General features: G+C 42.3%; 8 protein-coding genes across 19 annotated transcripts; 6 read left to right on the top strand and 2 right to left on the bottom strand.

The window, feature by feature from the left end:
- Positions 1 to 1441: 1441 nt before the first annotated feature.
- kdm5a (lysine demethylase 5A) lies at positions 1442 to 19080 on the top strand. Its single transcript, XM_069520217.1, has 28 exons — positions 1442 to 2644; positions 3451 to 3528; positions 3877 to 3999; positions 4245 to 4415; positions 4547 to 4726; positions 4995 to 5073; positions 5183 to 5274; positions 5384 to 5542; positions 5988 to 6107; positions 6415 to 6573; positions 7145 to 7326; positions 7547 to 7709; positions 7807 to 7926; positions 8028 to 8222; positions 8348 to 8529; positions 8681 to 8805; positions 8906 to 9056; positions 9933 to 10053; positions 10203 to 10379; positions 10459 to 10637; positions 11175 to 11493; positions 11659 to 12219; positions 12335 to 12493; positions 13611 to 13739; positions 13833 to 13980; positions 14130 to 14350; positions 14506 to 14979; positions 18018 to 19080. The coding sequence occupies exons 1-28, from the start codon at positions 2498 to 2500 to the stop codon at positions 18369 to 18371; spliced, it is 5268 nt and encodes a 1755-aa protein (XP_069376318.1). The 5' UTR covers positions 1442 to 2497; the 3' UTR covers positions 18372 to 19080.
- A 1527-nt stretch (positions 19081 to 20607) lies between these two features.
- LOC109643327 (sodium- and chloride-dependent GABA transporter 2-like) lies at positions 20608 to 29691 on the top strand. Its single transcript, XM_020108403.2, has 15 exons — positions 20608 to 20733; positions 21066 to 21251; positions 22376 to 22510; positions 22989 to 23129; positions 23226 to 23310; positions 23544 to 23676; positions 23855 to 23989; positions 25495 to 25598; positions 25887 to 26011; positions 26123 to 26235; positions 26340 to 26477; positions 27804 to 27906; positions 28057 to 28157; positions 28435 to 28605; positions 28725 to 29691. The coding sequence occupies exons 1-15, from the start codon at positions 20727 to 20729 to the stop codon at positions 28872 to 28874; spliced, it is 1827 nt and encodes a 608-aa protein (XP_019963962.2). The 5' UTR covers positions 20608 to 20726; the 3' UTR covers positions 28875 to 29691.
- A 571-nt stretch (positions 29692 to 30262) lies between these two features.
- Positions 30263 to 52646, top strand: LOC109632832 (ubiquitin carboxyl-terminal hydrolase 15-like). 8 transcript variants are annotated; one of them, XM_069519447.1, is made up of 22 exons: positions 30263 to 30387; positions 31056 to 31183; positions 31509 to 31639; positions 33620 to 33746; positions 34391 to 34536; positions 35758 to 35819; positions 36257 to 36346; positions 41459 to 41606; positions 41806 to 41979; positions 42546 to 42704; positions 43746 to 43970; positions 44061 to 44144; positions 44436 to 44530; positions 45176 to 45364; positions 45459 to 45577; positions 45770 to 46051; positions 46294 to 46364; positions 47008 to 47123; positions 47237 to 47386; positions 48126 to 48229; positions 48786 to 48874; positions 49413 to 52646. In XM_069519447.1, exons 1-22 carry the CDS (start codon positions 30299 to 30301, stop codon positions 49761 to 49763), a joined length of 3129 nt encoding a protein of 1042 aa, XP_069375548.1. In that variant the 5' UTR covers positions 30263 to 30298; the 3' UTR covers positions 49764 to 52646. The 8 variants fall into 8 exon arrangements, 6 of the variants coding, with proteins under 6 accessions (XP_069375548.1, XP_069375549.1, XP_069375552.1 ...); XM_069519451.1 differs by having other exon boundaries at positions 30270 to 30387; positions 34391 to 35438; XM_069519448.1 differs by lacking the exon at positions 36257 to 36346.
- A 1164-nt stretch (positions 52647 to 53810) lies between these two features.
- Positions 53811 to 56643, bottom strand: LOC109632831 (aldo-keto reductase family 1 member D1). The gene is made up of 9 exons (XM_020092313.2): positions 56433 to 56643; positions 56187 to 56354; positions 55978 to 56094; positions 55772 to 55849; positions 55041 to 55163; positions 54494 to 54603; positions 54219 to 54384; positions 54042 to 54124; positions 53811 to 53958 (listed from the first exon to the last, which is right to left on the bottom strand). The coding sequence occupies exons 1-9, from the start codon at positions 56529 to 56531 to the stop codon at positions 53916 to 53918; spliced, it is 987 nt and encodes a 328-aa protein (XP_019947872.1). The 5' UTR covers positions 56532 to 56643; the 3' UTR covers positions 53811 to 53915.
- Positions 56644 to 58299: 1656 nt separating this feature from the next.
- On the top strand, positions 58300 to 70934 carry trim24 (tripartite motif containing 24). 4 transcript variants are annotated; one of them, XM_069519984.1, is made up of 19 exons: positions 58300 to 59805; positions 60639 to 60757; positions 60889 to 61036; positions 61435 to 61564; positions 62376 to 62492; positions 62805 to 62919; positions 63017 to 63163; positions 63256 to 63370; positions 64276 to 64415; positions 64624 to 64848; positions 65107 to 65229; positions 65354 to 65501; positions 65598 to 65655; positions 66124 to 66250; positions 66799 to 67100; positions 68091 to 68202; positions 68343 to 68417; positions 69096 to 69257; positions 69407 to 70934. In XM_069519984.1, the coding sequence occupies exons 1-19, from the start codon at positions 59532 to 59534 to the stop codon at positions 70034 to 70036; spliced, it is 3267 nt and encodes a 1088-aa protein (XP_069376085.1). In that variant the 5' UTR covers positions 58300 to 59531; the 3' UTR covers positions 70037 to 70934. The 4 variants fall into 4 exon arrangements, with proteins under 4 accessions (XP_069376085.1, XP_019947956.2, XP_019947957.2 ...); XM_020092397.2 differs by having other exon boundaries at positions 64603 to 64848; XM_020092398.2 differs by having other exon boundaries at positions 61432 to 61564.
- Positions 70935 to 71599: 665 nt separating this feature from the next.
- LOC109632932 (fibulin-1-like) lies at positions 71600 to 81892 on the top strand. 2 transcript variants are annotated; one of them, XM_020092485.2, is made up of 16 exons: positions 71602 to 71762; positions 71990 to 72098; positions 73364 to 73499; positions 73603 to 73744; positions 74451 to 74540; positions 74923 to 75060; positions 75213 to 75350; positions 75424 to 75567; positions 76176 to 76298; positions 76388 to 76513; positions 76734 to 76853; positions 77530 to 77661; positions 77817 to 77940; positions 80802 to 80935; positions 81238 to 81378; positions 81517 to 81892. In XM_020092485.2, the coding sequence occupies exons 1-16, from the start codon at positions 71708 to 71710 to the stop codon at positions 81654 to 81656; spliced, it is 1992 nt and encodes a 663-aa protein (XP_019948044.2). In that variant the 5' UTR covers positions 71602 to 71707; the 3' UTR covers positions 81657 to 81892. The 2 variants fall into 2 exon arrangements, with proteins under 2 accessions (XP_019948045.2, XP_019948044.2); XM_020092486.2 differs by lacking the exons at positions 80802 to 80935; positions 81238 to 81378; positions 81517 to 81892 and adding an exon at positions 78240 to 78674 and having other exon boundaries at positions 71600 to 71762.
- Positions 81893 to 83668: 1776 nt separating this feature from the next.
- atxn10 (ataxin 10) lies at positions 83669 to 92461 on the top strand. The gene is made up of 11 exons (XM_020092490.2): positions 83669 to 83842; positions 84262 to 84453; positions 85000 to 85085; positions 85186 to 85282; positions 85428 to 85592; positions 85711 to 85791; positions 86035 to 86191; positions 86340 to 86457; positions 86868 to 87043; positions 89137 to 89200; positions 90498 to 92461. The coding sequence occupies exons 1-11, from the start codon at positions 83712 to 83714 to the stop codon at positions 90680 to 90682; spliced, it is 1452 nt and encodes a 483-aa protein (XP_019948049.2). The 5' UTR covers positions 83669 to 83711; the 3' UTR covers positions 90683 to 92461.
- A 68-nt stretch (positions 92462 to 92529) lies between these two features.
- On the bottom strand, positions 92530 to 102832 carry wnt7ba (wingless-type MMTV integration site family, member 7Ba). Its single transcript, XM_020092156.2, has 4 exons — positions 100178 to 102832; positions 98782 to 99008; positions 95194 to 95465; positions 92530 to 94710 (listed from the first exon to the last, which is right to left on the bottom strand). Exons 1-4 carry the CDS (start codon positions 100258 to 100260, stop codon positions 94231 to 94233), a joined length of 1062 nt encoding a protein of 353 aa, XP_019947715.1. The 5' UTR covers positions 100261 to 102832; the 3' UTR covers positions 92530 to 94230.
- Positions 102833 to 103344: the final 512 nt, after the last annotated feature.

Here is a 103344-nt window from a genome sequence, read left to right as displayed (position 1 = left end):
CAGATTTAAACCACAAACATGTGCGCAAAAGCCAGCACGGTGAGGTGAGGCGGTTTTTCTTTTCCTCCGGCTCCGGCTCCGGTCTGGTGCCGCTCGTCAGGTCGCTGTGTGTGCCTGTGTGTGTTTGGGGGGGTGTAGGCACGAGCAGAGACAGGGAAAACGCAGAGGTCCCACTCCGATGGTTTTTCCCCAAAATACCAGCAGAGGGTTGGTTGAGTTGAGGCACCGTCGGTCGGCACCCTCTGCTGGTTGCCTTCAGGAAAGAAGGAAAAACTCGAGATTCTACTAATATAGCAAAGGTCATTAAAACATATTTTAATTGTCGATAAAAAAAAAATGCATTCTAATTATTATATATGTTATGATATTATATATCATATAATTTAAATACTTGAGTGCAACTTGATAAACAGGATTATATATTTTTTTATTAATACAATATTTGTTTCATATTGTTCAGAAAAAATAAGAAAACTAAGGAAACTTGCCAATGTGCTGCATGTGTGGAGAGTACAGTTTAGAGGTGGTGATGGGGTTTGCACTTAAACCCTTTACTATGATATATGTGCACACACTTTATTTATGTTTATGAGTTTGATGGTAAAATAGTCATTTGAAGATGGGAATGAAGTAGTTTGGTTTCATGTGTATCTTAGTCCCCTGATTGTGTTGTATTGTCCTTTATTAGTATTCATATTATTGCTATAATATGTATCATCATTATTATTATACCATAATTGTTATAATAATTATTATTGTTATTACTTTACTTTTTTTTTACTCTTAAAAAAGTATCTAAAGGAATCAAAGGCAAACCCGGAAGTACCACAGCTTTCAGCACTGCACTTTCGACGTAACTTTTACATAAGGCGGAAGTGGAGGGTGTGTAATTTGTGGTTGTAAACTTGTCTTCTTGTAACATGAAATTTCATCGTTATTATTGGCACGAACGGATATTTATGAATCAAACTTTTGAAACGTGGCAGTGGAAACTCACATTTACCTGAACGCAGATTTGTTTTCGTCGTTTCACGGAATATTTTTAAAACAATGCTGCCTTCAAGGGCTGTTGGAAATATTAATTCTGTCCGACAAAGTGGTACAAGAAAGTCAAATTCATATTAACCGTAAATAGTAACTCGTGACGCCTGAATGTGACCAAGTACTGGCCATGTTAGTAACATGAATGCTATATATACACCCTCTTTGTATAAAGTCGATGATCCACACATTAGTTTTTTTTTGTTGTGCATGTGTGTTTAATTCCTACTTGAATGTTATTATCGTCCATTCGATGTAATGCTACGTGTGGAATCTGCGCTGTCGTATTCACAACACATGAAAATGGCTGAAGTAAAAGTGTTGCAAAACATTCACTGACAAAACAACATAACCAGCGTACTGGAAAGTAGCTGAATAAAGCCCGAGTGCCCCTGAACGCACCACAACAGCTCTCCCAACCTTGCTAGTTGTTAGCACGTTGGCTAATGCGGCTACAGACGACGTTAAATTCAACGCAGAGCGACATTCGGCGAAATAAAGCAAATGGATTTACGCTCATTTTCCCCGTGACTCCAGAGAACCCGCCGAAGACCCCGCGGACCGTCTGCGCCATCCACTATCTCAGCTTACGTTAGCTGCGCAACGGGCTAAGCTGATTGTAGCCAGTCAAATTAGCTGTATGCTAGTTTTCCATTGCCTCGAATGCTTCAATGAATGGGGGTGGATGCAGTGAGTGAAGACATCAGTCAACAATGTACGCCTGCTACTGCTAGCTTCCTCCCAGTGGTCCCCAGCTATCAGGTGCCCCGAGAACATTGGAGTTTATCCGGGCAAACCTGACAAGCCAGAGTATTTGAGTTAGCCACCGCATACGACCAGCTAACAAGACTTAGCACTGGCGAGGAGAAGTTTGTTGGAAATGCATCATCGCGAAGAAATCGTACATTACCCAGGTACACAGACTTAGCAATAGCCATGTTAGCTTGCGTAACATAGTGTCACCCGACAGTAACTGGAAGAGCCAGGGTGTGTTTGTGTTTACAAAGTAAGTTTCGCATTCTTTTGGACGTCCCCGGATCGAGTCACTGCCGCAGACTTGATTAATGTGAAGCTGTCATCCGTGAGGCGAGATGATCGCGTCTCGGACTGACCCTGCCCTCCGTCCCAGGTAGGGGAGTGGTGGCGTTGGCGGTGGAGACTCCCCGGCCCGGCCTGTTCTGGCCCTCTGTTTACGGATCATGGGAAAAGACTAATCAGAAGAATTGGCTGTTTTATTTATGCATCCACTGTCAAACCACCAGACAATGATATGCAATCGACCCTTGATTGATCAGTGATTTGTCGTTTAGAGGATTTTAAAGGATCATGATGGACACGGAGGAAGTTCCCCAAGAAGAAAATCATTGGAAGTGATGATCATGGGCTGTTGAGCTCAACTCGGTGCATTTTCTCTCATATTATCCTTAAAGACTGTTTCGCTGGAAACTACTCCAACATGTCTGCGTTCGCCGAGTTCGTCCCCCCGCCTGAGTGCCCGGTTTTTGAGCCCAGTTGGGAGGATTTCTCGGACCCTTTAGGATTCATCAACAAGATCCGACCCATTGCAGAGAAAACGGGCATCTGCAAGATCCGACCCCCAGAGGTAAACTCCTGTCGTTTCACACATTGGAATAATAACCAGCATGATTCAAACCTGTGAGGATATGATCCAACGCTGCTTTGCTTTGGGCCTGCGTGAAATTTGCGACATGACTAGTTGCCATTATTCCTAATAGAGGTCAAATGAGGCTTAAATTCTCTGCCATCATGTGTATTTTGGATTTGAATCACACTGGATTTCATTTGTTGCTCAGAAAAAAGTTTGTAAAAGACAAAGTAAATTCAGCAGTGCCAAACAAGGTCCATTTGTTGTTGTTTTCCTGATGGCTAGCCAAGTGGCACTAACACCATTGTACCACGTTAGCTGTGAAGATGCGACATTGAGCCACACGCAGGCCTGTAGCCCCTGTCAGACCATTACCCATATTTATGTAACGTATATGATGTGTTGTGTGCTCATATAAATAACCATCAGACCATGTTTGAACTTTCTAGGATGTTTGGATGATGTGTTGCATACACACACCAATAGCCATCATAGCACGGTTTTACTTTCTAGGACCTTTAAACGGTTTGTCTGTGTGACACAAATTAAAATATATCAGCTTCAACAGTCAGTATTTATACACAGTTGTACTGTACAATAAAAGGCTCAGCTGCCCTTGTGCATTAGTATTATGTTGTGAATACAGTTTTAATCTCTAACTTCACTAAATAACTTTGGCTCATGTTCTTTGTTTTCTTCTGACATTGATTTCCTCAGAGTTGCAGTGTTGCATCTGTCACTTACTCATTATTGATGTGATTTTTAGGCAGAGTGTAGTTATGCTTCTGTTTCCTGTCTATCAGGACTGGCAGCCTCCATTTGCCTGTGACGTACGCAACTTTCGCTTCACTCCTAGAGTGCAACGTCTGAACGAGCTTGAGGTGAGTTTACCCAGGACATGCGTCTTTGAAGAAGATCCACAATAACTGTGATAATGAGCAAAGGTGTGTGTCAAGCTTTGCTTTATTAAGAGGATCAAATAAACATTCATGTTTTTTGGAAATTATTCCAATTGCATTCAGATTTGAGTGTATAAACCCTCTTCCGACCTGGTATTAAAATGTGTCATGAGTGTTTCTTGTGATCAGAGCTCACTTTCCCGCTCTGTATGCAGATAATCACATTTGTCATTTGTTTTCATGAAGACCAAATTATGGCGTTCTTGCCCATAACAGCAGAACATAAGGCTCATGCATTTAGAGTCTGCCTTCTCTCTCCTACACGTCCAGGCGCTCACTCGGGTCAAGCTCAACTTTCTGGATCAAATTGCAAAGTTCTGGGAGCTGCAGGGATCCAAGATTCGATTCCCTCATGTGGAGAGAAAGACGTTGGACCTTTATCAGCTTAGCAAGGTAAAACTAGAGAAATATGGATAGTTTCTGAATGTGTGCTGTTTTTCTTTTTAGAATGAATACAGAGTGGATTTTAGTGGATAAATGAAAGGTTTTTTTCTCTTTTTACAAAATGTTTTGACACATTTTGAAAATAAAATACTAGGCCATTGACAAAAAAACTTGGGCAAATCTTATGTTTGACTGCTGCTGCATGTATTTGTTGATTCTGTTCCCTTACCTTTTGTTATGCATGTGTGTTTCAGATTGTGTCATCCGAGGGTGGCTTTGAGACAGTGTGTAAAGAGAAGAGGTGGTCCAAGGTGGCGAGCCGAATGGGCTTTCCATCCGGGAAAGGTGCCGGCTCTTTGCTGCGCTCCCACTATGAGAGGATTCTTTACCCCTACGAGCTCTTTCAGTCTGGAGCCACGCTTACTGTGAGTGGTGCTGACTGCAGTTCATTCATGTCATGTCTGCATGATATTAACAATTCTGTCACTTGCATGAAAATAGCAAATAAACAAGAAATTTGAAGTTTTTATTTCACACATGTTTTTTCCCCAATCAGGGCATCCAGAGGTTGTATGATGAGGGCGATGATGGGGAGGAAGTAGATGAGGGAGTTGGTGACGAGGCGGTGGAGGAAGAGGAGCAAGATGAGGAGGAGGAGAAAGACGGGGAGTGCGACCCAACGCAAACCAAAGAGCATCTTCTGCCTGAGAGGCGGTCCAGGCGCCTCAAGTCTGAGGTAAACAGAAAACAACATGTTGTTAATAAGTGTCAGAAAGGCTGGGAGACTTGATCACATGATAGAAGGTTTAATTACTACTGCAAATAGGTAAAAAATGCACTGTTTGTGTCAGAGCCGTCATTTACTCATGTGGACAGAGATTGTTTTTATTGTAAAAATGCTTGTTTCACACAAAATGTAGTTGTATGGATGGAGCCTTTTAACATTGGGTTTGCAGGACCACCCTGTTTCACAGTTTACCATTTTTGCTGCTGTGTTTCTCTAGAGAGAAAACAAGGAGCCAAAAGGCCTGAAAATCTTCGGCACAAGTCCCAAGATGGTGGGCTTGGAGATCGTGTCAGCTGGTACGGATCATTTTTGATTGACCTGTATGTTTAAACACGTGGGAGGCACCAGAAAAAAAAATCAGTCACTGAGACCATTTGTTTTCTTGTACCTGCAACTTTCTTTTAGACGACGGATTCAACAAGAAGCAGCGTCACTTAAAAGCCCAGGCCTTTGCCATCAAGATGAGACCTCGCAAGGAGACGCTGGAGGTCAACTTTGTGAGTAGTAGTCCTGTGTGTTTGACACTTGCCTGGTTTCTGACGTTGATCGTATCCTCTGTAACTCTGTAAATGACCATCCCTGTGTATTTTCTGACACCGACCACAGATCGACCTCTACCTCTGCCTTGTGTGTGGTCGTGGCGACGAGGAGGACCGGCTCTTGCTGTGTGACGGCTGTGACGACAGCTACCACACCTTCTGTCTGATCCCGCCTCTGCAGGATGTGCCCAAGGGGGACTGGCGCTGCCCTAAGTGTGTTGCCGAGGTAACGCTCTCTGGTCTATTTTGAATTCTCAGAGAAAAAGTTCATGTATATTCATTCATACTTTTCAATCCCTCTATCAATCATTCTTTCCATATTAAAAAAAAAAACAAACAGTCAGATAGTGGAAGAAAGATTTATTATAATATCTAATCCCAAAAAATCAAATACCGTGACCGGGGAAGTCACTGTCTCATTTTGGATTCTCTATTGATTATGGAAAGAATCGTTCTTTCTATAATCAATAGCATTTGAATCCTCTAATGTGAAAACAAAGACCAATTTAATTTCACACTGTGGTATCGTCATCGTCTCATATGATAAGAATTGCTTTCTTATCGCCCTGTCATAATCAAATCTATGATATAAATTAATCATTTTTGTGGTTATTGCACTGTTGCTATATAAACACCTGATGTAGTGAATCTGTTGACCACCTCCCCCACAGGAGTGCAGTAAGCCCAGGGAAGCTTTCGGCTTCGAGCAGGCTGTGAGAGAGTACACTCTGCAGAGCTTTGGAGAGATGGCTGACCACTTCAAGTCTGACTATTTCAACATGCCCGTACATGTAAGTGAAATCCAAATTTGTAAACTAGAATATGCTAACTGTTTCATCTGGCTGCCTCACATTCTGCTCCAACACTACATCTGTACGACTACTTTTTCGTTTGAAAGCACGTCCACTCTGCTACAGATACGGCTTGCATCCACAGATTTTTAGAGCCACTAAAACTGAGAAGTTTGGAAATGCTGCCGGCCCCGTTTTAGTTTAAGAACTAAAACATATTCGTACAGATGTGCCCTTAGTTGCTCTCAGGCGTTTGAAGTGAAAAGGTGAGGCAGGGATTCTCATTAGTTCCACTTTATGCCTCCAGATGGTTCCTACGGAGCTCGTCGAGAAGGAGTTCTGGCGTCTGGTCAGCAGCATCGAGGAGGACGTCATCGTGGAGTATGGCGCTGACATCAGCTCCAAAGAGGTGGGGAGCGGATTTCCTGTCAGGGACGGGAAGAGGAGGCTGTTGGGCGACGAAGAGGTGAGAGCATTGCTTTGTTGTTTATATTCCATGTTATGAGATGCATACATGTATAATGTGTGTAGACTGAAACTGCCCAGGTTGGCTATTGCCATTATCTCTTTTCCAATTGCTACTAAAGGAGTTTGCCTTTCTTTTTTTTCCCCCCAGTAAGTCATGTTCAACATCATGAACACACCAAAAACTGAGGAGCTCTCTCACCTGGCTGTCTTGCCAATTTAGCACATTTCCCCCGGGTTTCACATTTCCATCACTGCTGATCAGAGCATAAGGGCTGATTGTATTTATTCCCATTGCAGGCAAAATCCCAGATGTTAATGGGTTTTTTGAAGAGCGGAAAATATGCTTTAGAATCATCGTTGATTATTTTCTTAAATATTCTGTCAAAAGGTTAAAACAATACAACACTGTTAATTGAGATTCACGTATGCTAGAGACACAACCAGGCTCATTTTATTTCTCCGACTTCAATCTAAAAACTTCAATCTAAAAACCTCATTTATTAAATTTCACTATTATGATGTAAAAACAGGACATTTGACCTGAAGTGAAATATTTCCTCTCTTGTCAGGAGTATGCCAACTCGGGCTGGAACCTGAACAACATGCCGGTGCTGGAGCAGTCAGTGCTCACCCACATCAATGTGGACATCTCAGGCATGAAGGTACCCTGGCTTTACGTGGGCATGTGTTTCTCCTCATTCTGTTGGCACATCGAGGACCACTGGAGTTACTCCATCAACTTCTTGCACTGGTGAGACAAAGACTGCACAGGACTCAGCTCCTATGCTTCTCTAAGGATAAAAACATAATATCCACTTTTTAAAGCCAAAAAATACAAAAGCCCTGACAACTGAAAAAGTCAAACGAATTAGTTGAATTATTCATGCGCATTTGAATTATTTGAATTCTGTTCCAATGGAACTTGAGGTAAATAGCTTTAATGCTAATTTATTCCTTTCTGTTCTTTCCAGGGGTGAGCCGAAGACGTGGTACGGTGTGCCAGCCTCTGCAGCAGAGCAGCTGGAGGCCGTGATGAAGAAGTTGGCTCCAGAGCTGTTTGACTCGCAGCCAGACCTCCTCCATCAGTTGGTCACCATCATGAATCCGAATGTCCTCATGGAGCACGGCGTCCCTGTATGTGTCCTTGGGCCTGCGGTTGATATTTGATCTGATTATTGGTTATATGTTCCATGTTGTTTATCAATCACATGTGTCTATTTCCCCTCCTCAGGTGTACAGGACCAATCAGTGTGCAGGGGAGTTTGTGGTGACCTTTCCTAGAGCCTACCACAGTGGCTTCAACCAGGGCTACAACTTTGCTGAGGCTGTTAACTTCTGCACTGCTGACTGGGTGAGGGGAAATTAAATAAATCCTCTTCTTTTTCCTCCTTATTCTTCTTACTCTTTTTCATTGAACATGGGTCTTAATCTATCACTCATGCTGTTCCTCAGCTGCCTATGGGTCGTCAGTGTGTGGCCCACTACAGGCGACTCCACCGCTATTGCGTCTTCTCACACGAGGAGCTGCTGTGCAAGATGGCTGCAGATCCAGAAAGCCTTGACGTGGAACTGGCTGCTTCTGTCTTCAAGGAAATGGGAGATATGATGGTGGAGGAGACAAAGCTCCGACAGGCCATACGAGAAATGGTAAGAGGGATTTCTGTTCTGATAATCGATGGTAGTCCTGCTTTAAACCTGGGTCTCATCTGTGGTTTGTAGTTTCATGCCCAAGTTTCATATTTCGATTTGTTCTCTTGCCTTCCTACCTACAGGGGGTGCTCTCCTCAGAACAGGAGGTCTTTGAACTGGTACCCGACGATGAGCGCCAATGCCACAAGTGTAAAACAACCTGTTTTCTGTCTGCGCTGACCTGCTCCTGCAGCCCCGACCGTCTGGTTTGCCTTCACCACGCAACAGATCTGTGCGACTGTCCACTCGGCGACAAGTGTCTCCGGTGAGAGGATTCATTTTTTTAGACACATTACCTATTCAGTTAGATCTAATAAAAGACTAACTCCAAGTAAAATTTATTATCTATAATTAAAATTGTACTAGCAGTAGCCACACAAACCATATCAAATAGTGTTTGTCATGATATATTTCAGGTATCGCTACGATCTGGAGGAGTTTCCGTCCATGCTTTATGGGGTGAAGACACGGGCTCAGTCTTATGACACGTGGGCAAAGAGGGTCACAGAAGCCCTGGCTGCAGACCAGAAGAACAAGAAAGGTTTTATATTCTTTATTAGTGCAACAAAATACATTTCAAAAAAAATATTTGTGTTCTGGTGTGCCATTGTGCCATTTTATGATTCTTTTGTGTCTGACAGATCTTATTGAGCTCAAGGTTTTGCTGGAGGATGCAGAGGACAGAAAGTATCCCGAGAACAGTCTGTTCCGACGCCTCAGGGAGATGGTCAAAGAGGCGGAGACATGCTCCTCTGTAGCTCAGCTGCTGCTCAGCCGAAAGCAGAGGCACAGGTGAGTGGACACAGATGCACAAACACTGACTCAACAGAAACCCTGATAAACCAGCATGTATACCCTCACTTAACGGGGCCCTATTATATTGTTTAAGCCTAGTGGATTGTATGTTTTTTGTGAATGTGTGTAGGGTTCAAAAGTCTGCAGCAGAGGGAGCTCCTCTCTCAAGGTAAACACTTTTCTGGAGGGTGATGAAATGGCTCCTACCGGCGTTTTTTAATTTGTCCATTGCATCTCTACGTCAAGATGGTGGTCATTAGCACTTTATAGTTACATCTCGAGCAGGGCCGCGCCAATTTTACAGTAGCCCCAAATGGACAGACTAGACACACAGGTTCTCTTTCATGTTTGGAAGGGGAGGGTGAGGTGAGGGGTATTCAGCTGCAGCATGCAACTTCACCACTAAATTCTTCACACTGACCCTTTAAGTTTAGTTTTTTGGTGCTGCCTTCAGGTGCTGTCAGAATATTAAACACAACCACACAGAGTACAACCAAGCTAAAGTCTACACAGTTTTTTTAACACATTTTTACAAAATTACAACTGTATAATTAAAAAATAATGTTTAAATGCAGCAACGCCTGTTCACGGCTTCCTTTCATCCTGACGTACCTGAACTCATCACCAGTTGGCCAATCACTGCAGATTTGGCTTAGCGAGAGGGGGCAGGAGCTGAATCTGGTTGTGAGAGTCTCCTGCTGCTGCTGCAGCCATGAATAGAATAAAGAAACTAAAGCTTTTTTTTAACATTGGAGCCTGTGAATCTTTTCAAGTAGAGCCCCAAATTAAAACTGTGAACCATAAAACAAGCTTGAAAATGTATGCATTATCTGCTCAACTAAATCATTACTCTTTTTCCATGTGTGTGTGCAGCGGTCGTCTGCGTTCCGAGAACAGTCGCAACCGCACCAAACTGACGGTGGACGAGCTCAAGGCTTTTGTGGATCAGCTCTACAGGCTGCCCTGCATCATCAGCCAGGCCCGACAAGTCAAAGTTAGTCCCGTCAACACCCACAAACTTATCCAATGATCAAATTCAGCCATGTTGTTCTTTCCTTTTTTCAATTTTTTATTACTCTCTCAAAACGATAACTGTATCTTCTTTTGCACCCAATCTCCATCTTTTACCTCCCACGTCTCCAGGAGTTACTGGAGAATGTGGAGGACTTCCATGAGCGAGCCCAAGCGGCGCTGTCGGACGAGATGCCTGACTCCTCAAAGCTGCAGGTGCTGTTGGATCTGGGCAGCGGGCTGGACGTCGAGCTGCCTGAGCTTCCGAGGCTCAAACAGGAGCTCCAGCAAGCCCGCTGGCTTGATGAGGTAGACCGTTATAAGAGCTGCTGTCTGTCTGTGTAGTTTAAACAAATTGCGGTCTCATGCAGCATACTGTCCTTCCCAGGTTCGCGTCACCTTGGCCGAACCCCACCGGGTCACCCTGGAGCTGATGAAAAGGCTGATAGACTCTGGGGTGGGTCTGGCTCCGCATCACGCCGTGGAGAAGGCCATGGCCGAGCTGCAAGAGATCCTGACTGTATCAGAGAGATGGGAGGATAAGGCTCGTGCCTGCCTGCAGGCAAGGTAAGGCTGCACTAATTCAAATTAGGATACACATTTGTAAAGACTTCCTTTCCCACAGTGGTGTAAAACATTTATTCAAGCAGGCAGAATGCATGTAGGTCACAACTGGTGCTGCCAAAGCCAAGTTCACACCCGACAGATTTTAAGCCTGATTTGCAACTTTTGCAAGTCACAGTCAAAACACCCGATCAGCGCTCAATCCGAAGGTTTTTTTCACTCTCCACATGTCTGTAATCAAGCAGTAAAGATGTTTGTCAAGGTACAGTGTTACACAAACAGTCCAGTTCATATATTAACTGCATCAGGCTTGGACAGAAAAGACTCTTTTCTTTTGGGCTCGGGTCGCGTTCGGACATAAAAACTCTTTACAACTGAACTGCTCCATGTTTTCCTCCACATGTTGTGTGAACCCACAACAACTGCAAGACTCTGGCTCACAAGACAGCAAATTCATGTTGTGTGAACTTGGCTTTAAAAAAAAAGCACCATGACTTATACTTGATCACCCCATGTCTTTTTGTCCTCATATAACCCCAGGCCTCGACACAGCTTGGTGACCTTGGAGAGCATTGTGCTGGAAGCTCGTAACATCCCAGCATATCTGCCAAATATTTTGGCCCTCCGAGAGGCCCTACAGAAGGCTAAGGAGTGGACCTCTAAGGTGGAAGCCATCCAGAGCGGCAGCAGCTACGCTTACCTGGAGCAACTGGAGAGCCTGCTGGCCAGGGGTCGCTCCATCCCTGTCAGGCTGGATCCGCTCACCCAGGTAGAGTCTCAGGTAGCGGCAGCCCGAGCCTGGAGAGAGAGAACTGGTCGCACCTTCCTCAAGAAGAACTCCACATACACGCTGCTCCAGGTGGGTAATCATAAGTCAAGGAGGGAGTAGTTGTTGATTTGATGCTTGGCAATGAGGTGGGAATTACATTGGGCTATAATGGTGGATCTAAATACACAAAGGCAAAGTTGGGTGAAAAATGTATGTACACATAGGGTGGAATGAAAAGTTGGTCTCTTCTCGTAGGTTCTCAGTCCTCGCGTGGACATTGGGGTGTACGGTAATAGCAAAAGCAAGCGGAAGCGTGTCAAGGAGCTCATGGAAAAGGAGAGAGGTGGCTTTGACCCTGATGCACTCAGCGACCTCGAGGAGAGCCTGGAGGAGGTACGAGAGCCTTCCACTGTCGTTGCAGCATTCAAAGCCAAAGAGCAGAAAGAAGTGGAGGCCATCCACTCACTCCGAGCTGCCAACCTTGCCAAGATGGCCATGGCCGACCGCATCGAGGAGGTAAAGTTCTGCCTGTGTCGAAAGACGGCCAGCGGCTTCATGTTGCAGTGCGAGCTTTGTAAGGACTGGTTCCACGGAGCGTGCGTGCCTCTGCCCAAGACGGGATCCCAGAAGAAAGTGGGCGTGGGCTGGCAGAGCAACAGCAAAGACTCTAAATTCCTGTGTCCGCTGTGTCAGCGGTCGAGGAGGCCGAGACTAGAGACAATTCTGTCGCTGCTGGTGTCGCTGCAGAAGCTGCCGGTGCGTCTGCCAGAAGGAGAGGCTCTCCAGTGTTTGACTGAGAGGGCAATGAGCTGGCAGGTACGCAGAGAAAAGCACTACTGATTAGAGCTTCTCAGGTTACACCACCTTTATTGTGAATGCTTTTGATCTCTACTAAGTACTCACCTTTTCTCTGGTCTAACTGTCCCATCAGGACCAAGCCCGTCAATCTCTGGCCACTGAGGAATTGTCCTCAGCCCTGGCAAAACTGTCTGTGCTGAGCCAGCGGATGGTGGAGCAAGCTGCAAGAGAGAAAACTGAGAAAATCATCAATGCTGAGCTTCAGAAAGCTGCTGCCAACCCTGACTTACAGGTATCAGACTTTGAATTACTGGATTCTAGGTGTTGTCGTGTGGTTTTCATGGCCTCTACTTGGGCTGTTGATGCAAGTATGGAATAGACCAGAAGAGGGCACTAACTAACTAGTCCAAAAGATTGGATTCAAAGTCTAAAATGTGAGGAAATGAAGGGACTCACAGGTATCAGATTGTAGTAAACATAACATGGAGCATCTTGATATAAAACAAGACTCAGAAAAGGTCTCAGAAGACTTTCCCGAATTGTTAATCATGTAACTGGAAAGTTAATTAAGTCTTGTCAAAGAGACCAGACATTCATCAGTTCACAGACAAACTCTTAAGAAACTGTAAGAGTCCAAAGACACAGTGCAGGGGGATCAGTGAGGTAAAAATAAAATGAATTGTTGAGTAACGGCTTAAAGGAATTATTTTAACTGGTTGTCCCTGAGCTGGCTGTCTTCCAGCTAAAGCTCAGTAGAAGATGAAGAAGGGTGATGCAGGAGGACATGACCCGGAGCATCTGTCTATCTACTTTCTAATTGTGGGATGATGTCATTTGTCATAACTACGTCTGGCATTCTATTGGTTTGGGGAGTTTGACAGATTATTGCACAAAAAAATCCAAGAGCAGAGGATAATTCCTAGAGCAGATACAGTATTTCACATTTGCACAGAAGCAGCGTGAGCATGAGGAGCTGAAGGTGGAGCAAAGGAAAGAAATAAGGAAATCTAAGCACAAGTAGGGCATATTTGAGTTCAAGTGAGAGCATTATGAAATCTCAAACTGAAAGACAGAGCTCTTGAACAAAGATAGAAAAAAAAACAAAACATAGTGGATCATAATTGTAATCTGATCACATTTCATTACCAGTTAATGCAAAAACCCATGAAATAAGGGTTCACATACTTTGACTTGCTCCTATTTACATCTTTACATTGTTATTGACTTTTTACAAAAAGATAACATAGCAAAGATGCTATTTTTGGCAAAACATTCCTTTTTTTGTTATTTTAAGGAACTGAAGTAGTAGTTTTTAAAAGACACTATTCACAGACACATTTGTGGCAAAGTGTTTCATTAAATATACAAAACATTACAGATGCTGAGTGTGGTTTTTTTTTCCTCACCAGGGCCACATCCAGACTTTCCAGCAGTCGGGTTTCAGCAGAGCCACGTCGCCTCGCCAGTCTTTAGACTACGATGATGAGGAGACGGACTCAGATGAGGATATAAGGGAGACCTATGGTTACGATATGAAGGTGAGTGAGGCCGACTGAGTGATATTGTTCAGACCCAATGATAATAAGCAGGATTTGTTGTATTATTTTATCTCTGTTCGTCTCTTTGTTTAGGACCCAGGGGAGGTGAAGCCATACCTGTTCTGCGACGAGGAGATTCCCGTCAAGTCAGAAGAGGTGGTCAGTCACATGTGGCCGGCTGCCACGCCCTCCTTTTGCGCCGAGCATGCATACTCCTCCGCCTCCAAGTCCTGTGTGCAAAGTGAGGCCCCATTTACTTTTTCCACCCCCACCACTTAATGTGCTTTGTTGACTCTGCATCCCTCTCTCTTATTTCATAATAATGTAATCATTAGATTCCAGTTTTTCTCTGTGCCTTTGTCATCTCACACTCAAAATGTATAATTTCAGACATAAGCACACCCAGAAAGCAGCCCAGGAAGACCCCTCTCGTACCCCGCAGCCTGGAGCCGCCTGTGCTGGAGCTGTCCCCGCAGGCGAAGGCCCAGCTGGAGGAGCTGATGATGCTGGGAGACCTGCTGGAGGTGTCCCTGGATGAGACCCAGCACATCTGGAGGATCCTGCAGGCCACGCACCCCCCCTCTGAGGAGAGATTCCTGCAGGTCATGGAGGTAGGGAGGTCATTCGTTACGCAACCTCAGAATTGTGTTTGAATCAGTTGTTGTGGTTCTGGTGAAGAGTTTTGCAAATGCAGGTAAAATTTAGGAAAGTAGTCTCCTGCAAGAAATACTGAATTATAGTTTCCTTGTTCCTTTGTGTTCCACAGCCCGACGATTCTCTGATGGAGAAGCCCCTGAAGATCAAGCTCAAAGATTCAGAGAAGAAGAGGAAACGGAAGCTAGAAAGAGCCGAGCACCACCACATGCTGATGGCTGCCGCAGCCGTGGGCGGGGGCCAGGTGATGGGAGAAATGCGACCGGCCAAGTCCAAGGAACTGAAAAGGGTCGGCCTGGAGCTCGGCCTGGGCGGGAAACCCAAGAAAAAGAAACTCAAGCTCAACCTGGACAAAAACAGAGAGATGAAGCAGCTCGCCAAACGGTTAGCCAAGGAGGAGAAGGAGAGGAAGAGGAAGGAGAAGGCGGCCGCCAAGGCAGAGGCCATCAGAGAGGGAATGGAGAAGAGGAAGGAGAAGAAGATCCTCGACATTCCCTCCAAGTACGACTGGTCTGGAGCTGAGGACTCCAATGATGAGAATGCTGTGTGTGCAGCTAAGAACTGCCAGAGACCCTGTAAAGATAAGGTGAGAGCTCCGGTCATCGGCCTCTACTGGTTTAATGAAAAATCTGTTTTCTTAATATTGTGAAATATTATTCTTGCTAAGATACGTCTGACGTTCTGCTCCTCCTGTGTTGTTAGGAGGGTGTTTCAGGGAAAGAGGCACAAAGAGGTGAATCATAGATGATTGATAGGCACAGCTTTGGTTTAGCAATTAACAGTGGTCAAGTGACCATGTGACTGTGCACCTTTTGAAAACTCAAAGTTCTGTCTCTTTTAAATGTTATTATAATTAGTTAAATATTCTATGTCGATTTAAAGGCAATGCATTTAGTAGGAATATGGACACAATTCATGTGACATTTTTCTATTTGATTCAATATCCCATTATAAAATGTTTCATTTTCATTATATTCACTTATGTCTCATTGATTCAATATAGTTAATAATAGTTGATTACATTTTACGTCACTTGACTAATTGTTACAGCTCTATATAGTATAATATCATTTTCAAAAAAGACGTCTCAATTTATATGTTCTGGGAAAATCCATTTGAATGTGTTGCTGTAATAATTGAAAATGTTCCAATGCCATTTTTCCAATTCTGACACCTAGACTTTGCTTATTGGCCGATTCAGTAAGTACCCATTGGATATTGAGAATTGAAAAAGAATAACTTCTATATATGTATTGTATTAGCTTTATGCTACTGACCCTGCTTGGAAGTGATGACTACTATCTTGTTGTGTGACCTTGCTCAGGTTAAGCCCCTTGGAAAAACAAATATATACTGAGAATGAATGACACGGTCCTTGTTATATTTTCCGGTTTGACAGTAATAACTGAGAAAGAAAACAAATATATAAATCTGGGAATACACTAGTGCCACCCCATGAAATTGTAATGTTGCACATGGTACATGCAATCATTAGATCATATAACCACACAAGATCACTCTGCCCTCCTGCAGCTCTGAGATTTTTGCATTATTTTAGTGCATCTGCCATTTTTCTGCATCTTTTCCCAAATTTTAAGTCCCATCATGTTTCTAAGACTCGATGTGGACTTATTCAGGCCTCGGTAAATGTTCTCATTCTGCAGAGTGAAATATCTGTCAGTGCTCTGCTGATGTCTGACCACAGTGTTGGCTGAATACATCATCGGTTGGAAAAATCTTGACCTGTTCAGAAACATCGCTATCATGTTGGAGAGGCGGTAAATACCGGTTGATACTTTGATAGGAACAAGTTTACAGGTCGTTGAAACTATAAACGCCCAGTGAATGACAAGGTTTTTTTTTGTTTGCTGAGCACAGAGTTAATAACAAACACTTCTCAAAAGAAACGCAGAATGTTATTGAATATCAACAGCTGATAACAGCACTGGAACACCTTAAAGAGAGTTACACATAATGTATTAACAGGACACACTGATGGGGCTCTCTTTTGAAACGGAGTTCCAGACTCTGCGGCGTGTTAATCAGTGGCCATTGTGCCCACGGGGCGGCCAATCGGAGCGGAGGAACTGGTAGGCCTGCAGCTCTGTGGGTGGAGCACAGATGATGAAATGAAGAAGGTGCTGAAATATGCAGGCAACTCGTGAAGCTGGGATCATTAACACTTGTGTGGCGTTAATGAGAATTATAGGTTTCTTCTCATTGCCAATCAGTTTGTCCAGGAGGTGATAAGCTGTGTTATTGTGTGTTCTCCCCACATCCAAGGATTTGTATCCGTTTCCATGTATTAGTCTTTTGATAGAGTGGTGACATGTCCTGAGTGTATGGATCCACTTAGCTGAGTGAAGGCCCCTGGGATACGGCCCCTGACCCCTGCAGCAGAACTTTCTTGCATCATGCATGTAAAAAAAAAAAACCTAGCTCCGTGGGTCCTGGTGTCATGCATGCTGACTCAGTGTCATGGACACCTGATGGTTGTTTCATACCAAAGATTCAAAATTCATGAGTCCCTATTTTCATATGTGCAGTAGAAACAGGCGTCACACTTTACTATGAAATTCTTCCTTTGCTTGTCGTCCAATTAAACATGAAAATAGAGATTGCACTCAAAAGATAAAGGTCAAGCTTTAGAATTAAAAAGAAAATTAGCTCACAGTTGTGAGTGTGTGTTCAGTTTTGTTTTTTTTGGCTCAGTATTCAACTAAATTGCATCAATCAAACAATGACTAACTCTCAGCTTTCCCGTGAGCTGTTAAAAAATGACACATTAATGATGTTTTTTCCAGAAATGTGTGTTTTGCTTGACAAACCACTACCACGTGTTTTTATGTGGCAGCTGGGGGGGGGGCGGTTTTGGGCGTTTTCTACCACTCGCGTGACTTTGCTATCCATCTCTGAAAAGCTTTATGGGAATTTCTGCCTGTTTGAATCGCTCCAAACGTGCACTTGCTGCTCAAAGGGGAACTGGTTGAAATGTTGTGGTCAAAGGTCCCAGTCAGTTCGATCTCACGGAACAGGTTTTTGTGTTTGTGACAAAATACATTTAAAACCTAATAAATGAACCTTGTTCAGAGTTTCCACCCCAAAATTGTCACTTTCTCAAAAAAGAAAATCAAGTTGGAATGAATTTGACATGAATATGTTCAACTATGTGTTATGTAGATTAATTTATTGGTTAATCCATTGGTTGTTTTGTCCATAAATGTTAGAAAATGGTAGATATTGACTTTAGGAGCAATGAAAATATTTACATTTTAGAAGCTGAAATCAGATAATTCAGACTATTTTTCATTTAAACACTCAAGCCGATAAATAGATGATCAAAATAGTTGCAGATGAATTTAGTAGTTGATTACTGATCGATTCATTGTTGCCGCTTTAATCAAGAGTTCATGCAATAGGTCAGGCTGATCGTCATCGCCCTCTGCTGGATCATGAGGCAAACTTTGAATTTTTAATAAATAGTAACAACCCTACCACTTGTATATTCTGAGCCACATGAGGATGTAAACTGCATCTTGACCAGATGGCGAAGGGATAACAAACCACCACGAGTGTCATTCCTCACTCACGTGTCTGCATTTGTCTTTGTGTGTGTATTTCCAGGTGGACTGGGTGCAGTGCGACGGCGGCTGCGACGAGTGGTTCCACCAGGTGTGCGTGGGCGTGTCGTGCGAAATGGCCGAGAACGAAGACTACATCTGCATGGACTGCTCACGCAAGGCCACCGGGGCGAGCGTGGGCATGACCGTGGAGGAGGTGGCGGAGGAGAGCGTGGTAGTGCTGGCGACATCAATTCAGAGTCTGCCCTCGTCTGTCGTGGCCTCGTGGTCTCACGTGTCCTCGGCCTCTCATCTAAACCCAACAACGTCACATCACCACCACCTCCTCCACCACCAGCAGCAGCAGCAGCACCTCCATCAGCAGCAGCAGCCACCAGAACCTCAGCAAGGCAGTTAGCGCTAAAACGACTAAAAAGCCCAAGGACTGAGTTTGAAGACTTTACCTCACACACAATGAGTATAACAGAAAACCGGAATCCAGGCGAGCATTACAACCCATCAACCTTTAAGACTGTACAGCTGCTGATTTAGAGAATAACCCCGAGTGAAGAAGAGGAGGGACACACTCAGGGTGTTTCTGTGACTGCCTCGATTACAGAGCACAAGATAAAAAGACAACATGCATCTAGAAGACGGAGAAGAATCCCGCTCTGACTGTGAGACTCCAGCAACGACATTTTCTCCCTGATCTATTCGGATGTGCTGCAAAGGTTGTTAATGCACAGATGACACTTAGTCCTCCTGCAGCAGTTTTACGTCTAGAAACGTCCACCAGCTACTTCCCCCTGTTCCCCCTGGAATAACAAATCACTTTATATCCAGTCAAACCAACCTCAGCTGTTGTATTCAGTGCAAACAGGCAAATAAACAGACATGCTCCCGTCGTGTTTTACTGGAAACCCTGAACCGCTCCTCTCTGTCCTCTGCCTGGCCCTTCAGATGGTTACTTCTCAATATGTAGGATGTCAGACTAGGAAAAAAACAAATGGTTGTAATGTAGTGGAATTATTTATAATGTACATAGCTTTTAAGCAATTAAACAAATGGATTGTGGCTTTTTTGTTTTCTCACCTTTAATAAACTATTCCTAGTCAAAATATTGAAAACTGTGTTGTTGTTGTTGTTGTTGTTGTACTTTTTTGGCTTTAATGAGCTTTTTTGCCATTATTTACTGTGTTTTTACTACTATAAACACACATTCATATGTATCAGATTCATGAATTATTTCCTGGGAAAAACGAAGAACGCCCTATTTAACAATGTTGAAGAAAGTGACAAAGAAAATCCTGGATTTGAAAAATGTCATAGTTTCGTCCCTCACCCATACTGCATCTTCCCATCAATTTTTGTGGAAATCTGCTCTGTTGTTTTTATGTGTTATTGTTCAGACACAAACAAATGGACCGAGGTGAAAGCATCCCAACTTTTTATTGATTGACCGATAACTTCGACCAATATCAGCCTTTCACAGACATACCGGTTTCAGTGTTTATGTTTGCCGGTGTGAAAACTTAAATCTTAAGAATAAACACATTGAACTCAGGAATCATGCTCTGGTACTCAGCTGTAACTCTTGGTCGTGTTATTGAAAAGGTTGATTGATTTTCAAGTTTTGAGTTTAAGCTTCACATTCCCTGTGTTACTCATTAGCTCCATTAGAGGAAGGATGTGGTTTCCTGTTGTGGAGTTCTGCTATGAGTACAAGCAAGTTAAATTTACATTTACATTTACAAATTAAACGTGTTTTCTTTTTAGTTTTTTACACAAACTACTTTCGTTTGTCAATAGATTTGTCTCGTGTTTAAACTCACCATCCATTGTGTGATTTTCTTTTCTTCATTTTGAGTCTTTAAAGATCAGAGGAATTATTTTGTCAAATTTAGAAACATGGATATTTGCTGAAAATAGAGTGGAGGGGAGGTGTGTGTCGAGGGGGGGGCTGGGTTGTCTGTGTGTGTGTGTGTGTGTGTGTGTGTGTGTGTGTGTGTGTGTGTGTGTGTGTGTGTGTGTGTGTGTGTGTGTGTGTGTGTGTGTGTGTGTGCACTCATCTCAACTCCTAACCCAGCTGAGTCAAATCCGGTGCGAACTGACCTCAACTGCTTCAGCCTCCATTTTAGTGGCTCTGTCCCTGGAGATAGAGCCGGGAGGGGGGGCGGGGGTGACGTGGCATCACATGGCATCAAGAAAACGAGCTGAGATAATACATAATCGATTGCATAACTTCATCTTAGTCATTTAATGCAATTATATCTGTGCCACCTGCTGTTTGTGGTGTTGGCTGAGTGGAATTCATGACTGTAGCATCACATGATGGAGACGAGTTACAGTTTATCCTTCCACAGGGATGGAAGATTTGTCTCTTAAATTCCCCATAGATTCCGATAATGATGTCACAACAAGTCATGGAAGTGTGGTCTATCTTTACAGGAGGGAAATACATGGAATCTAAAATCTAAACCTTACACGATGACCTTATCAGTGTCTTTAGCACAGTTTTGAGTTCCAATGTCATCTGATGTGATTCTTTAGCCATTTCCCCTAATTTAAACCACACAGTGATGGCCGATGATAGACTTTGCTCTGAAGGGGGCAGACACAGGGAGGCAAGGTGGAGGCTGGGCCTAAGTTTAGCATTGCGAACCTCCGCCCCTCTCTCCGTTCGTGTTAAATACTAAAACTCCAGCATTTTTGACAGATCAAATCTCCCGAGACTGCAGCTCAGGTCTTGAAACGAGAGTTCTGCACGGCAGCGATGAAGGGTGAGTGACGCACGTCAACTTTTCTCTTAGAAACAGGTTTGACTGTTTTCAGTGATTTAATTATTTCTTGTAATAATTTGATTACTCCATTTGTTTGATTTAACGCTCAAGGATTGCATTGATCTTGCAGTAGTTCATAATGTATGCAAAGGACAGACTTTGTCTCTTTGTGTTGTGTTTTTCTCATTAATGACTTCCTTTGCATTCACACATTTAGTTGCCTTCTCTGCAGCTGCCAGTGTTTGGTGCATGACTGAGAACAAAGAGATCAGCTCTTATTCAGGCAAAATCCTGTTGAGACATTTCCCCCTCCTCTCTGTTTGATTATGCAGGAGACGTTGCCAAAGCAGGCGTCCCCAATGGCCAAGCCAAGGACCTGGTGCCCCACTCGGAGGAGAAGATGGAGGAGCGAGGCCAGTGGAGCAACAAGGTGGAGTTCATCCTGTCGGTCGCCGGTTCCATCATCGGCCTTGGGAACATGTGGCGATTCCCCTACCTCTGCTACAAGAATGGAGGAGGTAAGAGTGGGATGAAGGAACTCAAGTACTTCATTAACCAAAGTGATTTTTCCTTTACCGCTTTATTTTGGACGTGCTTGCGTGGCTGCTAAATTGGACACCCTCTCTCTCCCCCTCTCTCCATGGGGTGGCAGGGGTCAGGGGTCAGGGGTCAGGGCTGAATAGGGTCAGACAGCTGTTGCTCCTTGTTCGCTGCAGCTGTCCCCGTGGAGAGGCAGAAATCTGAGCACAGCAAACATCCTTGGCCGCCCGACGGGACGTCAGCACACGAGCTGAAAGAGATATGAGAGAGGGATTCAGGCCAAAATTTAATTATACTATTAGAGAAAAGAGCGCTAAAAAAACATATTTATTTAGTTCTTTCATGAAGTTATTAAAACTTCTGCCTCAGTACTTGATCGTGCATGGTTCATAGATATGATATAATAAAAAAAGGAATAACTTTATTTATAGCGCACTTTTCAACACAAATATTCAGGAATATGTCTTCCAAAAGGAGCCTTTGTGAAACACATAAAACTGGTGTGATCTGATATATTTAATATCTCGGCTGAGTTTTGTACAGACTGCAGTCATTTCAGGTTTAGACCAGAGACAAGGCTTTTGCAGTAATTAAGTTGTGAGATAACAAAAGCATGTTTATAGTTTGTATTTGTGTGTTTGTGTGTTAGATTTGTTCAAACCAAATTTGACAGAACAATTTTCAAGCAAAGTAAAAAATTGAAAAAGCAGAATAAAAGATTCAAAGAGGTAAAAGAAACAAAACGGATGAATCTGTTTGACAATTTAAAAAGAAGTTCAAAGAGAGAGACAATAAAAATGAAATTAAACAGAACTGTGTAGAATAATAAATTAAAAATAGAATAAAATACAATGACCATATGACCTGAAGGATACTCCAGGGGACTCATCATTGGCTTTTAGTGTAAATTCAAGATGTCCATGGTTTGTGTTCATATTTCATCTCTGACTCATCATCCTCATCGGGGCTCCTCTAGAATTTCTGATTGCTCTGACTTCCCTCATGTGGATTCGAAGCTCTTAATATTTCTGAGTATGTGTAATGTTGTACTTCATGCTTCAGTCAGCTTGAACCCTGAATCCTTTGCTCATTCTCACCTCAGGTGCATTCCTCATCCCCTACATGATCTTCCTGTTCACCTGTGGCGTCCCCGTCTTCTTCCTGGAGACGGCACTGGGCCAGTACACCAGCCAGGGAGGCATAACCTGCTGGAGGAAGATCAGTCCCTTGTTTGAAGGTAAGAAGGACACGTGTGTCCCCTTCAGTCACACGTTTGTTAGTGAGGGATTCTCCTGGATGTACACTTAGAGGCACAAGGGGCCAGGGTGCCTGGAGTAAGCTAATTGTTAACAATCACATTACCACAAACAGATAGATAACAACTACAAAGAGACAAAATATATATAAAGGACTCAAATTACCTCAAGAGATACAAAACAATCACAAAGAGACTAAAAATGTCAACATAGACAATAAGCAACCGCAAAGAGAAACAAGACAACCACAGAAACAACAAACCGTCACAAAGAGACAAAAAAACACACTAAAAGGCACAAAATGACCACAAAATACTGACTAAGAGATTAAAATGACCGTATCTTTGCAGTCTGGGGTTTGATTTATGTAACATTGGCTGATTTTCACATTTCCCCTTTGTTATAATGAATTATGGTATGCTCTATATGTGAACTGTGAACTGTATGTACTCCCTGCAGGTCTGGGCTATGGCACCCAGGTGATAGTGACTCTGCTGAACTTCTACTACATCATCGTTCTCGCCTGGGGCATTTTCTACCTGTCCTTCTGCTTCTCCTGGGACCTGGCCTGGTCGTCCTGCAACAACACATGGAACACAGGTAACACATGTGCGTCAAAACACGACACAGGATCCTCCCAATGTCTGTGACACATTTCATAATATTTTGCCTTTTTTTTCTTTTTTTCCCTGTTAGAAAACTGTATGGAGTTTCATAAGAGAAACATGTCATCGAACCTCATCAACCAGAACACCACCTCTCCTGTATTAGAGTTCTGGGAGTGAGTTTTCAGACTAACCTAACCTCTACCTAACAATGTATTACTCAAACAACAACAACAATAATAATAATAATAATAATAATAATAATGGTAATAATAATAATAATAATAATAATAATAATAATAATAATAATAATAATGATAATAATAATAATAATAATAATAATAATAATAATAATAATGATAATGATAATAATGATAATGATAATAATGCGTCTCTGTTGCCTCTGCAGGAGGAGAGCGCTGAGAATTTCCCCCGGCATCGACCAGATGGGCTCTATGAACTGGGACCTGGCCCTTTGTCTGTTCATCGCCTGGGTCATGTGCTACTTCTGCATCTGGAAGGGGGTGAAATCCACAGGAAAGGTGGGTGAGGGGTGACTTGGGGTCGTGACCTAGTTTGCATCTAACTGGGATGTTTAAATATATGTATTATAACAGTTCCACGATGACAGCTGGTATTTATTCTTTCTAATTGGGATGTTTGTTTCCATATTTAACATGTGTTTGTGTGGGATGTGTGTGTGTGTGTGTGTGGGTATAGGTGGTCTACTTCACTGCGACCTTCCCCTATCTGATGCTGATCGTTCTGCTGATCAGGGGGCTCACTCTGCCTGGTGCTGGGATCGGCATCCAGTTCTACCTTTACCCAGACCTGGGACGCCTGGCGGATCCACAGGTACCAAACAAGGAAATCTGTTGAATGTGTTTATCTGGCATGTGATTACTTTTAGGTTAACTAGTGCTGCGGCTGTTCTAAACCTGCCTGTTTGGAATGGGCTGTTTTCTTGTCCTGTCCTTCAGAATTATTCCTTGTCATCAGTGAGTCCTCCTCAATCAGTTCTACAATAAAATGTCACTATTTATTGTTCATGTGCAGAGCTTTTTATAAGCAGTCTATTATGCAGAGTTCATCCCACCAGGTTTATCTGCAGTGAAGAATTTATAGTCAGTTCTTTTCATTTCATGAAACTGAATTTGCTTTATTAATCTTCACGTGTGTGATTCATATGTAAGTTTCAAGATTTTTCTCATACATTGCATGACGGATATTTCAGAGATCTGTTAAATAGCAGACACAATCTTAAGACCCAAGTTAACAGCTTTTCAAAGTAAAAGCTCGGCAATTCCGCTCAGTATTAAGCATTGCAGCAAACAAAAACCAACGTGCTTTTACTTTGAAGGCAAATTGCTAAAGAGAAAGTGATTCTATGAATGTTGGAGATCAGCTCCGGGGAATGTCTGATGTACCCCAGAATGTAGAGACCGACATGTTCAACTCAATCCATAGCTGCTCCGCCCCCACTGACTGCTACAGAGCACTGGTCACCTGTTTATTCACATTTTATTAACATTGAATGTATCATGTGTCTACAGTGCACCAAAATCAGCACTGATCTTCCTCAGACACTTTACAATACACACACAGAGTGTTGAGGTGATAAGATGAGTGGAACATGAGATATGCATCACATATACAGACAGAATGAGTTGGTACGTTCACACCAAAATACTTACATCCATCACAACATCATAAAATCCCAAATAACGGGGTCCTTGTGTGTTCTGGTCCCCGTGGGCGATGGGTATCCCATGGTTCTCTGCTGGGGAGCCCAGTTTCTGCTGGGCCCACCTGCTCTTTATGAAAGAGGCAGAGACCACAGGGATCGAACGCAGGGCCAGGACGCTGCTGGGACTGTAAACACAGGACTGAGCCACACACAGTCACAGGCTCAGAGAGTTTTAACGAGCTCTGTCAACGTCTCTGCATCAGATCAAAACATTTCATAATTTCTCCTGTTGTTAAATTCTGTTTTTATTCTGTTCTGTTCTTGTCCCAGTTTTGCTTTGTGATTTGTTTAGTCTGTATGATAAAGCATTGGTTTTTCCTGCACTTTCTATACGTATGGAAACTTGGTTTGTTAATGAGTGTTTAAAGCAAGAAGAGTCTCACCAGCTATTATGGTGCAGCAGCAGCAGCAGCAGTCAATGATTACTTATGTGAAAGCCTAGCATGTGAATTCTTCTGGATTATATAAACACTGACCAGCACGTTTGCGTCTATACATCAGCCTGAGTGTATTTGTACTCTCATGTCGGATATACATGTACGTAAAAAAATGACATGACTTTGAAGCAGCAGCTCAGCATCTTCTCACCTGTCACGTGCCTCCTCTGTGTCAGGTGTGGATGGATGCCGGCACCCAGATCTTCTTCTCCTATGCCATCTGTTTAGGGTCGCTGACAGCTCTGGGCAGCTACAACAAATACAACAATAACTGCTACAGGTACATCCTCAAATACAAAAAAACTTCAAATTAGTAATTGTTGCTGAGACATATTTCTTCAGTTTTTGTTTTAGATTTGACCAAGATGAGAACAGATAATCATTCACTTGTTACAGCAGCCAATAGTCAAAAAGAGGTTGACAAGATAGCAAGTGAAAGCAGGAAGTAAAATACAAATAGGCAATAAGATACAATATAAGAAATATAGAGGTATGTACGTAATATACACCTTTTGATATAAATATTATTCTAAATGTGTTAAATAAACGAATGTGCTGTGTTTTGCAGAGACTGCCTCTCGCTGTGCTTCCTGAACAGCGGCACCAGTTTTGTGGCGGGCTTTGCGATCTTCTCCATCCTGGGTTTCATGTCTTTTGAACAGAACGTCCCCATCTCAGAAGTAGCAGAATCTGGTGAGACTTCTGTAAATGAAGGAACAGCATCAATAATCCTTACATTATCTTTAGGATCATCATTTATTTGTTATTAGTTCTAGTTTTCAGTCACTTTTCATCTCTCTGTAGGTCCTGGCCTTGCCTTCATAGCTTACCCCCGAGCTGTCTCCATGATGCCCTTCTCTCCTCTGTGGGCCGCCCTCTTCTTCATCATGATTGTGTTTCTGGGGCTGGACAGCCAGGTAGACAACTGTGTACTAATTCATGTTCAAAAATGATGTTTACAGAACTTTTTGTTTCTGTAAAATTGAGGATTCCTGATTAAAAACTGTGTATCTGTCCTCAGTTTGTTTGTGTTGAGAGCCTTGTGACGGCGATCGTGGACATGTACCCCGCTGTGTTCCGCCGCAAGAACCGCAGGGAGCTCTTCCTCTTGGTTGTTGCTTTCATGTCCTTCCTCATGGGCCTCATCATGCTGATGGAGGTAGGTGGGGGGTGTCACACTTTGGGACCACACACATACTCACACACAAATGCAGAATGAGAGACCAAGATCTGCAAGCATAAACTCAGGTTTCACCAGGAAATAACTGTATTTTCTAAGTAAAAGTAACAATAATTTGCATTTTCACTGTCTTTAAAATATTATTTTAACTTCTTACTCGTTATATTTGACCCCATATGGTGAAATTATCTCCAAAACAACATTTAGATCACGTAAAACTAAAGTTATGCACCCAGATGCTCCAAACCAGGTTGTTGATGCTCGAAGAGGAGAAGGCAGCAGATGGTTGTTTAGAGAAGATGTTAAAATAAATTGTAGTAGTTGACATGATTTCACCTCTGCACAGCTGGAAACATGAATCCTCTGCAGAGGTGTCAACAAGTCGCCATTTTGTAAGTACGAGCAAGTGAAAGGTTTTGTACAACAGGGTAAGTGTCAAATGTTGTTACGCAGCCTGAGTCACAACTGAGGTCAAATTTAAACTATTTATGGTGAATAGTATTTATATCGAGCTTTTCGAGTCTTATCTACCACTCAAAGAATTTCACAGTGCAAGTCACTCATTCACACAATGTTACTATCTGCTGCCCGCACCATTCACATAACGCCTGTACGGCAATTAGGTGTTAGTGGATATCCCGCTGTGTCTCTAGAGTTGCAGCCTCCCATATAGAAATAAAACGACATGGACTATAAGAAGGGTGCAGAACATGTTTTTTTTGAAGTCCTGCAAAAGATGTCCCCGTTTATCAAAAATACTGTTCACATGTAATTGAAATTATATTTGAGCTAAAACACACACTCATACACACACACACATACATACACACATGCAAACATCACTTGCCATCGATGTCTCTAGCGGCAACGACAAATTCAAATTAAAAGCTCAAACGTGTCACTTTACACTGAATATATTTTATAATATTCGTTGTTTCATTTTTCAAGACTGCCAAGACAAATTTGTACACGTTGAAGGTTTCCAGATTGATTCTTCTGTCTCCTGCAGTCAGAAAAACAATGACGTGAAAGTTCAAGTGCTGTAACTTATCACATATTCATATATATAATGGATTTCAGGTCATTTTCTCTGTTTATTATATTCAATTCTTTTTTCCTTTTGTTTTTGTGTTGCTTGAGATAGATTTGTTGCACCGAGCATAACCTGAACTAAATTTCTGCTTACTTCATTTGATTATTGAATTAAAGTATTTTGTCCTTGTATAATAATGACTTAACACTTCTATCTCTCTCTCTCTTTCTCTCTCTCTCTCTCACTATCTATCTCTCTCTCTCTCTTTTCAGGGGGGCATGTACATCTTCCAGCTCTTTGACTACTATGCAGCCAGTGGCATGTGTCTGCTCTTCATGTCCATCTTTGAGACTGTCTGCATCGCATGGGTCTATGGTGAGTGTGACAATGGAGACATACTTAAGGATTCAAGTGTTTTCCAATGATCCTGTTATGCTTTTAAATCGACTCATTCATTTTTACATTTAGTTTGACTTTTTAGACGTGTGCATGTTGAGAAAAAATGTCTTCTGTGTGTTTTTGCAGGTGCAGATCGCTTCTACGACAACATTGAGGACATGATTGGGTACCGTCCAGGACCGTACATCAAGTACTGTTGGTTGTACCTCACCCCGGCCACATGCATCGTGAGTATCAACGAACTGATAGAACTGCTACTATCTTAATTCAAGAGTGTGTTCTTACAATATGTGAGAAGGATTTAGTGATTTCATGTTCAAATTTTGTAATGCTTTCACTCAAAAAGCCTCTGCTTGTGCTTAGATTTGCTCTGCTTGTGCTCAAACTGCACTTGCACTTAATATATTTTGTCGCTTGCACTCAGATTTCTTGCTGCTTTTGTGCGCACATGAAACGTCTGCTCATTCTTCAACAGTCCTAATATTTATCCGCTTGTTTCTTCAGGGTACCTTTGCCTTCTCCCTCATCAAATACACTCCCCTCAAGTACAACAATGAGTATGTGTACCCGTGGTGGGGCTACGCCATCGGCTGGCTGCTTGCTCTGTCCTCCATGGTGTGCATCCCGCTCTGGATGGTGTACAAGATCAGCACGACTCAGGGGACGTTCAGAGAGGTAACGTTAAATCCGTAAAGCTCAACGACGACTTCTTAGTGAAAAGACCCTTAGTACTTATTAACTGTGACATGTTTTCTCTGGGTTCACTCCTGTGGATTTTATTCATTTTTCTACAGCGCATCCAGCTGCTCATCACACCGTCTGATGATTTACCCAAAACCAAGAGGGAGCAGGAGAGGCTACTGGCCATCTTTGCTCCTGAGGTGGACGCCACCATGACTAAAAATGGCTACTCCCCCGTCTCTGACAAAGACACCAGCGTATGAGGCTCCACTGGTGATACGTATGGAAGAGACGCATGGGTTTTTTGGCTCCATCACTGCAGGGAAAGGTGCAACAAAGCGTCACATCATCTACTATAATTTGTGGAGGACTCAGGAGATAATAGGCTGACAGTGTTGGGTTTTGGCAGAGCCTGGCATTTCAGGGATAGCAGTAATATGATAAAAGACTGATACGGGAAGAGAGATCAAAAAGTAGCTTTTCATATATTGGATCATGTCGACGTTTTGGAGGGCTCAAGGGCATTTTTTCAGGGACAAAAGTAATTTGCTCTACTCAAACTGAAATCCATTAAATGCTGGCATAGATAGTTCAGCTCTGCATTTCATAGATGATGTAAATAACACAATGCAATGTTAGCTGAAATTCATGAGTCAGCCTTGTACAATTTTATAACAAACGTTTTAGTGTCACCTGTGGTTTCACGTGCCACTAAAGCTTTCAAAAAAATGTATGTGAAATCAGTTAGAGTGCAGGTTACCATTGTAAAATGAAGTCTCCTTGTGTATCTGTAACATCACTTCATGGCTTCTTAGTCATATTTGTATCATATATTGTATTATCATAACTGATTGTGGAGATTTTTTTTTTGTATTTACGAGAATTGAAATAAAATGTTGTATTTTAAGTGAATAGACTGTGAAAATGTAGAATGCCAGTGAAAATTATAATTATTACTCTGTAGATGTGCAGTAGGTTGAGGACTAACATGGTACAAACAGGGTAGTTTCATATATTGTATAATATGAATCTTGTAAGTACATTTTTAAATAAAGATGCCAATTTACATGTTGTGTTGAACTATTGTCCCATTGTTTGTTTTTTTACACATTATTATGTTCAAATTATTAACGCAAATCCTTTATTATGAGTTGTGGGCATAAATGCTATATTTACTTATCAGACTGGGTGGCTCTAATGATAAGATACCACTGAGTTGGATTGTGGGACTTGTAGGAGAATGCTGGGGCTCTGTTTATGGCTGTTTTAGGTTAGATCAGAGTCAATTTTATATATATACATTATTATTATTTATTTTTTAAATAATATATATATATATATTATATATATATATATATATATATATATATATATATTATGATTGTATATATGCATATATATCATTATTATTATTCATTTTTAGAATAATTTATATTATTATTTATACATATATTTATTAAAAATAAATCATTTATACGGTCAGTGTGTATGTGGATCAGCATCACAGTGATGAGGCACTTTAGAGCATTTCTCCACAATATTAACTTTCACCGCTGGGTGTCGCCACGCTGCCCCTGTGCCGGCGGCGAGCGCGCTGATTGGCTGCGGCGGCGGCGACGTCACTCTCTACGTACTCCGGTGACGCCCCGCGCTTACCCACCATGCAACGGGCGATGTCCGAGGAAAGATGGCGGAAGGAGGAGCGGCGGATCTGGACACCCAGAGAGGAGAGGTCGCGGCGCTGCTGAAAACACAGCTGAGGAAGGGGGACACTTGGTGAGGCCCGGGCTCAAAGCATTTCAGAGACGCAGCGGAGCCGTCGGCCTCCTCCGCCGAGGCTGTCAGCGCCATGGTGGAGGAGGAAGCCGCGGTGACGAGCCGTGTTGACAGTTAGCTGCGAGCTAGCTAACGGAATCTCGTCAGCTTCATGTGTGTCGGTACGGCGGGCTAGCGGCGCTTGAGCTAGCTGCGCGACTGCCAATGAAGAACCACCGCTCATCTTTTAAATGTTGTGTTTTAGCGGCTGGTTAGAGCTCCTGCTAACCACCGCGTCACTTTTAACTGATGACACCACGGCGCGGCCACACACCGGTCGTTAGCTCTAGGCAGCAGGCTAGTGTGGCGCTAGCTGGCCAGACCACCGGAGCTCCAAGCTTCCCAGTCAGCGGGTTCATCTGTCGACTTCGGCAGGGCGGAGTCGGGGGAGAAAAAACACCTGTCAAAACCACAGAGCCAGCGAGAAAGGCATGCAGCAACCTGAACTCCACTCCGAATCTGCTGCTGCCACAACTGTCAACCTGATCACTGATTGACCCTCACACCAGATTTACTTGTTGTCACTGTATAAATACATACTAATAAAGTTAGTGGTGACTCTTGATGTGTCTACATTAACAACCTTGCTTTATCTGAACTGATGTGTTCCTGCCTGCCCTCCTCTGCAGGTACCTGGTGGACAGTCACTGGTTTAAACAGTGGAAGAAATATGTGGGGTTTGACAGCTGGGACAAATACCAGATGGGTGACCAGAATGTCTACCCAGGCCCGGTTGATAACTCTGGTCTTCTCAGAGGTAAGACACGTGAGGATCCAGCTCTTTAGACCCAAACTCACCTTATTGCATTTATTGTTAAATAGTCTGTGGCGTTAACATTACTCCATGGCCCCTCGGATAGTGGGGCCAGTCATTCTGGAAGTGGCAACAAAGAGTTCAGAGGAAAAGGGGATGAAAACCACATTGTTGGTGAATGCTTTTCTGAGTCGGGGTAGGGGGGGTTCATATAAAGCTCTCCAGCTCCTTTGTCTTCTTTTGTGTTTTGTGAGACAGTCATCGCAGGTTCAGTAGCATAAGGGACTAGTTATTGTAGTCTCACTGAATGTGCCTTCCCTCCATCTAGATGGGGACGTGCTCGCCATCAAGGAACACCTCATCGATGAGCTGGACTACATCCTGGTCCCCACGGAGGGCTGGAACAAGCTCGTCAGTTGGTACGGGCTGACAGATGGTCAGGAGCCAATCGCACGCAAGGTACATTTTTAATCATTCGCTCAAGAGTATGAATGGATTTTGAGGGGGAGCGTGCACAGCAACGTGATGCTGGCAAAGGTGGTTTTCTCTGATGCATTATAATGGTTGTGGTTAGTAGTTGGTTGTGGCTTGTGTCAGGCTGAAAGGGATAATGTGCGCTAGTAAGGCCATTTAAGATCATTGTGTCTGGAATACAGTAAAATTATTACAAGAATTAGTTCTGGATCAGGGAAATTATGTGTAACAGCAGAGCTGTAATTATTTATAATTGTATAGATGTGGCTCCACTGCTGCTCATTATAAGTTATATTTAGTTTGTGTTAAGCCATTAGAGAATCTACATTGATGTTTTGATAAATTGGTTGATTTGTCAGTTTGATGTACAAAGATCCACTGGAGCATGAAACAAAGATGATACTGATATAGTGGATATTTACTACGCATTGACAGAAAGCAACATCAGTGCTGTTTTTCATTCATTTCATTCAGTTTCTCAGTCATTTCTCTTTTCAACTGAAGGTATTCGTTGTCGTTTTAATGGAAACTTTGGTGCACATTTCACTGTGAGGCTGTACGTGTGTGGTTAGTTTAGTTAATGGAATACTTCATGATGGCGGCCACAACTCAACTGAACCCATGGTATCAAATCCCTGCCTTAAATCTCACTAGTCATGGCATCATGGCCGCGAGAGGAGGTTCCTCTTTCCCCTTCATCTCTATCATTCTCTCTCACCCCCCTTTCCTTCCGTTGACCCTCCTCTTTTGCCATGTATGTAGTGGGACATATCGGGTGGCCGCCGGGTTTCTATTTTCAGGCAACGTTCTGGATGACTGAAAAGCTACATGGAGCGATCTGCAAGACACAACATGCAGGAGGTCCATTATTAGTTTTTCTTTCTTTTTTTGAAACTATTTGTTTCTTTTGTGGGGTTGTCATCCTGAGGTGCGGGGGGATCATGCTTTTAAAAAAGGATGTAGGAGGATTTTGGTTAAATGTTTGCTCCTATGTTCCCTTCCACTATCCAGTGTCCCGGTGTGATTGCCAGCAACGGTGAATTGTTACTGCGTGTCCTTGTTTTTTGAAGTGGAGGAATGCCGGCTGAGGTCACACTGAGAGAAGCTTGCGAGAGGAGTGCGACAGGCATAACCAGTATGGGAGGAGTGGGTGGGCTGAATGGTTCTGGCTCGGCTCTGATTTGAGAAATTCTCGTCAAGAGTTTGACGATGAGTTGGGCTTTTAGCTCCTTGCTAAAAACACATGGGTGTTGTGCTGAGGGGTAGGAGGGGCCCACCGGGGGATCGGGGTTTCTGCAGCATAGGGTAGGGGAGGGGCTGGGGGAGAATCTGAGCTGCGAGTGTGTGTGCAAGACTACTGCAGTTCTCAGGGACATTTGTGAAGTTGTGACCCTGTGTGTGTGTGTATGTGAGCGGGTGTGTCGGAGGAGCTCAGCGGTGAAATAAATAGGCTGGGACCCCTCAGCTGTTTCCACGAGGTGCTGCTAATTTAGGCACTTCAGTCTGAGTGCTCCTATCAGGACACCAGACGAGCGGCAACCAGGGCAGCAAACCCTGCTTTGTTAACCACAAGAGACAGCAGCGCATACAATCCACAACTTACCTATTAAACTTCAATGTTTAACATAGAAAGTAAGTAGAATAACATATAAGTGCTGCATGTGACGTGCTGGATCAGTTGGAAGCTTACTACTCCTGGTGATATTCTCTCCTTGGTGACTAGCTGTCAAGCAAGACACTGCTAACTATCTGTTCTAGGGATATATAGAGGTAATATATGGTGGCATCAGACCATTTGTTTTGAATTTGATGATAGTAAGAAAGAGCTGAAAATACCTTTAATAATCTTTGTATAGATTACTTATCATTAGACAAATTGACACCTGTATATCTGCAGTATACTGTCATTTAATTCTCAACATATAATATTTGAATAGTTAATAATACCCCATTTTTTTCCTCCAGGTGGTGGAGCAGGGTATGTTTGTGAAGCACTGCAAGGTGGAGGTGTACCTGACGGAGCTGAAGCTCTGTGAAGACAGCAACATCGACAATGTGATCACCAGACGCTTTAGTAAAGCTGACACAATAGGTAGGTCTGAGTCACTGTCTTTAAACTTGCATGGTCATACTTTCAAGCAGATCTTCAGCCCTATGTATTTACCCTCTGTTCAACACACATACTGACTAAAGGACACTTTGAAAGATATAGGACTTTAACAAAATAAATTCACACTGAATGTCTTGCTTTTAAAACATTGCTTAAAACATTATGTAACAGTGACTGTCATGATTTTGTTCATGGAATACAGAGGATTTGTAAACCTCAACATATGCAGTCACAAGTGGCACACATTCACAAAAGGTAACAATTAAACACTGTGGTCTTATGTATTTTTTCAATGTCTTAACAAACTTGCACAAGATGCATTTACTGCTCTTATTTCTTTGTCTTCACTGCTAATATCCCTTCATATTTGCCATTAATCAAACACGAGATTGCCTCAAAAGTCCTGATTTCAGTGCATTTATTTTTCATTTAAATTTCATTATATCAGCCGCATCAATTCATGCTCCAAAAGTTGAGCAAATTCTTGATTCAAAGCAAACATGACGAGATGAATTTACTGATCACTTCCTCATCTGTGGTGGAATGGTTTTTACCTCTTTCACTTCCGATTTTCGAGGTAATTGTTGGTAATCTCCTACCTATTTCTGTTTCACACTTTGCTGCAGATATGATCGAGAAGGAGATGAGGAAGCTGTTCAGCATTCCTGATGAGCAGGAGACCAGGCTGTGGAACAGGTACATGAGCAACACGTTCGAGCCTCTCAATAAACCTGACAGCACCATCCAGGACGCTGGCCTCTATCAAGGACAGGTAGGAATAACCCTACATGGCTTATGACAAACATATTTGATAAGCAATTGACACTGAGGTCTCCAAATATAACTTGGTTTGTAAACAGTTAGTATTCCAGATCAGTGAAAGCTCTAGTTTATTTTTTCCTCATTTGGCTTCTGCCAATTAGTGTTTTTTTGGTCAGAGCAGAGTGGAGATTAAAAAACCTGTCTTCTTCTACTTAGCTTGAATCCAATATGTTATCATGACCAGCAGTGGGCACAATAGCTAATCAAAGTACAGTGAGGTAATCAAAAACTTATTTGAATATTAAGTCAAAGACGTGTGCTAAGTATTTTCACAACATACTACAAAATCATTTAAACGCCGTAACTAATGCTGTGATAAGTTTCTTTCGGCATTTCTGTATCACGTGAGGTGGCGCTCTTGTCTTATTCTGTCTGTTTCTGATCATGGCTACTCATACCTCCCAAGTTTCTCTCCTGGGTAAATGAAAAACCCTAAATTTTAATTTATTTAGAAGAAAATGACTTCATTGTGTTATTTATAATCATCTCTGAGAGTGAAGGTGGGGTTGTGCTGAGATAATTTGAGACGACTTTCCTGTAACGAGACGGTTAAAGTGTCAAAACACTCCAAGTTTCGTTTGTCAGCTGCCATGCGAGGGACACAACCTCTCTTCGTAAGCTGCTTAAACTTAACATATGTATGTCTTGGCATCCACCTGGCAGTTGACTCTTAACAAAGACACACTCAGACACCTGGCCACAGTGAGGCAGCAGGCCGTCCTGCTAACCAGCAGCAGTTTCCTGAGGATCGCTAAGCCTTCGACAAATCCTCACCAAGGGAAACGGCAGATAAGATCCCTGTGTTTGTCCCATTTGAAACTGCCACTGACATTTTAGCTGCAGCTGTAACAGGTTGTTACACATTAATCTTTATTCTCAAAATAAGCTCTTCATTTAAAAAAAGTTGTGATAAATGCATTTAACCCATTAACGCACCAGATAAAAGCGCCCCTCTAAAACCTGAGGGTTTTCTGAGGAGCAGACAGAATTGCCAACGTTGATTAAAACCTTTAATATCTCAGCCTCTGAAACAGAGAGAGACATGAAATAAACATAACACAAACATTTGGCTTTCATCGTAAATCATTGCTAATTTCCCTAAATTAATAAAAAACAACAAAGCCAGCAAACTCGCTGAAATCCCACCCTTCTTCTTTTCCGTCTCCCTCAGGTTCTTGTGATAGAGCAGAAGAACGAGGATGGCTCTTGGCCCCGAGGCTCCACGGCTCCCAAGTGAGTGAATCGACACAACGCATCACATGGCTTATATTTCGCTGTTGACCGAAGGAAGTTAGCTCAGGAGTGGGATGCAATATCCACGATGTAAAATATAATAAAATATTTTTGCTTTGGTCGGTATGAAGGCATAAAAATGTAACATGATGACACAATTCCTTTTCTTGGAAGTTGTATTTTATTGCCTTTGCTTTGGAAATTGCCAAACCCTCTGTAAACAGTCCATGCTCTGTCACTACAGCACCTCATCATCTTCCAAAAAGTCCCTTCTCTCTATGACTTCCTCTTTGCTTGACGTTTTGTTGCTGACATATTCCTCAATTTATTTATTTGATCTCATCTCAGTTTAATTTAATGGACACTCACAAACCTTTCTTGGAATGGCTGCTTATTTTCTCTACTCTAACTCATGATCTATTCTTTATCTTTTGAAGGTCATCTGGTGCTTCCAATCTCTCTGCTTTGCCAAAGATCTCGCCTTCATCTCTCACAAACAATCATAACAGCACCTTCAACAGCAGGAAGTAAGGCTCAGTAGTGGGCTTGAATAGCTGAGGGGTGGGCATGGATGTTGACAGCCAGAGATGGAGCCTTTAGGTGTAGCTCAGTCATGGCTTCCAAAGTGAAAGCGGGCTAAAGAAAGGCTGCGTTAATTCTTACTGAAATTGAATGGATGAAGTTTGATTCATGCAAACTGTGTCTCAGCTCAATTTATACTCCACATTCCAGTCAAGCAGTTTACATTATCCCAGCGTAAACTGTCTCATAGTTTGTTTTCTACAGGTCTATCTCTGGCTGTGGTCTGGGGCTTAAAAAACTATCTCCTGATGATGCAGTTTCAGCTGATAGCAGGGCAGGGGTCGGGGCTTACGTGGGATTGATCTCGTTGGAATTTTCTTCAGTGACAGCAGTGCTCTCTATAAATGGCCCACTGGGTGCCTCAGTCAGCATTTAGTTGTGTTAAGTTCTTAGTTTGCATCTGATTTTCTATGTGACTGATTGATAGCTACGGTTCGGGCTGCATGGTTATGGTTGATGTTAAAATTATTTTACCCATTAATCTGTGCCACAAGGCCTGTTCTAGCTTAGTCTTATACAAGAGCTGATCACAATATGTCAGCAATTTGTTTTGCGATGCAATCACAAGTCAAAAACTTATAAAATCCAAATAACATAACCAAATTAATCAAATTAAATTGTTTTCCAACTTTTAGGGTTTGATTTACTTCAGTCTGATAAATGTTCCTATTGTACTTGGTCTTACATTTTTTTTACATGTGTTACCTGGCCTGCATCTCCTTTTTCAGTTACATTCAGACTCACATAAGTGCTATGAGGAAAAGAACACAATCTCTTTTCACCCCAGCCACACTGGATTAGTGAGTGGCGCATGTCCATTGTGGAATGTCTTGCTTTTCATTTCACCCGTGTTATCAGGTTCGAGTAGGGACATTGCCCATGTGAGACACACACCTAAGCTGCACGGTTCACAGCAAAATAGACAGTGACACTGATTGTGACATATTTGCACAACTGGAAGAGACACAGCTTCATACCACAGAGTCCTGGAATTTAGTTTTATACATAGGCCGACTTTTATTTGAATGAGATACAGTAGGAATACTAGAAACCTCACGTAGCAGCTCTGCAGCAGACACACTCCCTGTGTGAACAACAGACACCTGGGAGATGCAGCAGGTCAGCGACACAGCCTCATTTGAATGAGGCCAGTTTGATGAAGCTGTTAAGCATAAAAGCTGAACCAGTTTCACTTGGTGTTTCTACTGTTGCAGTGAAACGTAGAATATAAAGTTATAAAATCCTTAGTCAGACTATGATTTAGCATTGGTGCATTAGTGTCTAACTCATGGATCTGTGTACTCTCACTGGTACCTGAAACAGCAGTTCAACACCAACACAGTCCCTTATGTTGTTTTATTGCAGTGCTGTTGTTGTGTCTTATTGTGCACATAATTCTAGTACAGAGATAATGGAACTGTATAATAGGAACTGCACTATAATCTTTGGACCTATTTGTTATCTTTTAGACCAACATTTTCCTCATGAAACAAAGTCACTGATTAACAAAAGGGTTTTCATGATCAGACTGTCCTCCGGTCAGATCTGGTTGTTTCTTCATTTTTAAAAGACGAGTGCAGTACCTGTTCTAAACCTGTCTGTTTGGAATCGGCCGTTTGTTTGGCTTGCGGTAATGCTGGTTGCATCTTTCTGTCTAAAGCTGTAAAAGTGACCTGCTGTAATTGAGCCACGTCAAGTGTAAACCGGCTGCTGGACTCCGCAAGCTGCTGCACAAAGAGCTGTCCACCTGTTTATTCAAAGTTTGGTGAAGCTTGAGTCAGTGTGCAGAACCCTGAAATGGAGAATCGATTGCAGTTGTTGTGAACACACTGATGCCGTGATCGACAACGATGAGATGAACAGTTCTCAAGATATTTGAGGCACAGACAGACTTTGAAATTATTTGATTGGTTATTTGATAGATGGCGTCTCCAAGACTTGGTCGCTCAGATCTCTTTACTCAAGATTTTGTTGTTAAACGCTGCCTTTCCAGCTGTTTGTGAGAATCATTCTGGTATTTAACAGCACTCCTGCATAAAGGAAGTTTATATACCACATCTAGCATTTCCTACAGAATCGATGTAATGTGTGGGTGTATCAGGATGTGCACAGATTCTGAATGACAGGTACACAGACTAAAGAGTGAAAGATGAGTTAACTCGTGAGAGAGAACTGCATTGCATACCACTTGTGGGTGGTATACTCACACATCTGCAGGTGATACTCTGAGCTCTGAATGTCTGCTTGGACTGTAACAACTTTATGGACGATAGAACGATGAAACAGTTTTACGTTAGCGTGAGCAACTAGGTCTCCACACAGCTTTACAATGCAGCAACAGAGCAAAACACCAAATTCTAAATCTTTTATGTTATGAGAAGTTGAAAACATTTTCAGCTCATTATGAAACTGGCGGCACAAATTAGAAAATGGTGGGCCGCCACGGTCTATAGAATTAATTTGAAAAACACCAATCAGTGCTTTCAGAGATATCAAAAATGAATCAGACAAATAAAGCACATTCTTGTTCATATTTCCAAAATCGCTTCATGCCTAAACATGCAGCCCTAGTGTCAGGCTACATTTTCAGATGCTTCATTCGTTCTTTATCATCTTTACACATGAGGCTGGAGTGTTGCAACACAAGTCTTGAATCACAGCTTAGTTTCTTTTCAGCTTTCAGTTTCTGTTTTCTGAAAACGTAACTGTAACCCGATTTCCTCCAAAGCAACTGGGCCCCAGAGGATCCGTCAGCCCTCTGCTAGAGAGCACTGCTCGACTGTGGGCGGAGCATTTGTGCCTCTGCTATCCAGGAGACTGTTACTGTCCCCTACCTTTCCCCTAATGTGTGTGAGATTTACTGCATGCTGGAGTGTGTCTCTGTGTGCGTGTGTGTCTTATATATAGACACTCTGCACTGCATTTCTCAATACTGTGGAATTCATAAATAATGACTGCAAGCTCGCCACCCAAAAAATCAATATTGATAAAGAAGGAAGGTGTTGAAGTGAAGCAAGCCCGCCCTTCTTCTGCTTTAAAGACCAGTTATATTTCAGCACTGGCTTGTAGCTTTGTTACGTGGTGTCACATTCTCATTTCTCTGCATTATATTGTTTTTATAGCAGCGTCACAGTTTCCTGTCGTGGAATGCGTAGAGTTGGTGACTTTGGGGAAATTGGATATTGAGTCAGAGCAGCTCTCCTGTCCCTGATTCACTGTAGTGCCAGTGCTGTCGTTCCTCTAAATTATGCATGGTGTCTGTTTTATTTTTTTTTTCATTTGAAATGTTCCCACATTACATAACACTTGTCCTTTGGATTTTTGCGGTTACATTGCAGTCAGTTTAGCATCGGTAGCGACAGTCGGCAGCAGCAGTAAGTGTCACCGTCTCGCTAGGTGGTGTCCCCAGATTCTGCCAGCTAGCCCCCAGCTCTCTCTGTGTCCATGTATCTCTTGGTCTCTTTCCCTCTCCTCTGAACTCATTGCGATGCACATGTTCTGCAGTCTCTAAGTGACCTTCAGAATACATTTCATCTGCTCCTGCTTCCCCTCATCGCTTTCCTCCACACCCTGTGATGAAACCACCCCTCTCTCCGGGTTTTGTTTTATTTATTTAAACCCTCCTTTTTAAAAAGCTCTCATACAGACACCCATGGCATATTAACAAGGAGGAAAGAGGGGAGGGTGTGTGTGTTTCTTAGTGATAAAACAATCATAGGATGCATTTTAACAGCAGGAGAGGGAAAATAAGATCAGGAAATGTGTGTGTTGAGACGAGCGAGACCGCAGTGTAATGTGTGGCGGAGTGTAAGAAAAGGAGATAAATGTTGTGTCGGCATGAGTGAACATGTTAATGTATGTTAGAGAGAGAGAGTGGTAGAAATATACTAAGACAGAGTCAGGCCTGTGAATACTGCAGCCTCAGCTGGATGCAGTGGATCAGCTGCCCCCTCCATCCCCTCATTTCTCTTCTGTCAGCCTCTCCCCCTTGTACTGTCCGCCCCTCCCCCTCTATTCTCCCTCCCTCTCTCTCTCTCTGTGAACCTCTAGCTTCGGTAGCAGTAGTCTTGAGCATCCTTGTTGCTGCTGATGCTGCTATAAATATCCGCCGGTAGCCGTAGCGCAGCAGAGAGCAGCAGGCAGGCCAGAGGGAGGAGCAGGAGACCAGAGGACAGGACGGGACAGGACATCCGAGGCAGAGAGGATAACAAGATGACAGGCGGTAGAGGCCGAAAAAGACGAAGGGGGGAGGAGAGAAGAGGGATGCTGCTTAGTTAGCTCTGAGAGAGAAAGAGTGTGTATTTGTGTGTTTGTATGTTTATGTGCGTTGTGGTTTGGTTGTTGGCCCGTGCTGGACTCGAAAGTCAAATGCAGGCCTAAACTTGATTTGGACTGTATTGAAGCTGCTGCAGGAGCTGCACTAGATTGAGCTGAATTATCATCAGGACTCAATAGTGGAAGACTGAAGCTGGACTTTACCTTCCCGGGCCTCATCAAACCCCAGGATTTGTATGCGTCGGACCAGAACCAAACCTCACCTGGGCTGCTGGTCGGTTAGTTTTGAGTGGACATGTGGGCCGGGATGGGCCGGGGTGGTGCTGAGATGTCATGCTCCTGTGTTGCTGGTGGTGCCTGAGGCCGGAGGCGGTGGAGCTGGACAGCAGAAGGGTGGACCACCGTGTGTTGAACTGCGAGGCCACCGCTTCCACCGCCATCACAGCTGTTTCCCTTGACCAGTGGGAGTCAGAAACTACCAATACAGACTTGCAGCCACCCCAGAGGTCTGCTGAGTGCTGCAGTTGGGGGGGCCCAGCTTTAGGCTCTATCTGATTGTTAAGGAAGCCTGAGAAGTCTTTGTGGGGGGGTTATAGGGTTGAATTGTGGTTTGGAGTCTTTTTTATTTTTTCACCAACTTATTACCAACTATCTCATGATATATTTCTGGTTAACATAGATGTAGTATGTAGTATAATATAACTGTAGAATAGATGTTCATGACCAACATCCACCCATCTGTTTATAACCTGCCTGTTTGTGCGTTTGTATGTTTATTGCAGTGTGAAGAACTCAAGCTATAGTCTGCCATCCTACCACCCCTACAGTAACAGTTATGACTACTCAGACCAGAGCAGGCAGAGTGAGCGCTCAGGCCTCTGTGGACTCTCCAACCTGGGAAACACCTGCTTCATGAACTCTGCTGTGCAGGTAACACACTGGCCTCCAGGGGGCCCCACAGTTCTGAGAAGAAAGTATGGAAAGTTGTTGTAATTCTTCTCAAGTCTTTAGAGGTTCATTGGACTCAAATGTGCCCAAATGTACATGGGTTCATGCTAGTAGTCAGTGACAGCATGTCGGTTTCAACCTCTTCTGATTATTGACCTGTCATGCTTCTGCTCCTCCTTAGTGTTTAAGCAATATCCCTCCACTGACGGAGTACTTCCTCAAAGACAAGTACACAGATGAGCTGAACGAGGACAACCCGCTGGGAATGAAAGGGGAGATTGCCAGGGCCTACGCTGAGCTTATCAAGCAGCTGTGGTCGGGCAAATACAGCTATGTCACCCCGAGGCCTTTCAAGGTGACTACATGGAGAAAAAAACATGAATATCTTTAAGTATTTTGTTAAACTTGTTAAGTTCAGTAACAATAACACAATATAGTTTATTCAGAAAATTTGTTGTCAAATAGAGTAGCTGTTATCTTTCAAATATTTGCTCTGGCAGTTACTGAAGAAAGCAAAAGAATGTCTTTGCAATAAGTAATAGTAAGTTACAAAAGCACAAGTAGAAAACCAGACAATAATAGAATAACCAGCACATAATACTAGAGATGAACAGACTATTCTATCAGAATAGGTAGGAAACAGTGGTAGATGACAGATTTTTAAGTGCAGGAACCAGTTTGAATCTTCAGAAATTAAAAAAAAAAGTCTTGCCTGAAACTGTGGGGAATAATAAACTAAAGGTTCGGAGCTCACATTTAAAAAGACACAAAAACAAACAGGCTACACTAGGAAGTGTGTTATATTTTTGTATGTATTTAATCTTATGGTTGTCTAATATTGGGTAAAAATCATCTGAGCTTTTCTTCTTCCTTGTGTTTTTGTTATTTTTTTCAATCTGTTTATGTGTTGTCTTCCTCCAGACACAGGTGGGCAGATTCGCCCCCCAGTTCTCAGGCTACCAGCAGCAGGACTCCCACGAGCTGTTGGCTTTTCTCTTGGACGGCCTTCATGAGGACTTGAACCGCATCAGGAAGAAGCCCTACATCCAGCTCAAGGATGCCAACGGCAGACCCGATAAGGTCATGATCAGGACTTTTGGAAAATACCCCAAAAATGTGTTAAATCATCTCAAGCTCTGAAAGTGCAGTGACTTTGTGCCAAATGTTTTGATCAGTCCCTTTAAAATATTTGGATATGTTATTTCACATGTTTTTTAGCCTCTGCGCGGGTGACAGCCAGTGGCTGGAGGTATTATGTTTTCGGGTTGTCCATCCCATTCTTGGAAAATGTAATGTGAGGGAAGTTGTATTCACTTGGACTCAAGAATGATCTGATTTGATTTTGGTGGTCACGGTCACGGTGACCTCACAAAGCACATTTTTGTCTTGTGAATGCGATAAATCCGAAACGCCTTGAGGGAATTTTTCACATTTGGCACAAACATTCACTTGAACTTGGAAATCATTTTGGTAGCCAAAGTATAAAGGTGAAGGTCACAATGGTCTCACAAAGTGTGTTTATGGTTTTCTTGAAGATAAGATCAGATTGGTACAAAAAAATTGGTACAAACATTCACTCAAATATGAATTTGATTATATTTGTCTGGAGGTCAAAAGTCCCTGTAAATGTGATTTAATATGCCTGTCTGGAGGCACAATACCCTGGACTCACTGATTAACTGATTCAATTTTGGTAGTCAAAGGTCAAGGTCACAGATGCCTCAAAAAACATGTCTTTGGTCTCTTGAATGTGATATCTCAAGACTGCTTGTGGGAATCTTTTGATCAGTTGTCACTGTGACTCAAAGATAAAGTTAATACATTTCAGTGGTAAAAGGTCACATTCTTAGATCTGGAAAAAAAAGAATGTAGAAATATGTTCACAGAAACAGCACTGGCTGGAGGCATACAACCGCAGTGCTATAATTCTAGTTATACAAGTTATTGATCCCTATAAAGATCACTAATATTTGCTGTGCTAATAATTATTCATAACTTGGTCTAGTTACAAATGGCCCTTCTCAACAGTTCCCATTTTGGATGCAAGTTTTTATTTTAATTGTTCATCTCCAGTTTTGCGGTCTCTTGTAAAGGCGGTGTGTGTTGTGCGGTCTCTTCCAGGTTGTGGCGGAGGAAGCATGGGAGAACCACATCAAGCGAAATGACTCCATCATCGTGGATATCTTCCACGGCCTTTTCAAGTCAACTCTGGTGTGTCCTGTGTGCTCCAAAGTCTCAGTGACTTTTGATCCTTTCTGCTACTTGACCCTGCCCCTTCCCATGAAGAAGGAGCGGACGCTGGAGGTCTATCTAGTCAGACTGGACCCTCTGGCCAAACCCACACAAGTAACATGCAAACACACGTCAGTGTTGTATCATAACATTGTGATCTCATGTGAAGACAGTGGAAGCAAAGGCCTTGTGTTTCTGTTTCAGTACAAGCTGACTGTGCCAAAGGTGGGCTACATCTCTGACCTGTGTACCTCCCTCTCCAGCCTGTCTGAGGTTCCTGCTGAGAAGGTATAAACATCACAGTCAGCTCAGCTCCACTCTAACCCTTTATTAGCCATCACATTAAAATGCTGAACATCTGCTTGGACAGCACAACCCAAAAACAGTCCTTTCACTTTTAAACTGACCCTGCCCACCCGACCCCAGCAGTGTGTGGAGAAAGTGTTTAATCAAATTCCTTATAAATTAATATAAAGAAAACGATATGCATACAATTACGATTAATAACCTAGGGGCTAGGTTCATATACCAGTTAAGATTTCTTCACTCATTGTATTTCTATTCTATCTTTTCCTCCAGATGATTGTAACTGACATTTATAACCACCGTTTCCACCGTATCTTCGCCACCAACGAAAACCTCAGCAGCATCATGGAGAGAGACGATATCTACGTGTGAGTATCGAGCATGGCTGACAAGAAAACTCAAAGTTTGATTATGACAACAGCATTATTTACATTCAGATTACAAACAAAAGAATACAGATTACAAAAGTCATGAGACTTTTCATGAGAAGTTTATGGCCTTTGTTATATTATTTGAGCATTAATTGTAACTGGAATTCATGATACAGTTTCAGATATTTTGCATTAATTGTGTCTTATTTTCAACGTAATGTTTATTGGGCAAAGCAAAATATATCCACATTCCAGTCTTTACATTTTTAATATATTGCTTCCATGCCTCTTTGCTTCAAATTTAAATACCCCCTTAAGCTTTACCTTCATCCACACACATGTTCAAACTCTAAGAGACCCTACCCATATACATCTTCACCTCTACCCTCAGCCATTGCCCTCTGTTCCTTCATTGTCTCAATTCTGTTGACAGGACATTATCATCCAGGGAAAGTGTTTTTGTACAACCCTTAGTTACCCAACAAAAGCTGGGAAAAAACAAGTCAAACACCATATGTACAACTAAATAATTCTGGCTCATCAATCAGCTTCAATTTTATTAGTAGAAACCGATTTCAACATTCACATCTGCTGCTGACTTCTCCAGTGTGACTTCAAAACAGACCTCACATGTGTCTGCAGGTTTGAGGTGGCAGTGAACAGGGTGGAGGACACAGACCATGTAGTGATCCCTGTTCACCTGAGGGAGAAGTACAAACAGTCGGGCTACAACCACACCAGCACGCCGCTGTTCGGACAGCCCTTCCTCATTGCTGTACCCAGAACCCTCAGTGAAGACAAACTCTACAACATGCTGCTCCTGCGCATCTGGTAGGTCCACGAACTTGACACAAGTCAAGGGCTTGTGAGTTTTGACGATATCCCTCAAAGAAATTTGCTGTGTATAAATGTCTTTCTTTTGCAGCCGGTTTGTGCGATCGGCTGTAGAGGAGGATGAGGAGGAATGTGAAGATACACAGCCGTCCAAACAACACACTGTCAATGGTAACGCCACTAATGGACTCCTGGAGGAGGGGTCACCAAGTAAGTGCTTTATGTGTTGAGGGCCTGGGCACACCTCCAGTTCACTTCCAATTTGTGGAGTTCAACTTCGGTGAACTTAGACCTGCAATATTCACTAGCATTTTTGTTTGTGAGACGTTGCCCTAATTTATTATGTTACTTTATTTGCTTTATATTTATTGGCTTGCTTTAAACTGCTTTGTTATCCTGAAGGCGAGATGGAGACCGACGAGCAAGACGACGAGTCCAGCCAGGATCAGGAGCTGCCTTCCGAGAACGATAACAGCCAATCAGAGGACTCTGTCGGAGGGGACAACGAACTGGAGAACGGCGTAGTCGGCCCACAGAACTCCACCAAAGGCCAGCAGACGGCCGAGCACAACAGAAAGAGACTTTTTACATTCCAGTTCAATAACATGGGCAAAACGGACTTTTCACTCATCAAGGAGGACACCAGGCAGATCCGCTTCGACGAGGGACACCTCAGACTCAGTGGTATGTAGTGTGGAGAAAAAAATAAATCCACCCAAAATATTACTAATTTATAATTCAAGCATGGTATATTAAGATTCATCATTCAGTACCCAAGGGCTATAAACATGTTTCAAAAATACAATGAATACATTAGTCATTTTCTAAGCACAAGGGTAAATCATCCTGCAGTTAGATCATAAAGGATGGTGATAAAGAGTTGAACAGTGACTCATCTGATCCGTCATCTCTTCACCGTTTCACAGACCGCTCTTATCTCTCTTTGGACTGGGAACCAGAGATCAAGAAAAAGTACTTTGACGAGACCGTTGTTGAGGTAAAACCAATATCGGACTGTTTTGTCATTATCAGACACAGAAATCTAATTTCCCATTGTATCATAGGAGGAGAATCACTTTTTAGCACGTATACTGTGAGCGTAGAGGAAAAGCAGTCTGCTGTCACGTAATGAAATATGGCAGAGTGACCCAGACAGGAGCAACAGGGAGTCGTGGTGACGAGCTTGAGCGTCTTGTAGTCAAAAGGTCAGACGTCTGGTGTCTGCTGCAGCTACTGCAAATGGTTTAAATCAAATGATAAATAAATAAGAGGGTTTGCTAAAAAACCTTGTTAGTAAACACTGAACTAGCTCATTTTTGCATTTACATAGGACACATTACACAAGTTTAAACATAACATATCGTATGTAAAATGGTTTTAATTAGAAATTAGTGGTAATACGCTTATGATACTTTATAAACCAATCAGTAAGAATATAATACTAATATAAGGTCTCTTGATGGTGAAGTGTTACCAGTTTTTATTCTTTTTTTGGACAAGGACTTCATCTATGTCCAATGATACAGAACTGATACAAGTAGTGTTTTCTCACAGTTATTTTTGTGTGTGTGTGTGTGTGTGTCTGTCTGTCTGTCTGTCTGTCTGTCTGTGTGTGTGTGTGTGTGTGTGGCACTGAGCAGGACTTTGATAAGCACAAGAGCATGGAGTACAAGCCCCAGAAGAAGGCATTCTTCAAGCTGAAGGACTGCATTGAGTTGTTCACCACAAAAGAAAAACTGGGAGCAGAGGACCCGTGGTGAGAAACACATGCCGCACTTTCAAAATAAAAGTTACAAGCAACTGGCAACACCAGCGACCTGTCGAATGTTGCATTATGACGCTTTTCTTACACCATGTCCACCCTCGCAGGTACTGTCCAAACTGTAAGCAGCACCAACAAGCCACAAAGAAGCTGGACCTGTGGTCTCTGCCGCCAGTGCTGGTGGTCCATCTGAAACGCTTCTCCTACAGCCGCTACATGAGGGACAAACTGGACTCCCTTGTTGACTTTCCACTGAGGTGATGATGCTTTTATCACGCGGCAGACGCAAAAAGAAAACAAATATCTCCCAGTGAAAAAGCGGAAACACACACGTAGAAGACACGAAAACCGACACCAGTCTCTCAGTGTTAAGAAAATCTCGTGATCTCTGCAGCAGAGTTAATAGTTCACTTCCTGCCTCTGCCTGCTGCACCCGACTGCTCCACCTCTTGCCTGAATAATGCGAAGGATTTGTTGCTGTTGTGAACGCGTCTGTGCAGTGAAGCTCCCACTGTGTTTTGCATATGTGAAAGGCAAACTGCGGGTAAACTCTGTAGCAAATTCTCCAGATTTTACCCACAGGTCTTGTCTGAAAACAGCGTGAGAGTTGTCTCCGGACCGCGCTGTGGGCTGCGGTGACCTCACGCCGGTACGTAACATTCTCCGAGCAGGCAGAGCCAGTCGTGAACACCAGTGGTGCAGCAGTAACGGGAGGGGGTGCATTTGTTTTCAAGTATCAACAGTCGTTCCTCAGAATTACTCACCCTTGAAGAAGAGCCATATTTATTGCGTTGCATTGAATCACAACTCATATCGTACTGTGTAGCATTCAGGATGAATTTATCAGTGTTGCATTAGTAGTTTCTACATATGTTTCTGTAATGTATTGGATGGTGCTGGACATTTATATAATTCTTTGCTATATTTGCTGTTAATCCTTTTTATAAAAAAGTTATTTGTTATGCACATGACAACTTTTCTACATTTTTCCTTTAGAGATCTGGACATGTCTGAGTTCCTGATCAACCCCAACGCTGGGCCGTGTCGCTACGACCTCATCGCTGTGTCCAACCACTACGGCGGAATGGGAGGAGGCCACTGTAAGATTCACACTTTATCACAGAGTCACTGAAACACCTTCTTTCAAATTTTCTCACAGTGTGTCTCACAGATGTGTTTCTATTTACCTTAGCAATTTAAAAGCTGCTCTTATTGTTGACTTTTGTTTTTTGGCACTGTTTGGACATGGGTTCCATTTTTTAAATATAGTATCAGAAAAAAACAACCCTCATTGTTTGTGGTATTTGTAGCATCTAGGTTTGAATTAGTACTTATTACTCACCACTGACTTCACAGCTGGAGTACTCTGTTTGTTTTTATGACTTCATTTGTGTCGAGTTTGTCTTGTTCTGTTGTAATAGAAGCCAACTGTGTGCCTGTGTTAATGGATACACTTTTCAGAGTTTGTGTGTCACATTGACAACTGTCCCTGAATGGAGTTTTGAAATAGAACACGGCATGAGTGTGTGAAATTATCAGCACTTCAAAACATCCTAAAACAGTGTGAATATATAAAAGTACAGTTATGAAGAGGAAACTGTGTTTAACAGTATTGTCATGTGTTTAATATTGTACTGTATTCTTGTTCCTTCTCAGACACTGCTTATGCGAAGAACAAAGACGACGGAAAGTGGTACAACTTCGATGACAGCAGCGTGTCTCCTGCCAATGAAGATCAAATAGTGGTAAGTGTCCTCATTTTGTAAAGCCAGGCAGCCGTCCCACTGTACGTTCATCAAACACTCATTCACTGGACACAAACCAGAACATTTCATTTCATCAAAGTAATGTACTTCTGATCCTGTGACGAATTGGGATGAATTATTATTATCTCAAAGATTTCCAACTGCGCTCAAATTCTCAATAAGCACCAATAGGTTTCCGAGGACACTGATTTCAGAGGTCACAGCTATTTTGTTGCTCTTACTTATAGTTCACATGAACAGTAATTGGCAGGTTTACTCAAGTCAGAGATTTCGTTCGTTCGTTACTACGGTGGTCCTGAGGGTCAAAAGACAACATTAGGGGAAAAAAGACAGTACAGTATTTTGAAAAAAAGACAACATCATCATACTTAGGCTTAATTGGATTTAATAGTTTTAAAGTGTTTTAAAATTGGAACTCAACATGAAAACAGTCACAGTCTTCATATTTGATCATCATCTTCTGCAAGTCAGTATAGCTGAGTAATTTTTGTGCATGTGTTTCTGTGTGTGTTTCTAGTCCAAAGCAGGCTACGTGCTGTTCTACCAGCGGCAGGACACAGTGAAAGGCACAGGCTACTTCGCTCTTGATCGCGAGGAGGACGAGGAGGAGGAAGAGGAGGGAGAGGAGGAGGAGAACGATAACGAGGACGAGGAGAGAAGGGAAAAGAAGAAGACGGCCTCCTCCACTCAGGCCGCCTCGTCCGCAACAGCTGCCGCTGCTCAGAACGATGAGGAGGACCTGAACGAGAACAGGCGCAGGAAGAACGACAACGAGCAGCAGGAGGACGAGGAGGAGGAAGACGAGGAGGAAGACGAGGAGGAGGAGGAACAGACGCCCACACGAGATGTCGCCATGAAAACCAACTGAAGTGGATGCAGAAGATGCGGATAAATGGAGAGAGAAACTGGGATCTTTCCATCCAAAGCCATATGGACAACACAGCATGGCAGCGGGCGCCACCAGTCCCACCCAGCGGCTCGGACTCGGCCGCTCCACAGGCGGAAGCCACTGCGGTGAAGACGCCTTTTTAGGTCAGGGAGCTGCCGCGGTACACAAATCTACTATCTAAGAAATCAGGGCCCTCCTCTGTGGTTGTATCACGGTGTGTGTGTGTGTGCGTGTGTTTGTGTGTGTCGCCACGTCCATTTGTTTAGGATTTGCTCACTGAACGACACCAGGGACTGAATTATTTTTTGAGGCTTCACAGTACGTTAGTGTAGCACTTTGAATCTTCCTCTGCTTTTTGTGTTCTATTTTAATTTTATATATTTTTGAGAGCAATGCATTGTTTGCATATCATTTTTAGTATCATTCAGATATTTTGTAAATATTTTAAACACTGAACCATTTTTGAACTTGCACAATCACCAACCATCCACTTTGGGTTTTTTTTTTTATGTATTATTGCCACACACACTGCAGATGTTGAACAGTGAGGTCGTCTCTTCAAGGTATTTCTCACATACAAAGCTTAGGAAGCTGCCTTTAGTGATTCAGCAGTGAGACGCATCTGCAGTCTAGACTTAAAGGTCCAGTGTGTGAGAATTAGATGAAAGGTCAGAAGCTGAATATATGTCTTTGACAGTAGCTCAGACAGGACGAACTAAACACCTGTTGAGTTTTTATGACAACTGAAGCCTACCACAGGTTCATGTTGTGAAGGGGAGGGTGAGGTGAGGGGTATTCAGCTGCAACATGAAACTTTAACACTAGATGTCACTAAATTCTACACACTGAACCTTTAACATAGAGAAGTGACGTGTGGTTTTAAAGTGTCACACAGCCAAACTGTCCGAGCTTTGTGCTACTGCTGCTGCTGCTGCTTCTATGATCTCGCTTTTTTAGTATTTAGTAAACTGGCACCAAACTTAGTGATTTAAGGTCTTGCTTGTGCTATCAATCTTGGCTCCTCTGATAATTTATTTCTTAAATCACAAAAAACAGAAGGATTAGTATATTGTCCAGCTAGCTTTGCAGAATAACCAAACTGATTCTATTTTTGAAATGTTTTAGAATTTCCTGGTGTTCAAATTTCTGTCTTAATGAACTCGGCAATTGCAACAGAGACCCTGTTCCGGTATTAACATCTGTCCTCAGTCAGCGCTAACACTTGTCTGTAACCATAAATTGACTAGTTTGTCTTCACCGACACACGACAGAAAATCAACCAAACACAGACCAACACAATCATTTCTATTTCCATTTATTTCAAATGAATGAAATCTATCTTCATAGTAGATCTGTGCAGAGCTCTTTGATTCATTCAGTCCCTCCTGACTCCGCTCCGTCTATCAACTCATACTGGGCTAAAACAAGAGATGACCACTTGTGATCAAATCTCCCAGGACGGATGTTAATACCAGGTCTGAACGGGGCCTGATGTTTGTTGTCAGGGTTACCCGGCAGACACAAATCGTCCCGTCAACTCTCCCTATGTAACTTTGTAGGTGGTGTTTAATGCTTTAACGTGGCTCTGCACTCTTTTCTCTTCTTCATATTGGAGGCGCTGTGAGATTGGGAACATGGGTGATTTTGCCGACATCAGATGCATCATCTCTTGTTTGGATCACCTCGGCCTTAACTCTTAATCTCAGACCAGTCGCCTTTTCTTTGCACATCACTGTCACACCGTCTCCATTACACCGCACACATCAACGCTTCAGTACGAATGTCCACATTTGCTTGTTATATCGCAGCCACGGCATCTCAGTTATTGTTTTTACACCCACAAGAGGGCCAGAATGTATGCTGAATGGAATGAACACTGACCAGATGTATGTGGTTGATGCCTTTTGATTCTTTATAGGGCCAGGTCTGTTTTTTTTCTTTTTTTCTTTGTTTTCATGGCTCCCTTTCTTGGTTTGGTTGAATGGGATGGTAATGGCTTTCCTCACCTTTGATACTCGCTGTATGAATTCATGGGTACTGCTGAATGCGTCTCCTTCCAGAAGGGCGGGGAGAAGACAAATGCTTCTTCGTGGCCTGAGCTTTGAGGATGGGTGAGGGAGAGGGGAGATAATCTGAGCGCTGTGGGGGTGAGTCTGCCCGAAAGACCAATCAGCTTTTTCGGGATCATGATACAGTGAAAATATTTTGTGGCAGCTTGTTGCAGGATATTCCTCCATCGATGTAACCCTATTCTCCATGGTGGAGTGTTTGTTTTCTTTTTCTACCTGTTCTTTCCATTGTAAACAGCATTAGCGTACCTGTTGTCGCCTCAGAATATTACATGCGTACCATGCCTTTACCAGCGTCTCCGTGCTTCACCGCAACGCCACTGCCTTGCCTTTCGGGGCGACTCACCCCTTCCTGACTGAGTGAGATGTGATTGCTACTATAGGCTTATACAATACTGTACATAAGAGTTCACTCTGTGAGTGCACATTTGATAAAGTTTATTTATTTATATGTAAGCATTTAATAATAAACAGACAATATATTTAAAACCTTGGCAAGAACTGAAGTGTCGGGTGGGCGGGGGAAATGTGGCTTCAGTCCTCACAAACATGCCAGTTTGCAAAGTCTTGCCTGCGCTCTTGTCAGGGAGGGAATATTTTTAAGAAAAAAAGGATGGTTCTGTTGTTTTGGGACTTTTTTTGTAAAAAAAAATGAGATAAAATAATCAAGACATCCTTGCATGATGACATAACGAGGGTTTCCAGGTTTGGCTGCACTTGAGTTCACTTGGGTTTACATTTGAAATGTGCATGTGTATTTATACACAATCTTCAATAAAGTTGTGTAAAGCTTCTTGTGCATTCTGTGGTGTGTATGTTATGTTTCATTGTTCATAAATAATGGAAGATACATCGGTGATGATCGGTGTCAAAGCTGTTGTGTAGTTTGTGCTCATCATCATCATCATCATGAGAAGCAGCCCACATTTCACTGGTAATAATATAAATAATAAAAAATGAAAAGCTATAAATCTTCTCAACTATATGTTTTATTTTTCAGGAACGTAAATTAGTTTTGTAGTTTGATCAGACAAAAGAGCAGAAACATAAGGGGAAAGGCAAACGGAGTAAATGCAAGGAAGTTGTGATCATTTTTGCATTATCACAACTTGACATCCTTTATATTTGATCTCCAGTATTTTCATTGACAGCATTAATCACCTATTATTATCCAATATGTGTCGTTATGCTATGTGCTGTAAAATCAGTTTTGAGCGCCTGAGGCATCCTGAGGAGGGACCTGTACACACAACAGAACAGTGTGCTTCTTCGTGATAAACCCAAAGATCATAAAGGTTCAGAATCATGTCAATCTGCAGTGACGCCACAGCATCTGTAGCAATGTGCACCTCAGTATAACGGCCCCTCGGTGCTACTCGCAGCTTTTGGATTTGGAACCCAAATTTTAGAGTCGTAGTATTTATGAACTCTTTGCTTAAAAATCATAAAGATCTCCTGATGCCATCCTTCCTCCTCGGCCATACCATGTTGTGCAGCCTCTGAACATCCCCATCGTATTAAAAGAACAGATTGTTTTTTTTTTAAATATTATTATTACTTATAAAGTATATAGTAGTATTTACTACTGCAGTTCCCGTTCTAACCCTGCTTGTTTGGAAAGTTTATCCGAGGACATAAAAGAAGGCTTGTTCAACTCACTCCACAGACTGAAGGCTCACTGCCCTGCCCCCCACTGACTGCTACAGAGCGCTGGTCACCTGTTTATTAAATCTGTATTAATGTTCAATGTGTCACGTGTCCAAATCGCACCCAACTCACTTCACTTCCTTAGGCAATTTACAATAAACTTGCCAAGTGTGAAGTCGATTAGATGAACGGTTTACAAAATATACGTTCCACATGCAGACAGATGTTTGTAGAATTAGTGGGTTATAATGGACAGGTCAAAGAAAAAGATTGTAACTGTCAAATGAGCACAGAATGGAGATTCACAAAATGCAGCTGTAATAGTTATAATTAAAAACAGTACAGTTACAACAAGATATAAAACATGAGATGAGAGAGCAAATCATTCAATACTGTAAATTGAAATCTGAGGTGTCTAGTATTCATCATGAAACGGATACTCTGGATGATCTGCCCACCTGTTGAGTAAATGGAGAGAAACATAGATTATTTCTTTATTAGAGGAGCAGAGCATCAGTCACGCCGTGTGCATCGCACTCACATGAGGAGCTCCACGAAACGAATATCCTTGTTCAACCCCTCAATTGCCTTCATCTCAGCCTCCGTCAGAGAGAAATCAAATATCTGCAGAGTTTCAAAAGACATCGATCACAACACGCTTCGTATTTTCTTCTCTGATATTCCAAGATTTATGTTTTGGTGGGCCACACGAGCAAACCTGAAAGTTCTCCTTTATGCGAACAGTGTTGAAGCTCTTCGGGATGACCACCACTCCTCGCTGCACGTTGAATCTCAGGGCCACCTGGGCTGTGGTCTTGTTGTACTTTTTGGCAACCGATACCAGCAGCTCATCTTCCAACAGTGGCGGGCACTTAAGGTTCACCCTGTTGGAAAGACCGGTATTTTACTCAAGACACAACAAAATGCTCGTCTACAGATGTGTGCTACCTTTAAGTGCAAGGATATTACTGTGTGAGCATTCGTCTACCATACCAGGATGAATCTCTAGATGTCCCCAAGGGGCTGTATCCCACAATGACAATTTCCTTCTGCTGGCAGTATTCCATCAACTTTGGCTGAGTGAAATAGGGATGGCATTCAACCTGTGTTTAGAAAAACACATATTGGTTGTTAGTTTCTGTAGAGAATTTAAGGATCTATGCAGCCACCGTGAAGACACAACTGAAATGACATGGTCTGGTCTACTGAGGATTTCTGTGATTTGCCTTATACTTAAATTTAAAAATATGAGCATTGGACATTTCGCTTGCCGCCACCTTTTTCGATTTGAAAAAAGTTATGCACAATGATAATTATGCTCAAGAATGAACCAACCCTTTACTCACTCGAGGAGGAAAGGAGGCATTTGTGGGACAGTTTAGCTGTGCCGCTGTAACGCAATCCGTCTTCAAACGCAGCTTGACCCTGAATTGAGACTTAGCTGTTTTGCTTGGTGCATTTTACTGTTTGTCAGCAAGTTCTCTTCCACCTATTACCCAAAACGTGCACCTTCTTTTCAGGATCGTTCCTGTGTCTGTACCTGGTTTGAGACTGGCTTGTGTTTCAGCCCAGGTTTGTTCAGAATCAGCTCCAGTTGTCGCTTGTTAAAGTTCGATACTCCAAGAGATTTCACAAGCCCTGCGTCTTTGCAAGCCTCCATAGCCTGAGAGTAAAAACAGAGCACAGCCAGAAAGCAGCAACTTAAACTTTGGACCATCTGTGTGTGTTTGACAGGCACACAACACAGGCTGAGTGAGTGAGTGAGAGAGAGAGAGAGCGAGAGAGTGAGTGAGTGAGAGAGAAAAAGAGTGAGTGAGTGAGAGAAAGAGTGGGTGAGTGAGTGAATGAGTGAGTAAAATAGTGAGTGAGTGAAATAGAGAGAAAGAGTGAGTGAGTTAGTGAGTGACTCAAACACTTCACTCACCCCTCCACCTGCATAGAGTAGATAATGAGTGAATTTTCCTGTTTCTGTGAACTATCCCCTGTAGATCTATGAATTATTCTCTGAGCTTATACTACACCAACATCTCCAACTGACATAGACAGACTTTCTCCCCCCCAGGTCGCACATGCAAACAGTATTGTTTGACCAAACTGAAGTGCAAACAAGACCTACTGAGTAACTGGGAAGACCTCATAAATATGCCTATCGGTGAATTGTGGGTTTGACAGTTTTTCTCAGTTTTGCACATTGATCACACACGATGCAGCCATATGTGAAGGTTAGGGGTTAGTTTTATTCTTGAATATAAAGTAGAGGGCAAGTCTTACCTCCCATGTTGCACAGAGGTCCGTCTCATGATAGATATATTTCCCATTGTCATCTCTGGGGTAGTATGTTTCCCCTGGCTTCAGAAAATAATAGTATTTTAGTAATAATGACTTTGGTAATGATAATGATAACTTTGGCAGTAATGCAATGCTCACAAAAGAGAAGCCATGTTTTTGTCGACAGGTACAGAGATACGTTTGTTTACCCTGAAGGCAGTCGGCATTTCTACTATATAGAGGTCCACATAATCCAACTGTAATGTCTTCAATGTTTTCTCAAGAGCAGGTCGCACCAGTTCTGGAGGATGGAAGGTGTTCCACAACTGCATGAGACAAAAACAAAGCTGTAACTTGTTACAATAAGTGTAGCGTTCACCGTGTAGCCAGTAAGTTGTAACTTCCCAGACAAACTAACCTTCCCACAGTAGAAGATGTCCTCTCTCTTCACGGTTCCATCTGCAATTTTTTCCCTTATCGCTTGTCCCACCTCATGTTCGTTGAAATAGACCAAAGCCCCATCAATGTGTCGGTACCCGGTGTCGATGGCCACTTTAACTGATTCACATGCAGTTCCTTTAGGCGTCTGTAAGGAAATTGTTTACTCAGTGAAAAATAGTCTACATGTCCCATGGGTAATTTGGGTAAATATTTTGTGTCTTACCGCGCGAGGGTCTCCGTATGTCCCCAGCCCCATCAAGGGTATGCTGTTCCCATCACTCAGGGGAATGGAGTGGCTCTCAGCCGTGAGGTTCATTCTCATCAAAGTGGGACTCTTCAAGCCGTCACAGCTGCACGCGTCCTGGTTTAGAGCCCAAGGTTGAGTGAGTTATTCACAGCAACGATTTATCCTTCCCTGCTGCACTTTGATACAGTTGTGGCTCCTGAGATAATGTTATAAGGACTTTGACTCCTCCCTGGAATACAGGGGTGGAGTGGATTGAGGCTATAATTTAAAGGTAAAGTTTGCAAATTATATGAATTAAAAAAAGGTTGAAAGATTTTGTCTCAGGGCAAGTCAATATATATTTGTGAGTTTATTTGTTCCCCAACTTGAGGTCAGCCTCCCCTGGGTCAGTTGCGAAAACACAGAGAAGGGGTTGCAATATGACAAAGTGAACATTGGGGTGGCCCAAAATCTTCATTCATATTTAAGTATTCTGTTATTTAAAGCAATGTCTAATACTGTATTGTAAGTTGAATGTGTGCTTGGTAATATAAACATGTTTTATGTGTATTTAATATAACTTTATATATTCATTTTTTTTATATTTTTAGTAGTATATTAGATTATATAAAATATACATAAATATCTTTAAACTAGCATGTATACTTTAGACTTAAGACGTAAGACACATTAGGGCCACATTGTTTAATGTTTTATGGTATTTTTTTTAAACAAAGAACAGACATATATGCATTGCTATAGATCTATGAAGACAAGTGAAGTTATTTTGGTGTCTTTTTTTATGGTCCTCATAGCAGAACAGTTTTTCATAGCATTATTTGGTTATGAACCATATTTGAACATTGACACATTATTTAAAATAACATATTTTTCCCATAATTTTGCCAAAAAGTGTTATTTTTGAGTTCAGAGGCTAACAAATTTGGGAACCCCTGATTTAACCTTCTAGGTTTTCTGTGAGTTTTTCGTAATGTGATGTCTTACCGTTTATAGCAAACAACCCTTAGGATCCAGTGAAACTGACCATTTGTAATTTGCTTTGCAAATATTTATTTCAAAAAGGGTGGTTTGTTCAATTACGACTAATCAAACAGAGTGAAGCGTGTTTTTTCTCCTGGCTCTCTAGTCCTGCCTCTTAAATTTAATTTTGTATCATTTACACTTGGTGGTAGGATGTAACTAAGTACTTTTAATTCATTAATTAATTAATTTACTAAGGTAAATTTATTTTGAGGTACTTTTCACTTTCACTCCACAAAATACATCAGCAAATATCTGTACCTTCTACTCCACTACATTTGACAATGCATTGTGTTTCATGTTCACATTGTTTGTTTCTTTTATATTCTTGTGAGCAATCAATAAGAACTTGACTTAATTTTACTCAAGAAGAAACGTAAATGTGGTACTTTTACTTGTGTACATTTTTGTCTTTTCATTTGTCATTTTACCTTCGTAAAATGTTGGAGTAGTTCCTCCACCACTGTTTACACTTTTAATCTTTATATTTATGAATAATGACCTTCAGTATTTGGGTCAAGAAGCTCATAAAAACAAGGTGTGTGAGATAAACTACTGCACAGCTGTGGAATTTAAAGGTCCAGTGTGTGAGATTTAGTTGAAAGGGATCTATTGGCAGAAGCTGAATATAAAATAATCCTAGTGATGTTTCAGCTAGAGTTGTCCCATTGAAATTGAAAAAAAAAAGTAGTTTCAGCTGCAATATGCAACTTCACCACTAAGTGTCACTAAATTCTACACACAGAATGTTAAAGCGTTAGATACACAGGGGACACACAGGGTCGGGGCCACAAAACACACACACAAAGGGGGGAAATACGATTTGTGAAATGCACTTTATTAAGGTCGGGGCCAGAGAGCAAAACTGACAAGGGCAGAGAAAAATCAACATTTGCAAATTACATACAAATTTGAGGGAGTAGCATCAAACAGGATGGAAATTATTTTTGGAGGTATTGGTAAATTGTTCTTTCTGAGTAGTTGCATAGAAGACCTTCTTTATCAAACAACTGACCCACAAATACCATTTAACCATTAAACTATTCATCAGAAAGTAATGACTTGTTCTTGTGTGTAATATTCGGTTTGTTCTAGATATACCATCTCTACAGACACATTGTTTCTGTAAATCAGGGCCTGGGGTAAACATGCCTGCTGATGAACGTTGGACAGTTTAACCAGAATTTGTTTGAATACTGAAGTTTCAGAGCAGAATAAAAAGAACACATTTTTATTTATAAGCTCACTCAAGGTCACATTACAAGGCAGAGATAAAAACAAGGTATCAAAAACATCAATTCAATTAAAAGTGAACAAAATGGAAGACAGTCAAACTGAATGTGTTCAAAAAGACGAGTTTCGAGATGGATGAAGTACTTTTGGAAGCAGCTTTCTGAAAATGTCGCTTGATCCAGTTTATTTTGAATGTGTTGCTGAGGGAGCTACAGTCTGTACAGTCCAAAACGAAGAGGGTTTGTGTTTTAAGTGTTTAGCCTTCGATCCATAGGTTTACTGTTGGGACACATTTCACCGGGGGGAACAGAATCTGACGGAACACCGGCCCAGCCTGACTGTCGCTTTAAGACACCGCGGGGGCTTGTGGGTACGTACATCGTCTGTGTTTTGAGAAGCCAGCGCACAGATGGTCGCTCTTCCTCTGGACCCGCGAGCCTCCAAACACTTTGCATGTATCGTCATATGAATCCATGCGTGACCCTGAGAGGCTACTTGTTGCCCGTGTTTGGTGAGGAGCGCAACAAACGCGGGGAATTCATTATTTATTGACTCTTAGCATATGTGCAATGAAATCAAGCTAGGTCGCTAATTTAGCTTCCAGAACGGAAGTCATTCTCAGACCAAAGCGGGGATCGCACAGTCAAGTAAACTACATTTTGCGGTGTTAAAATGGCTGCGTCTTTAGTGTTGTAATGAGCCGTGTTGGTCTTTATATCCCGTGTCGGGCCGGGTTCAGTTAAATATTGAGGCTCTCCTTTGTTTTCAATCGCACCGCTGTATCGATCGGTTGCTCCTGGAGATCGCTGATCGGGGGAAGAGATGGACGAAAGGTCCGATAATGTCGACAACGACGACATTGTCATCATCGTGGAGAACGAGGCGGAAAGTTTGCCGGCCCAGGAGGAGAGGCTCAAGCAGCAGGGCACCATCGGGCTCATGGACACTTGTCCCAGCTGCAAGTTGAGCTTCCACAACAGGGAGCCCAAGCTTCTGCCGTGCCTCCACTCCTTCTGCAAGAGATGTCTGCCGCCCCCCTTCAGGAGTGCCGACCCCAGGCGTGACTCCCAGGGTCAGGTCGACCACAACAAACCACGTGAGAGCACATGTCTAATCACACCAGTTCCTGTCAGCATCATGATGCAGTTGTGCTTCATGACACTGTGTGTGATGAAGCCAAGAGAGGAGTGACGAATGCTGGGATATCCTCTATGTCTGAAAGCATCAAGAAAGTATATTATAGCTGCTTATCGCTGGAGAAGTTCCTTCCCAATACAGATTGATACCTGCTTATCGGCTGATAGCGAGTATCGATCCAACAGATGGTTCTGGAAGTAAAAAGCCCATACGTTTTCCAAATAGAGATTTTGAATGTCGCCCGTATTCTTTGAACCATGCAAGGTAGACTTACCACAAGCTACCAGATTGTTCAACAATGTTCTATTCTGTTTGACCAGTTAAACCTGACATAGCCTAATCCACAAGTGCAAACAGTGAAACACCCTACATACATACAAATTACAATACATTGCAACACTGCTATAAACAAGGTCACATTAAAGAAGAAGTGTGCTGGAAGGGGATCATCAGCAATGGAGAAAGTGAATGGGAAATTAACTTCCAGAACTAGAGCAGTTCTAAAAGTGTGTGGTCAGCGTTACAGCTCGACTGCTGTTCTGGAGCTAAGTGGTTTCCAGGGGAAAATATTCTTTTAGACTTTTTTTATCCGCTTGAAACTAATCAACTTAAAAGACGAGGTACTGAATCTGTAGATAGATTTGAATACTCACAGATGTCCAACCTAACATTTTAGGCGGTATCACAATATCTTTTAACTATTAGTCAATGTTATATTTATTTATTATAAAACATGATGCTATGAAAGTGAATGGGATGTGACATTTGGAATGATCTGGTCTCTTGCTTCAGTGGGCGCCATTCGCTGTCCAGTATGCAGACAGGAATGCTGGGAGATGGACGTGCTGGATAATTTCTTTGTCAAGGACTCTGCTGAGGTGCCGAGCAGCACTGTGGAGAAAACCAGCCAGGTTGGCTGTCACCTGCACATCCTGCACCTTTCCTCTCACATCAATTCAGTTTTATGACACCACTCTCCCATAAACTACACTGGTTGTTTTAAAAAAAAATTGGTTTTGTTCTTTGTACTTGTCTTTAATAGGTGTGTATGAGCTGCGATGATAACACAGAAGCAACAGGTTACTGTGTGGAGTGTGTGGAGTTTCTGTGCTTGACGTGCATTGAGGCGCACCAACGGGTCAAGTTCACCAGGGATCACACCATACGACAGAAGGAGGAGATGTCTCCAGGTAGTGTGCGTGTGTGCAAAGCAATTCTCTGAAACAAAAGTAAATTATGTAGAAGCAGTCATCTGCATTTTTTCTATATATAAGAAACATTAAATACATTTAAGTAATGGCACATTGTTTATTCTGTGGTTAAGTGATAATATGAATACTGTCAATATTATTTCTTTTAAATTTTCTGCAAACCACCTCAGGTACCCTAGACGTTGGGCTATATGAATAATGTCAGACCTCATTGAGAAGGGGTTAGTCATACACTGAAGAAATTCACTGTGCATTATTAACAGTAAGGTCAACAAGTGAAGACAAGGGGGGGTGTTGACAATGAGGATACAGAGGAAATGTTAAGGGGCTACATTTCTTTGTGAAAGTAAATGTACTATTTGTCTTTATCCCAGAAGCGGTTGGCGTTACCACACAGAAGCCTGTGTTTTGTGACATCCACAAGCAGGAGCCACTGAAACTCTTCTGTGAGACGTGTGACCGACTCACCTGTCGAGATTGTCAGCTTCTTAAGCACAAGGATCACAAGTATGTGCCATTTTCTCTCCCCTTAACACAAAATAGCTTATTTTTTGATGCATCTTTAGCACCTTTCAAACAAGCCCCGAACTCCAGATGATCTTTTACAGAGGGGCTGTATGTGAGAATGCAAATGTCAAAGTGAGAGGCTCCGGATCTTCTCCGACCACTAGTGACCCCCTAGTAAAAACTCCAGATAATGTCCAAGTGTGCTCATGTGAGAAAACAGATCTGCAGGATTCACAGTGAGCGAGTGGGTTTTGTTGACGTTTCCACCAAGTGACAGCCCCAAAAATTAAAAACCTAAAAGAATACAATATCTCAGGATGAAAAAGCAGCACCACACAGACCAAAGATGTCAAGAAAGCTTTTCGTGAAAGCTGCCGACACCAGTGTCAATGTGGTGTCAACAAAAACCGTGATCTCTGCAGCTGAATTAATACTTCACATCTTTCCTCTGCCTGCTGCAACACCCTTCACCTGAACACCCCTGAGATTTATGTGTTTTTGTGAATGCATCTGAGCAGAGAATCTCCTGCTGCGTTGTCCATGTGTGAAACGAAACCTCCGGAGAATCAGCTTGTTACAGCATAGTAGATAATTTAGAAAGCCTCCTTCTGATTTCGAGCAAGTAATCCTCCCTTGATATTCATGATGTGCTGTGCGTTAATGTCAAAACCTGTTTACTGTCAGAAATGGATAAAAATACATTTTGATGTCAGTATTTATTTTTAGCACTATTGTGTGTTACCAAAAAATACTCAATGATTAATTCAGAAGGATTTATTTTTTCACACACTTTGATCTTCTTTGTGTCCAGCTACCAGTTTCTGGAGGATGCTTACAGAAACCACAGGCAGTACCTGGAGAACATGACGCAGCAGTTACAAGAGAAACGAAAGACCATTGAAGAAGTGTCCAGCTGTATCAGCAACGGGTAAAGTTTGTTTCTACAGCCGTGATCGTATGTTTGAATTTTGGACTAAACCTGAAATTACCCAGATTATCGCTAATCTGGCTTGGAGTACAGGCCTCTGGTCTGACCAGGATCTGTTTTATAATCATTGCAGGTATAATTGTATGTGTTTAAAACGGAATTTCAGAAAATCACTTGCCCAAGAACATTGAAATGCTGCATATATTTAATGAGACTTCAATTTCAACAAATTTAACGATAATCAAAAGACGTTGGGCCAATGTATCGGATGATATTACAGCTATTTTTCATTTTCTGTGTTTATCCTCTCAGACTTCAACAAGTTGAAGAAAACCGTAAGGCTGTAACAAATGAAATAAAGAAGTCCATCTGTAACTTAATCATGGAGATCAACAGGAAGGGGAAGATTCTGGTTAACCAGCTTGAGGTACCTTGGTTTGGTTTTCCCTGAGTGGTGTAAATAAATAATGACTTTGAAAAAGTCAATTGTAAAATAAGGTTTTTATGATGTTTCACAATCTCAGGGTCTAACTAAAGAACACGAGATGGGTTTAAAAAAGCAACAAGACGACGTCAATTCTCTGAGTCGGCACCTCGATCATGTAATTAGCTTTACAAAATGGGCCACAGCCAGTCACAGTGGAACAGCTCTGCTGTACTGCAAGAGACTGGTGAGTTTTTACAATAAGTACTTGACAAAATACGACAATTCTTTTCTGATTTCAGTGACACTTGTTAAATTCCACTCTTTATTATCTCCTAGATCCTTTACCAGATCCATTACCTGATGAGAGCGAGCTGTAATCCCTCCATCGTCCCTCAGAGTTCTGTTCGCTTCCAGTGTCGCTCAGGTTTCTGGGCCACTAACGTAGACCTTGGTAAGAATCACATCATCTGAAACTCCCACTATAAGTGCAATCAGCAGTGATGCTGGCTGACTGCTGAAATACATAGACTTTAAATGAAGGTTGACGGCATGACAGTTCTCCAGAAGTGAAGCTCGATGTGAGTAAAGGTTAGACCCAGAATCCATGATGATCTATGATGTTTAAAAATCTACATCAGGGAGGAGGAAAATATGTTCTGTCAAAAAAAAATCCACAGTAATTAGAAGTTTGTTTGAAAGAATTGTCAACCACGTCTTCCCGCACCTTCATTTTATCTTTGTGACTGTGCTATTAGGAATTAGTGAACAAGACAGATTCAATTCACACCTATGCTTTCCAGTGTATTATTCTCCCTGGCCTAAATAACATTTTTCTTAATCTCACATTTGTTCTTGACAATATTGAATTCTGGATTATCATAATTAAAATTTTTACACATGTATGTACTTGTATGTTGTGCTAACCGTAGTCTTTAACATGACTCAGGCTCAAATCACCTGGATGAATATCATTACTGAATCTTTGATTACAATAACTGCCACTGCTAAAGTGGTTTTTAATTTGTTTAAATAGGCTACAGCTTCTTCTTTATTTACTCCACCTGGTCAATGTCAATGTTAGCTCTTTTCCAGAGATGTTGAGTTGGACAGAAGAGAGATGACTAAGCCTCTGAAGCCTGCTGCTCATGTCTGCTTGAGGTTAGCAGCTGTTAAGTAGCACTATGGGTCATGTAGGCAGCAGGCTTTGACAAGAAAAAGATGAAATGTCAAGTTGTGCTACATCAATTTTAATCCTTTACAGAAGTCCAATTCTAAATCATTGACCTACTCCAGTGAACTGTGTGAGTCCCCATCAATCAGAGGACTGGGTTATTATCATTTGCTTGTATTGTCCAGGTTCTCTGACGGTAGAAAGGGGCCCGGGACGACCGCCCATCCCCAACCACCAAGCAGCTCCCAGGGCAGAGGTGGCCGCTGCAGGTCTGTCGCTCTCCGCTCAGCAGCGACAGAGCACGCTGGCTCAGCTCCAGATGCAGGTAGTGGTTTTGATGTCCCGACAAGTTAATCTTGCATAAAATATAAGAGTATAGGGGTATTTATTTGAACTCTTTGCTTACCTCTCGAGTACTGTGAAATGTTCTTAGTGCTCTTTATCTTTTAAGATCATAATTAAAGTACAGCCTCTCCCAGCACTGAAACTGTTCAACTACCCCTCTGTCCAAGGTTGACAAGCTTTCCCAACAGTCCCACAGACAGCCCCCTCCCAACCACTGGTCCTGGTACCAGAACGTCAGGCTCCCGGGACCCCCTTGCCCTCCGCCGCCGACCAGGCCCATCCACGGAGGATCCTCCCCCTCCCAGGGACCCCTAGGTTTGGCACAACAGGGACGCAGGTATGGGAGTTCCCACCCCAACACGAGAAGTCCCACTTCCTCCATGCTTCACAACACGGGATTCACACCTGCTCAGGTACGTGAGTGCAGGTTTGAAACTGGATGGGTGTGTGTTGGAAATTGGACAAACATGATTATATATATGATACTTATCATTGAAATAACAGAAATCATTTCTTGTACCAATGTTTTATTTAGCAGTGTCTCTTATGGTTTTTTTTATGAAACCATAAATTGATAGTATTTGTTACATTTCTACAGATTAATAGGACTAACTTAGACTTATACAATCTGAACTATGCTTATAACTTTTACATTTTTTTTCTACATCTAGTCTCTGAGAGAACTGATCAATAGCTCCAGCTTCCCTCCCAAACCTGGGGATGTGTTGCAGGGTACTTCTCGCTACCCACAGCCTCTGTCTGCCGGAGCAGCGACCCAGATCTCACTACATCAGGTCTGTAACCGAGGGACCAAGGAGATTTTCAGTCCGACATAAGCAGGATTTTTGAATGTCTAGTGTAACGATTGTGTAATGATGATGTGTTAGTTATACCTTATGTTTGCTCTGTTTTCTTCAGAGGAGCATGCCTGAGCCCTCCTTCCTGAAGAGGAGTGAAGCCAGCGCAACTGTCCCCTCCATCTCCATCTCTATCCCCAAACCCAGCTACGCTCCAAGTCTCGCCTCAGCATCCGCAGATAAAACAAGCACACTTAACCACATGACAGGTCAGTGTATGAGCTGCGATCGAGCCGCAGCTGTAAAATCTCACCTGAACGCTTTTCATCACAAGTTTTTATTTTTTCTCATCCTCTTTTCTCTAGTTCAAGGAAGGCAAAACTCCCCGATGGCCAAACCTTCGTCTTCAGACAGAGGCACAGGGTAAGAAAAGATCCTGATAAAACTGAACTTTTACATTGTCAAAGTTACGTTTTCAGGACAGTAATTGAAATAACGTTGAAAATGTTGCTTTTATCTAATGCATATTCTCAACTTAGCCTGACCTTTTCTCATTATGAAACTTTTGGCTTTTATCAGACTTTTTATTCTGAGGTTTGATAAAAATTATTGTAGATTGTGTAACTTTTTGATAGCAGTTGTTTTTGTCACTGTTAACAATCATTATCTAAGCCATGAATATAAAAAATACAAATGCATTACGTCCCTTGTGACACTTATTTTTGTTTCCACTAAACTGCATTTTTCCTCACATGTAACTTGACGTTCTGAAGACAATCGGAACTTTTAAACCGGCTGAAGAAACAAGCTGAAGGTCAATGTGTGTTTTTTTTTTTTACATATATTGGTCATTATCTTCTTCCCCTGTCTCTGACAATCTGTGCGATGAAGGACGTCTTCCTGGAAGCAGAGTTCCGAGCCGCCGTCTGCCCCCTCAGCCAAGCGACGAAGAAGGACGTCCCCTGGGCCCATTATCATCATCAAAGATGAACCAGAGGACGAGGATGAAGTTCATTTTGTAAGTACAATTGGAAAATTATATTTAGTTGTGTGATATGTTGTTTTACTTTAGCCTAAAGTGGCACAGTTTTAGTATTTTCTGGAGGGGCTGTATCTGAGAACGCAGATGCCTGAGTCAGTTGGTTTCCCAGAACTTTTCCTGCCTCACTCCGAGTTAAATGTCTGGAAAATTCCACAACGAACAAGAGGGTGTGTTGATGACGTTTCTAACATGAGACAGACGTGAAACTGGAAGAATACAAATATCTCAGGGTGAAAAGAGGTGTCGTACATGTAGAAGATGCCAAACTTATCTTGACGATGGTATCAATGTGTTATAAGCAAAAGACTCTTTATACAGATTTTTACGTAAACAAATTTACATGATATATCTAGACCAGATTTTCTTTACATTTTGTCTGAAAAACAGCTTGAGTTAAAGGACCATTCTGTCCCCTGCATTGTTAATCAAAAATATCAAGTCCTTGCTTTCTAATTATCTCAGTTTTTATTACTGTGAGTCATTGTTATTTGATTGTATATATCCTGCATTTTCATTGGCTACAGGTGCAGTCCAGCGTTGGGTCCAGCCTGCCCGACAGCAGCACCGGGGCTCAGTCAAAGCCCCGGCTGCAGCAGAAGGTGTCTGTCCCGAACCTGGTCCCTGGATCAGAGTCTAATGCTGGGAAAGAGCAGTGTCCTCAGCCCGTAGCTCAGCCAGAGTCTGTGAAGAGAGCGGAGCCGGAGGAAGATCCCAACGAAGACTGGTGTGCCGTGTGTCAGAACGGAGGAGAACTGCTGTGTTGTGACAAGTGTCCCAAAGTTTTCCACCTGTCCTGCCACATCCCCACGCTGAACGAGTCCCCCAGGTGAGAGACAAGACTGTCTCGCGGTGACACGGTGATGTCAAACATTTACAACGTACGTTGGGTGCCACCACAAGAATTAACAGGAAGAAGTTAATAAATAATATGGTACCCGATGGAGAGTGTGATTTTTGAAGCTTTGCTAGCTGCACATTTTGTCTTAGAAAAACATTTATCAGTTACCCATCCATCCGCTGATCTAGCCTCAGGTCACAGAGCCAAGTAGGATATCCCAGACCTCCCTCTCCACACAACAAACCACAGCTGTAAACAACAGTTAGTTCTCTTTTTTCAATTATTTCTTAATAGGTCTTCAACTTTAAACAGACAATCAACAGACACAATAAAGGAAAAGAAGGGAGGAGAAAAAAGACACCTAATTTATTTTTCAGGGTATATGTGAGCCAAAGCACAATAACTGATGCTCACTTTCATTCCACTGAAACATGACTTCCACGTCTTGATAACATGCACAACTTCATCTAATTCCAAAACAGAACAGGAGGTTGAAGTCGTATTTTCAGCAGGAACTTCACTCTACTTTCACTTATCTTATCGTAAATTGTCACTATTGTTGTTCTTTCTTTTTTTCGTACAATTTTTTTAACAATTACAAACATCTGAAAATACAGTTCAGTCACATTGGATTATATTAAAGGATTATGAGGGAACACCTGGAAGGCACTGTAGATAAACTAATGCAAATATTTGAGCAAGAGAGTTAATTTAAATGTATTTAATTTATGTGCTATTACTTTGTTAAAACTAACAGCATTACACCTCCTCTTTACACAAGAGTTCCTGTATTTCCTATCTCTTGTTGATATTAGAGTAGAGCTAATGAGAGGTTTTTAAATGAAGACTAATGATGAAGATGCTGATGAGCTCTTCTCCAGGTCGAAGACTATGTTTTGACGGCCCTGTGAGCCGAGTCACTTAGTCAAACCTCACACGTGTCCTCTCTCGGTGTCCTCACATCTTTCCTCTCTTTAGTGGGGAGTGGTTCTGCTCATTCTGCCGGGACCTTGTCTCTCCTGAGATGGTGTACGACTCCGACAGAAAGGACCACGCCGCCTCTGATGGATTCTCACCTGTCGATAGAAGGGTACGCTGACTCACACAGCCTCGTTCTCCTGTTGTTATAATAATACCTTTGTTGGACATTTCATCTCCCATCAAACAAATGCCTTATCCTGAACAATTCAAATGTATTGAACCAAATCTTCTCTCCTTTTATTTGTTCAGAGCTGTGAGAGGTTGCTCCTGCGTCTGTTCTGCAATGACTTCAGCACTGACTTCCAGCAGCCTGCTTCTCCATCGGTGAGGCTCTGTATCCAGAACGCTGGATAATCAGTAAAATGAAAAACAAAAATAAAACTAAACTGGTCAGTGGTGTCTGCTGGACATTTGACTTAAAATCAGTAAAAATAAAATCCTTATTGGAAGTTACTTTAAAATGAAAAAAGAAAAGATTATTGTTTCTCGTGGAAACATTGATAATGACATGAGGACACTTGACCAGGGTCAGTGTGTCTAAAAGATGCTCATTCATGCCATTAGCTCATATATTTAAATTGGTAAACATCCACTTGAAACAAGTAACATTTTCAGCTAATTTTGGAACATCACTCTAATATAATATATTTATTACAAGATCACCTTGACTTGCATTTTATCATCAAAATGAATTTTTTCAAAGTCACAAATGTTTTAGTTTTTAAAGAGATACTGCTTGCCAGTTGAATGGTTACTTAAAGATGGGGTTGGTTATTTGTTTCTGAAACACTTCTTATCTTAAATAATCTAAAATCCTCTTCATGTCTCAAGAGTCATTAATAAATAAATTTGTCTGAAAAAGAAAGCCAGTGTCTGTGCCCCTCGCAGGTCTGTAATAAACACGACTAATCAACGGAATATCATCCAACTGTAGCCAGATCTTGCTAACTTTTCCTGGATTACCAACCGTCCATTCAACTTTTAATAATTTTTCCCATGTAGGAGACCAAAAGGTACAAAGAGCTGATTCAGACGCCAATGGATTTGTCGATAGTGAAGAGGAGACTTGAGTCTAAGTCGCAGGACGGTGAATATTATATGTGTCCAGAGGGATTTGTCGCAGATGTCAGGCTCATATTTTTCAACTGTGCAAAATACTACAAGGTAAAGATCAAGTTTTCTTTTTCAAAATAAATTAACTTAACCATCAAAAACAATCCTTCACCTAACAACTCAACTAACTATCATTTGTGGGCTCTAGTACAATCTCCCTCTTTCATTGTCCTTGTTCTTTCTGTGCACTGACTGTCCAGGTGACGTCAGAAGTGGGGAGCGCAGGCTTGTACTTGGAAGACTACTTTGAGGAGCAGCTGAAGCTCGTCTACCCAGATAAGATCTTCCCTGGTGGGAGGGAAGAGCAGATGATTCCTCCTTTAGAGGACGAGATAGACGAAGAAGAAGAAGTGATGGCAGAAAATGTGGCACCCGTGGAGGATCTAAAACCACAGAGTCCTGCAGGACAAGGAATCCCTCCTGTGGACGAGGATTTGGCTCCACTGGAAGAAGCGCCAGCCACAGAAGAGCAGGGACAGTTGGAAACTAAGGAGAAGGCAACCGACACGAGCGAGAAGGAGACGGAAGAGAAGAAGATGAAGGAGACGGAAGAGAAGGAGACGGAAGAGAAGGAGACAGAGGAAATGGAGATGGAAAAGAAGGTTGCTGTCGCTGAGGATGCCACTTCTCCTTCAGAGGAGGTAGAGAAGGATGAGAAGACTCCTGTGAAGGAGGTGAACAGCTCTTCCGCTGCTGATAGTGACACAAAAGACGGAGTCGCTCCCTGCTCCCCAAAGAAAGAGAACCCTGAGCTCCCCGCAGAAAAGACTGTAGATGCTGCTGAAACCCAGGAGGAGGCTGCAGACACAGCCAAAGAGGAGTCAGCGTAGTTGGTTTACAACGGCGAGAAAGTGGAGTAAAGATGGATGATTTCAGTCTTCCGCAGAATTGGCCCCAGTGGGGACCTCCATGTGCTGCAATCAGATTTTTTGTACTATGTTATATTTGCAATAGGGGGGGGGGTCGTCCTGACGAGACATATTTAGTGAGAGTGATGCACATTTAAGGGACTGAATAAACTCTTTGTGTTATTGCTATACAAAGATGACAGTTCTGTGATAATGACGACGCTAAGAAGCACACAAAGGATACTGTTTGTTGATGGGATCATGTGTGAGTTATCATCACGTTACCTTATCACCGTATATAATGATGCCATCAACTCAAGGCACAAACGCTGCAGTTGAAATAAGGAAACAAGACTTTGGATCAGAAATGCATGTGCGATGTCTTAATATAAATAATAACTCCTCCATTTCTTTGTGTTTTAGACTTCAGCTCTAAAATGAGCCACCTGGCTCGTAAGCAAGTGATGTTTTATTGCAAAAGTATTATTTTTTATCTTGTTGTTATTTTGATAATGCTTCGTATCCAACAAAGAGGGCTGCTGTATATACTGTACAAAGAATTGACCCATATATCAGTGTGACACTGTTTGAGATTGGAAATTTTGTGAGAACAAAAAGAAATTGTCATTGTTATCACGGTTAGATTTTTAAGAAAATGTCATCACTTCAAGGTCTCTTACTCCCCTGAATCCCAAAGATGATTCATCACGCAGCCGCCTTGTTGTGTTTGTTCACAGACTTTTATTTATTGAAATATAATCGCTCTGAGATTATTCAGAGACACAATTATCATTTTCTCCTTGTCAGCCTCTGACAACAGTGTGTTTTCCAGATTGCGACCTTGTCCGGCTGCATCATTAAAAAGCATACTTTTATCTCACCTCTTTGTTTTCTTGTCCCTTTTGCTCACTGAAATATTAAAAAGCACACATTTAGTCAAAAAGATTTTGGACGGTTAACTAAACCCTGCTGTAAGATCATAAACTCGCTTGAAATCAAAAGAGTGATTTTAAAACTGACACTTGAAATATGTTATTTTTAATCCCATCATCACTTTAACACAAACCGACTGCTCTTGATCTGTAAATGAATTCTAAATAATGTTGAACATTAAAAACACCTGCATTTACAATATTTGTAATAAACAGTGTTACTTGCAGATCTGATCACTGTTCTCATTTGTATGACACTACACACGCTGCAGTGACTTCCATTCATTGTGGACCACCTAACAAAAACACTGACCTCAACCACAAACTCAAGAATTATGTTTAGCAAAGGGCACGTTCAAAATACAAACATCAGCAAAAGCAATAAATAAATAGACCTGCAAACAAAGGAAAGTAAAAAATAGAAATTATATGAAATGTAAACCAAATTATTTAGTGTAACTGGAGTGAGCATTAGTTTGTTGGCTCTAATTTGCAAATCACAAAACATTAGTTTAGGCTTTTAGTGTGTGTGTGTGTGTGTGTGTGTGTGTGTGTGTGTGTGGCCCTGACTCCCTCCTCCACGCCCCCAAACTCAACCCTCACAGGTCTGAGACAAACTTGTTGCCCTCTCTCTCTCTCTCTCTCACACACACACACACACAGTCTGCGGTCCCGCTATTCACGTCGAAATCACCGCAAACTTTGAGCCATATCAGAGACGATGGCGCAGTGGACGCTTCTCCTGTTTTCTCTCTGCGGAGTTCTGCATGACGGAGGTGAGAACATCACCTGTTATTAAAGCTGTGACTGTGATTGCAAGCTGCGCATGATTTACTGCGTATTTAGTTTGGAGAATACCACAGCCTCCTCTCGGGGGGGGGGGGGGGGGGGGGGGGGGGGGGGTGTAGGAGTTCAGCTGCAGCCTTGCCTCCATGATGTGAGTCTTAATGTTTCTGATTTGTGTCTGAATAATAATCCACATGTCATCATCCCCTCACTGCAGAGTCTCAGCCTCCCACTCTCCTGAAGTGCTGCCAGGACGGGAGGGACAGGGCCCTGAGACGACAGGACTGTGCGTTCCTCCCCCTCATCTCCCCCTCACACACCTGCAGGTAAGAAACACCTGGTTTCTCTCAACACTGATCATCCCAGGGGGGGTCTCATGATGGAGGTCACAGACACATGAGAGCAAAAGGCAGACATGTTGTTTGGCATGTCTTTGTCTGTCTTATTGTGAGCGTGTTTGTGGACGTCTTTCAGTCTGTGTCCTCATTCCTCTAAAAATGTTGGGAAGTCGATTCAAACAAAAGGCAATTTCATTAGTACTCAAGGAGAAGATTCAAGGTGCTGCACACGGACGTGAAAGTGAAACAACACAGAGACAAATTTAAAGACAACCATTTAAAATATGACAAAACTATTTTCAAGCTAAATAAATAGAATCAATAAATCTGTTGCTTATCTCTCGGGCCCCTGTCTATTATAGCCCCACTAAATTTTGTGGAGATGTGGGGCATGACACAAAGAAGAAGGCGTGCAGAGCTGTTCTTTAACATTGTAAGCTTGTAGCATTTTTCAACATCTTTGTTGATTTCTCAGGGAATAATTGGATTTTACTGAAAAAAAAATCTGACATATTTAGGGGTGTGTGCACTTTGGTGCAGATCCAAATAAAAATACAGATCTTGTAAATTTAAATATGATTTCATTGGTGTGGAGTAGTTTTGCGTCTCTTATCTGACAACAGAAATACGACATCGGGTTTAGCTTTCCAACATCATACGTCAGACTGGATTCAGAGAAAAGTGGGAAATGCTTGCGTGATGTAGACCAGATCTTAAAAAGCAGGAAATAGCCGGTGGGGCTGCGAGCCTGCAAATCATCTCCCCCCCAGCCCCTCAAAGCATGCATCCCACTGCAGGGGAGGGTTACCTCGTATAACTGCACTGTGAGTTCAGGGCGTTAAGTGGCCCCCTGGAGCACTTTAACACTGAAGGGCCCCCGTGTGACTTTTAAAAAACATGGAGGTGATGACTGCTGGAATAGAGGAACACCTGGTCAACACATGGAGGAGGTCAGAGGAGGGAACATTTGCCACAGAAAGGCAGGAGGACGCTGGAGAGAGAATTCAAATTCAGCTAAATTAAGCATGTCATAAAATGTAGTTATAAATGTGTGTATATATCAAACTAAGGTAACTTACTTATTGTTGTAAGTAGATATTTAAGGTATTTCAACATAAAAAACATTTGATCAACCATATCTAATGTAAATATTAAGCTTTTCTCTCCATGCTCTTTATCCAGCTGCAGAGCAGATCTAACTTTTTCTTTTCTAGATGAGCTTTCATGCCAGATTTTGTGCCGTTTGTTTCCAGGATCGCTCAGGAGCGGTGCTGCGATGCAACAGTCGTAGACAAGCTCTGCGACAAAGGCGTTCAACTGGCCCGAAGTCAAGGGGCCTGCGAGATGGCGTTCTTCAAGGGAGACCTTAAGCAAACGCAAATCTCGAAGGTGGCTCCTTTTCCTGATCTTCACCTCTACATTCTCCTGACACTTTGGAAATCATTACAAATTGTGTGTATTTCTTTTTTCTTTTCACCCGCTACCTGTGTAGATCTGTTGTGACTGCTGCATGCTCGGCCTGACGGACCTGGATTCGGACTGCGAGCTGCAGGGGCTGTCGCTGGGGAAAGACTGTGAACACACGGCTAAAATCTGCTGTGGCAAAAACACAGAGGCGAGACCAAATGCTGAGGGTAAAAAAAAAAGCATCTGTGTTAAACCTTTTGTTTTTTTAATTAGCTTAACTCTGTGTCATCCTGTTTTTGACGCTCGGGTCAATGAAGACATCAGTAAAATAATCGGCAGGATATCATTAGCACATGATATTATTAGGTCGGGAAAACACAGAGATTTCATGTGTTTCAGGAGGTAAAAGGTTTTCATCCAGAGAGCTTCACTGTTTCCATCAGGGCTGCTGAATAAACAGCCTTGGTGATAAACATTGTTTCTTACAAGTCGGCCAGACAACCAGACAGACAAGGTCACAGGAGTATTCAGTGGGCTGAGCTGTAGACACGCTGCCAAATGGTGACTTGTTGCAGTTCACAGCTTTTGTCTCTGAGCCGCCTTCAAACACTTCAGGAAGCTCAGATCTGCAACAACAACAACCCCGTCAGTGGAGAAACAGCGAATCATTGTCTTGTCTCATGTGGAGCAAAGGCCGGGGTGATAAGAGCAAACAGAGATGTCGGTCGTGCCTTGTGATGAGTTGTTTGACCTCTGTTCTCTTTAGGTATGCTGGGATTTTTATTGTGTTTAAAAAAAAGAAAGAAAAAGTGTGTGGTTGAAAATGGAGACATTTTGTGTTTTTGTCCCTCCTGATATCTCAGGAACGCCGTAAGGGAACTTCTTCAAATTCATAACAAAGCTTAACATGACTTTAACTTGACCTGTTTCCAGGCTCCTCTTGCTCTCAGCTGCGTACAGAAAATGGTTCATGTGTCTGCCACGATGGTTATCAGCTGCAAGAAGATGGAGTGAAATGTAAAGGTACGTAATGTGAGGGGAGGTGGAGACTTCCACACAGACTTCTTGAGGAAGGAATTTTCTGTACGTATACATAGATGGACGACGCATCTCCACTTCCTCCTACGACCCAGACATGAAGCCAAAATATCCAAGATACAAACGCTACCATCTTGGCTCATGACCACATTCTGAACCAGTCTGGTGATGTAGCCGCTTTAGCGAGGTCCTGCTGATGCATGCTCTAGACCAGTTCGCAAGTTAGTTGTCAACAATGACTTCTCTTTAATGTCTACTTTGATTTTTTAGTTTGGTCAATAAAATATGACGGCACAATCTACTGAAAATGCTCCATTATACAGATAAAGTGATTGTCACACTTTTTAGTGGCTTCCTCTCTCCTCAGATATCAACGAGTGTCTGCTGGACAGCCACAACTGCGTCTCTGGCCAAACCTGCATTAACACAGACGGCTCCTTCCGCTGTCAGAGGGAAACCGGCTGTGGTACTGGGTACGAGCTCAGAGATAACAACAGTTGCCAAGGTAACAAATCAGGACCACTGTGAGATGACATATAGAAAAGTAATTGCCTTGTGCTGAAATCCCTTCTAATCCTGCAAATATAAGTCTCCTAAAATATGCAGAGTATTTGTTCAAGTACACTGGGTTTTTAAGATGTCATCATCGTGTCCCAGATATTGATGAGTGTGCTTTGGGGACCCACAACTGCGGACAAAACTTTACTTGCACCAACACAGCCGGCTCGTTCCGCTGCCGACCGAGTGAGACGTGCACTGAAGGGTTCATCCAGGACGCCATCGGCCGCTGTATCGGTGAGTTTGGTGTCACTGTCTTGAGTAAAAACATTCCACAGGTTTGCTGAGTTTGTTGCGTTTGTCCTCTCAGATGTAAATGAGTGTGTGGCCAACACCGGTCCATGCCTGCCCGGACACACTTGCATCAACACAGACGGCTCCTTCACCTGTCGCAGGAACACAGTCAGCTGTGCAAGAGGCTATCATCTGAATGAGGACGGCACTCGCTGTGAAGGTAGAAACTAGATCATTCCCCATTAGATATCTAGATTCTACACTGTGGCGGCTCATCATGTCCTACTTTGTCCTACTTTGTCCTACCACAGTTTGAACCAACATTTTTTTTACACTTCCCATTATAACATAAGAGATTTCCAACTTTTTTGCTCTGTTTCTCGCTGTGTGCAGCGTTATTTGCTGTCCACAAAGTTGTTACCGTCCACGCACAGAATCAGACTGCAGTTTCAGCTTTCACTTCCTCCCTTTTTTTTAAAAAGAAGGCAAAATACCAGAGATGTGGGTGCTGCCATCTTTTGACATGATATGATATGAGTCTGCTAGAGATCGGTGATGGAGCCGCGGTATCAACATCCCACAGATACATGCGTTCAACCGATGTCAAGTCAGTGTCTGCTGCCAATCATGATGGTTCACCCTGATTTTACAGCGTCAAAAAACAAATTGAATAATACATTTGGGGAGCTGTCACGTCGTCCATCTTTATGTACAGTCTATGGATCTAACTATGTATAACTCACATTAATCTCCACGTTTTATACTGACGAGGAGACGTTACTTCCCTTCATCCGTCTCTCTCCCACTCGCTGGCCTCTTTCCTCACAGATGTAGACGAGTGTCGTACAGGAAATGTGTGTGGCATCCACGGCTGTGTGAACCTCGTGGGATCGTACCGCTGTGAGTGCAGAATTGGCTTCGTCTTCAACAGCATCACCAAACTGTGTGAAGGTACCGTGTTTACCTTTTTGTTCATTTGTATTTTCTCATCGACAATGCTTCAGATCGGTAATCCACGACCTCTCCTCCGTGCGCTTTAGATATCAACGAGTGCATGCACTATCCTGGACGACTCTGTGCCCACAAGTGTAAGAACACAGAGGGGTCCTACCTGTGCAGCTGCACCACGGGCTTCAGGCTCTCCCATGACAACAGCAGCTGTGAAGGTAAACTGACTTAAATCCCTTCTGAGCCTCGTTAACTGGATACATCCGATTAGATGTGATAATGTGAAATCTCTTCAACAACAGGCTGCACAGACATTTCATTCTTACGCAGGGTAGGGACGTCAGTGATTGGACGTAGTGTAAAACCCATTTGGAAGCAGACGTTTTCAAGTACAAGTTGTAATGAAACTTCTCGTACCTTTGCCCCTTATGCCGACAGATGTGAACGAGTGTGAGGCTAACCCCTGTAGCCAGGAGTGCTCCAATGTGTATGGCTCCTACCAGTGCTACTGTCGCCATGGTTACCAGCTGAGCGACATCAACGGGATAACATGTGACGGTTTGTTTTTATGGTTTTTTATTGGCTGTTCGTTCATGTGGAGGGGAAGGAAATGTTTTCTTTTATTGTAGGAAACCTTATATTAAGAACCCGACCCCTGAAGCCCCACACAAACACACTGACCAACCCCTACCCCCCCATCTCAGACACACACGCTACGGACTGAGTAATGTTAATTCCCACCACCTGCACTCCTGAATTATTTCACTGAATATTGTGAATTCATATCACCTGCACTACTGTTTATACTGTACACTGTACATACACTGTATATAACCTGTATATTGTGTCAATAGCAATATCTGGTATAATCATATAACTAATACTGTATATATACCTACATACTGTAACATATTTATACACTGTTTAGCATTTACATATACTTTAGCATACTGTAAAATATACTTATTCACTGTTTAGCATTTACATATACTTTAGCATACTGTAAAATATACTTATTCACTGATTAGCATATACACATACTTAAGCATACTGTACCATATATTTATTCACTGTTTAAGCACTTCTGGTTGGATGCAAACTGCATTTCGTCGCTTTGTACTTGTGACATGTGCCATGACAATAAAGTTGAATCTAATCTAATCTAATCTTATTACAGTATATTTTACTGGTTAACCCATAGATGTGTCTCTAACCTGTCTCCTCCTCCTCTCAGATATTGATGAGTGCGCTCTTCTTGCTGGAGGTCAGATGTGTTCATACAACTGCTCCAACGCCCCAGGAAGTTTCTACTGCACCTGCCCGTCCACTGGCTACACACTCTCCCCCGATGGACGCACATGTCAAGGTCAGCAGAGGACAATGTTAACCTCCACCGACGTTTTCAGCTTTCAGGATTGGATGTTTCTAAAAGGAATTTCAGTATCACCCCTGGGACAATATTATTAATTGAAATAATGATTATATGTTGTTATTTCCGTTTATTTCTTCCTGTGTTTTCAGACATTGATGAATGCGCAGCAGAGACCCACAACTGCTCTGTCTCTGAGAGCTGCTTCAACGTCCAAGGAGGATTTCGCTGCCTGTCCCTCAAGTGTCCTCAGAACTTCCGGCAAGCGTCACAGGGGTGAGAGATGAGAGCTTCTTAGCTGTTGAAATGAAAGGGTTGATTTTGCCCCCCTGAGTTGTGCTTGATGCATCTCACACACTTATAGTTTATCTTTAAGTGACTCCGCCCTGTCATCTTTTTCATTTTACACTCTATTTTCAAAATTCTCACATATCTCCTTTGATTATGTCCAGCTCTTGACATTATCCTCACAGTTTTGCTCACAGAACATCTCCAGATTTCTCTCTGTCCTTTTCGTCTTTTAGTGTTTCCTCCCTCCATCCAATGAGCCCTTCCTTTCATCTCTTCCCTTTCAGCCGTTGCGAGCGCGTAACTTGCGAGTTCACGCAGGACCCGGCGTCGTGTTTTTCGCTTCCGCTGAGAATCTCCTTCTACAACATCAGCTTCCCCACCAACACTCCTGTCCCCGCCGACGTTTTCAGGATGGGACCGTCCAATTCAGTCCTAGGAGACGAGATGCTCTTGAGCATAGAGTCCGGAGACGAAGAGGGATACTTCATTGTGCAGCATCAGGACCATGGAGGAGTTATCTCCCTGCGTCGTGCCTTGTCTGAGCCTCAGGACTTCTTTCTGACAGTGCAGATGAGGCTAATCCGTTACAGAAGGGCACATATGTACATGGCCAAGATTGCTGTGTTTGTCACACACGATCAGCCGATCCGCCCCTCGAGAGCTCTGCCTTAATAGAAGTCTGTGTGAAATTTAAACTAATAATAAAACTAATATTTCAAGTCTTGTATCGACCACTCATGTGGTTTTCCTTTTTCATCACTTTTCTTTTCTTTGCCAAATTAACTGCTTTCTTTTTTTCCAATTTCAACTTATCCTTATTTCGGAGTGTGTGTGTGTGTGTGTGTGTGTGTGTGTGTGGTGTCTAGTTATTACTCATCTTCTCTTCCTTATGGTGACAAAAAGAATAGTCACATCTGTGGTAAAAAAAAAAAAAAAGGCAGAATTTTCACTGCAGTGAGAAATCTAACATTTTGGAATAAACACTTCACTTCACTGTCTTGCTGAGAGTTAGATGAGAAGACTCATAAAAGTCACAGTGCCTTTATGCTTAAGTGTAGTAAAAAATGCTCAATAACATTAGAGGAAGAAGTAGTTTATTTTAATTCAGCAGTTTAGACTGCTCTCAAGGCCTTTTTGTTATTTATTTTGGCATATGGCTGTGGGTATAATAGGACATTATTTCACCACTAGATGGGGCTCATAAGCTGCTGCAGCTCTCCACAACACTATTGTTAATGAAGTGGTGATGGCAGCTCATTCCACCTCATGTCTCTGCGGCAGCTTCCCGTTATTGGTACTTTCAATGTGACTGGAATTAAAAAAGTGACAGATAAAAATGGCCTTTCGCTCTTTAATATCTAAGCACACACACACTTACACACGCTGCCAATGGTTTCTGCCACTGCTCTCGTGCTTCCTCCTCTGTGGTCATTTTTAATGTAGAAACCAATTTTTCCTATGATCTGCTCCAAGTGGCCTCACCGTAGGATCAAACAGGCCTCGCCTCAGCAGACGGCAAAGAAAAATAAGCGTGGCACTTATTTATGGGCACCTGGGGCCCGGCCAGCGTGGGCTCTCAATTAGTGGTGGAGCGGCATTACGGCTCACATGATGGATGGTGCTTTTAGTGTTGGTATTGGGTGGTTATCAGTAAATCTTCTGTAAATGATACTGAAAAGGCTGGTAGCTGCTCTGCTCTGGATAAATGCAACCACATAACATTTTCTGTTCCTCTTTCAGCGTTTGGTGAATGTAGAGCTGATTGAAAATACATAGATGGAAGGATATTTTTTGATTGCATGACCACCTGATTTATAAAATGCAACATTAATGAATATATAAATAGTGAAGCACTGTATGATGATTATAAAGATGCATTATAGGATTGTTAGCTAGTTATATTGTCATCCCTGTTTGTTTGTTGGCAGTATTACACAAAAAACTGCTCAACCAATTTTCATAGAATTTTCTGAAGTGGAAGGGAAAGGTTGCGTGACCTTTATTTATTTATTTTTATTGTTTTTTTTATTATAGGACGTTTTTAAACGTTTTAGTTTTTTGGTATGTTAGTGGGATTATGCAAAAACTACTGAACTTATTTCCTGGAAACTTTTTGTAAGAATGCGGTATGGGTCAGTGAAAAAAAACTTTGTTTATCATTTTTGAATTCTCAGAGAATAATTCCTGGATCTTGATTTAAAAAGTCAGGCATGTTTAGGGGTCTGATATATATGAGTGTGTGCGGAGCTAGTGATTTTAAATGTGGTTTCATGAGGGGACTGTTGGGCCTTGGCGGAGGTCTGGACTATAGTGAATGCCCTTAAATGAATTCTGTCAAACTTTTTGTGTCTCCTTCTTCCATCAGTGTTAATATGATGTGATTTGACCAAATCAAGTCACATTCATTCTTACATTGCCTCTGCTGGTTTTCTACTAGTCTGTTTTCAACCACACAATCATCCCTGTGGTTTTGGCCTTTCAGCGAACAACTTGGACTCACCTGCTCGCTGCTAATTACACAGCTCCGCTCTCGCTGCTCTTTCTGAGGTTATGTTTGAAAGCGGCACTGTCTTCACACTGGGGGAACCCTCACAAACACGACTCCACGGTTTGGCCTCTCTCTGAGGCACTCGTCGCTTGGTTAACCATAGAGGTCTATGGGGCTATTCAGGTGTTGCCAGGGTTTTTTTGTATTGCTCAAGTCAACTTTTGGTAGAACTGCTGTATGTTTCTGTATGCCTGTTTTCCTCTTTTCTTGGAACACGTCTTAAATCCCTTTTCCCCCATTTTGATTCCCTCCATTCTTTCTCATATTTTTTTGTTTCGTGGCTGTCTTTCCTTTATAGACCCAGACCAGATGTTTCGTTGGGTTTACGTTGTATTAAGGACTGCCCACTTGAGGAAGCCAACTGTTCCGTCCACATCATCACCTACAGCATCCTCTCTCTGCCATACTTCGTAGACTTCAGCGCACCCGAGGGTACGACACATTCATTTCTTAGAAACTGCTTCCTGACAGTTACAGTTGATTATCTGCATGTGCCTTCAGTAAGATTTTGTATCATATTACCTGAATCAGTAGCTTCTGAAAGCAATTATTTGCAGCCTCATTGAAATTTCCACCCTCCAACCTGCCACAGTGCATAAGATTCAATTACATATTCCAACCCACAGTGCAATTGTTTAATTGCAGCACAAATATCTGATTTTGTAGAGTCTGATGCACTTTTGTGGTTTGCCTCTATCGGACTAATAAAACCTTGAAACCCTTTCGTCTGACAGAAATAGTTTGGCTGCAGACGGTTGTGGCTGCTTACCCTGCTGATCCCCGCAGAGCAACTGATGTTTATTTTGAGATCACTTCAGCTGATGAACAGTTCTCCTTTGACGTGGAGAAGCGCTTCCACCAGGACAAGATTATGGGTAAAAGGAGATTGTACCACTTGGACCCAGGCAGCCGATCCTTTACCAAATCCCCTATTGTATTATACACATTCATTTATTTTAAATATGTGCCAATACTGAATTTAAGTCGCTGATCCCAATATGTGTCTCCCTCAGGTGTTGTGCGACAGGTGAAACCGATCATTGGCCCCAGGTATCTGGAGCTGAAGGTGGCTATGAATTATGTCAAGTCAGGAACCGTTTCCCATCAAAATGTTGTCGTCCTACGCATCTTTATCTCTGAGTTCTGGTTCTGAGCCGAGAAGGGAAGGGAAGTACTACATCAGTAAAATAACATGTAACTTGGCAAATTGTAGTTACATAATGTCACATTTATTGCTCGGAACATTTACAAAAAGCATCAAAGTTTCAATCCAGGAACAGTTGCAGTTCACAGCAGGTCCTTGTTGTTGAGATTGTTCAGCATGGACCAAGGTCAAGTCAAAATATCACCTGTCGGGACTAAAGGGGCTTTTTACCAAAAAGTTAATTGACAAACAATAATGAAATGTTCTCACTCCTAATTCCTGTAACCCAGATGTGTTGAATATACAATGCCTTTTACAAGAGTGAAATAAATAAAATAGTACTCAGTACAGTGTATACCTCCACCAATGCCCGGCAGTCCACTTATGAAACCACGTTTAAATACAATAGATCCATATTTTTTGGGATCTGCACCAAATTCCACACATTTCTAATTATCAGTCCCGTAAAAATGCCTGACTTCAAGATCCAAGAATTATTCTCAGAAAGTGAAAATAATCCCTGATTTAGCATTTAATGGGTTTGTCCCTGACCCCCACTGCATCCTTCCACCAGGGATGATGTTTGCTCCGTTTGATCTACTGACCAGCTCTAACATGCATCGTTCGGAAATAAGATGCCATTGTTGTTGACTGTGTTTTGTACCATCAGGCTATACAAGTGTCTGTGAATAATAAAGACTTGGTGCTGTTATTTGTATTTTCACTGAGGAGAGCGCCACCACTGCACACTGCTCCAGTCCTCTTCTAGTCATCATAACTTAAGTTTCCACGATAACTAAAACCTTAGTGGATGTCCTGTTTTTCCTGTAACCCAACTCTTCTGATTCCTCATCACACCATACACCACTTCCAGTTTGTGAGGGAATTTCCAGTTTCTCCGCTCAAAGGAGGATGAATAATGGGAGTCCTATACCAGGAATGTTTGCTTTTACTCATACTCATACTCATCTCAAAGCTGACAAATTGCTTGAGGTGGATGCCTCTTACCATCCATAATCCACCCTCTTCCATGTTGATCAGCCTCTCACCACTTCTGTACTGCGCCCTGCCAGTGAAAACACAGAAGACAAGCATGTGGAGGAAAATCCTGTAATCTAAAATCCACCACTCTTCATGGAAATCTCAAAGGCTTGTCCTGTGGCTTTTTTTTTTTTTTTTTTGCAGCTGCAACAATTGTCCCACAACGTGTCCAGACTCAATGAAACGATGGCTTCAGGCGAACTGATTTAAGATGTGGCTGCAGCTGCAACTTGCAAAACTTCCACCTCAGAAATGAGTGGGTGTAATGTTGTGCAGCATGTTTAAATATAGCACAGGCAGAGATGAGGAGGTTTTAACCAGAGGTGATTGTGTTGGATGAACATGGATGGATGCACTTCAAGGTTCTTGTTATGATAGCATATGTTTTATATGTGACTTTAATACATGTTGAATGTGTTGAATTACTCTACACATCTTATCAAGCCCACTGCACAATCTACTGGTATAAGACAGCAGTGTTTTCAGGTGGAGGCTCACTGTTAAATCTATCTATCTATCCATCCACCCACCTACCCAACTATCCATCTATCTATCTATCAGTCTGTCAGTTTATCAGTCCATCTATCTATCTATCTCCTATACTACTTCATAATAATAACCATAATAATAATAACAGTAATAACAATACTATTTATAACTGAGCAAGTGTTGCAGCCAGTAGAAAACAGTGTCTTCTGTAAGTACTTATATTTGAGAGGGGTCCCACAATCCAGTTTTGTTATGTCAGCTTTGTTCTCTCGTGCTCCATATTCCTCTGTGGATTATTTATTTATTATCCACTTGTTGTTGAGATGACCTGGGGCCAGGTAGTGTTTCACGTTGCACGTCCAGTGTGATGGACGGGGGGTTTGATGAGGATCCTCCATCTGTCTGCAGAGGAGACGAGCAGCTGAGCGAAAACAGCAGCACATGCTCCGACTCCGCCTCCGTCCCCGGGGCTCAACCAATAGCGCGGCGCACATTCACCCGGAAGTCCCTCCTCCACGCTCGAAGCAGGCAAACATGGCAGCTGTCAGCAACAGCAACCAGGACATCTCTGCGTCCATCGGCGGCATTTTGAATGAAAAACACCGCGCAGGGCACCTGCAGGTGTTGAAGACGTTCACGGCTGCGTTACGGGAAAGAGAATACAGGTGAGGACATGTTGTTTAGGGCCTTTATCCAACGGGAACCGAGGGTGTTAGCTTCTAGGCTAATGTAGCCTAGAGTCACTTCTCACGTTCTGAGGGCTGGTCCATTATCCACCATGATTCAGAGTGATGTGTTTCAGTATGAGGCTGCAGTCTGATGATGAGAGTAGATGTTCGGATTCACAGTTTTCACAGCAGACGTTTTGGATTGTCATAGCAACAGGATTAATATCACTGATGATGCCAGTGTCCCAGCAAAGAGTGAAGCTTAAAGAAGAAATGAACAGTGTAATAAACTACACTGGTAAATTCAGTTTCACTGCACATTCATTTCCTTGGCTTCCTCCATGTTTAACAACCATTGTTCTGAATTAATGAATTGCTGTCTTCCTCCTCTTTGTCCGTCCACTTCCTGTCATCAGGGATGCCGTGGAGGAGCAGGCGTTCTCCAGTCTCCTGCAGGTCCTCACCAGGCTGAGCGACGAGCTCCAGGCCGTCAGAGAGACCAGCGAGGACCTGCAGTCCGTCGGTCTGCAGCTGCAGCTGACCGCCGAGTGCTTCAGGGCCCAGAGGAACTCGTGTGTCCAGAGCACACGCAACCAGAGTCTGCTCAGGTGATTCCTGATACAATGCAGTGTTGTTGAGACAGTTGGAACAGGAGGGTCTTCAGCTGCTGAGAATCTTTGCTTATCTAGAAAGGCCCAACTCAGCCAAACGGCACCAAATTCCACACACTCAGAGATATCAGTTCCCAAAATTTCATCAAGGTCTGTGAATTATTTCCCAGGAAAACAGTGAGAATATCAAAATAACCACCCAATCCCACAATGTTCATGAAAGCTTAAAATAAATCCCTGGACTGCAAACAAAAACATTATCCTCTGAGCAGAGGTAATAATTTATTATTTATATGACATTTTTGTGATTAATTTGCATACATTTTAAATGATCTATCTGCATATCGCACCTGATCCAACAACACAACACATTTTGTTGAAAGCAGTTCACTTAGTTGCACAGAAAATGCAGTTCTATTAAATCACATTAAATGCGTTCATGTTATTGTGTCCACCTGCCAATAACGTCTTTAACCAAAGAGATGAGCAAAGACTCTTTTAAATATACATCAAGCACAAAATAATCTAATTCTCTTCGTCTAGGGAGCTTGGTTTCGTTGATGTTTCACTTAAGCTTCTGAACTTCCTTCAGAAATCACATTTGGAGAGTATCGATGGCATATTTGAAGGTAAGTCCTGAAATTGGATCATTCCTCCATAATAATAGAATCACATCATCTTCATAATGAACCTTGTGCATATTAAGTTACTATACATCATGTCCTCCAGCTCTCCGTTGTGGGATTCAGTTCCTCGGTAACTTGGCCGTGGGACACCAAATGTGTAAAGATGACATTTGGGAGCTGAGCTTCCCAAATCTTTTCCTGTAAGTTGTGTGCGACACAATGGTAGTTATATTAGTATATCACTATACAACACTATTTAACACTGCTGTGTCAGAAATAGAGATCAGAAAATCATTAAAATTGAAACTATATTTACAATGAGTCTTGCTGTACATGTGTGAGCAGGGAGCTGCTCAGGGCTGATGATGAGAAGACGGTGAGCTACGCCTCCATGGTTCTTCACACGTGTCTGGATGAAGCCAAGGTGGAGGAGATGTCGAAGCCGCAGAACATCCAGCTGGCGTTCAGGGTGATGGAGCTCTGTAGGACTCAACCTGAACTGGACTGGACGTACGTGTGTATATGTGTCTGTGATGGTGTGGGTAATGCATTATTTTGTTCATGTGTAAAGAGTTCACATTTTCCATTTCATGTTGGTAAAGTTTTAATTTGTATTTATGAATTTCAGGGTTCTCATTGCGACCCAGCACTTTCTCAAATCCTCAGATCTCGTGGAGAACATGTACTCAGGGATGTCTCACCATGAACGGTACGTCACTTTTACTACAGAGACAAACATGCATAGAAATAAGAAATAATAAGACTAACTCCCACAGAAACTGACATGCTGGGAGACAGTTTTGTTAAATCTGGTTGAGTGGATTCCGATTGTTATTCTGCTAAATAACCTGGCTGCATGTCACAGAATACAACCTGGTATAGAAACAGAAAACCAAGCTTTAAATCTAAAATTGTGCTCTAGATATGTCATTTACAGATTTGTCATTTTCAGAGTTACGTTGCTGGAACTGCTCTTTGCCCAGCTAAGAGAGGAAGACTCAGAGGAGTGCGGCGTCCCACCCAGCGTGGCTCGTTTCGTGGCTAATTCCTTCCAGACAGGTTGTGGAGCTGTGCTCACACTTGCCACTGGTTCTGCCTCCAGCAATGAGGTACAGAGATACAGATAAACTACATTTAAAGACTTGGATTTAAACTATGTTAGACTTTCAAACAGATTTGTTTTTAAAAGGTTTTTTTTACCCAGTAGCAGTATTACCATGTCAAATCCTGACACCCATTGGTTGTAATCCCCTGCAGGTCCTGCAGGAGGCACTGACAGTGATCAGTCTGCTTGATGTTTTGTGTGAGATGACCTCAGGCCACAGACAGTTCATGTTCCTGCAGGATCACCCTGACCTTCTCATGACCACTGTTGGTAAATGAAAACACAAACACACTCTTTCAACCACACTGACCGGGTCCACAACTGGAGTCTGTGGGTCAGATTTGGCTGTCTTAGGGTAAATATGTCAGCTACACACCATAGATACTGTTTGAAATGGTGTTGTGAAAGATCCAGATCCCCATTAAATCACCCACAGGAAAACAAATTAAATTCCTGCCCACAACTCTTCTCCATGTTGAGTTCAAATGCAGATAAGTTTGACAGAATTCACACAATTGGTTATTTAAACAACATGTCTAAAGTTAATTTATCCAGATATCCAATTCCATTCTCTGATTGAGGATCCGTATTGGGTTCAACTAAACCCTGGTAAATAAAATGCTGTATTCCCCCCCCCCCCCCCATCTTTCTGCTTTTTCCCCTTTAAATTCTCCCTGCAGAGCTCCTGGGGCAGGTGCACGCCATAGGGAAGGCCAGTAAGAATATTTTCAGTGCTGCTCAGAACTTCTCCTCCTTCAGTGGTGATGGAGACTCTTCTCCTGTAATCGGCTTCAAGGCTCATCTCATCCGGCTGATAGGAAATCTCTGTCACAGCAACACCAACAACCAGAACAAGGTTTGGACGAAAAACAGATCAATTGATTAAGTCATTATTTATTCAAGCCTTAATAATGATGGTTGTAAAGACTTCTTAAAGATGAGTGTATTATTTTGAAAGAAAAAAAAGCTAAGATACATTTTCCACAGGTTTTCTGTGCAGATCAAGGAAGATCTTTTTATTTGATTGTTCTTGGGTCATCAGACATGTTTTCCACTTTTTTTAATGCAGCGGTTGGCCAGTAAAAAGCACCGCAGCTGTAACTGTAGCACGTATCAAAGCCAACAGGAATAGGACAGAAGCTGTAAGTGGATCAGCAGGAAAGTCACTTTCAAAATCAATGATGTGTTTGTCTGTTATTTCAAGGAAATTGTTTAAGTATGTGGTGCTTTCTGCCTCTTTAATTTTTAAAACTTTCAATTGAATATATACAAGTTATCTTAAGACAATGTCAGATTTTGCCCTTTTATTGTTCTGTCAGGAAATTTGGGTTTGGAAAAAAAAAAATATTTTACAGAAGGGAATTGAGGGCCTCATTATTTTTAATTCCGAATACTTATTATTTTTTATTGGGTTGTTTTCTTTTCTAATCCAGCCTTGATCAGTCAAACTTAATGGGGTTGACGGTCAAGGAAAGAATGAGGTCTGGGCCATCATAGTAAGATCTCTCTCTACATTCATTTGCATCTTTAATTTAAGTCTATTGTTTTATTGCATCAAACCGTGTGATGTCTTTTGACTGAGAAAAACCGAGGAGCACACATTAGTGTAATATCTAATGGAGCATGAGGTCGTGTTTGTTCCTTGACTGCAAGCTTACCAGTTCTTTCAACACAACTGCTTGGTTTTGCACTGTAACGTGAAACATTCCTTCCCTGGTGATTTTATCAGTTTGTCTCCGTCTGTCAGCATCTGACTATTAACATAAAAAACAGATAGATGATGGGGATGGGGAGGAGTTGGCCTCTATCTATGCTGCATTATAGACTCAGTCCTACTTAATAGAAACAGATTTGTGGAATGCTTGTGGGATGGCCACCCTCAGTTGGCCTCTCTATAATATTTATGGATGCTGATCTGTGGTCTGTCAGTGGTCAGAAATCACCCCATATCTGTTTTCACTAAGATCTCTTCCAGTAAACCAAATGTCATTCTGTTCACCTTTGGGAGATATTGTAATTTAAGATGTTCATGCAAAGCACTGAACTGCCTGTACCGAGCTGAAGTCGGGGTCCAGTCACTTGTTATTCATCTCTTTATGGGTTTGGACATAATATAAGCAACAATCCCTGTGAAAGTGGAAAAACGCAGACCTGGGTGCTTGTGCTCGTCAGCGACTTTGTGTCTTTGACAGTTGAAATGACATTTACATTTTCTGAAACTCAGCAGCTCGGCGGTGTTCTGGAGCTCCCAGTAGAGTATTTGAAGGGTAACCACAAAGGCAAGAGGAGGGCAACAGTAAGCAAAGTCAACAATTAAGCCTATAGAATCAGACAAATGATACAGAGCAGATCCCCCTGTTGTGACGGTCGCACACTAACCCAAAACCACACTGCTGCTTCTGCATGGACACGAGGCTCCGCTCAGGACAGGGACACTCAGGTCGAATCCGTTTCTTTCCATAATGAATTTGTACTTTGTTTTTTCTTTAAACAATGATTGCTGGCTAGACGGCACAGCTCGACCAAATCCGACAATTCACTCAAATGTTTCTATGGAAGATTTAAACGGTAGTGATGAGAGCGGGCAGTCTGTGCTCGTGGTATGTTTGCTTTGTCGGACCACAGAAGGCATGGACATCAGACAAAGCAAGTAAAACATGTTGCTGCTTTTAATTTGACACTCACCTATTGCTTTGAAAATGTGACAGAAGTTTATCATAACACAAATGTTGTTTTTCATAGATGTAACCTTAGGTTTTCTTTTGTTTTTGCAGGGTTATTTGATTTAAGTTATTGTCTACAAATACAATAATGAAACTCTGTGAAAATGAGACTTTATTAAGCGGTGAAATGTCGTCGTTATTTGTCATAACTGCTGGAAAAATGTCAAAATTTGATTAATCAACACTAGTTAATTCTTTAACATGCCACTGAATTTGTTTTCCTCAGGTGAGAGAACTGGAAGGCATCCCCCTCATCCTGGACAACTGCAACATAGACAGCAACAACCCATGTATCCTTTGTCTGACCTGGAAACAAAGCACATCTGTGTTAATACAATAGTACATCTGTTGCAAGTTTAGTTAAATCACTGTTCAAGTCATTTTAGTCAAAGTGTCTCCTATTCAGGCACTTTCAGATTTAGATGTGTCACGTTTGAATTAATAAGTTTTGGTCATTTGAGTTGCTGTTAGCTTGTACTGTAATTTCAGTCGTACGTAAACAAGTTCTCGGTAGCACTATTTTAGTGGTTTGTTAGGAACACTAGAATCATGCAAACCCCACAATGCATTCTGTTTTTGTGAAGCTTTCTTATTGTTGTGTTTTTCTACCACAGTGGTGCTTTTTTATTAGATTGTATATTGATATGATTCAGTGTTTTATCAGCCAACAGACACTGAAACCAGAGGAGCAAAATATTATCAGACTTGATAATCAAAACAACAGCACCACTAACTATGTCCTCCAAAACGCTCTTATCTCTTTGACACATTGTCAACAATAAGAGAACAGTGCACGCTACACAAAGATGTGATTTATTGAAAGGTTTTATTGGTTTGCATCAGATTGTTCTGGTTAACCTGATATAGAGAAAAAATCGCTCCCACTGGAACTTGATGTAAACCAGCAGAGTTTGACCTTTGACCTGGGAGGGAGTGCACATGTGTTTTTGTGCCCTTTTTTGAGTTGGTGTCAGATTGTTAAACAGTTGGTGGTGTACCAGGCTGTGTTTTTTTTAACCAGGTCAATAGTCTGAAACCATCTTCTGTCCCCAGGCCCCCTCTAGTACTTACACACACACATGCTGTCTTCATGTAGGTGTCAGTATTTGATTCTGTTCAGATGCAAATGTGCAATTTAAAAAGTTAATTTATGCATGAAACTTGAAAAGGTCGAGTTTAATGTTTTCAATTACAAAACACAACCTGTTCGAGACGTGGCAAACACATACCTGGTTTTTGAAAAGGTTAGAAGAGCATTGACTTTCGTGGTCCACTTCACAGCAAGGTTAGCTTAGTTCATGGACGACCTTGTGCCACCTTTCTACAGGTTAGGTTTCCCCAGTTAGTGTCACAGAAAACAGAGTGATGCTGTTAGACAGGACCGGTATTTGCTTAAATGCAATTTGATTGGGCACTTAAAGTCTGAGCTTCCACCACATGCAACACAAGCAATGCAACATTACCACAGTAAAGTTTATGATGCATGACATCACCCCATTCAAAGTACATTTACATTGAAGCCTCCACAGTCATGCGAATGCTCTTTTAAGATTCTGCTGCTTCTGTCCTTAACTGGATAACCTTCAGTCATCAGCCAATGGGCCATCTTTGCCATCAGGAATCTCCTTGAAAAGAACTTGCAGAACCAGGAGCTGGTGGCCGAGCTGGAACGCTGCGGCCCCGCTGACTACTCTGCTCTCAGGGAGCTGGGATTCCTGGTGGAGGAGCGAGATGGAGGTTTGCTGCTCAAATCTGTGAGGAAAGACTCATAAAAACCTCGGAGCAGCAGCCAAGAAGAGGAGAGCCTCGACCCACAAGCAGGTTTTCATGTGATGTCATTGTTCAGAAGGGAATAAAGTACATGTGCATGCGCTTGTGTGAACATGTACTTATACTGTACCGCAAGCTCCTTAATGTTACCCAGTATTTAAGAAACAAAAAAAACAACATTTGTGCCTGTCCAGAAAAACTTGACAGCTATGCCACAGATAAAAGTAAACTGCTTTTTAATTTAAATATATCTATAGTCAAAGTAGTAGAAGTAGTACCACTACTAGTAGTAGTACTCATGCTCAGAGGTGCGTAACAATATCCTTTACATTCAAAAAGACTTCAGCAGCTCTCGTTTTGTCTTGACTGGAGTCTGGGAAATGAAGAGTTTAGGATGGACAAGCTCATGCTGGTACCTTATTGGCAAGACTGAAAAAGCACCACAGTGTCCGGGGCTTTTCACTTTTCAGTGACACTGATGTTGCCAGCAGGGGTTGGGGGTTTAAGTCCAGGCCCCTTGGGACCTCTGCAGTAACCGTGAAACAGAACAACCAAAAAACTGAATATAATCAACCCCCTCACCACCTCAACTAATTAAATGGTGGTGTCTTTTCCAGAGGGAGAAAGACTTTTCCTTTATCCTATTTCAAACTCTTAAAATACCTGCTTATCTAAAGTGACATAACATTATAAATATTATAATCTAAGGACAACAGTGCAAAAGGCAATAACAACAAGTAAACTATGCATGTTTTTTTATCATTTAAAAACAACGCTCAGTGTACAGCAGGGGCAATACATTGGTGCTTGCTTTTGCAGTGCTTCTTCTATTAACAGAGTTTTATACTCGTTTAGAGAATTTAATCTTATTTATCAACTCAGTATTACTCTTCTATTTCTATCTTATTGAAGTCATATAGAGAAATAAGCCCTCATGGAATCATCGATCCTCTTTAAACTCACCACACTGAGTTCAGGTTTTATACCTTTAACTGCTTTTTCTTCAAACTTTATTAGAGTTTTCCTGGTTACATAGACTTTTGTAGAGATTTGTAGTAAATATTGTAGTTGCTATTTAGCTGAAGTTGCGTGCGTGTGTGTTATAGCTTCTTGTGTTGATCGATGACAGTGGATGAGGAGTCGATGGATGAGAGCATACTAACTAAAAGTGTGAGTGAGAGAATCAGACCAGAAGCATTAGTTTGCAGAATGACACCCCTCCGTGCTCCTCCCGTTGCTGGATAAGCTGAATGGTCCTGACACCTCAACAATGCAGCGCTTTACGGGCCTGCCCACACCCTGCTCCACCCTGTTTGCTCTGCCTCTGATTTTTAATGACAAAATGTATTGAAACAATCGGCTCGACTCTCCCCTCAATCCACCGGCATAGTGGAGGGAGCTTATGTGGTTCCGGTCCCCAGGATTTCAGACGGCTAACAAAACATATGTTACTCGCGCTCGACTGGCTGGCTGCAATGCTTTTCAGCCCCACAGGAAAGAGGCTGTGCGAGTCAGCCAGGCTGAATGAGGTGGCACGGCCACAGTCGTCTGTTCACCTCCTAACACATTAGCACCACATCAGTCAAGGCCAGAAGTTCTTGTTTCCCATATCAGCGTTTTATCCAGCAGGCCTCCACCATATGTCTCTGTGCCTTCTGGTTTGATAATGACCTTAGAGAAGAAAAACACAAAAACACTTACTCAGGGTGTAAACCACATGCTTCATGTTCCGGTCAAATATGTTTATAAAATGCCCAATAAAGAAATGTGTGAGTGACAAACAGCTTTTTGTAATGATTTTAATAAGGAAGTCAATAAACTCCAGATGTGACATGAAACTCAAGAGGCATTAAAAGGAAACTCAGATTTTATTGGTAAAAAAGAAAAAACAAACTGTCCATATTTGTAAGTGATGCAGACTTTGTTTAGCCACAGGACAATAAATTTAAATTAGCTGTATTTCAAGTCATAACTACACTTTTTTTAGGAAGCAATCAGCTGCTCCTTTATACCGAAAGCGCCATAAAGACAACTGGAAACAGAAATCTCCTTCATCCAACACTTCCGATGTACTATCTACCATCAACATCCATATATTTACTCATGTACAATGGTTTCCACGTGGTTTTTCCACCTGTGGGCTACTTTGAGTTGTGAAGCATCGCGTCGAGATTGACGATCTGAGCTACTCGGATAATAAAACACAGTATTTACAACTTTAGGAACTTTGATCAAGACATAAATTCCAAATAATTTATAACTCTCAAATCTGAATACAATGACATTAGAAAACACTGGTAAATAGCAACTTTGTTTCCCATCTATAAATGACATAAAGTGCCACGTTCCTCATATAAAAATATACTCTTCAAATTGTTTTGTAAGTTATATAAAGCCTAAATAAACATTTCTGAATACATTAAGGGTGCTGTCCAAAAATAGCTGTGAGGACTTTGATCCTCTCGTACCCCCTTCTGTGTGGTTAGGGCACATGCCATCCACCCAGGCAGGCCTAAACCGCGCTGGAAGGCCTTGTGTAAGCAGAGGCCACCATGTGGAATTCCACGTCTCCGCTGCTCATGGGAACGTTGGATGTATCTGAACCTGATTGCACCTCTATGGAGTTCCACTGAGGCTTACATGCTGTTCTCAGAAGTCAAGAGCCCCTCCGAAAAAAACAAAACAATGAAAACAGTCAGGATTTTAAGTGCTGCCGAAGCTGACAAGTCGAATACTTAAAATAGTATGTCAGTGGTTTCTGCCTCTTTGGCTCTTGGTGCAACAAAAGGGGGTCTGACCCCTGGTGGGAATATGTCCATGAGAGAGGGCTCAGGGCAGCACTCGACAGCACCAGCCCGTCAGAAAAAAAAAAGGAAGACGTGTGACTGTGAGTGCAAAAGAAAATAATTCAAATATAGCAAAGTACCTTTCTGACCACTGATAAAGTGAATGAAAAAAGGGATTTAGCTGCAGCTTGAAAAACGGATCTGCAGCAACTGAAGATCATTAACGAAAGGAAAAATAGTTTGCTATCCATCCTAAGACTTATAAGACATAAATAATCTTGTTTTATTTTCAGTGTTCAAACAGAATACAGTGTGAGCGTACAGTTAAAATATTCCACCGCCACCTTTTCAATATTCATCAGGAGCCGTATGTTCTCAAAGCACTTTGCTTTCAGTTAGCGTGTATCCGCTCTTCTCCGCATCCAACAACAGCCCTTGCTTCTTTCTTCTCTCTCGTGCACGATGTCTGTAGGTTACATGTTTGCAAGATGTTGCTTTTCTGGGAAAGAGGAGATAGAATCCTCTCACCTGCAGCGCGTTTTCACGTCATGTCACAGTCACATGTTTTGGACATGCTCTCCAGACTTAATGTTCCATTTCACGCGTGTCTTTCCTTTTTTTGAAGAATTCCAAATAGGATGTCAAAATGTGCAAAATGTTGAATAAATACTTCCAAGTCCTTCACTTCAAATTCCACTTCGTCATATCCCGCTGACCTTCGACCCCTTGTCTGTTTCCCCATCCACTGTCCGTCTCTCTCATCCCTACTTGCAGGTGAAAACCTCCGATTTCTCACTGCAGGTGTTGCACTTGACGAAGCAGCACCAATGGAACTTGCAATTGCACTGCCACACACGTGTGTAGTGGTGTGTGTTGTAGCCCCGGCCGCAGCACATCACATTGCAGCTGTCTGTGTGGGTCGAGGTGCCGTTGCACAGCCTGCCCCTTGTCCCTGTGCTCCCTGTCGCCGTGTCCTCCTCGCAGTAGTTGGGCGAGCGCTCCAGGTAGACCAGGTCCGTGTCTGTGGGCTTCTGGTAGCCCCGGGCCTCTTTGAGACGCAGGAAGGACGGCTGGCGGAGCCGCGAGGCCCGCACAGGCTCCACTTGAACCGCTTCGCTGTAGCGCTCCTTCAGCAGGTAGCCAATCTCTCTGAACTTTGGTAGGGTGATCCAGCAGGTCTTAGTGGTGCAAGAACCGGAAACGCCATGACACTTGCACTCGAGCTTCATCCTCTCCTCCAGGATCTGATCACAGAAAGAGTATGGCTTAGGTCAGTATAAAGTAAAAGAGCTTGTTCTCTTTTTGTGTACATTTTTATTTTGAATTCACGTTCATGGCTCGAATTTGAAACGGTTCACAGTAATCACATATCCTTGTAATCTGTCTCCTGGTAAGCTGGGCTTTCTGCAGGCATTTCAACTTTCAGCACACTAACCAGTATGCCAACTTTGTGTCAGAGACCTGGGGAAAATAACTCATTCCCCAAAGCTGGAGTCTCTAATTAACTTTACCTTTCCTCAGACCACAAAGTAGCGTGACAGCCCAGAGAAAACTGACCAGAGCTGTTGTGCAACCATGCACGTATGGAGTTACATTGTGGTTTGAACCAGATTTATATTATAATGCCATGCAAACATTTTCTGACGACAAAACTGACAGGTGACCGTTTTCCCTTGGGCCTGAGCTTGAAACGCAACCTTGTTTTTACAGCAAATTTGTTTCATTACCTTTCGTCCTGCCTCATTGTTGTGCAGGTTCATTAGCCGCCGGGCGTTTTTCTTGATCTCTCGAGCATCAACAAAGCGCCGCGAGAACTCCACGCCGTACTTAACGTCGGCCGAGCAGCCTCCCCACTTCCAGCCCTCCTCTTGGTCGTGGTAGCCCTGCTTCTCGCGGTCACAGCCACACTGGCTCAGGTTGCCTTGGCTACAGGCTGCCGTCACAGCATGGGCCACTCCGGCTGCGGTGATGGCGTATGTGAACGCTGCCTCCCTGCTGCCTGGAGAGAATGGAGAAGAATCCGAGTAAATAAAAGTAACATTATAATAACACTTGACAGTGTTGGAAATAAATGGACAACAGATGCAGGCGTCGACAACTTAGGCATTTCTGGAAATTTAAGACACAACATTTCTGGACTCATTCCAGACCGTAAAACTCACACTATCATAACTTTTGCTGCACCAACACTGGTATTTCTACTTATTATAGCTAATAAGACCTGCATGGGTTTTCCCTGGGTTCTCCCACTGTCCAAAGACATGCAGATTAGGTTAACTGGAGATTGAATGTCTCGAGACATCAGCCTTGTGATACACTGGCGACCTGTCCAGGGTGAACTCCACCTCCCGCCCAGTGTCAGCTGGGATTGGATAGATAGTCTAGATAATCATAGCATTGTTGTTCTTTGGAAAATACCTGTGAAATGCAGATTTAAGGCTGTCAAGAAGCCTTTAAATGTGCAGTAGAACAGCCGAATGGGGATTTTCTGATATAACTTTTAACTACTAGTACAATAAGTGGCGCTTGATAATCAGGGGTAATAGCTGGAGTACTGATCTGGCCATGGCATTCAGAGAGAACTGTCTATGAAGCCAGTGTGGGCTAATCTCTCCAGTTTACCTAGTTCCTATACCAACAAAAATATTTATTCAGAAAAGAAATTAACAGTCTCTCATGGTAAATTGCTGCACTGCTCCTTTAAAGAAACCACAATGAAGTATATGAGTGAATTGAAGTGGGATTGGAAGGTAGTGAATTAATTTTGTCATTTAATGATGCATATTTAATAATGATTAAAACATACTACTAGTACTTCACTTGTGGACTTGAGGACTTTTCAGCAGAAGTACATTCACTATCTATCAGTATACTGTTCTGTTCTGATTATAGTACCCTTCTGCATGTGTATATAATCTTGTAATAACTCGACCGTTCTGCCTTGTTTCATCCCTCTGATCTGCATCAGTGGAGTCTCTCACAGTTACAACAGTAATAACTACACTGAAGAAAACACAAGTGACATCTACTGGCCGACTGGAGGAGCTCTTTCTGCGTCGGCTCTCGTCGAGCTGCTGCCTCTTGTTGTTTCTCATCATTGAAATTTCTCACACGGCTTAAGTGTCATTCCGCGTCCGTCTCAGGCGCTCCACGTTATTACAGCAAATGATACTGCTGCGTTACATGTTGAAATAATCTGTGGCCGGCTCTTGACTGAGATGTGCCCATTTCCAAGCCTTTTGTATGTCACCATTTGAACTTGAGAATAAACACATTTATATTTATGGCGGGGAGGAGGAGGGGGATGAATTTATTGGCACAACCATTGGTAACAGGATATCCTCTAACCAATCAGGATAATGCTGGGTCTTTGTTCTTCTCAACAGCCCAGAGTATTAATGCGTGGCGTCTCTGGTATAGAGGCGATTCTAATGGCTCCTCTCCAACCTGACAAAACTCGCTCGCTGAAACCATCGGGCCTGCGGTTCCCTCAGTCCATAACTCATAACAAACTCTGAAGTCTTCTCTCATCAGCCCCAAATCCACGACCCACTCGCGTATATTGTATGGGGGTGCGTTTCTCATGGAATCAGGGGTGCACGCAATAGCCAAGCAGCCATCTCTTCGCGCTGTGATTTGTTTTGATTGTACAGCAGTGCATGCTGGGTCCCATTGTTGCCATCCAGCTGCTGGAGCTGACTTCAATTAGTGGTTTTCATGAATCTCTCTGGTCTTTCTCAATCCTTAATGAGTTCACAGGCCTGGCGGGTCGATCAAATGAAGTGGCGGATGGTACGTTAGCGACACGAGTGGAGCCATGACCCTTGCTTACATCTGCTTTTTCAAAAACGGGCAAGAATGGGAAGAGGAGAGCAAATGATCCATGAAGATGCCTGACACATTCTACACCATCATCATTTTTGTATAGATTCAATTAGATTTAATCTTACTGAAAATTTTTATTTGGTAAAACTGTCTTCATAGAGAAGACGAGAGGAACAAAGTGTCTCCTCGACCTCGTTTACACGCCACAAGAGAAAAGAGACATTTCCTCTGACAAAAGAAATAAAGGGATCCAGACGTCTGCCTGCTCTTCTCCCGTGTAGACCAAAGTGATTGCTCCCAGAGCTGCTAGATTAAACATGGATCCAAACCCACAGCAAGACCGCAACAAAACAGTTCGGAGTGAAATGCAGTTTATAACGGGAGATTCACATAGGAGCGAACAGACTTCTGTGAGAAATCAGATGAGAAGAATGTTGCCTTAAACCAGGGAGATGTGTCAGTTCTGCGTTTTACAGAGTGCGGTAATAAATCCTTTCAGTAGATGGCACACCCAGATAAGCCTGAGACATGAGGAAGTCTTTACACTCCATTTACAGCTGGGACAGTTATGTTGCAAGCACAGTGATGTTCCTTACATCAATTACAAACTGAGCCTTCTCTGGGGACACTAACAATGGCAGTAAACTTATTTAAGTGTCTCACCAAGCCAAATAATTTGATGATGTCGTTGCGTTTGTGGTTCCAAACAGAAATGGTTTCACTTAAAAGTTTTGCCACCCATCTCGAAAGTCTGTTTTATGCCGCTCAGTTGTGCTGAGCTGGAGATTTTTTCTCATGATGCCACTGACGAGATTTTACAGTGGGTCTGAGGACAACATGAGACCAATGAGACGACAGGCCGATGTCAAAGATGTCCGCACAGGTCTTTTGATTGTAGTTTGGAAATCAGGCCACGCAATTTAGTTATTAGGTATTGTCTCAGGTTGAATATTCCATTCATTATCTATATGTTTTCCCTGTGAGGGTCTCCCATCCTATTTAGTTTGATAGACTGACTGCTGTGAAATGTCTGTATGTAGGATAATACCCATTTGTGTTTATAAAGGTAAAAACCTTTTTTGCTTCCATGGTCGAGGGATTTATTTAGGGCTGCAACTTTAATCGCTCAGGAATCAGCTATTTTTCAAATTAAATAAATGTCAAATTTCTTTGATTTCATTTGAGACATTTGAGGAGGCCATCTTGGGGTTGGGGCAACACTTTTGAACGTTTTCTGACATTTTAAGGACCAAACAACAAATGGGCTAATTATAAAAATGGACAGATTTATAGATACTGAAAAAAATATTAATTGCAGCTCCAACACCTCTAGTTTGAGACCAGCTAAGGTAATTTCCTGTCCCTCTCTCCTCATTTCCTCTCAAAGTTTTGTCCCATGAAAACTATATTTAAAGCGTCTGCCCTCTGAGTTTCTCACCATCACACTAAAGCATCTACATGTAAAGAATCTGAGTTTCAAACAGACTGACCTACTCTCAGCTCTTGTCCAAAGACGGTCCTTTCGCCCAGGGCTGAGCAGTTCCACCGGCCGTAGCGGAATTGGTACTGGCACTCATTGATTCCCAGTTGGGCACCCTCGCCAATGATGATGATGGCGTCAGGCCGAGTCTGACAGAGGGCCCTCTGACGGGGGGCCAAACCCGGTATCTTGTTGCAGATGATATTTGCACCCAGGGCTACCACAGAGGACAGTGCCCTGTATATAAAGATGACAGAAGAACAAAAAACTGATTTTACAAGAAAATATAGATACGATTCTGTCTGACATGTACCTGCCACCTTTCTCTATTGCAGTCGTTTAGATTCAACTCCATGTCCTGGTTGGACATAACTTGGCTGGTGATTTAAGCACAAGAACTGATGCCAATAAGTTAATTTTCAGTTTTAAATTTAACAAGTCAACATCAGGATATACAGTAAGAACATTTTCTGCATCATTCATCCTTTTTCCAGATTCCATCATGTGTAATTTAATGGATCTCCATATAAACATGCAACTGAACAACAAATAATCATAGAAATGGGACTGAACTCACTTCATTCTTTCATCCCTTCTCCTCTGTTACAGAAAACATACATTACCACAGCTATTTTAGATTTTCAAGACCTGCCCTTGTTATGATTGAGAGGCATGTATGGTGCAGCAATCATCCTCTTTGTGAGGGCCTGGGTCTTTTAATGTCATGAGGAAGCTTGTTACGTTATGCTGCTCCTATAGAGAGCGAAACCATGAGGTTACTCTTTTCCATATGCTGCTTTATACCAGGTGCTGCCATGACAAAGTGGTTCTGGTGTAACGTGTAAATCCATGAGAGCAGGTTACCTCATCAGCAGCACACGAATTAGGAGATATAAAATATCATGTATTTAAATATTGGCTTCATGCACCCAAATCTCTGTTCACTGGATTTATGGCATTGTATTAAAATGAAAATGTAATGAGGAACAGTCTGCAACCCTCGTCCCGAAGTATAGTCTGTGTGATTCCATTATGGAATAAAATTTAATTGATTGAACAACACAAATTACGCACATCATACCAATGGTTATGGATAATCCAACGTCTTTCCAACAGTTCGCCACAACAGAGGCACAAATAAACATTTAAATAAAGCAATTTACTCCAACTAGCGAGGTTACATGTTGGCTTTTGAAGTATAGAGACATGTTGCACACTCTTATGGTGAAATAAAAACAACACAATAACCATTTAACGCGCGATCTATCTTGACTTATCCAATTTTCCCAGTGCGTAATTGGACATTTTTACGCACAAGGAAGCAACATTTGCACGTGTCAGGGTACCGTCACATTAAAGTGACTCACGGTTACAATAGGGCAAGTGCATTTCATGAAGAAACCTACAGGTAGCTACCGCTGGTCAGGATGAGGAAGATCTGTGGGTAGTAGACGGACAGCAGCGCACTGCGAGAGGAGATGATGAGCATGGTTGCGCATTGAACACCGCTTTTGCTGCGCTCTTGCGGTTTGAGAAAAAAAACAGACGGATGGAGTAAACAACAAAATGAGAATGAATATATCCTTTTCTCTGAAGTCCAGGACTTGGTGCGACTTGATGTCGTCGCTCCTGTGCGCTGGTGGCGGTGAGGGGTGGTGTCTTCAGCGGCTGTAGTGCAGCCGTGGCGCGCTGCGGCAGCTCCGAGCTCTGCTGTCCATGTGTGAGGAGATGAGAGGCTGCATCCCTCGGCCGAAGTGCGATCTGCCACCTGGTCTGTGAGCGGACTGGGTGAGAGAGGGAGAGAGAGAGAGAACGAGAGAGAGGGAGGGAGGGAGGCAGCAAGGGTTCCGGAAGTCCGATTCTAATAAAGGAGCTGCTCACACCTCCACAAGTATCTATCTATCTATCTGTCTTTCTATCTGTCCGGTTGTCTCACTGTCTGTCTAATCCTCTATCTCTCTAACCCCCTTCATCTCTCATCCATCCGTCCATTTTTGAGAATATCACCAGCACAGTTGTCTTATCTGTCATCATCAATATATATATACCCCTATATTTTACTATTACATGTATTGAAGTTAAAGGTTCAGCGTGTAGAATTTTGTGACATCTAGTGGTGAAGTTGCATGTTGCAGCTGAACACCCCTCACCTCGACCTCCCCTTCCAAACATGAGACAGAACCTGTGGGAGCCTTTAATTAAATAAAAACTCAAAAGGTGTTTAGCTTGTCCAGTCTGGCCAGTCATGGCAGGCCTCCATAGAAAGGACCTGCTCCCGATATATAATATAATACAAAGTATTTCAAAATAAAGGGCCCATTCTAGGGTAAAGAATTGGTTTTAGGCATTAAAGATGTCAAGAGCTGAAAAGATTAGTGAACTAATTAATTAAACAAACTGAATTAACAACTTTATGAAGTGTTGATTCATTATTTCAGCTATTCATCCTAAAAAGGTGAAATAACTCATTTCAACTACTTGAATGGGAAACTCTTCTGCTTACCTTTGTCTTTTATGGCAGTAAACTGCAAATATTTGCTTTTGTGCCTCTGAAGAAGTCACATTTTGCTCCAGGCAATTGCAATAGTCTGCTATAGATGACATGATTAATTGATTACTTGAGGAAACAGTCACCTAACAAATTGATAAAGTTTATCATTTTTATTTGCGATGACAAGGATTACAAGAAGACTGACATTAATGTGTCTCAGTGACGATGATGTTATGTGTAAATAACCCTTTTTAAATTTTCACCACTAAAGCACCAGAGTCTCAGTTTCTCAGTTATTGGCTCGTCAGTGGATCAGATGCTTGTTGAAATGCTTTCAGCTCACACTCCATGTGCTGCTGGTGGATCACAGACAATACGCCCTCATGTGGTTGCATGAAGGAAGCATTTCAGACTCAATGTCAAGAGGTGCAGGATCTGTAGATGTAGTGTTGATAAAGTTCTGAATTACTGTCTGTCTGTCCGTCCATCTCTCTATACATCCCTCCATTCATACATCAATAAATGTATGTCTGTCTATCCGTCCATTATTCTATCTCTCTCTCTATACATCAAAACATCTATCTATCTATCTGTCTGTCTGTCAATCTGTCTCTGTCTATTTCTCTATCCATCTAGCTATCTGTCTGTCTGCAAATCTGTCTCTGTCTATTTGTCTATCCATCTATCTATCTATACATCAAAACATCTATCTATCTGTCAATCTGTCTATCCTTATCTATCTATTTCTCTAACTCTATCTATTTCTATCATTCTATTGGTCTATCTCTGTATACATGCATGAAAACATCTCTCTATCTATCATGCTGTCTATCCATCTCTCTACATGTCACATTTTTCTACGTAGTGAACACTCTTGTTAAACCTTTACAGTCTTTGAGGTGCCCTACATTTTAATTGGATGAGAAGGCAAACAAGGGAACACTAGAGGACATGTTGCACTTCCTTTTAAAGCTGTTTCACAGCAAACACAGGCCCGTTTGAAGTGAGCACCATGGGTGGAGACGCCCCTGTTCAATTCCATAAGGCACCTTCAAAGGACGGGGGCCTTTTTTATTAGTCTACTTCACAGAGTGGACCGAGGACAAAGTGCATATTTTCTCCGCTTGTTGTTGACATTTCGGAGACTGAAAATCGAGACGTCCCGAGCTTTACTTGAGCCCAGCAAACGACCACAATGAGATAGTATTAATACAATTTGCAAAATGAGACATCAGTCATGTGAACAAAAGTGAGATGCTCTCTTCGAAAATGACTCGAGGGAAGTATTGTGGACGCAAACCTTTTCATTTAAATTCTCAGCGGCTGCCAACAGAGCAATTTGAGAGATAGCAGTGATTTTGGAGGAGAATAAAATACCGTTCATTCTTTGGCTGCTATAAGATTGGCCTGATGCTCGTGCCCACTCAGACTGTGTGTAACTGTAGCTGTAGTCGCATGTACTCTGCTTTGGAGAATGAGAAGCAGCTTTGCCACAAAATAGCACGGTGTTGGCTGTTTAAACCTCAACATGCAGCCATTCCAGTGGACAATTCGCAGATAATGTCTCTGGCTCGGGGGCAACAGAGGAAGAACCCTTTTGTGTTTGTGTGTTCTCTGCGCCTTTTACTGCGTCTCTTTCTCAATCCCTCTCTCTTTCTGTCCAAATAATCCTCCTAAACCACAATTTCCAAAGCCAAGATAGCACTTAAGCAGCGTGCACTCACTGTCCTGGCGTTCACACAGCGATATCTGTTTCTTTTCATTTTTTTTTGAGCAGGAGAAGAGGTGAACAGGGAGACATGGGAAGTGGGGAGCTGCACAGGAATTTGTTTTTACTGCCACAGGACGCAGGACGTGGGATCGGTGATGACAGCGGCTGTGATACTTACAGTAATCTGTTGAGTTTTGACAGAGATGGTTTTGAAAACAACATCCGCATAATAAGGATGAGTGACAGGGCTGGAGACAGGCAGGAGGAAGCTGGAGCTGTGAGGCAGTGAGGCCTCAAACTGGAAAATAAAATCACTGATAAATAATGGTGTCTTATGGCTCTGTGGGATTTGGGGGGGCTATTGTGTGCCC

The sequence above is a fragment of the Paralichthys olivaceus genome, chromosome 23 (assembly GCF_024713975.1).
Source record: "Paralichthys olivaceus isolate ysfri-2021 chromosome 23, ASM2471397v2, whole genome shotgun sequence".
Classification (NCBI taxonomy): Eukaryota; Metazoa; Chordata; class Actinopteri; order Pleuronectiformes; family Paralichthyidae; genus Paralichthys; species Paralichthys olivaceus.
The sequence above is the reverse complement of the archived record's forward strand: the minus strand, read 5'-3'. Positions and strand labels throughout refer to the sequence as shown.

Bases quoted from the DNA above. Each gene is read 5' to 3' on its own strand.
- kdm5a (XM_069520217.1), top strand. From the start codon at position 2,498: ATGTCTGCGTTCGCCGAGTTCGTCCCCCCGCCTGAGTGCCCGGTTTTT. The intron at 2,645-3,450 runs GTAAACTCCTGT...CCTGTCTATCAG, and splicing joins GCAAGATCCGACCCCCAGAG to GACTGGCAGCCTCCATTTGC. The intron at 14,351-14,505 runs GTAGGGAGGTCA...TGTGTTCCACAG, and splicing joins GATTCCTGCAGGTCATGGAG to CCCGACGATTCTCTGATGGA.
- LOC109643327 (XM_020108403.2), top strand. The intron at 26,236-26,339 runs GTAGACAACTGT...ATCTGTCCTCAG, and splicing joins TTCTGGGGCTGGACAGCCAG to TTTGTTTGTGTTGAGAGCCT. The intron at 28,158-28,434 runs GTGAGTATCAAC...TTGTTTCTTCAG, and splicing joins TCACCCCGGCCACATGCATC to GGTACCTTTGCCTTCTCCCT.
- LOC109632832 (XM_069519447.1), top strand. From the start codon at position 30,299: ATGGCGGAAGGAGGAGCGGCGGATCTGGACACCCAGAGAGGAGAGGTC. The intron at 41,980-42,545 runs GTGACTACATGG...GTCTTCCTCCAG, and splicing joins TCACCCCGAGGCCTTTCAAG to ACACAGGTGGGCAGATTCGC. The intron at 45,578-45,769 runs GTAAGTGCTTTA...GTTATCCTGAAG, and splicing joins CCTGGAGGAGGGGTCACCAA to GCGAGATGGAGACCGACGAG.
- LOC109632831 (XM_020092313.2), bottom strand. From the start codon at position 56,531: ATGAGAATGAACCTCACGGCTGAGAGCCACTCCATTCCCCTGAGTGAT. The intron at 54,604-55,040 runs GTACAGACACAG...TTCTAAACACAG, and splicing joins ACAAGCCAGTCTCAAACCAG to GTTGAATGCCATCCCTATTT. The intron at 54,385-54,493 runs GTATGGTAGACG...TCTTTCCAACAG, and splicing joins ACATCTAGAGATTCATCCTG to GGTGAACCTTAAGTGCCCGC.
- trim24 (XM_020092396.2), top strand. From the start codon at position 59,532: ATGGACGAAAGGTCCGATAATGTCGACAACGACGACATTGTCATCATC. The intron at 60,758-60,888 runs GTTGGCTGTCAC...TGTCTTTAATAG, and splicing joins CTGTGGAGAAAACCAGCCAG to GTGTGTATGAGCTGCGATGA. The intron at 64,416-64,602 runs GTAGTGGTTTTG...CCTCTGTCCAAG, and splicing joins TGGCTCAGCTCCAGATGCAG to GTTGACAAGCTTTCCCAACA.
- LOC109632932 (XM_020092485.2), top strand. From the start codon at position 71,708: ATGGCGCAGTGGACGCTTCTCCTGTTTTCTCTCTGCGGAGTTCTGCAT. The intron at 76,854-77,529 runs GTTTGTTTTTAT...TCCTCCTCTCAG, and splicing joins CAACGGGATAACATGTGACG to ATATTGATGAGTGCGCTCTT. The intron at 80,936-81,237 runs GTACGACACATT...TTCGTCTGACAG, and splicing joins AGACTTCAGCGCACCCGAGG to AAATAGTTTGGCTGCAGACG.
- atxn10 (XM_020092490.2), top strand. From the start codon at position 83,712: ATGGCAGCTGTCAGCAACAGCAACCAGGACATCTCTGCGTCCATCGGC. The intron at 83,843-84,261 runs GTGAGGACATGT...TCCTGTCATCAG, and splicing joins TTACGGGAAAGAGAATACAG to GGATGCCGTGGAGGAGCAGG. The intron at 85,792-86,034 runs GTACGTCACTTT...TGTCATTTTCAG, and splicing joins GGGATGTCTCACCATGAACG to AGTTACGTTGCTGGAACTGC.
- wnt7ba (XM_020092156.2), bottom strand. From the start codon at position 100,260: ATGCTCATCATCTCCTCTCGCAGTGCGCTGCTGTCCGTCTACTACCCA. The intron at 95,466-98,781 runs GTCAGTCTGTTT...CATTCTCTCCAG, and splicing joins TGGACAAGAGCTGAGAGTAG to GCAGCAGGGAGGCAGCGTTC. The intron at 94,711-95,193 runs GTAATGAAACAA...TTCTGTGATCAG, and splicing joins ACAATGAGGCAGGACGAAAG to ATCCTGGAGGAGAGGATGAA.